The sequence below is a fragment of the Pagrus major genome, chromosome 8 (genome assembly GCF_040436345.1).
Source record: "Pagrus major chromosome 8, Pma_NU_1.0".
Taxonomy (NCBI): Eukaryota; Metazoa; Chordata; class Actinopteri; order Spariformes; family Sparidae; genus Pagrus; species Pagrus major.
In genome coordinates, this window is record NC_133222.1 from 33254900 (window position 1) to 33373617 (window position 118718).

The 118718-nt window shown below is 40.8% G+C and overlaps 7 protein-coding genes and 4 non-coding genes across 18 annotated transcripts in view; 7 read left to right on the forward strand and 4 right to left on the reverse strand.

Annotated features, from left to right (window-relative positions):
* znf423 (zinc finger protein 423) overlaps positions 1–11343 on the reverse strand; it is a 150603-nt gene extending 139260 nt beyond the window's left edge. For both annotated transcript variants that reach the window (XM_073472757.1, XM_073472756.1), the window contains exon 1: positions 10109–11343. In XM_073472757.1, the coding sequence (XP_073328858.1) occupies positions 10109–10148 (40 nt within the window). In that variant the 5' untranslated portion in view covers positions 10149–11343. The remainder of the gene's footprint in view (positions 1–10108) is intronic.
* Positions 11344–25736: 14393 nt separating this feature from the next.
* On the forward strand, positions 25737–25808 carry trnap-agg (transfer RNA proline (anticodon AGG)). The gene has a single exon. It is a non-coding gene; the product is annotated as a tRNA-Pro (tRNA).
* Positions 25809–27350: 1542 nt separating this feature from the next.
* LOC141001624 (uncharacterized) lies at positions 27351–37649 on the reverse strand. The gene is made up of 9 exons (XM_073472761.1): positions 37497–37649; positions 37228–37314; positions 36583–36656; positions 35997–36138; positions 31997–32196; positions 30173–30451; positions 29210–29380; positions 28780–29028; positions 27351–28557 (listed from the first exon to the last, which is right to left on the reverse strand). Exons 1-9 carry the CDS (start codon positions 37556–37558, stop codon positions 28520–28522), a joined length of 1302 nt encoding a protein of 433 aa, XP_073328862.1. The 5' UTR covers positions 37559–37649; the 3' UTR covers positions 27351–28519.
* A 6044-nt stretch (positions 37650–43693) lies between these two features.
* cnot1 (CCR4-NOT transcription complex, subunit 1) lies at positions 43694–65781 on the forward strand. Of its 6 annotated transcripts, none has more exons than XM_073472620.1 (49): positions 43694–43797; positions 45402–45697; positions 45822–45929; positions 48482–48580; positions 48916–48984; positions 49131–49185; positions 49644–49847; positions 49982–50150; positions 50511–50637; positions 50936–51046; positions 51537–51707; positions 51920–52047; positions 52406–52646; positions 52811–52930; positions 53093–53215; positions 53334–53485; positions 53739–53889; positions 54011–54224; positions 54386–54517; positions 55058–55182; positions 55322–55608; positions 55692–55770; positions 55907–56149; positions 56280–56420; positions 56502–56681; positions 56857–56973; positions 57067–57177; positions 57337–57414; positions 57737–57914; positions 58495–58649; positions 58821–59117; positions 59274–59414; positions 59755–59859; positions 60065–60184; positions 60316–60510; positions 60634–60776; positions 60914–61022; positions 61197–61366; positions 61707–61938; positions 62031–62279; positions 62559–62722; positions 62832–62949; positions 63077–63178; positions 63501–63674; positions 63807–63956; positions 64046–64226; positions 64374–64506; positions 64621–64755; positions 64853–65781. In XM_073472620.1, the coding sequence occupies exons 2-49, from the start codon at positions 45596–45598 to the stop codon at positions 64929–64931; spliced, it is 7167 nt and encodes a 2388-aa protein (XP_073328721.1). In that variant the 5' UTR covers positions 43694–43797; positions 45402–45595; the 3' UTR covers positions 64932–65781. The 6 variants fall into 6 exon arrangements, with proteins under 6 accessions (XP_073328721.1, XP_073328723.1, XP_073328719.1 ...); XM_073472622.1 differs by having other exon boundaries at positions 58516–58649; XM_073472618.1 differs by having other exon boundaries at positions 55692–55769; positions 55897–56149.
* A 1214-nt stretch (positions 65782–66995) lies between these two features.
* On the reverse strand, positions 66996–70161 carry setd6 (SET domain containing 6, protein lysine methyltransferase). Its single transcript, XM_073472307.1, has 9 exons — positions 70063–70161; positions 69435–69515; positions 69179–69323; positions 68950–69091; positions 68618–68812; positions 68341–68482; positions 68047–68227; positions 67511–67647; positions 66996–67398 (listed from the first exon to the last, which is right to left on the reverse strand). The coding sequence occupies exons 1-9, from the start codon at positions 70087–70089 to the stop codon at positions 67051–67053; spliced, it is 1398 nt and encodes a 465-aa protein (XP_073328408.1). The 5' UTR covers positions 70090–70161; the 3' UTR covers positions 66996–67050.
* Positions 70162–70471: 310 nt separating this feature from the next.
* trnap-agg (transfer RNA proline (anticodon AGG)) lies at positions 70472–70543 on the forward strand. Its single transcript has one exon. It is a non-coding gene; the product is annotated as a tRNA-Pro (tRNA).
* Positions 70544–71714: 1171 nt separating this feature from the next.
* trnap-agg (transfer RNA proline (anticodon AGG)) lies at positions 71715–71786 on the forward strand. Its single transcript has one exon. It is a non-coding gene; the product is annotated as a tRNA-Pro (tRNA).
* Positions 71787–73001: 1215 nt separating this feature from the next.
* On the forward strand, positions 73002–73073 carry trnap-ugg (transfer RNA proline (anticodon UGG)). Its single transcript has one exon. It is a non-coding gene; the product is annotated as a tRNA-Pro (tRNA).
* A 3922-nt stretch (positions 73074–76995) lies between these two features.
* Positions 76996–86270, forward strand: bbs2 (Bardet-Biedl syndrome 2). Its single transcript, XM_073472127.1, has 18 exons — positions 76996–77086; positions 77594–77728; positions 77849–78076; positions 78778–78903; positions 79289–79351; positions 79601–79678; positions 79867–79971; positions 80308–80394; positions 80501–80636; positions 81103–81242; positions 81513–81642; positions 81738–81909; positions 82015–82144; positions 82316–82435; positions 82849–82986; positions 83120–83232; positions 84182–84330; positions 85100–86270. The coding sequence occupies exons 2-18, from the start codon at positions 77612–77614 to the stop codon at positions 85204–85206; spliced, it is 2139 nt and encodes a 712-aa protein (XP_073328228.1). The 5' UTR covers positions 76996–77086; positions 77594–77611; the 3' UTR covers positions 85207–86270.
* Positions 86271–89691: 3421 nt separating this feature from the next.
* On the forward strand, positions 89692–93349 carry b3gnt9 (UDP-GlcNAc:betaGal beta-1,3-N-acetylglucosaminyltransferase 9). The gene is made up of 6 exons (XM_073472706.1): positions 89692–89912; positions 90031–90150; positions 90857–91213; positions 92339–92580; positions 92674–92929; positions 93005–93349. The coding sequence occupies exons 1-6, from the start codon at positions 89805–89807 to the stop codon at positions 93347–93349; spliced, it is 1428 nt and encodes a 475-aa protein (XP_073328807.1). The 5' UTR covers positions 89692–89804.
* A 6584-nt stretch (positions 93350–99933) lies between these two features.
* Positions 99934–114506, reverse strand: phaf1 (phagosome assembly factor 1). 2 transcript variants are annotated; one of them, XM_073472687.1, is made up of 16 exons: positions 113223–114506; positions 112936–113018; positions 111179–111262; positions 110715–110758; positions 110253–110332; positions 110057–110151; positions 108004–108068; positions 107248–107360; positions 106598–106731; positions 106126–106209; positions 105199–105281; positions 104815–104858; positions 104660–104709; positions 104063–104121; positions 103788–103860; positions 99934–102382 (listed from the first exon to the last, which is right to left on the reverse strand). In XM_073472687.1, exons 1-16 carry the CDS (start codon positions 113284–113286, stop codon positions 102287–102289), a joined length of 1251 nt encoding a protein of 416 aa, XP_073328788.1. In that variant the 5' UTR covers positions 113287–114506; the 3' UTR covers positions 99934–102286. The 2 variants fall into 2 exon arrangements, with proteins under 2 accessions (XP_073328788.1, XP_073328787.1); XM_073472686.1 differs by having other exon boundaries at positions 108004–108101.
* Between the last annotated feature and the right edge of the window lie 4212 nt (positions 114507–118718).

Genomic DNA, 118718 nt, shown 5'->3' on the forward strand with positions numbered 1-118718 from the left:
AAAATACTTAATAAATATTACATTTACAATCAACTAGGGGGCTCACACTTACTGTCCTTTGCCAATATTTACATAGAATTTATAGACTAGTTGAGTAAAAACAGACGGGATCTGCTGAACAGTGCCACAAAGAGAATATGGATTAAGTTACAAAACGGGTCATAATTAAATTGATTATTTGGAAGAAATATGAGGAAATATTGAAGATTATATGAAGGGATATTAAATAGACAATTTCTTATTATCTTTCACACTATGTGTTCAATCTCATTCAGCATGGACCCTCTCTCTGCCTCACTCTGCCTCCCTCTGCCTCACTCTCGCGCTCTCTCACTTTCTCTGGTCCATTGTATGTCTCACAGCGGGGCGCCCTTGCCTTTTGACTGGGAAGTGAATGAAAAGGAGTTAGAAAAACCAACTGAAGACTCGAGCACTAAAAAGAAGCATTGGTAGGTCTATAGAGGGGCGCACTACAAAGACACGGCAGAGTGTCCAATAAAAAAGGAACACAACACAAGCAGCTTGTTCTGTTGAAGACTCCACGCTCTGAGGACAATGCACATTAGTCTTGGTCCATATTGTGTGTGTGCGTGTGTGTGTGAGTGTGTGTGTGTGTGCACATGTAAGCTCAGGAAGAAAAAAACAAGCATACCGATTGACTGTGGTATTCAGACAGAGCAGTATGTGCTTAAAAGTTGTACAGATTGGTAGACATGCAACCACAGTGCAATCAATTTTTACTTTTCATTTTTTTAAATTTAATTCCTTTGCCAAATAAAGATATTTAGGGGGAAAAAACAACTGGTTTCCGAAAGAAAAAAACAAATTCATAAATAATAAGTTTTGTCTGAAAACCTGACTCGACCAGTAACTTTTGACCTGACCTGGCTCAAACTCAGGAGGTTATGCGGGGTCAGATCAGAGGGCATAAAGATCTAAGAGTCCACACACACACACACACAAAGATTTCCCATTTCCCAAAAGTCACCCTTTCATCAACAGCAGTGCATGTGTGTGTGTGTCAGAGAGAGGGAGGGAGGGTAGTCTAATAAATATATTATGCATCAGCCAGGTGTGCAGTGGGACATTGCTAATTGCCCCCACCACTAATGTTTAATGTACAGAATAGGAAGGAGAAGGAAGGGGGGAGGGATTGCTAGAGGGAGGAAGGAGTGATGGGACGAAATGCATGAGGCTACAGGAGAGGGACCAAGGGAAGACTTAAGTCTAAAATAGTAAGCTACTGTTCCTGTTCCTACACCAGTTCCACATCATTTATCACAGATATGGATGCCTACTGGCCAGATTAACATCATGATCTTGCCAGTGAAATTCTTGCTGCTCCAAAGAGTTGAGACAACCTCCAAAAGCTAGAAAAATTAAAAAGAGAAAATAATGATAATTAATTTTTAAAAAAATAAAAAAGCGGTGGTCCTGTTATCTGAGATCAATCACTTTATAATAATTCTTTATTATGCAATGCAAACATTTCAGCAATTGTTAATAACACTTTCCAAAGCAAAAGATGTGCTTATTCTCCATTGTCGCATATCATTGTAAATTGCATCCTTTTTTGGATTATTAAGAAGAATTTTGGACTGTGGCTCATCCCAAGTCAGCTTTACTATGACATCATTATGTGCTATGGTAACTCGTACATTATCGTATTTGACATAAAATACTGAATGAATGAATCAAAACAATATCGATAACAAAATGAATCTTTAGTTGCCACACTTGTTGATACCTAGGTATCCAATAAAACAACAGCCACCACAGGACATAGGACCAAACCAAACAACCCAAACCGGGGACCCATACTTTAAACTTACATTGTTCCGGTGTGCCTAACTTTTTCATTTAGGTGCACTTGCACATAATTAAAGTACACCCAATAAGACATTTTGATTCAGTTTCTTTACACATTATGTAAATTACTGTAAATAGGAATAAAAAAATGTTTTTCATTATTCAATCACAGCACACGTAACAACAAAATTTCTATAACCTCAATGGTTTATAAAAAGTTACAAAGTGCTGATGTTTCACGTGCTTGACAAACTGAAATAAACAAACTTTAGATATCACTGATATTTTGGGGTATTATAATATACACTCTATACACTACACACTGCTGTCAAAGTGTTGAACAAAGAAACAAACATAATCTCTTAGTAAGATATGCTCATACACAAACCCACACATACACAAGTAGCCTTGCAGGGAAACTTAGAAGGGCCCATGTCCTCTGAGACTATCTGTGGTGGGGGGATACGGGCTTGGCAAGCTAGGTCTGGATTGACTAAGTGTGTGTGCGTGTGTGCGTGTGTGTGCGTGTGTGCGCATGTGATAGTCACACCAGCATCATCTTTCTCTTCTTAAAAGCTGAGGGCATGGCCATGCAAAGAGCTCAGCTACACTGTGCATGTGTGTGTGTGTGTGTGTGTGTGTGTGTGTGTGTGTGTGTGTGTGTGTGTGTGTGTGTGTGTGTGTGTGTGTGTGTGTGTGTGTGTGTGTCTCCAGAGGGGTGGGTGTGTGTTAGGGTCCAGTGAGTTTGCAGCTGATAAACGAGGCTAGCTAAGCCGCTACAATGGCACAGTCCTGGCCCATGACGCCCTGTTCTCACACACTCTGACACACACATGTATACGCACAACCACACCATGGCTGGCTGCTGATAAGGAGTTGCCGCTGGCATACACACACCTCACTGTGGGACTTTCACCCTTTCTGGACACACACATGATTTCACAGACACATACACACCAGATGATATGACCTTCCCCCATCTATTATTCCAGACAAAACCTCATTTTCACCACACAACCTGATGAAGGAATGGTACTCAGTGTTTCCCAAAGAATGGCTGCGTACTTGTGGCGTATTTTATAAAGCTGCCCAAAAAACACACCTAGCATTTAGAATTTTTGCACCCACGATTCCGCTGTCATAACAACAGGTGAGCTGCGTGTGGCAGTAGCTGGTTTATTATGTAGCCAATCAAACCCAACGCGCATCAAATGAAATTGCATCAACCAGGTGCATGTACGAGTTGGTACAAAAAAACTGCATTAGTAGGCCTTCACTAAATAGTTGTGTTAGTGCGTTTACAGGAGGGATGTAAGACCAGAGAGCATGTGGGATTGACAACAGATGGGAGGGGGAAGAGCGAAGGCAAATTGTCCACTAGTTAATCGATCGCGGATGGCGTCGTTCTCTCGGACAGATTAAAAAAATAAAAGTAGCCTATGAAATGCGAAGATGGGTCCCCAAATACACTCGGGCGGACGTTAATGTACCTGGGCAGCCCGTCTTAGTAAAGCATATGTGTGGGAAACACTGCATACTCATCAAACCATTAACTGATACAGTATTTAAGCTCAATTACACAACTGTACGTGTTTCTCCAGAGTGTTTAGATGGTTTTTTACAGGCTTCCAAAGATTAAAAAAAGATCATTTGATTGTAATAAAAAGGTATCAAGAGTAGACACATAAGTGAAATCCAGTCAAGTGTCTAATGTGAGAGAGAACACAAGATATACAGTACACTGAGTTGGAAGGAAAATAGAGATGAGTTTCAAAAACTATTGCAGTGCGCATTCAAAATGTACCTGCTCATAAAGGACCGATTGGAAAAACTACTTCACAGTTGACACTGACTGCGTAGGAGTATCAAAACTTTAACATTAAAACTCAAATTAGCTGATACCTCATGAGGTATAACCATCATCACGGCTTACCCTCTCTCAACATGGTTTTGTGTCTAATGTAGTCTCGGACTGGCCCTGATGATTACTTTTTCATCAATTAATTTTTGTCAGAAGGTTTCTTTTGGCTGGTCAGGCAAAAACATGTCTGCTCCAGCTGAGGATCTTGTCTGAGACCTCCAGAGTTTTGACTGCACTCTACTCTTTCCAGTAGACCTTTTACATGGAAGACGTTTTGGCTCGTCGCAGTAGGACCGGTACATGCATAGCTAAAAACATTAATGACAGCGAGCAAACACTCACAATACCAGGACCCTGAAACCGAAGCAGCTAAATGAAATTCAGCTATCATTAATTGTATTATTTACACCTGTCCTACTGTGACATGTCAAATGACCAACTCTACTCAGTTCTGTTCTACATTGATTATATAGTAATTTGTTTCTAATTGAGTAGAGATCAACATGACTCCAATTACATTCAATGCATGGTACTGCTGGGCTCCACCAATCACATTAGCTTGTTCTGTCCCATTAAAAAAAACAGCTACCAAAATCTTGAATCTACCTCCTGCTGAGAAGTCAATGGAATTTCTAACAAAGCTCTCAGAAAGCCATTTAATGGTTCAGCAAGCTTTAATGCAAAGCCAATACAAGCTTTTATACAGGAGTTACTTAATGTGGCTGTATGAACACTGTATTAACACTATGTGTAGCTGCAACTGGAACTGAAATAAGTTGTCAATAACAGCAAAAAAGGGGCCTTCCAACACTTTACCACTCAGATGTAACTGCAAAAAAAACATTGTTGTCTTCAAGTAATCCAAGCCACATGTGTAGGGTCTCTGAGTTTTATAAGAGCCAGTTGTCCTATGAAAGTCTCTGTGCTCTGCCAAAGGGTGACATTAAACTACGCTAATGGTAACGCCAGATGTAGAGAGAGAGGCAGAGAGAGGAAGAAGAAACAGATAGAAGAGTGAGGAAAGACAAGAAAAATAGGAGATTAACAGTACTGTACTGAACACACCACATACAAATATTTGGATGAGTCAGCGTCCTTGCACACATGACCTTCTGTTTGTACTGGTCAATTCTATTTTGCCTATGTAGGAGTATCATAATTAGATTCAGCAACCTCCAAATTGGCTTGTAACTTGATGACATTTCCCACCACAATTAATTTTTACCCACATTTGGCGGGTTGGCGGTTGTTAATTTCAAGTCTTGAGCAGTTAATTGACAATAACTTTAACTCCAGGCAATGAATAATTACTATCCCACAGTTCCTTATTACATTTAACTCACATACTTACATGAATTACAGTGCAGCCCTAACCGGCGTTTAAAAAGGAAGATGGTGTAGACTACAGCTGAAATGATTCGTCCATTATTTCGATCACGATTTTGAGTCAAAATGCAAAATATTTGTTGGCTTTTGCTTCTCCAGTGTGAGGATCTGCTGCTCTACCTCAGCTTACATTATAGGAAAGTGAGTCAGCTGAATACAGGCAAAAGTTCTTAATAATTCAAATGAATCTGTTTACATAAGAAAAACTGTACACAAACTGGTGGAAGGCGGTGGAACCAAGGAAACTGTGAAGGGATGTGAAGAGGTGAGCAAGCGAGAAAAAAAAAAGATTGCAAGAGCTGGAGAAGGAGAAGGAGACTTCCATTAGCATGGAAGAGCTTGGCTCAACACACACCAACAGCACACCAAACCTCCCCCATCTCTCCCTCTTGGTCAAAGGGCTCATTTGGCTCCACTGACTATAAACAACACTCTAAACAAACCAAATAAACGCTAAAAACTAAGTGCTCCCTCTTTCCCCCCCTCTCCAATCTTCCCTGCACTCCTCCATCTCCCTGTCATATGCGCTCAACTCCCATTTAATGTCCTGCAAATGAAGCGGATTTATTAATGTGTAATTAAGTAATAATCATCACTACATAATGCATGAGAGACTCAAGGGGCTGAGAGCTGAGAGAGAGAGAGGGAGAGATAGGATAGTGAGGCTGCCGGAGCAGACAGAGAGAGGGAGATTTTCGCTGCCTCGCCTCGCTAAAGACACACATTAAAAACGGATTAATCCACTGAAATAATATTTTGATAAGAGAGAAGCCGCGCTCTCTCATTTCTTCCTCCAGCTCGCCCCTCCTTTTCTCTCACCCCATCAGCTAGTTTCATGGCCCATCATCGCGCCATTAGTCCGTGTTCAATTAACAGACTGCAATTAGTCAAGTCCCCCTACTGTTAACAAGGTCTAATCACTGTAAAGGCTAGACTGGTCAAGTAAATCTATCAGAGGAACTCAGTCGCAGTGGTGAAACACAGAGGGGTAGTAATATGAGGACTGATACTGCTGTTTGTTATCACTGCTTTGATTGGACCTTTCTATGGCTATTCGATTACATTGGTCTATCAAATAACATGACTTCACAATAACACTGTAAATTGTATTATAATGTAACTAAAGTGATAACGTCACAGTCCTACAAGGCATTGAAATGTTTTCATGATTTGATTTTTAAAATTTAGGCTGCATGTAAAAACAAAACCTACAGACTGTAAACAATCAGGAAAAAAATACCAAACATTTTAGTAAATAAATGAAAAATAACAGACCATAAAAAGACAGGGATTTTAAAAACAGTCTACATCAGGGCTGCACAGTGAACTGTTTCAGTCTCAACATCACAATGTGCACATGATGTATCATGTCAAGTAAGGAAAATTAACTCAAACAACTTGCGCTACAACTTTTTTGCTGCTTGATACAAAAGCAAAACTCTATTTTCCATGTTTATTCTACAAGAGACGTCAGACTAATATTACCTAATTTAGTCGGATTTAAGGGTTCTTAGTTTGTTGCGTGGTTGATAAAATACACTTCCTTGCAGTCGCCCCCATCATTCTAGAATTATTTATTATTTCCAAATAGAGCTATTTAAGCTTTCTAGACAAAATTCCTGTATATTTTTTCATAGCGCAATACATATCACAATGTCAGTTTTTTACAATACTGTGCAGGCCAAGTCTACATCTGAGTCAGTCTAAACAACAACAGAAAAAAGAAAGCTTTAGTCTTGCCATAAATGTAACACTCTGCAAATAGGAAAACACTTACAAAAACTAACTTCCCCTGTAATATAGCACTTGGTTGATATTTATAGCAATTGGAGTTGCACAATATGTTAAAAGGAAAATGGCATACTTATTAGAATCACAATTTTTAACAAGATGTGTAACTATATTGCTGTTTTGTCACGCATATATTGTGATTTTGATGATATTTCAACAAATTTTTCAGCCCTAACAGCAATACATTTCAAATGATTTGGGTTTAAAGTCAGCTGAGAGCAGTAAAAGCAAATAGCAGAAATTATTAATATGGGGGACATAGGCAAGTTTATCAATGTGGCCATCATCTCCTTCTTCAGGAAAACTGTGACCAAGTAAAGTGACAATAAAAGATCCCTGTATCACCCATCAGCTATGAATTTCTTTTCCAGAAAAAAAACAAAAAACAATCCTTTCCGGACCAGGGCCCCTCTGAGTCAGTGCAAATCTAAAGCAGGAGATGGCTGAGGTGGGACTTTGTTATTGTTTTGGCATGCCTGGCTGGCCAGTAAGTCCGTAAGCCGGCCAGCCAGTCAGAGTTGGGTGAGCAGGTGAAAGACAGAAGAACATGAAAACACAGATAATCCCCCGGCGATGCTCACCTCGTCCTGGCCTCCACTGCTCCCTCCCCCCTGCCCACTCACCTGCTGTGTGCCACTGCGCTGCCCTCAAACACCCCTCCTCTCTCTCCCCTTTACCCTTCAACCCCTCTTTCTCCTCCATCTCTATCTCCCTCTCCTCCATCCCTCACTCCATCTTCCCCCAATGCCAGGTCTTGCCAAGCTGTCAGTGGGGCAAGGTGTGGACTGGAGATAGCAACACGCATGCACTCACAGATGCATGAGTACACATACACAAAACACATGGTGCTTACGCAAGCTAGACTACAAGGGCTGTGTTACCTTTGCTGCACAGACACACACACGCGCGCGCACACACAGAGTGGTGGTCGTCCGCCTCAGCTTTGCTTCGCTCTGCTTCGCTTGGCTGCCTGACTAAAGCTAAGCTCTGGTTATCCAGGCTGCTGAGACTGGGCTGCCTTAGTGACACACACACTCACACACACTGAGAGACACACACAAGGCGCGCATGACCATGATGCATGCAAACACAAAGACAAGAATGTAGATCTTGCAAGCATAAGTAGAAACACACACACACACACACACACACACACACACACACTGACAGAGCAGCAGTGGACAGATTCACTGGTCCACAGCAGCTGATTTGTTCACTGACAAACTGCACCGAGCATCAACAACACTACAGCAGGGGGCAATCACATCCACATTCAACCTCATCTTACACATACTGATTAGGTGGATATCAATGACATATTCATACAATACCATGCTAAACAAATGCTGAAACTATTATTTTAATGATTTAAAGAAAAATAATCTTTAAGGACAAATTTCGTAGTCTATCAAACGCCAGTTAATTTATTATATCTACAAAACTGTTTTAATTGTTTTAATTCCAGTTCTTTATAATGTCTTAGAGTGTGGAGAAACATTGGAAACAGTGGCAGTAACAAGATCATTGGTCAGATTCGAACCCAAGACCCTAAATAAGAGGTATTCATCCTAGTCTCTGAAATATGGAGAAACTAGTAACACGCATGCCAAACTAAGAGACTTTCTTTAAGTGTTCTCCTAATTTCCACTTTAAAAAATAAAATATAAATGTTAAGTAACAAGTATTATTATCAGGCAAGTCAAATTTAATTATAGATATAAATATGAGCAGTGTCTGTCAACTGAAAGTGAAACCAGCTACACAGTAGATTCCTGAGGAGGCTGTGGCATTACTCACAATCACATCCTCTTCCCTACAACATCCCTGTTAGCCTGAATAACAACTGTTTCTCAAACTTGTCAGTGTCCCTGCACATATAGCCCACAGTTATAGATGTAATACACATCCCAAAGCAAACACACTGACACACGCTGGTGCTGCTACATGTGTGGCATGTAAGAAGCCTCAGCACTATTGACAAATGAATCCCACCCGGTCTCAGATGAAACAGGCTTAACTTCAGGATCTGCAGGAGAGGCTGCAAGCCTCCAATGAAAATCGCGCTGCTAATCAAGCTGCCCACCCACTCAGTTTGAACCACTGTCAGAAATCAGCTTGCTTCCCAGACAGTCACAGAAAGGGAAAGCCTATATGGTGGTGGAGGAAATGGGGGAGGGGGTGGCAACCACATGGTCAGCCTGTCCCGTTGCCCATCTGGGTCCCATAAAGGAAACATGGAGGCCAAGGCCACCACATGCCCTCATGCATGATGCCCACTCACCCATGCACTGCAATGAATACTAGTTTATGGTAATGGAGGAAAGTGAGGCTTCATAAGGATTTTTATCATATAAATTTGGTCTCTTCCTCAGGAAACTTTAGGAAAATTAATCTGTAAATTCCAGAGTTGGTCCTCGCATGTGCCCAACCTTGTGGGGCATATTTTCGAAATGGAAAGGGTGGCCTGAAAACCTGAGAAAAGGTCAAATGTTCCCATAAATACTCTAAAATCAAAGATTAAATACATTCATACCCAGTGATGCCTTGCACCTCTCTTAAAGAGTGGAGAATGTTAACGTTCAGAGAGAAAATCCGATTTCTAAGTACAGGTTTGATCATTATTTTGGTGTGAAAAGGAACAGGTTTGGCAATAAAGACGTGCAATGTGGAGGCTAAGTGACTTGATTCGGGGTCAAAAAGTCACGTTTTCGACAACAAAGCAGCAGTGGTCTGCAATACATCACAACATGAGAATAATCCAGATTACATGGGCCCATTAACCAAGTGGATTACAACAAATTGATCCAAAAGCACAGCACACGCTGTCAGAAAAACGACACACCAGTGCATCATCTTTCAAGTTGTGACAGTGTGGCAGCTAATTGAAAACAATTACGAGCGGATGGAGAAATAAAGCTGCGGCTCTCTGAAAGCTTCATTCTGACAGTGGTAGACAGTAAACTAAACTATAGGCTTCCCTTTATTTTACATTTACATCATTTTCACAGCAATGTGACCAAACAGTTTGCTACAAACAATTAGTGTTTTGACAGTAAAAGTGAGCCAGCACACTAATTGTTACGGTAAGAGACAGTCACCCACCTCAGAACGACACACAGGGTGTCTGCAGATAAAATTAAATTAGCTAGCAGACACAAGTTGGTCATGAAATGTTGGTCATGGTTCTGGTCCGTTGTCTTCTTCAGCCACTCCTGAGTTAAGTGTCCTTTCACACCAGCTTCAAAACAAACAGTTTCTTACCTTTGACGGAGCGCGGCTTGGCCTGTTTTCGTCTCGACATCTCTGGACTCGAGCTGCTTCTTTAATTTTTATTCTCTAATTGTTTTTGTTCCGTTCCGTGTTTTCAGCTGACCATACAGGCGGACACAGTCGGGTTGTCTTTCCTCCTCCTCCTCCACTTCGCTGCTGCTTCTTCGCCTGTTGCAATGCGGCAGCTTCAGTCTCTGAGTGGGGAAACGGCCGTTAGTCCAACGACAACAAACCAACACGCGGGGAGTGAAGCGGCTCGGGGGGCGACGCTCAGCTCCTCCGCTGCGTCTTCTTCCTCGGCGGTCGCTCGGGTTCGCGCAACCTGTAGAATAACCGGGAACAACTTCCCGTCTCCTTCCTCCTGGTGACGGAGCTCCGCGACGACCACAGCCTCGCGCGTCTTTTTTCTTATCTCTTCCCCCGCACGCGCGTCGCTTTCTCCGGCGCTGCCCGGGCGCTCGTGCCGCTTCCGACTTCTTCCAGCACGGGCGGACTAGCTGCCAGCCACGCGCGCGGCGAACACCTGAGCAGGTCCCGCGCGGTACTGAGGGAGAGTGACAGCGGCGCCGTCCGAGTGCGAGCGGGCGGCCGTGCCACAGCGCTACGTGACGGTCCAGGTGAGGAGAGGCGACCGAGAATGTTCTTGGGGAAATTGCTTTTTTTTTTCTTTTAAATCGACCGTGGCTTCTTCCCTCGCGCTCCTCGCGTCTTCGTCGGGGCTTATTTAGTTTATCGAAACTGTTTCAGTCTGTTTTGTTTTTCTTTTCCCTCCAGGAAAGCGGCACCGACCCGAACCGACCAGCTCCCCGTGTTCCGTCCCGCTATTCTACTCTGAGCAGTGGTGGTGGTGGTCTGGTGGCATGGACATTGCGCTCTTCCCCTGCATTTCCACCCCGAGGGGAATACTGCTTTTTACTACCCACGCTTTCTTTTTGTTAATATTTCTCAATGCCCTACCGGCGGTATTTATAGCAGCCTAATATTTCTCCCAGTCTAACCCTTCGCTAGCCTCTGTCTCCCTGCTTTTTCTTTGTCCTGACTCTGGCTACCAGTCTCCCTCCTCCTCCTCTGCCTGCCTCTGCTGGCGGGGCTGCGGCGCAGACACACATAATAAAGCCAAGGCAGGCAGTGCTTGGCTGGAAATGTAGCCGCGTCCCAGCAGGGGGATGTGAGAGAAGGGTCCCGGCGGGGGAGCGCTCTGATCCCGCAGGGAGCAGCTCGGCACAGCCCGGGTTGGCTGAGGCAGAGAGGCAGGATAGAGGCAGGCTGGGCTGACGGAGAGAGAGGGGAGGCGGAGGGCAGAGTTAGGCAACAGCGCCTAGCTGTGGCCGACCGGCGCAACTGCAGCAGGGACTCAGAGAATACAGAGGAAGGAGACAGAGGGAAAATATGGACTTGGATTAAAGTTGGATATGGAGGTGGCTCTTAAGTCAAGAGGTTCATAAGTAAGTTTGACACACATAATGAGGGCTGTTAAACAGCAGAAGATGTCAAATTATTATTTAAACACTGCTCAGCTGTGGAGGACGGTGCTATCAACCGGCAACCAGTGTCACAACACCTCACTTCAGGCCCCCAGTAGCAATCACACTGTTTGTTTTTTTGTATCCCTGCATTAAACATTTCTGCTGCATTTAACAACATGCTCCACTCTTGTGTGGCTTTATGAGTGAGGCCAATTTCAAGCCACTGCAAGCTGTAACAGGAAGTGTGTCTTTTTTATACTCGCTTGTCAGAAAATCAGAATTTCTAAAGCAAAACAAATGGCTGAGAATGAAAAGAACATATGTTGTGAGTCGATGGAAACAACTAATTTAATCAATCGACACAGTGCATCTACAGTAACATTTAAGTTAAAGGCACTCTTGAATTTTTTGTCTCACTCTTCACAATATTTTCACACCAGTGGTTGATGGAGACACATTTCCTGGAATTTCCTTTTGCCAGCTGCTTCATGGAAATTCACCTAAAATTCATGCAGCTGTTGGATGGAAGCATACTTACAGTAGAGTCGTGCCTGTCGTAATTCCTTGTAGAAAAAAAATACTAAATTGCTCTCTAATGCGTGGAGGTTTTTGTGCGTGGAGTTGTGACACCTTCACATAAAAGAGTCCAAATCTGACCATGGCAGACAGCAGTTGGAATTTTATTTTAGGGTCACATGTAATTTATCTTTAAGAAAATAATATTTCATACAATTGGAGTCATTAGTCTTGTCAGCAAAAATGAATGGGTCAAAAATAAATGAGTGTGTCTGATGGCATTGTGTGAAAAAACACACTGAAAAAATACTTCAAAAATAAGTCAAAAACAATGAATACAAGGTGTTTCTGGCTTGTAAGGAGTATAAAAAGAAAGTCTTGAACAAGTAAATAAAAAAGTCCCAATATCTCAATTTCTAAAAAAGTTCAATTTGCAACACATTATATATCCACTGTTTTCGTCCAGGAATACAGACTCAGACTAAAGGCATGGACAACACTGATGAGCTTGCAGGAAACAAAGGCATGGAGTCACCCTGTGATGGTCTTTTCCCTCCGTCACATTTCCTCACAGGATTTGTGCACACTTTTGGAATGTCAGACATTTTCCATCTTGAAATGCTCCCCGGTTCTTGAGCGTTTATCATTTCACTCGTCTGTGGTGGATTAATTTCTTTAGGACAGTGTCTCACAGGATTAGTTTAAGCCTATTCATTTAGGCTGAGCAGAACCTATCCGTGCGAAATGAACATTTTCCGCGCTTTAGACGGAGACCACATGAATTGTCTGTTTCTATCCAGTCATACAAGAACATAAATCTCTGTGTTGCAGTGATGTACCATCAAATGCTTTAAATCTGCTGAGCCATTACCTTAAAAGAAAAAAATAGTTCTATGTCCTCCAGAGTCCTTTGCTATTGAGCTTTGGACATGCCCCTCCAGGAAGAAACAATTTTCTCCACATTTTTTTTTTCTAAGAAGTGTTTTCACATCGGAGGGCACTTTCTGTCACAGTGAAAATAAACCGTTTGACTTACTGTATAAACATAATTCAATTAGCCACACCAGTGTGTACATGCATGTGTGTGTCTGTCCGCGTGTGTGTCTGTGTTTGTGTCTCCCCTTCAAAGCTCCTTTATTTCCAGTAAAGAAAAGAGGGACACGTCTGTGGACAATATAAAGCAGACAAAGAGGGAAAAAATGAAAATCACTGGGTGCTTTGTTCTTCACTCTCTGCTCCAACTGAGCGCTCTCTGACCGCAGCTGAGCTTTTCCATGTTCTCTCTCTCTCCATCTCTCTGACTTTCCCTCTCCCCTCTCTCCCTCTCTCTCTGGTTGTCATGGATAACTGGGTAACGTGGAGCTCCCTGTGCTGACCAGCAGGACCACTGCCCTCCGCAGATTGAGCCTCCCTGCCCCCGTCCACCCCACCCCGTCCTCCCATGGAGAGACAGAGCAGCCTTTAAGATTGACCTCCCGCTGGGTTTGTGGAGGTGGGGGGCTCTTGTCTCCGTGCCCTCCCCTTGTCCCCCCCACCCCTTCTGTCTCCCTCTGTCTCACCCCCCAACCTTCACCTCTCCCTCCCTATGAAATGAGTGCACGCCAGGAGACCCGCGTGTGCATTTCAGTGTGTGTGTGTGTGTGCACGTGCATAGCTCCCCCAGTGTGACTGCCGCTGGCATGGAGGGGCAAAAGCCCTCACTCAGTGGTTGGTCCCCCCTCCACCCCTGTCCCCCCACCCTGTTTCTGCCGGTAGATACAAAGAGTGGGAAAAAAGCCCACATTACAAGCTCCTTAAGGGTCAAGGACAGGCCCCAGTCTGAATAGCTTCTAAGAGTCGTATTGTTGAATCACATAGCTAGCGATTACACCCTCTGTCATCTCTGCGCGGATTTGGCTTTTTTATACACACAACAAGAGAACATCAAGTATCGGCTACTGAATAAGTCTGCCAACAGACATGCAGAGGGAATTGATACAGACAGGACATCAATGGAATAAACCAGGGGCAGATGTAGAATTACAGCCCCAAAAATGGGGATTTGGCTTAAAGATTTCATACCTTAACAGTGGTCTGTTTTACAATGATGTGGAATGTGAGAGCACCGAGATTATGACAGAAAAAAAGGTGCCAGAAGTTTCATATTTTTATATAAACATAGTCAGTTAGACACTGACATTACAAAAGCTACCTTGGGTTACTTGTGTATATATCACCATGTCTGATAAAGAATGTTTGCAACATACTGTAAGCAGATACACAGCAAGACAGTGGCTTAAGATTTTCCTTCCATTTCTCTTTATATAACATTTTGGAGACTTCTGCTGTGAGAACATTTCATCAGCATGCCAGCATAAATTCAAACTGAGCATGGCTGCTCATCTTTCTGACAACAAAACCACAAAGTGTCTATAGCTTCCTTTCTACAGTGTTTCAAAAGATAGCTTTGGGTTGGATTATCATTTTTACAGGACTAACCAAAAACATTTGAGGTCTGAAGTATGGATTGCAATGCATGTGCCCCTCAAAGAGCTATTTTTATACTCTTTAATGTAATATACATTAGACCTCAAGCATAACTGAACTGAGTTGCAGGTTTTCTGATGGATGGAAATATTAAGGTCTGACTGCTACAGATCCACATAACTGATTTGGAAGAAATACTTCAATAACTTTATGATCATTTTCAAAAAAGGGTCTGTGATACTGCTATCTCTACGAGGATGTTACTGTTTTGTTTTCAGCATCAATAAGTTGCTGTCTGTGGGGTAACCTTGCACAAAAAGATTCATAAGATACATAAGACACATACGTAACAAAGACATCTAGTTCTTCATTGATGCACGCTTGCAGATCTGCATGTACCTGAGCTGTATGGAAACCAAAGTTAATTCTGCTCGGATGGAATATGTTAGAGAAAGATTAAATTCCTTTTCACTTAAAATTTGAAAACCAGAATCGGAAAATTAGATCAAAAGATGAAAAAAAAAAGTAATCAATCTAAGCTTTACCAAGTGTTCCTCAAATTTGATATTTAACTCTGGTTTCTTACTAGCCAGCATGTTGCTCCCAATTATTGAACATTTTGCATGAACTGTTAAAGCCACTATACAAGGAAACAGAGAGACTCGAGACAGAGAGAAGTACGACTAACTAGGACTAAGAGACTAAAGTTAGCCTGGCTCTTATTCAAACATGCAAACCTACAGACAGATAAGAATTATTCCAAGGACAGGTTGGTCAACTGTACTGATTCAAGTGGCAAGCAGGCAGGATTTGAACTTCTCTAACAAACTGTTTTTATTTTTCACACAAGTATTTCCATCACTCTTTAAGTCTGACTAACCGGATGTGTCATTGGGTGCCTATTGCAGGGCGGCAATCCCCTGTTCCTTCCACTATCTGCATATTACTGTGTTCAAAATCCCCGTCACTACCTGAAACAACAACAACCTCCGAGCTAGCAATTTACACACTGTTCCCTCATCTTTTGCAGGGATTGAGCCACTAAGCCATCAGTGCTATGGAGATAGGTCTGGCTATGCAAGGCTATTCTTTCCATGCACATGACAGCAGGCCACTCCGACCAACCTAAGCACTTTCGCCTTCAGACAGACGGGGTCAGACGACACGCTATACAGAACTTGTTCTTTTCAAGCAAAGCCCAACCCTTAACCTCCCATGTGTTGAGCTCTCATTGCTGACAGGTGAAAAGAAGAAGCTGGCAACACCATCTGTCACAGAGGTAGCACACAATTTCAGCAGCCAACCACAGGCCGGCAGCACAGTTAGCAGTGATGAGAAAAGCTGTGCAGCTGGAATCGGCATTTCAAATGGGGAGGAACAGGAAAAACCACTTAGGCATGGACAGTTATCACAAAAGGCTGGTGGTGTTAGCAAAAGTTTTACTGGTCAGCACAGTTATTGGTGGGCAGCAAGGGGTTATTTCTCTTAATGTTTAAAATAATTACCAAGTTATTTAATGACAAGATGTAAAATTAAAATGGATCTCTGACTTTTTCCCAATATGCGTAAAAACATGAAAACAGATTATTGTTCTTGAGAAAAATGTCTAAATCCTATTTGTTGGATGAAAATTGGCATTTGAAGTGCATGAACATACACATAGGTGTAAATGTGCAAAAACTTGCAACATTAGGAACCAGTGTTTGAGAAAATAGAGTGATGCACAAAGTTTTTCCATTCGAGGGTCAAAACTGAAACATAATGGTGGACCGCGGGCCAAACCCCCATTGAATTATATTGTTTAAATGCAAAATGGAGCTAGGATCCCAGGTTCCTCTGATTGACTGAATTCACAGTGTTACTCTGCCCGCCATCCTCAGATAATAAATCCTAGACCATTTAACCCTACAAAAAGCATAAACATGGATTTATAGAAATATTTTTCATACATTTTTACCCTTTTTTCACTAAAAAACATCTGGCGGCCAAAATCCAACCTTATGGCAGTCTACCATTGGCCCGTGGTCCCCACATTGGGCAGCCCCACATTAAACCAACTGTAATTTCGGTACAGTGAAATGTGACCAATGACGACACGGTGCAGGATCTGAGCGTCCTTAGCAGACCCATTCCAAGCAGAGTCTGCTGAATGCAGAGTCAGGGTCGCACACTGTCGAGAGCTGACTGCAGGGTCTGCACATCAGTGTGAACCTGCAGAACAACTGCGTGTGTTTAGTACATTCTCTCTCATTCCGTCTTTCGTTCACACACACACACACACACACACAATCTCCCTCACACCACTCTATGTGTCTCTCAGGTATCAAAGCCTGATATTCCTGAGGTGAGGAGGTAGCACAGTCTATTCTCCACGCCCTCACAAAGCACATCTGAACATCGGCCCATTGTGCTTCTTGCTTGCCTGCCACTAGTGGATAGAGTTCATGTTATATTTATGTAGCCTAAAGCGCACTCTCTCCCTATCTTCCTTTATCATTCTCTCCCTCCCTGCCTCCCCATCTTTCTCTCTCTCTCTCTCTCCCTGTCTTCTGCTGTGTTGAACTCTCGCCAGCTCCACTAGGTCTCCCCTCTGCAGACAACAATGTTCCATCTCGTTGCTTTTGCCCTAGATATCAGCTATTTTTATATGGAATAATTAGACACATAACTGATTTAAATACTGCAAAGCCTTATTCTTTTGTCTCCACTTAATGTGGGCTGCGTGCACAATGCCAAAGGTGCACAGTGCATGTGTGTGTGCATTTACATATCCATGCATGTGGAAAATAATTGCTATTATTTTATGCAGGCAGAGTCCATTAGTTGTATGGTTAAAAGGTGTGTTGATCTTCTGCATTATTCCAAACGTAGGTGGATTGTGGATGTGTGTGTGTTTGTGTGTGCATGCGTGCATGCTCGCATGCACGTAGGCATTCATTATGTGATCCGAAGGTGAGAACAAGGGAGAACATTTAGCCTGCGGTTACTTACACAGGAAAAAGATCAACATTATTTCTAATATTTGTTTGGAGCATTTGTTAAGCCTGTTACTCTATACCCAGTCTTGCTTGCCAACCGCAAGGTTTTTGCGGAGGTATTAGAGTGTGTGAGTGTGTATGAAGCCCAGCTGCCACAGGATCCCAGCTGTCTGAAATCTCTAAAGAAAAGAAAGCATGGTAGTAATGATGATGATGATGCTTGTGGTGATTATGATTTTGCAGATGAGGACATTGATTTGACTTTGAGGATGATTACTATTTTAATCATCGTGGTTATTGTTGGTATCATTATGTGATGATGATTGTGGCGATGATGATGAATGTCATGTAGATGAAAGCAATTTAGGAAATATTGTGTTATTTATGCTGAAATGGTGGCTGGCCTCTTTGGAATGGGGGCAAATAAAAGATCAGACTTTCAAGTAAATGAATGACAGTGAGATTAATTCAAATTTTGTTTCAAATGTAACTTTACTCCACTTCTTCACATGTCCAATTCAAGTGTATGAGCCCATACATTTTACAATACAGTTACAAACTGTGATGGTTTTCCCATTTATATTCAACATAAGTAGATGAAAACTAAGCTGCCCTGTCCGAGTTCATTTTTGATTCGCTTCTCAGCTTTTGCATAATATTCTGCTCATTTTCGACTCTGTCGTGTTTACAGCTTCCGGTGAGCTTAATTTCTATTGTGAATATAGGCATAAATTATGTAAATATGTGACACAATGTATGTATGTATGATGTCAAGAAGTAACAAGGCAGGACCACTGATGAGGTGTTTCAGGAGCAGTGTTGAGAGGAGCTTCATCTGCAGACTTTGGGCTTTTTAACTTTCAAGACCTTTTACAGGCACAAGAACTTTTATAACACACTGAAGGAAAGGAAAGAAACCAAAAAGCATTAAAGTTTCCTTGATGAAGTTGTAAAGTAGCAAGGCATCATGGGAGTTGTTGTCTATATTGTCAAACAACCACAATTGCCAATGAAGGTCTATCTGACATGACTCAGGCAAAAATCAGGGTTACAGTTAAGATAATGTATTAACGGTTAATGTGAAGCTTAGTAACATTCACCAACGTCCTTCCTCACTGTCTGATGTATCATTTGTTGTTTACCTGGAGGTTATAGCAACAGGCACCCAAATGAAAAACACTGTTACCGTTGTAAAGCTTAGTTTTTTTTAGGATGAGGTTGCCAGGAAACCAGTGGAAACTTCAGTGTCATTCTTACAATTTAGTTTTTGCAAAGACTAAAGAAAATATTATGTGTTATGTTGTGAGCTTAAAGGTCCTATTTGTAAGAAAATCTTATTTTTGAGTCTCATTCTCAACTCGTCAAAAACTGACGCTTTGGGATTTTAGGACGGGCCGGCTGCCATCCCAAAGGGTCATTTTTTGATGAGTTGGGAGTGAGACTCAAAAAATCTATTTTTCTTACAAGAAGCCCCTTTAAGAGGTACTAGTATGAGGGTTTTGTTACCTTTGGACGGAGCCAGGCGACCTGTTTGGCACTGCTTTTATTCTTTATGCTAAGCTAAGCTAACCAGCTGTTGGCGTCAGCCTTATGCTTACCGAATGAATAAGAAAGTGGTTTTAATCTTCAAATCCAACACTCAGCAGGAATACAAGTAGTGTATGTTAAACTATTGCTCTAAAAGGATATCATCACCCAGGGTGTATAGAGATTGGGGGACATGTCTCGATAAACTGCGTCCTCTTCTATCCTCACACCATAATCCAGAAGTATAAAAAAAGGGTTGCTGTGCCTCATGGCAATAGGCTTCATTAATAACTTTTTTGCCCTGGGTTTCAACTCACAGGTTACACACAGGCTGCCTCAGCCCTCTGGTAGAGCTTGTTGGGGCTTGTGATCATAATATATTCAGAAAAAGACACTGGAATGAAAAATTAAAATATGAAAGATGAAGAACAGACAATAAAAAGCTTAACACAGTATTATCTGTCTTTAATAATCAGGTCTCTGTCAAGTAAGCTAAATGTAATACATTTTTAATGTACATTTCTAACTTGGGAATCATGATAACCGAGTTCATCATGTCGTTATTAAGTTTTATTTGTATAGTCAAAGAAGCAATGACTTCATTGTATCCCAAAAACCTACACCAATCCCCATCGTTGCTCACACCCTTCTTCAATTCAAGACGACTGTGTCTGGATAAAAACTAATCATCAAACACGTCTCCTGAATTTCTTGGTCCAGCCAAAGGAATTACAGAACCACTTCTTTGTGTTTGTTTTGAACAAAAATGTGAGAAATTGTGTGTGTTTGACTCGTATGCACACATACAATGACACGTTTATATTCCTGTGTGAGGGCCTCCATCTCTCAGGGTCCTGCCTGCCTCAGTCATAAGGGGTTGTTAAAAAGAAACAGTGGCAACGTGACAGCACTGCAGCGCAAACCAAATCGACTTTCTTTCGTTCTCTTTCTTTCTTCGTATTCTTCGTTCTCATTGAGTGCACGGCTCCAAACAATGCCGCGTTTCCCTCGACGATCTCTCTCTGTAGGGAACCCGCCCCCTTCTTCCTAATTTCCCTCCACCTAAACAGAAAAGAGCCCCGTTAAAGAGCGTCATTAGTGCCAGGCCGTTTTTTTGTTTCCTTACTCTCGGAAGAAAGAGGAAGTGTTATCTGTGGCGGACAAACTTAACCCAATTAAGATCTGGTGGGGCGTAGGGGCTTGGCTCGGGACACAGCTGGGGCTGCCAGCTTGCCAACCAGGCACGCAGCCAGCCAGTCAGCCAGACAACCAGCCAGGCAGGCAAGCAGGCAAGTAGCCAGCCGCCCACTCAGTCAGCCAGCAGCCAGTCAAACAGTCAGCAAACCAAGCAGCTGCCCACTCAGTACACCCACCAGCCTGGCAGTTAGACAGATAACCAGCCAGCAAACCAGCCTGCCAAAGAGTTAGCCAGGCGTTCTGTCAGGTAGCCAACCTATCAGCCAGCCAGCTTCTTCATCTTATGAAGGGATTTTGACTTCTGTTTAAGAACTGGTCTTCTAGTGTTCTTGTTGGCATTGTGAGGCTGATCTCAAGTCTGTCTACAGTGTGTATACAGTGTATGCAAGTAGGTATAAGTGCCAACTCTTTACAGGAACAGGAAAGGTACTAATAAAGAAGTATATGAGAGAGCTAAGTAATAATTATTAATCATTGTACTGCTTCTTATTCATTGTAATATAATTACTATAACTATTAGTACACAATTTTCATATATTTTTTGTCTTTTGTGTGTATCTTCATTTATTTTTATAATACTTTACATTTACTATCATTAATAAATGATAAATTTACAGTTTATTAAACTTTAGTTAATAGTTATTTCCCTGGTTTATAAAGCATTTCACAATGAAATGGGGTTTATAAACATCAGTTTTACTTTATAAAGGCCATCCAAATGATGTTTATAGATTTATAAACCATTTACAAAGTATTATAAACATTAGTTGCAACTTTACAGTAAACAGTTGCTGTGTCAGCGGTGGCCTGTCCACTCTTCCTAGCCCAGAAAGACAGCTACAACAGCCGAAGAGGTCGGTCTGTTTACCCGGAAACTACAGCCCACAATCCACTGTATCAGCACAGACACTGGAGGTTTGTTGTACAAACTAAGTGGAAGAAACTGGAAGGAACTGAAGTAACATTAAACTAATCAGGGTTCTGTGGAACATGTCATGTCTTGTCTACAGTAAGCAGCATACCACCGCCTACTGTATCATAAGGTGAAGACGCTGCAGTTGTTAAATCATCGAAAGCAAATTTACCTGAGATTATAGATTCACAACCGATATTATAAATTTCCCAATGTCAGGTCAATATTGTGCATCCCTAGATGCCGCTAAATCCTGCATACTGGACCTTTAAGTCTCCACTTCATTATGGTCTGAGAAATGTGCTCTTAGATCTCTATTTATCTTGCTGGGCTTTCTGTAGCCTTAACTGTTAACACATTTGGTTAAAACTCAGGACTTTAGGGCAGAGCGGAGGGCAGGAGTGAATTTTATGAGCTATTTGTTAAGCACATGAGAATTATCTGATCATGTCTGTGTCTGTCTGTAATGTAATGGTGTCCTTTTTCAAACGTAGCATTTGCAATTAACCAAAGGACAAAGGACCCCTTGTCATATGCAAATGCGTACTGAGACTGAGACATCATCACCCCATACACGAGAGCACACACCCCCAATACACACACACACACAGCAGCATATTTCAAAATCATCAAACCTTCTTCCCCTGGTGCCACACCTCACACTGGCACACACACAAACATGCTCACCCCATGATCCGTACGCAAGTGCCAGATACACACTCCAACAGCCAAACATGTTGATAATTAGAGCCTTGTTATTGGAAGGTGTTATCACAACAATTAACACCCTAATGTGTGTATGCATGTGTGCGTGTGTGCGTGTGTGTGTGTGTGTGTGTGTGTGTGTGTGTGTGTGTGTGTGTGTGTGTGTGTGATGGTGGAGATGGGAGGGAAGGTGCAGGTTGTCAAGTGTGTGCGTGTGTGCAAGCCTTCATGTGACGCTGGTTGGTGAGGAACTGTGTGTGCATTCTATTAATTCTACCACGTGGGCCCAGCACACACACACACACACTCACACACACACACACACTCACACATACTCACACACAGGACACAGCGAGGGTTCGATGTAACAATGAAACAGTTTCCCAGTTTGATGAAGTTCCTGTGAATTCTGACACAACGGCAGCAGAAATAGTTGGAGTGATAGGTTCTGATTGATATCCAGTGGGGAGCAGAGAAGGTGTGGGGGGCAGAAAGTAAGAGGAGACATAACGACAGGGGAGACGAGGAAAGTCGGGGGGCGTAGCCGGACCGTGCAGAGATTGTTGGAGGAGGAGAGAGAATTTGTTTGTGTATTTTCAGTCACATAATTGCACTCTGTTCTTCTTTTCATGCAGTTTCTGCTCAAAAAGCCTGGTGACAAAAACATTGCAAATGGCAAATAAATGAGTGGAGGGGGGAAAATGACAGTACAGACAGACAGAGGTGGGAAAACGGGAGGAATAGTGTTTTTGTGACAGAATATGGAGGAGTGTGTGTGAAAGGTGTGTATCCCACACTTTTGTTTCTAACATCCCCTTTTTCTTAGGCTTTGAATTTTTGTTTTAATACCTGTTTTTTTTTTTTTTTCATTTTAAACCAGAAAAAACTTTCTTTGTGGCTTTTATTCATTTACATACCTGTATGGGTTTTTTTCATTGTCTACTGTCGCTGTCCATGGTCTCCATTTTATGAGAATTTTATTTTTTCTTTCTTGAGAAGAAATCAATGCACTATTGTGACAGTTTATGCAATTGGAAGGTTAAGATTAACCTGAGATTCAGGTTAGCATCGGTAGAGAATTTGTTGGTCTGTTTCAAAGTCTTTTATTTTGATGATTAAACACACAGATCAGGGAAACTCTCTATGGGGGACTGAACCTGCCAAAACAAAAAAATACATTAAGAAATAAAGTAACGGCTCAATAAATAAATCAATCTGCCATTAAATGCACCAAATGCTTTAATGATTTAAATTGCCTCGGTATTTATTGATCTTTGTATTAATTCAACTATTTATTTACTTTCCCATTTTCTGTATTGTTCCCCTTTGCATTTCCCCTCATTCATTTCCACAAACTGATTTATTCCTGTAAATCTTTTTACATTTCTTTAAGCATTTAATAATTTTCTGCCTGCTCCTGAAAGTCTAAATAAATATAAATGACCAGAAGTTGGGAAAGTATAAAAGTTTATAGTATTTTACCTTACAAGGATGCTAGTTGGTGTGTCCACATTAACATGTTAGCTGACAAAAATAAATTGCAAACATATTTGGCCTGCTATTACACTATATTTTGGTCTACCCGGGGTTGTGCACCTGTTACCAAAGAATCGTTGAGTGTTCAGAATCAATGGATCTGTTTTTCTTGAGGTATGTGGTCAGACTTTGTGAAGAAGTTTCAGATCCAGAGCGGGATCAAAAAATATTTGTTGGCTGCCGTCTGACCAAAATTTTATCCCACGTTTTAAGATACACGCAATGGATAAAGCATGTTATCACATCATATTCTTCTTTACTAAAGGATGGGGACATTGTAGACTGTCAGTGAAAAATATGGTTTAGAGAGACACAATGTTTTTGATTCTTGAGAGTGCAGCGCTATTACATAAAGGGACTGAAGAAACCTCTGATGTTATGCAGATGTTTGTTAAAACAACCTTATTGCAACCCACCAGATGGATTATTATCACCACTGCTTGGTGAATTAAACAATTTTTAATAAGATTCTCTTTGGAAAACATTCCTGTAACAGCAAGAAAAATACTTACTACAGAGAGACTCTTAGGATATGAATTTGCTTAAACACCGACATTATGCTGCTGTTGTTCTACCCACAAACAACGCTCTCACACGAGCACAGTGTCCAATCAGAGTGTGTGTGTAGGCTGGTGTAATGAGGTGGAGACAGTTGTCCATTACTTCCTGAGCTGATGGGCTCCTCGCAGCAGTGCACCCACAGCTGGAAGAGAGGCGGCGGAGAGAGGCGGAGGTGGAGGCACCGACAGACACATGCAGATATATTCACCCTATGTGTGTGTTTGTGTCTTTGGCTCCCACTCTAACTTATTAATATCAATAATAAGAATAAACTTTGTTTATGCAGCTGTTTCAAATAAGTTATTAATTACTTCTATAAAGAAAAGTGCACTTAAAGAGTCATAAGTAAATGTAAACTTCATGGCACCATGACGGAGACCTAAGCAAAGCTTTCAAACAGTTTAGTTCTTCAGGAAGCTCATTACAGGGACCCCAATGGAGGAAGCCTGAAACCACCAGAAAGATTCAACCTTGGAAAAGCAAGATTCATCTGTAGGCTACTGAATTCAAGCAGCATTCAAACTTACCAAGAGTCAGTCTTACTTTAAAAATCATTTAATGAGGCCACATTATGCTTTTTGGGCTTTTCTACAGCTTTTTGTTGCATGTTAAATCTCTGAGTCGACTCAAGGCACAGCTGACAGAAAATAAACTAGACTTTTTTCTTCAGTCTGGCTGTCAGTATTTCACTGTTTAAATGTGATGGGGAGGGAATATTTTTTTACTGAGGAAATTAAGAAATAAATAAGCTTTGGCAAAAAAAAATGTGCCTTTTGTTTGATTACATTTATTTCACTGATTATCTGTTAAAATGGAAAAATGTAAGTTGAGCTGCATTAAAAGGAAGCCATTCACTCATACTCACATAAAAGAGTTAACATTTTATTCTAAAGAATAAAAGTAAAGATGTTGTTATGTGTAAACTGACAGATAACCTCTCTGTGTAATGTTAAGCCCAAAGGTATTTCTAATACAGTACTGAAGACGAAACATATCTTAACCATTGGTACATTTTGGCACTTTCAGCAATTGTTATTGTTCACTATAAACATTATATTCTCAGTAGGCTTTCTAAAGTAGAGGTGTGTGTTTTGTAGCAGGCTATGGGTGATCCTGCTCACTCCAGCCATGTCTCTGGACGTCAGGTCTTTGTAATTATTAACAGTGAGAAGTAGCCTACAGGTAGACTTCAAAACAAACAGAAGAGACTTAGACAAACTTACAAACTTTTTGATTTCTACATGTTTGCTATTGAAGTTCTGTCCCAGTGGAGTATGAAGCAATAGAACAGGTGTACGTCGCCATCTAGAGTTTAAAAGCTGTAACTTGAAGAGAGAGATGTAAGAGCTTCTTTTTACAGTCAGCCATTTATTTATTTATTTATTTTTCATCAGCGTTGTAAAATTCACTTGTACCTCATTTAGGTGTTTTACATTTTCTATTTTATGCTTCTTGTTGTTGTTATTATTTACTTCTCAGATAACTAATGACTAAATCAGGTGACATTTTCATCATTGTTTGCTTTGCAGAATGGTCATCTTCATTTCAAAATTAGATTCAATACCTTTTACACGTTTTTATTATTTCCTTAACTTTAGAATCTAGAAAACACTGACATTGTTTTCATCAATCTCCTGTGTACAGAGCTGTCAGAGCCGCTGCTGTGAGGGTTCAGTATTGCAGTAAGATGAACATATGCTTATAACCAGCAGAGGGTGCTGTCCCGACTGAGGTAGCACATGTAACGGAACCCAGGCTCGTTGGTCTAGGGGTATGATTCTCGCTTAGGGTGCGAGAGGTCCCGGGTTCAAATCCCGGACGAGCCCTAGTTTTGATTAGGGACTTTCAGTTATGCAATCAGTCACCTGCAGCATACAGCGTGTAATAACAACTGGCCTACTGCCAGGTTTCACATAGACAAACTGAAATTTAAAAAGAAAATGTTTTAACATACATCATTGTTCTTCAAAGATAATGGTGTATGTTAAAAAATAAGTATGTGAATAGTATATAAAACAATTCTGGAGTTCCCAAGTGACACATTTAAAACATATCCAAGATTAGATGGACAGGCCAAGGTGAAAAAATACCAATGAAGATCCAGACTTTCAGCTAATATGTTGCTAAAAAGTACAATAAAAATACAAATTTAGCAACTACAGGGTTACATTGTATGTACAGAGGTGACCTAATCCTTCTGACCACCTCCATTAATGTCATAAAAACGTGCTTTAATTAAATAAAACCTACACATTGGTATAATAATGAAAAGATGCTCTTTCATAAGCAAATAATAAAGTATGTTTTATATGTGATGCTATTGTTTGTGGGGGTGATGGCTTAGATGTGGCTCATTAAAACTATTAATCCCTATGCAAACACATGGCAAAGTACTTAATATCCTTTGTGGTATTTCCTGCTACAATAGGTTTCTACCAGCCACGCTGTCAATAAATATGTAACATTTTTGCATTAAAATGTCTAAAAACGAGTTGACCTTTGTTATATATTATATTGAGCGGTGTACTTACATTATCCCGAATCTTTTCAACAATGTTCAAACCCAGAGAAATCCATAATTTCAGTCAAGGTAACTGCATTTTTGTTGTAGGCCTGTCGCTATCATTTCGATGGGAAACATCAGACGATGCTCCAGAGAGTGAAGAAAGAAGCTGTTTGCTCACAGTTCCTGTACACTTTGATGGAGCTCGAGGAGTTTTGCAGAGAATGTGGAAAACCAGTGTTCATATGTGCAAACCCAAGATACCTATTCACTCATATTCAAGTCTCCCTAAGCTAGTATCACAATGCCTTCAGTTACACTTTATAGCAACCATAACAAATAAATGATGAATTTATAGTTAGTTAAACTTTAATTAATAGTTCATTCACTATTGACAAAGAACCAGATGCTTAAAAAAACATAAAATAATTGTAAAGGTTCATAAACATCAGCTTTATGCAGTTCCAAATAATGTGTATAGATGAACTACACAATATTTACAATATTTATTAACAATTTACAAAGTAGTATTATCATCAATTGCAACTTAAAAACAAACAATTAGCAGTTAGCTTTTAAGCTTGAGGACAGGACTGAAAACACGTGGTGAAGTGAGGAACCTACTATGTACATCGTACATGTGGACAAATCTTGAGGTAAAGCAAACTCTATGTACATAATACTCACATAAACATCTGATATGTCTGAGGATTAAGATGTTGCTTGTAAACCCAGTTGAACTATGGTAAATATTAATATAGTAAAATACATTTGTCTTATTTATTCATTAATTTATTGTATATAGCAGTCATTTTTTTGTTTACCACAATGTGACAATGTTTATAGAAAAAATGCAATAAAACAATAACAAAAAAGATGTTTATTTAGACGGTTTTAAAAAACAGACACTCTTCTGTGAATAAAATCCAATATTTGTTCACTTGGATTTTGATTAAATTATTGACAAAGAAAAGAATACATCATCAAGTTCAGATTCCTATAGGTCATCATGGCAAACATTATAAACAAGCTGCCTCTTGTGCTTTGATGTAACATACAAATATCCGTTTTTGTATTCTTGATGACAAAACAAAGCTGATGTTTTTTGGGGAGACCATACTTTTAATGCCAGGGTAGAGGTTGGTATTTTTAGTTCAGTTTAGTCATGTATAATTACTCTCACTTACACAAAGGAAGCATGGTTATAAAGACAACACATGGATGTCATAAACTCAAAAGGATTTGTTGTTAAAAAAAAAAAAAGGTGCCAAATATAGTACATGCAACTTCAGAATGAAAACCAATATACAAACTCCTTCAGACTGATCACATCTACTTGTGTCAAAAATAAAATTATATATAAATAAAAATACAACTTAAGCCAAGAATAGAGCTTGTATAAACAAACTTTCAATTGGTTGTTGATTCTCTGACCACTCCTTGAGCACCATCTTGAAACACATACACAGCAGGTAGATTACTTGATATATTCACTATATACAGAAAAATAAAAAAGTCCTATTACCACCGTATGAACACCAATACTTTGCCTGTTGCTGCTCTAAACATGAACCTGATGTCCACTGGTGATCAGATTTATGTTTGCATGCCGTTGGGTAGTCAAAGATTTATCCAGTTTGTCACTGTAACCTACATAAACAATGTGGAGTTGAGAAAACGCAATCTGTAAGTACAGAACATCATTTTTTACCAGGATGACTGTGGGTGAGAGATTCAGTAAGAGAAACAAGGAAACAATGATTGAGGGATGTTAGGGGGAAAAAAGATCAGTCAATAGAATAGTCCATGCCATCCTCCATCAATCCATTCACAAAAAGATGATACTTTCAAACATTAACCACCGTCTTTTTCATCTACCTGAATGTGGTGTACTAGTGTATTTTTAAAAAGGTCAGAACAAGCATCCTACACAGTTTCCAGGAGTCTTTTGTTATGAGAAAACTTCAACAAAAAACTGCTGGCACTTGTAGCCTGCATCTAATACAGTGTGTCAGTGTGTTTGTGTGTCTTTTCTCAGTGTCGGGGGCCGCCTGGTCGTGGAAGAGGGGCACCTAATGAGAGGGAGAAAGGGAAAAAAAACAGACATTACACAATAAGGTTCAAAACTAAGTTTATTGTCTGTTTATAATCAGCATTTTGTTTTAGTAGTACAGTACAGTAATTTTATATAAATGCTGGATTGCAATCCTAAAATCACCCTGAACCTATATGCATCTCATAAAAAGGACCAAGAAAAATTGAAATGAGGGGGAAAAGATGTAGAAGCAACCCACCTGGAGCAGAGAGAAGTGGAGGACGGGAACTCTTTAGAGATGGCAGGATAGCTCCTCTACCCCCGAGAAGGCCCCTGGGCCCTGGGTGGTATGGAGGACCGTGATGAAGTAGCGGTCCGCGAGGCAAAGTGGGGACACCGTAGGGCATGTGTGAGGACAAGAGGCCTCGTGAAGCTGGAGCCCCCAATGACGGACCGGGAGGTCGATGCAAGGACAGCAGCGGAGGAGGTTTAGTTTTGGGATAAGAGCCTAAAAGGAGAGATGGAAGACTTGTGATCACAGGACTAAGCATAATTAATTTAGAGGCCTCTGACACAGGTGCATGAAAACGCAATTCACATATGGTTGTCAGGTAAATAGTTCCCACACATTTTAAACTTTTTAAAAGTTTAAAAGATGTTTTCAGTACGTGGTCAAACTGTAGTCTAACCTGGTGAAGGCAAGAGAGGAGGGCGTGTAGGTGGGGGGAGGTCTATCATTGGCCCATCTTCTCTGTCTGCAGACTGGGGCTGAGGGGGCCCAGGTGGAGTAGGGAGCAGAGGAGGCGGTTTCCCCAGACCTGGAGGTAGCATTATACCCCTCTCCCCCTCAGTGTTGGAGGCTGCAGAGAAAGAAAGATTAAAGAACCACAACAGTTAGAAAAGGTATGGCCCAAAGAGGAAGAAAGATCAAATAAGAAGTTACAGACAGAATGAGCAGGATTTTTTTCTAGAGAGCAATGTATATAATCATACAAAAATAATCTCTCTAAATCATCACTTACAACGCGATCCGAACTATGTGGCCGACCCCGCCATCTGCTTGTATTTTCTAACTTTCTTAGTATTAGTAACAGGACGCTCTGGGCAATGGTGTATATTAGAGTGCAATTCGGGCCACATTTTCTGCCCAACCCTGACCGAGTCAGACAGAGTAGTAACCAGCCGGACCTAAACTCAACCTGCATTCTGTATATTGCGTCTCAACCCAACTTGATCCCAACAGTGTTTGAAAGCACTTAGTTTGTCACCTGAGTTCCAATGTTTGCCGCCTGGAAAATGACAAATACCCTCCGTAAAATAACTTTAAAGCACTACGTCAATTGCTGTGACTGAGCCCCCGTCACTATTATGATGTCAGCACCCATCAGGATGTGAGGGGTTTGGGTTGGGTAACCATGCCCTAGTGTGAATCCCCCAGCCAATAACAGAATGCAGTGCTTGAGGGTGGGAAGGTGTCATCATAAGCACACATACAAGAGGAAGCTACTTAAATGGAGGAGTGGTCAACATTGAATGCTGTATTTACAAATTATTACCGACAGATCCTACTCATCTTGCCTTAAGGAGAAATCAGTAATATTAGTGTAGCAGCGGTCCCAGCTCTAGGTACAACAGTTCAACCAGTTTCCCACCTTGCACGTGCTGCTGCCGAGAACGGACATACTCTGCTACGGTTTGCAGTTCCTCTGGGTAGAGGTGCACCCCGTCAGCTAACAGCATGAGGAGCGGACGGGTTTCAGAGGGAACAGCGTGGCGCTCGATCTTTTCTCGGTCCAGGAAGTCATCCAGCAGCTGTGACGCCTGTGCTGCGAGGTCTGCGGGATCCCTTGGCGGACGCTCTTTGGCGAGGCTCCGACTGTACTCAGCTACAACAAAATCCATGGCCTGGTCTTTGGGCATGTTGCGATGGACTGGGAGGGAAATGGGAATGTTAATGGTGACGTGTCAGGGGACTGAAGGGGAAGAAAGAAGTGAAACAAGAAAAGACAAAAAAAAACGTGGAAATTGCACTAAAATTCAACAGGGTTCTTACACGTCATTCAGGTCATACTGAAATCAATGTTGTTTTTTTGAGACGCCTTCAGTCGGCATATTGAGCTGATGCATTGGTATTTTGGAAGGAAATGCTTTTGAAAGGGGGTGGTGGTTTCTTGCAGTTTGTGTTAAGAAGTGCATTTAATCAGTAATCTTATTTTTTATTGCATAACGTTACTGCACATACAGTAACTGCTTATCAAGCTCTGAATTTTATGTGCATTCATACACAATGAATAAAGTTTAAATGAATTGTGTATTTAAGTCATTCCTGTTTTATATTTACTTTAAGGACACATATAACATTGATTTTATTGAATTGATTTTATTGTGGTTGTGTAGACCAGACTAGAAAATGGTTGGGGTTTTTTGTGAGCAATGGAAAGTTTCACATTCTGAGAACGATCACTTTGCAGAGTAGCGATGCTCTTGTTTTATATAATGCATTTTTGTTATTTGTATTATGCAGATTTTTTGTGCGTTGTATGCTATTTAAAAAATATCAGTTTTTGTGGGGAATCTAAATCACAGAGGTTGTGTCATGACTTAAGCAGAAGTTATGGTAAATGATTGTTTTCTTTTAAGGAATAATTCACATTTTGGGAAATACACCTGTCTGTCTGTCACAGTCAAGATCAAGATCACTCTTGTGTCTGTCGGGCAATATGAAGCTACAGGAAGCAGTTGGTTAACTTAGCTTAGCACGGACACTGGAAACAGCTAGTCTGGCTTTGTCCAAAGATAGAAGAATTTGCCGGGGTGAAGTAAGTTATTGGAGTCTTTGCTGGTTGTTGAGCAACCTCACAGTGAGGACAAGAATAGTCCCACACATTGAAACGTTTTTACACTGCATTCTGGCTGTTCTGAGGTTTTGCTACAGATTAAACAAATAAGATATAATGTGCTAGTAAGTGACATTTTATGGTGCTGATAGTTTTCATTTATCAGACAGATATGAGAGTGACATTGATCTTCTCAGCTAACTTTTGGCAAGAAAACCAAACCAAAATGTGGAACTATCCCTTTTACATAAATACTTTTATACTTTGGGCTTCATTCAGTTTGTAATTTTACAGTATGTAATTTTATGTGTGTGTACCAGTGTGTTTTAGTGCCACAGAGTGCCATTAGCGTATACACTGGGGGAATATATGTGAAGATTTGATTGTGTAGATTTGATGGGACTTTTTTGGAGATTTTTATAGATATATAATAATATATATACAACTAAATACATGGTACAGCAGTGGGGTGAGGAACTGTAGATTAAGGACTCTGTATGTTGGTGTTTGTTTAATGGGAGTTTTTTCTATATTTCTGATTTTGGTAGAACGTGAATTAGAGCATTAGTTGAGAAGGGATGGAGGGTTGTAACTGAGGCTGTTTGGCTAATCTTGAAGGAATGATGGGTAGGGACTTACTTTTGAGGGATTCTGAGAATATGATAACAGTGCAGGAGGACAGAGCTATGTTTGTCTGCTCCACCAGAATACATAACGGGGAGCCGTCTGCTCGGACATCCTGCAGGGCCCGGGTCAGGCCCGATTCCGCCTGAAGGTAGAGCATTTCCACTGAGAGGCCACGCTCCTGCAAGCACTGGCTTAGCGATTTGGGGTAATCCCTTTGAGAGGAAGAGAAACACTTCGTTAACTTGACATGTTTATATTAAGTGACTCCACTGGCATATAGAGAAACCTAAATTATATCTCTCATAGTGTCATTTCACGATTTAAAGTGTGCTTTACCAACAAAACTTAACTGTAAGTCATCATTCCTTTTGTGTAGTGAATTCTGTATGTGTGGATCTTTAAAGGAGACATGTGATGCCTTTTCATTTTGTTTTCCATTCCTTCATTGTGTTATATGGGTTTGTGTGCATGTAAGTGTGCTTGAAAGTTAAAAAGCCTTGTCAGTAAAGCCTTGTTTAATTGCATGACTTTATAACATTACACTACATGTCACACGTCACATTTGTGCTTAGCAGCTTGTAAGAATGAATTAAGCACAGATGCTCTTTTGTTGGCTGCACAGATGAGCACGTTTTTAACAAGGAGCCACAGCGTTTTAACATTTGTAAGTGTGAAACTACAGGATATTTATAACAAGATGAGCTAAGCTAAGCGCTAAACACGGGAGATGATCTGTTGTTGGCTGCAAGAATCAACACAAACGTCTTCATCTAGGTGAAAATGTGACTGAAATGTCACCACAATGACTGGAAAACTATTGAACTATGTGTGTTTAACTGTAATTGTACAAGCTCAAGAATCAGTCGATACCAGCTGTGTCTGACCTAACTTCAAACTTGGAAGCTGCAAGTTTTGCCATTTTTATGTTTTATTTTTAATTTTGTAGCTCAGCCTGTCGCATCATGCCTTAGCAGGTTGCTCGGCTACTGTGGCTACTACAGTCAGGAGAAACTGTGTGAATGCTAAGCCAACTAAATAACGAGTAGTACGTTTGATGCCGGTTTGAACTGTTTTTTTCGTGCTCCTTTTTGTGTTTGTAAATAACAAGCATTAGCTTTGTTACTATGCGAAGCCCGTTTCGCTCCAGGATCTTCACCATATAGCTATGTATGTGTGAAAAAGACATGGTCAAACTTCAGGAATTATTTTGCTTAGCAACTGTGTGTAACTTTGATTAGCACCCAGCAGATAGTTAATGGTAGAAATGAAGCTAACTGGAAGCTAAAGACATGACAGAAATGACCAATCGGAGCAGACTGGGCTTTTCGGGAGGGGGGCCAGAGGGGAATACAGGCTGCAGCACTGGACAGTATGAGAAACCGGATGTGTTTTTTGGGCATTAAAGCATGTAAACCTATTCTAGAAGTAACCCAAAATAAAATTATGAACCCAAAAACGAGTGTAATGTGTCTCTTAATTAGACAGGACCAAGTGTTTTATTTTATAACGCTTTGCATCGCACAAGTTTTTGGATTTCTCATTGATGTATTTAGTGTTATAGTAGTATGTGTTTAGGTAAAAAATCAGGTAAATCAGAGGACCTTATTCAGATGGATGTTTTGAATCTGCAAAGAACTGCAGTCCTTCTGTCAAAGGTAAAAAACCAAAAATGTAGTGCAGTTGGTGACCACTCTGTTGAATCGTGGCGTTTGGATGGATGTCGTCCACGGACACAAAAGTAGAAAAAGCAGTTTGAGAAAAATTGAGGGAACAAAAAGGCAAATATGGCTACAAACTGCTAGGATCTGCTTGTCACTAGCACAGTTAGCAGTTTGTCTGTATGCAGTGGTCAAAGTAAGCAAGTATAGTTGCAAGTGATATCCATACTGTAGTAATACTGTCCTACTTCCAAACTTTGATCAAAACCAAAAGCTTGAAACAAATTTGTAACAATAAGCCCTTTTTTTAAAAATAAAAACAAAGAAAAACATGTCAAATTACTTAATAGTTACACATATACTGTCAAATTTATAGCCAACATCTCTCTTTAAAATCCCAATGAGTATATCTTATTGACTAACATGTAATTTATGACTTTTGTTGTCAGCAGTTGTTAAGTGTGCTACGGTACTGACAAACTGAATCCATTTTGTGGTTTAGGGAATAAATGCTGGATAGACTGCTGATATGATTTGTCACATTGTAGACATAATTAGAAGTGTATCAGTTTAGCACTTTAAGTACTTTAAAGGGTAGTCTGCTAGCCTGTTAGCTAAAAGTACTATTATTATTACTGTCATAGTAACAGAAATGCAGACACAGCTGCCATATTTGGTACAACTTCATAGTTGCCTTTTGTGTATGTATATCTTGTGCATTAATAATTTTTTTGATGTTGCACTGTGTAGTTAGTATAAATGTTTTATGCACTTCTTCTGAAAAAAAAAGATTTGGCTTGTATGTGTGTAGCAGGTCACTGGTATGTAACAATAGAAGCCTTTTATGAAATAAAGTTGCTTTAAGAGAATGTGTGATCAAAGACGTATCTGATATGTGCTGTGCATGGAAAAGAAATGTTACTTAATTGCATTTGGATCAGACTGTATTCAACAGCTCTATAGCTTTGGTGGAAAGGTGTGTTGCTGGAAACAAATCAGTTTGTATTTCAAAGGTTTATTGGTAGACTGGATGGCATATTCTTAATATGTATTCATTTGGATTTGCCTGAAGATGTGATTAATGTTACACACTGCATTTTTATTAATGAGAGAGGGCTGCAAAGTCAAGGTATAGCTCTTACTTTCTTTATGTGCGGGCATGAAACGTGCCTTTCCACACAAATCCGGTACAGTAATAAAACTGAATATCAAATAAAGTGGATGAAATTTGGATCTTGTCTTTGTCAAACAGCTATTTATCAGTCACCTTTCTTCAACTGAAAAATAGGTTCCCAAGGATACAAAGAGCATAGCAAGATGTGTTATGAAAAAACTTTGTGTTGTCGCAAACATCTCAAAGACATGAGTCAGAAATATTGCTGTCAGGAGGAGAGAAACAGGGCCCAGTCTGTAACTGATCAATAATCAAATTAACTGGACAGGCATTATCATTCAACACAACAGTCTAAAACACGCTGGGTTATGAAAGGATAACCTGAGCCTTCATTTCTTGGAGTAATATGGTGCATGATGATGGTTTACCACCTCACTGTAGCGTACTGCACTCCTAAGAGCCACTGGGAGTGCTGCTGTCAAATACGCATACACACAGAGTTAACTGATTCGATCATTCAAAAGTTCAATATAGGACTGCACAATTAATCAAAAAACCTCAATATGGCTGAGAGCAATATTCAAATCAGAAAAGCTGCAATGTTTTGACAAAGGTGAAATGTGTGACGAAGTACTGTAGTGCTGCAGAGACGTCCTGGCCCACAAATCTTGTTCCCATGAGTAAAAAAGAAACAACTTTTGTTTGGTACAGACTTCGTACAGATTTTTGACCTGAAAATGAAAATTGTGATGCAAAAAATATTCCTTTATAAACTGTATACAAATCTAGTGACCAAGCTTTTTTGCTCATTTCCATGTTAAAAAGTGTTCAGTGCTTAAAAGACGGAAAGTTACATCACTGTCGGTGAAGTGACTTCCCATCTTCTAAGAAGAAGAATTCCAAACTACATGTAATCTGTAAGTGACCGTTGTGTTGTGTTCTGTAATCTGTATCATTATCATTGTGTTGTTAAATGATGTGAGATGCGTTCTCTCCCAGACAACAAGCACTTGCATATAGCAGCAACTAAAGCATATAGTTAAACCAGAGGATCAGTGTCATTCCAGCCAAGTCAAAATGAGGATGTGCTGCTGACATAAACATGGACAATTAAATGAGATCGATCAGTGTTGTATCAATGACTGGCAGCCAAGTATAAACAATAAAGTCCTGCGTGTATAAGCCGCCCAGAAGTCTGCTTAAACTGCTATTGGTCTGGACTATTGTTGTAAGTACTCACAGGCACTGGCTGGCGACAGAGAGGACCACACAGTCGGGCGGCTTCCTCTCTTCTTGCACCTGTCTGTAGAACTTCTGATACAGGGCTTTACGTCTGTCTGCTGGAGTGCTGCCCTCTGGCTTGACTGGCTTGGCTGGCTTGACTGGCGGTTGGATTATGGTGAAGATGTTGGGAGGGAAGGAAAAGGAAGTAATGGGAGACAGAGAGGAGGATAAGCGAGAGACAGAAATTTGCAGGCAGGGAAATAAGACCAAATGATATAGCTATTTTGCCATCAGCTGTAAGCAATGCCGATGAAGCAGCTTTTTAGGGTTAATGCATACCGTGGGTATCATACTATAACATAGGAGGTATTTAAAAGCGTCAACCAATGGGATATCAGATTTTAAAGAAACACAATTTCACCTCATTTAATACGCAGTGACACAAAAACAAAGTTGTTGAATTTTTACAAGGAATAAAAATAAAATGGTGTGTCTGTGTGCACAGTTTCTGAGCACCTCTTTTTAACAAAAAGCACACAAAACATTGAGTGGTTCAAACCAATTATTGTGCTTCCAGTGATAATATAAAGAAAAAGTCTCACCATTGGGCTGATGTTTGTACCCCTCATACTTCACACTTCCTGGATAGTTTTTCATTTGCTCTAGTTCTTCATAACTGAAAGAAAAGCGGTGAAAAGGAATATTATTTTAATGTTACACTTTAATGACGGCAATATTAGGCCTACTGTTCACTGGGTAATTATACAGCACGTGATGACTTGTAATGATTGAAGATATAAAGACTGAGAGATTCATATCCAAACAGTTGGCATATCCTTTACAACTCCCACAGTCAAGTACGCTGCAAAGAACCTGGGTCTCAGAGATGAATGTGCCACAGTGCTTATTATTTGGTCAAACAATCACTGACCATCTGTGGTGCTAAAACATTCAGCTGTGAATTGCTGAAATATTTGGGCAAAGAGGCAGAATTGTCACCTGTCAACTAACTGTTGCAACAAGCACTGTGACACACACCGAAATATCACTTGTGTCAGTGTATTATGGCTGTAAGACTGTAGTTAAGCAACAGATATATGCTTTGTGCCATATAAACAAAAACCCATTCACATGCAGAGTGGGGTGGCAACAGTTCCAGACATGCATTGCTTATTATCAGTTGAAGGGGCAGTCTGCATCCGTCTCATGACAGGCTGTATGACTCTATGTCAGCATAAAGCTGTTACCTATCCAGGGCATCCTTCAGCTCTTCGGTCCTGTCCTCTCTGGTGGGATAGGGCGCTGCTCTCCGAAACAGACGCAGCTGTTGAGTACTGCCCAACACAAAAATGAGTTTTTTAGTATGTGTTGACAAATAAACAAACGTTACTAACGTTAACAGCTGGAAGGGGTGGGGTATTCAGTCGGTAGAGCCCACACTGCTTTGTATTTTGCTAAGGCTGCTAGCATATTAGCTGCTAATGCTAAACTTGCTACATGAAACCATACGGCTTACCTTCCGTTTGGGTTAGCAGCTGGTCGCCGGGCTCCTGCAGATGATTTCACCCAGGACGACATTTTATCTGCACGTAACTTGCCCCAAGTAAACGTCAGTTTTTAGTCCCAGGGAAAGAAGAAAATGTTTCCTGTTGTTACTCCAACAGTAGTCCACTACTACAACTCTGCGTGCAGTGGAGAGGCAGCAGGAGAAGGAGGCGGAGTTCTTCTTCTGGCTGTCGACCAGCCAGTCTACAGTTGTAATACCGCCCCCTGCTGGACCACAGCGGTGGTGGTGAAATAAAATGGAATAAAACTGATCATGCCTTTAAAGATTTCTAAACATGTGTCTATGAGATTTTTACAGCCACTTCACAACAGCTAGGAAGAATGAAATATTGTTTGTGGTAGAAATGAGAAGCTCTTCGGCACCACTATATTAACGACAGAACAGTTATGGAGTGCTGACCTTACTTCATGTGTTGATCGATGCAAAGTTAGCTCAGACCTGACTTTCAAACTTTTGTTTCATTGTCTTTTTGTAGGTCCTGTCTCTTATTTAGTTTGGCTAAGGTTTGGGTAAGGTTTTGGTCATGGTTTATGATTAGTCTGAGAAGCACTGGGCACTGGGGAGCCGGTGGCTGAAGGCACATACCATGATTACAACATCCTACGTTTGATTCCAGCTGTGGAAGAAAGTGCAATACTTTGGTACTTATGGGAATCAGCCTCCTGCAGATGTGGAGCAGCTAGATGCAGCTAGATGCAGCTTTATATATATATATATATATACTGCATATAGCAATCGAAATAAATCAAGTCCAGCACAATAAGCACATGCAATTCTCATGTGAGGCAAGCAGGGTAATCTTGCTGGATCTTTACAAGGTACAAGGTAAATTTATTGTCATTTTTTAAACAAGGGTTTAAAAAAACAAAGTAATGTCAGCGTCCTTGAGTCCTGCTACATCTATTTTATGGAATATTGACTGTTGTTGTTGAGGATGAGTTCAGGAGTCTCACAGCCTGGGGAAAGAAGCTGCTCCATAGTCTGGTGGTACAGCAGCAGATCATTCTGTATGTTTTGCCAGCAGCAGACTCTGTGCAAACATCTCAATTCACCGCTCTGTAGATGGGTACCAGTGATGTTCTGGGCGGTTTTAATCACCTGTCCTGGGCCTTGTACAAACCATGCCAGTTTGTGATGTTTCCAGTCAGGATGCTTTCTACTGCTCCTCACTTACACTTTACACTCAATGGTTAAAAAAAATAATGTTACACGAATGACCTTAACTCTTGTCTCATGTTCAAGATCCATCTATAAGTTTTAATAGACAGCAACCAGAATGCCCTTTGGGTTGCTATCAAGTCAGCAGTGGATGTCTTTGCAATTTCAGAGAGGATGATTCCTGTCACGTGACGAAGAGAAAGCTGGAAGTAATTAATGAGGAAGGCATGTGATTTGTAAAAAGGGAAGTTTTACTTTCCAGTTTGTCCAAGTGTTATTGGAGTGTGCAACACTGTGTACAATGGGAAGGGATCATTTCTGTCAGCCACAGCAGCCAAATAAAAAAATTGATTTGTTCAACAATTAAAGGGTCATTCCACCAATGTAATGCATTTCCAAAGAGTTGAGAGACTTGCGAAAGACAGATTCAAAATGAACGGTCAAAATCAAATCAACCTGATTTTTAGTCCACAGTGGCCTTTAGGTCAAATTGAAAATACACTGGATCCTAAACTTCCCATAATGTAACTCAATAGTGTCTGTAGTGTCTGTCATTTGACCCTCCCTGCCTTTTTTCCTCAGGCAGATGTCTTTCAAATTCCATACCTGCAGTTTGTAACCTTGATGACATCATTTTTCATTGAATGCTGCATTCAGTGCCGCTACTCCTCATGACGAGTACACTGATCTTTATGTATATATTGAGTGGACTTATGCTTTAACACGAGGCTATTTAGTCCCTTAGTAATGACTTGATAAAAACTAAGTGGGAAAAAATACAGTTGGATGTAAGGCCTTTTTCTCCGGTAGGCTAATCCTAATGCAACTTTAAAAATGCAAATAACACAGGGTGCCACAGTAGCGAGGCTGCGTCCTCGCTGCAGTGGCCCAGGGTTTGAGTCTAACCTCTGCCCATTTGCTGCATGTCATCCCCCCTCCCTGTCATCCCGCTTCCTGACATTGCTCAGCTGTCCTATCAAATAAAGTCATGAAAGGCCCAAATACCTGTTTTTGGTATTTGCAGTCAGCAGGCAAGAACTTCAGCGTTTTTCCGGGGTCAGGAGGACTTCAAGGAGGCCACAGTCAGTTAGAGGCCTGAGGACCAAGCGGCAGGACTTATTCAAGACTGATCTCAGCAGAGGACGAGAACTATTGACAGACATGGATCAGCAGACCAGAAGGACTTGAGTGGGGGTGAGGACAGTGTGGGAGGAGCTTAAAGAGGTTTTTCCAGAGTTTGTGAAGCAGGGAAGGAGAGCTACTGACCCCGACTGAAGATATAATCAGGAGGTGAAAGAACTTTTCAAGAGCTGTAGCGCTTGTTTGGTAATCTTTGTGTCAGAGGTCAGGAGTGCCTTGACAGCATGGCAGTGGACAATGGAGCAATACATCATATGCATGTATATTACACGTGTTAGCAGGCTCAGAGGACACCAGCTTCTGTGGCTGTAAATGGAGGCACCCAAGGAGGCCGAGAACAGGTTGTGGCAAACAGCTCTATGATGGAGGAGTGCGAGGCAGGGTGTCGACTGCAGACACAGTCGGGCCGTGGAGGGAGCATTTGACAGAGGACAGAGGGCTCTGGAGGACCATGTCCCGTGTTTCTGCACATTGTACAAAAGCACACATCGCAGTTGTCTCGCGCACTATGCCTGCTCACAGTGGCGTTGAAATCAAGTACTTGTGGCTGTGTCTGTCTTAGGTTGTCCCAAGGTTTCACAGGGGATCTTACACGTCATAGGTTAACCAGCCTTCCATTCTTGAACCTTTATCATGTGTGATATGACTGTATTTGGTTTAGTGTTAACAACTGGGAACATATCAACAGCAGTGCAGCTTGAAGTAGAATCTGACTGTGCCTGACCCGATGGGTGCACAATTTATACTTATGGGACTCAGGATTCTTCCCAAATGACTCATTTACTTTCTTCTGGTCTAACATGTATCAGAAACAGGTTTGTGTGCCTTTGTGCTGACACACAGTTGGTCATGTATTTCCTTATAGGACCACATTCCATGGTCAGTCATTCCATTAGGTTCAGTGTCTTTCTTAAGGACGCATCACCTTTGCCTCCTGAGCAGCAGCGGCTCCTTAACACTGACAAAGTGTATGTTGTGTTCAGGCTCGGACTGGAGAAGAGTTTTCCCGCTTCTGCCGTTCCATTTTTTCTCATTTCGTCTCCTCCTCCTCCTGTCTTTCGCTCTCCTTTTTCTTCCTCCTCTGGATTTCTTTCTCCTGCCTTTTCTCTCTTTTCTTCTCCTCCTTTCATGTCTTTCAACTTCCTTCCTTGCCCTTTTAACTTTGAGCAAAGGGTTCTCACCCCCTCGTCTGGACTCCTTCATGTTGGTAGAAGGACTGGTTTTTCTACAGATGGAAGGGCACTCACCCCTTCGTACGGGCTCATCCACGATGATACATGGGTTGGTGCTTTCACGGAACAAAGGTCTCTCACCTCTTCGTCTGAGCTTCTCCCAGATCACGGAAGGAATGATGTTTCCACAAAACAAAGATCTCTCACCCCTTCGTTCATCTCCTGAAGACCGAGGACTTTCAAAGGAATTCATTCCAGAAATGGAAGTAAACATGCTCTCAATGATGTGCTTCATTAACTGACGCCACTGAACCGCAGACACAAACACACAGCAGTCATTTAACTGGTAATCAGATTATTTTTTCAAGCAGCACACTGAGCAAGTTATTTCTTACTTTACTGACTTTCTAACTTCACTTTTTGTCTTCACTACAATTAACTGAGCAGGTATAGAGCTCTTGACATGTGGAATAGTAGTCTGCAAAAGCTAACATGAGCTTTAGATGTGCTTTAAGTCCATTTATCGAGTATTAGACATAAAAGTAATACATTAGATATGAATTACTTTCATGTATAAAACTTCATTTAAGCAGACTAAGTTGTTAACCTATTCACATAAACTCAACATGAAGTAAATACTTTCATTAAATTAAATACTTAACATAGAACTTGAATGTAATTGAAAAAGTAATTGAATTTTATGGCAATTTTACATGTAATTGAAACAGATAAAGTCGACGTTTTTGAGGACAGGCTGAAAAAGTTACATAGTGCACCTTCAAATAATCTTTCATTTTCATGGCAACTGTCATAAAACTGCAGAAGGTCACAAGTGAGGACTGCAAACCTTTCAGTCAATGTGAAATATCCTCTAGTGCACATAAACACTACAAATGCAGTCCATTTTGACACATGCAAATTTGTATTTAGCACCTATTTTTTTCCCCTCATGGTTTTATTATATTAACAGGCTATCTTAAAGGCCTGGTATGAAAAAATAAATACATTTTACTTCATCTAAATTCATCAAATCAATCTGTTTTTATCTCACTAAATAATGTGTTGCCTGTTTTCCAGTAACGGGTGATGACAGAAAACACAATGAAACATACTTTTGGACACTTTTGCTGAGTATGTCTGATTGTTGGGTGTTTTTCTGTTGTCTGAGCTCTCACGGATTGAGATTCAGTTTGTTCTTGTGTACTTTTACTTGTGTACTTACTACATGCTAGAAAACACCCTCTGATTACCTTAAAATAGTTAAATAGTTGATAGTTTCCTTTGTGTGTTTTATGACAAAGGTTTTGTATCTGTGTCACATAATTTCAAACAAAGTTTTTGAACGCAACATGAATGAATCCACAGTGATCCAGTGTCAATCCTGAAGGTCCTCTAACAGAGACTCGTGTGTTGATGGGCTGCTGGGACAGTTAACATAAACACACAGGAACAAACAGCAGCTCCACCAAAATAAATGCTCAATATTTATGAAATAAATGCTGCTGTGCAATCATAAAGATTAATGTTAGAGATCAAGATGAAGGTGACCACTGCTACAACCTTTGAAATTCAAAATCCACCATTCAAAAGTGTGATCAGAGCTTTGCCGTCCACATTTTTCACGCATATTATTGGAAATAAGACTTCTGACATGTGGAAAGTGATGAGGTTTTTTAACTGACTACCATCTATAGTTACTAATCCATATGTGCGTATATTGGAACAGTGATTAATTGTAAAAAAAAGCATTGATCGAGAGAAACATCCAAACATTTGCTCAGATTTGAGGATTTACTGTTAAAAAAAATCACAATGAAGGACGGAGATATAAAACGGAAATAATATACATGTAACACGTCACAGTAATCTAGTTTGATGACAGTAAACAAATAAGAGGTGAATCATTACATCAGCAAACACTGTTTGGTTCATTCTGCACAGTTAACTTGGTGTTTTATTAGACAAACAATCTCAATGTATTAAATACATTAAGAAATGTTATAATATTATACATTCATATTTATCAATCTTAAACTCGGTGTCTGAAAGATGAAATAAGAAGTATGCAAACCTAAAACCTTTGAAAATTGTACAATAAAAACTCGTCCCAGTTCTTGTTGCAACACCATTTTGGAAAGAAAGCTTCACACATGAATTCTACATTTCATTTCAAACTACATGGTTATCACCTGTAAAGAACTAACTGGAATTGTGTGTACCTGACAAGAGACCACCACTGTTATAAAAATAAATCACTTCACCAGCCTCCCTTTATTTTCTCATGTGCAGTAAATAAACAATCCAAACCTTATATCACAAATAAAACCACTGGATTGGGAGATTCCTCACAGTTACATCCCACTCTGTTGAACTACATCAAGTAACAAACGCTAGAATAAAAACAGACATTGAATGCCACATACTGTGTGTGCTGCTGCCAGCCCTCCATTTGTAATAACTTCATTGAATGAACAAACCAATATTTGACATTCCCCCCACACATCTCTTTAGTCTACACCCTGGAATGAAATGAAATGAAGTAAGTGAACGGCTACATGGCAGCCAGCACGGGACCAGGTGTCTCTTGGCGAGCGCCTTGCGTTTGTGTCGCGCGGATAGCCTCACGCACTCATGTAGCGTGAGCGCGCTGCGGCGGTGACAGTCGCCATTTTATTTTGAAAATCAAACTGAACTGGAGCCACAGCGACCCTTCCATTTCGTCAAGTTTGTTGTGACAAACAAGAAGGGATGAACATCTGAATTACTTTCTTGGGATCACGGTGAGATTTACTACTTACTTGGGAAGCAGCCGTCGACAGGTTTATGCAGAACACATAAACAACGACAATAATACGGGGAATGATCCGTTAGCCACCACCGCGGGGAAGGACTATTTGCTGAAAAGCAGCTGTCATATTGCTCACACCAAGAAAGTACAATTCCTTAATTTAGGAACGCTGTTCGGGCACCATAGGTAGCTCTCTCCGACTATGTTGGTGAAATTGCTGCTGTAACCGATATTGACACTGGCTAGGAGTAAATGAACGTTTACGCGTCATCACAAGATAGTTAGCATTTACAACTAGCTACAGCGTTCCACGGATTAGTCGCAGCCCGTACAAATAAGCTAGCGTTAACAAGGTTAATGCTAACGTTAGCTAGCACGATCGCGCAAAAGCCATCCGCAGTACTCGCGGCCTTCAGTCTCACGGCCAGAGCATGAGTAACGGTTACGAAGATTTAGTAATCGGTAGGCAGTTTAAACGGCTATTAAAATCTATATAAATTAATCGCAGTGTTAGTTGTTTTGCCTTTTCATACACGCGAGCTTGAAACGGGCTCATGTTGCTAATGTTAGCTTCACGTAAATGCTACTTTCATAGCATTAGCTCGTAGCCAACGGGGAGTTGGTAATATTTCCTAAAGGTTAACGTAGATACTGACCACAGGCAGGTTATCCTCCTTATTAATGAAATCAATATAAAATAGAGGCAACTATGACTCGGGGAACGATAAGATATAACAGGTTAAACGGTTAAATTTGACGCCAGATCAATTATTCCGTAAACATGTTGGCTAACGTTAACTAAACTTCTCTCTAGTAAGTCTCCCAGCGTCATGGTGATGTTAGCTTATGTAGCTAGGTTGGCCACTTGCCACAAATGTACGGTCCCACAGTTGTTTAAAAGCTATTAACCAACTTAGCTACATATCATCACAATGTCTTGGGAAATTGCGATACCGCTTAACGGTCAGTAACATGCAAATAGCTGGCGTGTAGCTGTCAAGATTGGCTAACTTAAATTAGCTTGCCCTTTGTTTCAGTGAGTGATTTTAACTCTGTCCAGTAGTCGTTAGAAATTCCCGGCTAGCCACTTTTAATGCTGTGTAACGTACTTTTATATTGTTTGCTAAAGCCACAGTAGTCATTGGGTATTATCGTAAACGCGTAAGTTGGTTACTTCGGTAAGCAAGTGGACTACCGCTAGCTCTGAATCTGTGTACCCGACATCAGGGCAAGTCGGGGCCTTGTGCGAGCTACTGGCACGGGAAGTTTATATAACTACAATATCTCCATGATGGAATCATACTAGAGTACATAGCTTTAACTCTTACTGTCCGTAGTTTGGTAATGTATTAGCAAATAAATGCCCGGGCACCAGACGCTTAAATATATTTCACTGTACCTCTGGGACTGTTATGCACCTAGGCCTCAAAGCCTGTCACAATATTGTGTGTTGTCAGTAGATTGTAAATGTTGTCCCGCATGAGGATAAGGCTTCTGCACTCCAAGTTTAGTGCAATTTGACAATGGAAGTGCTTCTATTGCGAAACATTATTTCTGTATTAAAACTCACTAAGCGTTTCCTTTCTGTCATTACAGATGCTGAACTTGATTTTAAACTGAAGGACTCTACCTAGATCTGGGAGCCACTGATCGGGAAACTCATTTGGAAGCCAACATTTTTCACACCTTTTGGGGGGGGGGAGCAGAAGTAACCTATCACTGAAGTGACTAAAGGGGAATAATGGTGATTTTGCGCCGTGCTCGGCCGCCTGCTTCCGCCCCAACCAGCAATGAATCTTGACTCGCTCTCGCTGGCTTTGTCTCAAATCAGCTATCTGGTGGACAATTTAACAAAGAAAAATTACCGAGCCAGCCAGCAAGAAATACAGCATGTAAGTAGTTGCAAGGACATCAAGTGATTGTATTTATCTGTCAGCAGAGATCTTATATCTGCGTGTCTGAAAATGTCTCCTTGCGTCCACATAATGTACCAATGTTTTACTTGTGCTCTCCCAGATTGTAAATCGTCACGGTCCTGAGGCAGACAGGCATCTACTACGCTGTCTCTTCTCCCATGTGGATTTCAGTGGCGATGGTAAAAGCAGTGGCAAGGACTTTCACCAGGTAATTTTTGATTAGAAACACTTTGATGGTTTTTTTGGACAGTTTTCCCATTTTCCAGGATATATGCACAGCCAGGTGGCAGAATAAAGTAGTAAAATGTTCAAGCATTTGGACAGTGTTAGTAGCTCTGTTCAGTTGCGTTCTCCCCCCATGAGTAAACCATCCTTTCTATCAAATCAATAAAAGATCTTGAAAAAAAAGATAGCCCCACCAACGCTGTCAGAGTTACCTCTGGTACTGGTCAGTTTATCATCTTTGTGCACTCAGGAAGCTTGAAGTGCAGTTGAAGGCTTCCAGTAAGCTAGCTGTGTCTTCTTTGAAGTGTTTTCTTTTCTTTGGATGCACACAAGTTGGTGGGGATGAAGAGAAAAAAAATACTGGAAGAATCCCCATCCTGCTTTTGATTTGCATGATCTGAATTTGAAGGCTCATTTTGAACCATTCATTAGAATCATTCATTGCAATAACAAGACTTCTTTGTGTTGTATTTCCAAACATTGTGTGTATTTATCATTTAATATTTGATATTTTTATCCTAAAACTGTCCCAGGCTATGAACGGTCAAGCATGGATTCAAAAAAATGAGCCCCCCCCCACCCTCCTCAGTAGATGACATGATGTTCTTGCCATTTGCCAGCAAACTATGCTGTAAACTACAGTTATGCCTTCGAGTTATTGCACCAGTTTCTGCAAAACGGGGAAAGTTTGTTTGGTTCTGTTTTTTTCCCTTTAATGTGACTCATTTTGCTTCCTGTGAATTGTGTAGCTGTCACAGAGTACACTGGACCTCTGTGCAGTTAAATTTCTGATTACAGATGTCTACATTGCTCGTTAATCCAGCTGTAGTCATGTGGTAAATCATTATTATTAATAACAGGTCTCAGACCAGATCTGATTAATTGGGCATGTGCTAAGACACACTATTTTGGTTGGTTGTTCACCTCTATCACCTTGGAAATCAAGCACTCAGTTTGCACAGTTACACTATTTTGGTTAGTTACACAGTTACAGAGACGGTGTACACTTTTAAACCCTGAAATATTTAATAAATGGCAGCTGTTGGTATCAGTGTGCTATTTGACAAAAAACATCACTTGTACAGGCTAGCCGATTCAGTGTTTGGGATGCTGTCTGTGTATTCAGCAGCATTTGAAAACTTTACAGCTGGCCCCAACAGCCAGGCTTTTCTATCTGACAGAGAAGCTTAGTGTGTATAATAAAGAGAGACTGTGTGCTTGTAATTCACAGGATACTATTAGGGGTGGGCATTCTGGCAAATACATAGTATTACTATATATTTAATCACATGATCGAAATTGTATTTTTTCTTCTTCTGAATTTTAAAATTCCCTGTAGCCCATAGACAGACTTGAAATAGCCTTTTGAATTTTGTCATTTGCACCATAAAAACACAATATTACAGGAAAGATATTTCTTTTTTGGCACAAGCTCCTCATCCATCATGCAAATAGCTACAATTGGAATTGCATTATTTTTAGGGATATCCCGAGCCGATCTGCGGGATCGGGATTGGGGCCGGGGCCGGCAATTTTGAACGTCGACCCAAGCCCGATTATTTTTATGTCAGCTGGCAACTTGGTTGTTTTTGTTAAAAAAAACAAATGAAAACCAATGTTGCAATAGCATATGCAGAATAAGAAAGAGCCATATGAAAGTATTTACTTTGTTTCAACAAAATAAAAAAACCTATTAAGGAACAGCTTGGATGCAGGTTTTTTTTTTCTTAATGCAGCTGTATTATCTAGGAAAATATTAGTTAGGGCTAAGTATCGGATCGGAACTCGGTATCGGCAGATACTAAATATTAAATGACTCAGATCGGATCGGGGTAAAAAAAACCTGATCGGGACATCCCTAATTATTTTCAACATGTCACCCAAGAAAGAGCCATGTGAACTAATTTGTCCAATCAGCTTTGCTATCTAGTTGGCTACATCCTTCTATTGGTTCGTTCACATAGTACATATCTGCTAGTCAATAAGGTTATATAAAGTTTGAAAATAAAGATATGAGGACGTTAAATACCGCAATCTTTAAGTTGTGGGAATGCTGTCAAGATCAATAACGTAAAATAATCTAAAATCGCCAAAGCTTCCACGCCTACATACTATGTTCTCTGTACTGAAAGCATATTTGTAGTGTTGGTTATTTTGTACCCATTACTTTAAATTTGGTACTTTTGATGTTACACCAACTTTTTAAGTCCTCATCATCATCGCTGTGGTTCTGCGTTTCTGCCCCTGTTTGTGCATATATCTCAAAACGGCATCACTGGGAAACCTGTCCTTCGTAAATAATTGATCTTTATATAAGCTGTCAGATTCTTTGGTGTTTAGTCTTCATGTTATGTTTTCTCCACATTGTGATTATGGTAGAATCTTAATCATTGAGCCAATATCTGAGTTAATAATGCCTGTTGCTCCATAGTGATTCTTATGAGAGACTTACCGTCTTACCTTATTCTTCACCTGCCTCTTTTCTCTTTACTCTCTCCTTCCTCTCGGCATGTTTTGCTTTTCAACTTGCACAAGACACAGTTTCTGATCCAGGAGTGTGTGTCGCTGATATCAAAGCCAAACTTTATCTCTACTCTGTGTTACGCCATTGACAATCCCCTGCACTACCAGAAGGTAAGGAGCTGATGGCAGAATTTTGGTATTATTGCTGTAGTAGCCTGAATGCATAACAGCCTTTATTGATAGAAAAAAATCTGCATTGAGTAAAGACATATTACTAAAGCAAGCAAGAAAATATAGTCGTATGTTACAGTTGGTCAAATCAAAAGTCTGCATTAATCATTTCTACACCACTCTACAAAAAATGCACTGTCTTTTAGTTAACACATCCGACTGTAACTGACATAGACATCATCTCAGATATGTAAAAGTATACAGACGTTCCTCAGGTGCGCATGAATAGAAAAATGACATCTGATCTTAAATCGAGGTGTTGAACTGTCTTTCAGAGTTTGAAGCCATCGGCCCACTTATTCACTCAACTGAGTAAAGTTCTTAAACTCAGCAAGGTCCAAGAGGTAAGCCAGCTCTACAATGAGCCTCATTAACTAGTAATCTGACCCATGTACATAGAGTACATGATTTATATTTGGCAGTTAAGAAATATTTACTGTCTGACAAGTTTCAGAGTTTTTATGTTTTAATGTATTCATGTATTTACCAGGTGATATTTGGCCTTGCTTTGCTCAACTCCAGCAACACAGACCTTCGTGGTTTTGGTAAGTAATTCAAATCCTGACACATTTAAACCTGTAGCAAACATGATCTGAAACCCAAATCGGTTTCTTTATTGTCTTTTTAAAAACAAATGATGTTAAACAATGAAAAAATAGAAGGCATCACCCATGGATTAGTGGTGAATTATGTGATAAATCCATGTGGGATGCTGCTGTGGCTGGAGTGAAGATGAGAAAATTATTCAATTATTTATTTGTAAGCTAATGTGTGATGATTTAATAATTGTGTTTTATAACAATAGCTGGCATCCTCTTTATGAAGTGAATGGTGCTTTTCATCAAGTTGTAAAACAATTAATGACTTGCAGTTCTCTAATGGTTGACCACACCACTTTAAACCAATACAATTTTGTTTTCTAATGTTGGCTCCTCAGTACAGAGGACATTGTAGAAAAACAACAATGTACTTTCTTAACTGGTTGTCTCTGACTGTTTCTTAGCTGCGCAGTTTATCAAGCAGAAACTTCCAGACCTCCTGCGGTCATACGTTGACGCGGATCTCGGTGGAAACCAGGAAGGTGGCTTCCAAGACATTGCCATAGAGGTCTTGCACCTACTGCTCTCCCATCTACTGTTTGGCCAGAAGGGAGCCAGTGGGGTAGGGCAAGAACAGATTGACGCCTTCCTCAAGACACTTTGCCGAGGTACGGGGGACAAACACAAACCTCACCTACAGTTGGACATATTACTTGTCAGATAGAGGAGAAATGCTCCCAAAAAATTGTTTGTCAGTGGTGCCATGCCACATTATTTTATCGAACTATGTGTTGTGTTTCAGATTTCCCCCAGGAGCGCTGCCCTGTGGTGCTCGCACCACTGCTGTACCCTGAAAAACGGGACATTCTCATGGACAGGATCCTGCCAGACTCGGGGGAGTTAGCTAAGACCATGATGGAGAGTTCTCTTGCAGAATTCATGCAAGAAGTTGGCTATGGCTTCTGTGCTAGGTGAAGTTATGTTTAAATAATTTTAAGCTACATCCACATCTAAACATACTGTATATTTACAGCCCTCATGTGTTTATATATCCTTTTCGATGTAATTCCAGTGAATGAACTGTAATTATGGGAAAGACCACTTAATGTGAATGCAAACCTTTTGAAACTGAATACCAAGGTGCTAATGCTTGCAAAGTACATCACCGATACACTAAATACAAATTTCAATTAAAGCTAAAAACAATGTATATGCCCAATTGTTGACCTTTTTTAAATGTCCTATCCCTAATACAATTTCAGTGTGATATATAAATGTCCAAGACAATGGGTGATAGTAAGCGCTGACCTGTTTGTGCTATGTCTTTCCAGTCTGGACGAGTGTAGAAACATAATCCTCCAGTATGGGGTGAGAGAGGTGACGGCCAGCCAGGTAGCCAGGGTCCTGGGCATGATGGCGCGTACCCACTCTGGCCTAACTGATGGCATCCCACTACAGGTGAGTTGCTTATTTGTTGCAGAGGACATGGGCAGCAACAGGTCTTAGGTCACTTTGCCTTATTCAGTTTGGTTTACTTGATATTGACCAAAGGGAAAAAACATACTCTTTAGTTATTGTTGGAAACCATTTATGTTCATAGAGACTAACTAGAAACCACGAGTTGTAATTGTAATGGTGTCAATCATGCAGTCATATGGTTTAATAATTTTGATATTTAAATATTTGTCGATTTTGATGTGCGAATATTTCAGTACATCAGAGCCTAAATTTTCTTTTCTCGTTTTTTCTCTTTCAGTCCATCTCTGCTCCAGGAAGTGGAATCTGGAGCGATGGCAAGGATAAGAACGATGGCTCGCAGGCACACACGTGGAATGTTGAGGTTCTCATCGATGTTGTGAAAGAAGTGGTAAGTGAACTATTTATCTCTAATAGTAGTCTTGAACTTTCCCTAGCTAATACCAATTAAATGTATAAAGTTTTCCACACACTGCCACTGAATAACACTGAAGAAATAAAAATTTTGATTGACACTGATGGATGCATTAGAATGCATTATGCAGTTGCAACCAAATTCGCACATCAACTCAATTTAGCACTCAAAATTTGATGGCTTTTCACTGAGACCAACATGTTACATTAAAAATGGCCATTACCAAGTGTTCTTAAGTCTGATTCTCTTTTTCTCTCTACGAATACTTCAGAATATTACAATGTTGATGATTGATGTACCCAGCATTTTATAGTATCACTGCAGAATTACATTTTGTCAGATTCACATCATTACACAAATTAATCCATACACTGGGCTGTGATAAACCTGAAGTTTGCAGAAATTGTTTTTTGTCCCTGATAATTTTCTAAAGCTGCTTTTCTTTTGTTTTTTGTTTGTGCCATAGAATCCCAACCTAAACTTCAAAGAGGTGACATACGAACTGGACCACCCAGGCTTCATGATCCGGGACAGTAAAGGCCTGCATATAGTGGTGTATGGCATTCAGAGGGGGTTGGGCATGGAGGTCTTCCCTGTTGATCTCATCTATCGGCCATGGAAACACGCTGAGGGACAGGTAACTCATCTGGATGATGTGATTTCATAAGTGTTTGAAGTGGGAAACTTGATTGTATGGAATCGTTGCTGTCAAAGAGTAAAATGTAAGATAAATATAGTACCAAATGGAAATTGATTTCTCTGTCTAGACAGACACATTGTGGTTGAGTGGTTAAGGTAGATCCTTGTATTGCCTCTTTAAAATCTTAATTGCTCTGTTTCTGTTTTCAGTTGTCATTCATTCAGCACTCCCTGATGAGCCCAGAAGTGTTTTGCTTCGCTGACTACCCTTGCCACACTGTGGCCATTGACATCCTTAAGGCCCCACCAGAAGATGACAACAGGGAGATTGCCACCTGGTATGAATCTTGTAGCTTGGCCAGTTGATGAAGGGTGTAGAAGTTGTTTATTTCTCCTCTGTGGGTTAAGTTCTAAAGTTTGCAGGTTTTGTTTTAAAACTCAACATTTATTTGCTATTCTCCCACATGTATTTTAAGCAATGTTTCCCCAAGTGCATCCTTCAAATATAACATGATAATAAAAATCACCATTGCCAACCGCACATTGTAGGTACATGTGTCCCACGGGATAGTACAGGAGGCATAGTTTGACCCACTGAATGTGGTTCAGTTTAGATTTGGTCGGGCTGATTTATGGGCTGACTCTATGATGATGTTACACTGTCCTTGATTGATTGTCTGTCTCTAACTCTCACAGGAAAAGCCTTGACCTGGTGGAAAGCCTGCTCAGGCTGTCTGAGGTGGGTCAGTATGAGCAGGTGAAGCAGCTGTTTGGTTTCCCAATCAAACACTGCCCAGACATGTTGGTGCTGGCATTGCTGCAGATCTCCACCTCCTGGCACACACTGCGCCACGAGCTCATCTCTACCCTAATGCCCATCTTTCTGGGCAACCACCCTAACTCAGCCATCATCCTGCACTACGCCTGGCATGGACAGGTTGGTGGTAGAAACTGTCTTGCTGTTGATGCTGTTTTTGTTCCCCGTGTGCTTTGGTAATTTTTTGTCGTCTTGTTTAGTTTCCCATTAAGTTTGATGTTTTTGTCTTGATTATATTCTTTTAAAATGTGTGTATTTATAAAACCTGGTGCTTATTTTTCCAGGGACAGTCTCCCTCCATCCGTCAGCTAATAATGCATTCAATGGCTGAGTGGTACATGAGAGGGGAGCAGTATGACCAGGCCAAGCTGTCTCGCATCCTGGATGTGGCCCAGGACTTGAAGGTTTGTCAAAATTCACTAATGACATGATGACTGATCTTTAATCAAAGAATTAATCAAATCAGGCGATGTAGTGCCATATATCTGTGTTGAATATCTTCATCCAAAATCCCCACATGATGGTCAATAAGCCAGTGTTTCTGTTCTGTTTCTTTTTCCCTCCAGTCTCTATCGATGTTGCTGAATGGTACTCCATTTGCCTTTGTTATTGACCTTGCTGCTCTTGCCTCTCGCCGTGAATACCTCAAACTTGATAAATGGTTGACTGACAAAATCAGAGAGCATGGGGTAAGTCTTTAAATTGATATAGATATAGTTATTTTCAATAAATGATTGTGAAATCATTGTGTTATAAGCATACTACCCAAAGAATATTGTATTTTACAAGAATTTTGTGTTGTGCCAGGAACCTTTTATCCAGGCGTGTGTGACATTCCTGAAGAGGCGCTGTCCATCCATTATGGGGGGCCTGGCTCCAGACAAGGACCAGCCCAAAAGTGCACAGCTGCCCCCGGAGACCTTGGCCACCATGCTGGCCTGCCTGCAGTCCTGTGCTGGGTGAGAGGCCATTTCACTTAGATACTTTACTGTATAAATACTTTGCGAGGTTTTTGAATTGAATTAAATGGTTAAATGTCAATCTTGCTTAAGGTGTATCCCAACTTTGGTTGTATTTGATGGTGTTTTGATCATTCAGGGTTTTATGATTTGTGTTGATTATCCCAGTGTAGTTATTCATGGACACCGATCACTGTCACTCTTCTATACAGTGTTATCTTCAACTAAGGATTTGTTTCATTATTTTCCTCAGGAGCGTTTCACAGGAGCTATCAGAGACCATCCTGACCATGGTTGCCAATTGCAGCAATGTAATGAATAAAGCCCGGCAGCCGCCACCAGGGGTAATGCCAAAGGGACGTGCCCCCAGCACCAGCAGCCTGGATGCCATCTCTCCTGTACAGGTATCTTCATGTGAAAGCCACATCATGCCTCTGCAAGCAAACATTGAAATACATTTGATTGTCAGAGATTTGTGTCAGCAAAACTGATCTGCATTCCTAACTATTTCTTGGTCTTTTCTAGATGGACCCTCTATCGGGCATGGGATCTTTGAACCTGGGGGGCACAGCCACTTCCCACACTCAAAGCATGCAGGGTTTCCCAACCTCACTGAGTTCAGCTTTCAGTAATCCCCAATCTCCAGCAAAAGCTTTCCCACCACTCTCAACCCCTAACCCTAGCACACCATTTGGGGGCATTGGTAGCCTGTCCTCGCAGCTCCCTGGTATGGACTCTGGTACGAAACTTTTTTTATTATTTAATTTTAACACACACAAACAAGCAAGACATAGTTTTTTTTCTTAGCATATTAAGATGAACAAAGCTTAGAAGGCGAAATATATTAGCTTAGAGGGTGAGGTAGGCATGCATTGAAGTGATTGTGTTGTGTTCTGTTAGTTGCAGGTCCCTTGGGCTCAGGCATCGGCTCTGGTATTGGCTCTGGTCTGGGGATGCAAACAGTCAACACAGACCCTTTTGGCACCAGGAAGATGAGCACACCAGGCCTGAACCCACCTACCTTTCAGCAGAGTAAGATGAAGGCCTGTAAGTGGTGGTTGTAGTGGTGTGACTGAGAGCCCCGCCCTGCGCTGCTCAGCCCTGTATTTCCTCTGCAGTGATAATGATTATCGTCTTAATTTGCAAACTTATCTTTTGCACTGCATTTGTAGGTGCATTAGAAATAAGTCTCTCTAGTCTTTATGAAGAGCTTTTCAACGAGTCAGGCTTCTTTAACCTCTCGTTAACACCTAGGTGTATGACTCTATTTGTTTTTCGTTTAGTGTCATACAACTTATAAAAAAAATATTTATCATAGAGGAAATACAGATCAGTCTTCCATTCCTTGTCTGCTTTTGCTGACAGCCCCACTTTAGTGTAATTTGTCTACTACTAAGCTTCAAAAAGGGCTCTAACCTGACAGTTAGAATGCTTTTTGATTCCTGATGTATCACTTGATTGCAGTGATTTTCACCCGTGAGTTAATTACTCTGCACATGCTCCAATGTTGGATTACAACATTCACATAAATGAATGTAATGATTTAAAATGTCTTTTCTACTCTTTTTCCAGCTGATCTTTCTCAGGTGTGGCCCGAGGCAAACCAGAACTTTAGCAAGGAGATAGATGACGAGGCAAACAGTTATTTCCAGCGCATCTACAACCACCCACCTCACCCAACGATGTCTGTTGACGAAGTATGTAGTGACAATATTCATTTTTCTACCAAAAGCACAAATTAAGCTAAATGAAACTCATTGGAATTATTAGCCGCTGTTGACTGGATCTACTCTTAATATTAACTAATCCCCCTCTACATTATCGTCTTCTCACTAGGTACTGGAGATGCTGCAGAGGTTCAAGGATTCAACCATCAAGCGGGAGCGAGAGGTGTTCAATTGCATGCTTCGGAACTTGTTTGAGGAGTACCGCTTCTTCCCCCAGTACCCAGACAAGGAGCTGCACATCACTGCCTGCCTTTTTGGCGGCATTATCGAGAAGGGTCTCGTCACGTACATGGCCCTGGGCTTGGCCCTCCGATATGTTCTTGAAGCCTTAAGAAAACCCTACGGATCCAAAATGTATTACTTTGGAATTGCTGCTCTAGATAGGTTTAAAAACAGGTACTGAAATGCTTTTTTTAACATGAGTATTTATATAATATATATTGTCTTGTGTCAGGCTTAAACATCTTGTATCTTTCTAGACTAAAGGACTACCCTCAATATTGTCAACACCTGGCTTCAATTGCCCACTTCTTGCAATTTCCCCACCATTTACAAGAGGTAATCAGGTTTCCTTAATTTATCTTTTATTTTTTTTTAATCTATTTTTTTCCTGGCTTTGACTACAGGAAAGGTTTCCACCATTCAGATAAATTAAATCTCTCGCTCTGTACCTTTCAATATCCTGTGCGTGCAGTATATCGAGTATGGCCAACAGTCACGGGACCCTCCGGTGAAGATGCAGGGTTCCATCACTACTCCTGGCAGTTTGGCACTGGCACATGTCCAAGCCCAGACCCAGTCGCAGCAACCGGGTGGTCCCAAAGCTCCACAACCAGGACAGCCCAGCACTCTAGTCACCACCACAACGACTACAACCACAGCAGCCAAGACCACCACCATCACAAGACCTACAACCAGCTTCAAGAAGGATGTCCCTGTGAGTTTGACAGTGAAATGTGCCTTATTGAAGCTTCCTCCTGATTTATGTTTTTCTGCATGTTATAATCATATACAGTTATTAGACTCATGACTGTTTGGGAGGTAATTATTCTTGTTCTTACCTGCAGCCCTCCATAAACACAACCAACATTGACACCCTGCTGGTGGCCACTGACCAAACAGAAAGGATTGTCGAGCCTCCTGAGAATGTGCAGGAGAAGATCGCTTTTATCTTCAACAACCTTTCTCAGTCCAACATGACACAGAAGGTAAATTGAAACGGACAAAATTTGACTGTAACTCAAAGGTGGTATAAGAAGCTTCTTTAAAACCCCTTTTTCCTTTTTCAGGTTGAGGAGTTGAAAGAGACTGTGAAGGAGGAGTTTATGCCCTGGGTGTCTCAGTACCTGGTGATGAAGCGTGTCAGCATTGAACCCAACTTCCACAGTCTCTATTCCAACTTTCTGGATACTCTCAAGAACCCTGAGTTTGTCAAGATGGTCCTCACTGAAACTTACAGAAATATCAAGGTAAAATAGTGGGGGATAAGATGGTTTTGATTTTTCTTATTTTCTGCCTACTATAGACATCACATTCTTGAGTGTTTTGCCGGCCAATTCTAGTTGCACACAGATGCAGCACTGCTGAAAAGCTGTCAGTTTGCTTAACACTGACACTCCACTCCCATGTCTCCATTTCTTTCAGGTTCTGTTGACCTCTGACAAGGCAGCTGCCAATTTCTCTGATCGCTCCCTGCTGAAGAATCTGGGCCACTGGTTGGGCATGATTACACTGGCCAAAAACAAGCCTATCCTTTATACAGTAAGATTTTGTATCTTGGTTCTGTTATTTCATTACATGGTTTCTTTCCTGTCAGCTTTTGAGTTGGCTAACATATTTTTCTCGATTTCCCAGGATCTGGAAGTCAAATCTCTGCTACTGGAGGCCTACGTGAAAGGCCAGCAGGAGCTTCTGTATGTGGTTCCCTTTGTGGCCAAAGTTTTGGAGTCCAGTCTACGAAGCATGGTGACTAACATGGATGTAGACAGAAAACTGTCTCCATGCAAATTACATTACCTCAATATTTCCAGTTAATGGAATTGGTTTAAATTGACCTGATACCACTGTCTGAGGTTTTTCTGGATTCTTCATAGTGATTATAACTGTGTGCTTGTGATGTTGTAGGTCTTCAGGCCCCAGAACCCCTGGACAATGGCCATCATGAATGTTCTTGCTGAGCTGCATCAGGAACATGACCTCAAGGTAATAGCAACTCAAAGTGCTTTACAGGGGCATAACAATTACATTAGAAGAAATTTAAAATTTGCATTTAAAATGCATGAAAAACAAGCAGGAAGACATGAAGAAACAAAACATTAAAACAAGTTAAGAAATAGGAAAGTAGGCTGAAATAGAATAGTTTTAAAAGAGACAAGACTAGAAAATAATAGTCACAGTGCAGTTCAAAGCCTTAAAATTGCTTCAATGGGTTAGGAGTTCATAGGCCAAAACCAGTTTGCCACTTTCAGCTGCTTACACTGAAAAATTGTGAACATATTGATCATTGTTCTTTTGTTTACTGCAGCTGAACTTAAAGTTTGAGATTGAAGTTCTGTGTAAGAACCTGTCTCTGGACATCAATGACCTCAAGCCAGGAAACTTGCTAAAGGACAAGGAGAAGTTAAAGAGCCTGGAGGAGCAGCTCTCGGCACCAAAGAAAGAGGCAAAGCCTCCAGAAGAGATGTTGCCAGTCTCTACCACAGGTGTGAATACTACGTATTTTCTGAAGCTCTGTGCTGCTTTGTGAATCTTCTGTACATCTTAATTTTAGTTATATATGTTTGTCTGTTTGGCTTTCAACGTCTCATCCTTGCCTCTGACGATATGTCTGTATTGAACCAGAATTTTGAAATGTACTCTAATGTGAAATTGTGAAAACCCCAGTATTGTCTCAACCTTTTAAATGATTGAAAAAAACAAATAATGGCCCATTCTGTCAGTGGGACAAAGTTTGAGAATGCCACTTGAAACCACTCGACCAAGTAGCATGTATTTGAGTAATTCTTTTTATTTTTAATATTAAGTAATGGATGTCAACATATCTATTGGAAAATGCTGTGATGATTACTGCAATACTAATTTATACCATACCGCCTATGCTTTGTAACATCAGTTCTGTCTTTTGCTTTGTAAAGTTTTTTTTTTTAAATGCTACTCTTCAAAGCTTCATATTACTTTATTTTTGTTGCCTTTATGTTTGCTTTGTGTTTGCTTTGTGTTTGTTGTCTGGATAATCTGCTTTTTCTTGTGATTTTAATCAAACTAGCGTTTTGTGACCAACAGGAGACTTTGTTCCATTTGCAGCTCCTCCCTCAACCCCAGCTGCCACCACCACCACCTGCACAACCACTGGGCCCCCCACACCTCAGTTCAGTTACCACGACATCAATGTGTATGCCTTGGCAGGCCTGGCTCCACACATCAATATAAATGTCAACGTAAGTGCTGGGCACCTGCAAACCATTGATGGAGAAGGCATTGTTCCACTTACCAGACACAGCAACACACGCCCTTCTCTTTTGCATCTGTCAAAATATTTTTTATTATTATCCTTTTGGATTGTTTCTCCTTTCTTAACTTTTCTCTCATTCCCCATCATTTCTCTTTAGATCCCTCTGCTGCAGGCCCATCCTCAGTTGAAGCAGTGTGTACGGCAATCAGTAGAGCGAGCTGTCCAGGAGCTGGTACACCCTGTGGTTGACCGCTCTATCAAAATAGCCATGACAACCTGTGAGCAGATCATCAGGAAGGACTTTGCCCTGGATTCAGAGGAATCCCGCATGCGTGTGGCTGCCCACCATATGATGAGAAACCTGACTGCTGGCATGGCTATGATCACCTGCCGCGAGCCCCTCCTCATGAGCATTGCCACCAACCTTAAGAACAGCTTTGCTGCTGCACTTAGGGTAAGATGAATGCCTAAATGAGGGCTTATTTCCTATAAGATAAAAAGCATAGAGAGAGCTTTCTTTCCCTACACATCTGTCCTCTGATACCTTACCACCTGTTACCTTACCTGTTACCATCCCTGCTTCTCTAACTTGGGGTGTTTATTCATCCAGGCACCAACCCCCCAACAGAGGGAAATGATGGAAGAGGCTGCAGCCAGGATTGCTCAAGACAACTGTGAATTGGCTTGCTGTTTCATTCAGAAAACTGCCGTGGAGAAGGCTGGCCCTGAAATGGACAAGAGACTAGCCACGGTGAGACTTTTTAGAAGACTACCTCAACAGCAGTAACTGTAAATGTACATTAACTATTGCTTGTGTAACCTCTGCCTGTAATATGCGTAAAAACATATCATTTTATTTGTCAATACTACAGAGAGTACAATAATCATTTCAGTTTAGTTTGTCTCCTATTTGAAATTAATTACAACTACTTTATTGCCACTATGACTGAAGATGATAGTGGTATACCTATAATTTAGAGGTAGACTGCTGTACTATGATGCACTGGGCTTTCATACAAGTTGTATGATTTTCATTTTATATCTGAAAAGCAGAAGTTTGCAATTTCTCAATTTGGTTTCTACTCTTGTAGGAGTTTGAGCTGAGGAAGCACGCACGTCAAGAGGGACGTCGTTATTGTGATCCAGTTGTCCTGACTTACCAGGCTGAGCGTATGCCAGAGCAGATCAGGCTCAAGGTAAGATGACTGTGACATCCAGTAGCTAATAAAGTACATTAGAAAAAAGCCAGTTAATTATACCTCTGCTATTTGCAGCTAAAATCATAATTTAATGTTACCCCAGTTAATAGATCTGCCCTGTCAGATAATGATTCAGTGCTATTTCATAATGTGTTTGTGATACCATTGCTGTTGAGTAACAAAATTAATGTGTGTGTTGTAGGTGGGAGGAGTGGACCCCAAGCAGCTTGCTGTATATGAGGAGTTTGCTAGAAACGTTCCAGGTTTCCTACCCAGCAATGATCTCTCCCAACCCACCGGCTTTTTGGCTCAACCCATGAAGGTGAGTGAAACTTAAACAGCCAACACCTCAACTGTTTGTGAAAATGTGTGTCAAAGATTTGTGTTGCCCACAGAACTTAATTCTTAAAAATACACTGAATTAATCCTTTGTCCCTGTGTCTTTGTTAACAGCAACAGGCATGGGCGACCGATGATGTGGCTCAGATCTACGATAAATGCATGGCAGACCTGGAGCAGCATCTCCATGCCATCCCTCCCGCCCTTGCCATGAACCCCCTGACCCAGGCTCTGCGCAGCCTGCTGGAAGCTGTGGCCTTGGCTAGAAACTCCAGGGACGGCATCGCTGCACTTGGCCTGCTGCAGAAGGTAGAGCAGTGACTTCTACAGTTGCACTTAAGTTGCACTCTTTTAGGAATAATGAGAGAGGCAAGGTTGAGGATTAATCTATACTATACTGTGCTTTACTAAGTTGGTTTCTATACTTCCCAGGCTGTGGAGGGTCTTCTGGATGCTACTAGTGGGGCTGATGCAGACTTGCTGCTCCGCTACAGGGAGTGCCATCTGCTGGTGCTTAAAGCCCTACAGGATGGACGTGCCTATGGACCACAGTGGTGCAATAAGCAGATCACCAGGTGAGCTCCTGTTAGCGTCACTAATTTGAATCATATAAACAGTGTTGTTTAGCCTTGGCATAGATTACATTTGAGGGATGAAGGAGAAAGATGTCCCCCTTGCAGTGCATGACGTTATTCTCTGTGTTTGTTTACAGGTGTCTGATTGAATGTCGTGATGAGTACAAATACAACGTAGAGGCAGTGGAGCTTCTGATCAGGAACCATCTGGTGAACATGCAGCAGTATGACCTGCACCTGGCACAGGTACACATTACACACTTTCACTTAGTCATTCACTATTTTATTTATTACCTTTTTACATTTTGGTTTTGAGTTTGGTGTGAATACTTGTGCAGTCAATTTTTAAATATTTCTGGATGCTAAAGATACATTTTTAGGAACTTTTTCTAACTAATGCTGATTTTTGTTTACTTCCAGTCAATGGAGAACGGACTGCACTACATGGCGGTTGCATTTGCCATGCAGCTGGTGAAGCTGCTGCTGGTGGATGAACGCAGTGTCAGCCATGTCACAGAGGCGGACCTCTTCCACACAATTGAGACTTTAATGAGGACCTGTGCACACTCCAGAGCCAACGCACCTGAGGGGTAAACAACTACATTTAAACATTTCTTTTTGTTTATTATAAGTTGATTTATTTCTATTAACTTTGCCAGATTGTAATGCTTTTACAAATTACTTGAAATGTTGGTCAAGTTTTTTACTGGGTCTCCTGTGTCGCACTGTTTTGTCCACAAGGTTCTTACTGTTTGGTTGACTGGATGCCTTTTGACTTATGCTATTTTGAAAAAACTGTTCTTGTCCTGCTGCTTGCTAGAAATTTGAATCACCCAATTTAGCACATAACATTTTCAGGAATAGTTTTAAGAAAGGTCACTAATTTGTGTGCAAGTTAAAACTAACTCATCTTGCTTTCCTCTTTCCCAGTCTTCCCCAGCTGATGGATGTTGTCCGCTCCAACTATGAGGCCATGATTGACCGGGCCCATGGCGGACCCAACTTCATGATGCACTCTGGGATTTCACAGGCATCAGAATATGATGATCCTCCAGGCCTTAGGGAGAAGGCAGAGTACCTCCTGAGGGAATGGGTCAACCTGTACCACTCAGCAGCTGCTGGCAGGGATAGCACCAAGGCTTTCTCTGCCTTTGTTGGCCAGGTAAACACTCATTTATCAGTTACGGTCATCACAAACCATAATGAGCGTTCATTGTTATGTTTATTTCGAGTCTGCCTTTCTTTTTACTGCAGATGCACCAGCAGGGCATCCTGAAGACAGATGACCTGATCACAAGGTTCTTCCGGCTGTGCACTGAAATGTGTGTGGAGATAAGCTATCGGGCTCAGGCTGAGCAGCAGCACAACCCAGCAGCCAGTGCAGCCATTATCAGAGCCAAGTGTTACCACAACCTGGATGCCTTTGTGAGGCTCATAGCCCTGCTGGTCAAACACTCTGGAGAGGCCACCAACACAGTGACAAAGATCAACCTCCTCAACAAGGTACAGCAGCATGACAACAACAACATAACACCTCCCAGATGTGTGATGAAGACTTTTCAAACTTCTTGACAGAGATAATAAAATTTTCATTTAAATGTTTGTCAAAGCATCTCAGAATCTTCCATTGTTGACTGTTAAGCCTGATCATGATTTTCATTTGATGATTAAATTTCAACAGCTGCAGACAGCATAAATACTCATCTCCCCTGCAGACACTGGTGACTGCCTTTGACCGACTGGTTTACCTGAATCTGATTGTGCTCTACATTGTTCTTCTAGGTGCTGGGTATTGTAGTTGGGGTCTTGATCCAGGACCACGATGTCCGTCAGACAGAATTCCAACAACTGCCGTACCACCGCATTTTCATCATGCTGCTGTTGGAGCTCAATGCCCCCGAACATGTCTTGGAGACCATCAACTTCCAGACACTCACTGCCTTCTGGTAAGGCATCGATGTGAATCAATGAACTGTGTTCAGTGCATAAAATTATCCTGAAATTACAATATTTCCAGTGCACCTTGGTTCTGACTTACTTTTCCTTTATCTGCAGCAATACCTTCCACATCCTGAGACCCACCAAAGCACCCGGCTTTGTGTACGCCTGGCTGGAACTCATCTCCCATCGCATCTTCATCGCCAGGATGCTAGCACACACACCTCAGCAGAAGGTATGCAAGAATAAGAAAAGACTTTCTTTTGCACATTCAGGCTCATTAACACACGACTGTTGCTGCTTTACGCATGTTTGTAGTTATTGAATTTTGGTTTAATAGACTGACTGTCTTTGTCTTGAAGGGTTGGCCCATGTACGCACAGCTGCTGATTGATCTCTTCAAGTACCTGGCCCCATTCCTGAGGAATGTAGAGCTCAACAAACCTATGCAAATCCTCTACAAGGTGCGCTGTCGTTTTTCCTTAACGTAAATACAGGATCAGTCTAGTTTCACACAAGTGAAACCCATGTTTTGGTCACTTTTGTTTGATTGAACATCACATTGAAACTAAGGCTTATAACTGGCTCATGACACATGTGGTCTTCAATTTGGTTGTGGTTGTCTTGGTAACGTGTATTTCAACCTCATGGGGCTGCTTTTGTATAACTATGGAATTTATTTATTTTGTTTGCATAATGAATTTTATCATTCATGTGCAAATGTTTCCTGCTAAATGTTGGATTACACAACCATCAACTAATTGTTAACATTAATGGCTGTTTCAGGGCACACTGCGAGTGCTCCTGGTCCTGCTGCATGACTTCCCCGAGTTCTTGTGTGACTACCATTACGGCTTCTGTGATGTGATCCCACCCAACTGCATCCAGCTCCGCAACCTCATCCTCAGTGCCTTTCCACGCAACATGAGGCTCCCTGACCCGTTCACACCCAACCTGAAGGTAAACACATACACACAGCTCTTGCCATTTTGGTTTGACACAGTTTACAAAAGAAGCATTTCATCAGCCTTGTGAAAACCTTTTTTAAAGAGACAAATTATCTCATGAATCTTTGTTTTACCCCGGCTGCAGGTGGACATGCTGAGTGAGATCAACATCGCTCCCCGTATCCTCACCAACTTCACAGGCGTCATGCCTTCCCAGTTCAAGAAGGATCTGGACTCGTATCTGAAGACTCGTTCACCAGTCACTTTCTTGTCTGAGCTGCGCAGCAACCTGCAGGTAGGACAAGCGTCCATCTACTTTAAATAAGTAGTGCCATTATTATTATACTTTGACAAATGAAAATATTATCTCTTTTTGTCTCCCAGGTGTCTAATGAGCCAGGAAATCGCTACAACATCCAGCTGATCAATGCTCTAGTGTTGTACGTAGGCACACAGGCAATCGCTCACATCCACAACAAGGGCAGCACCCCCTCCATGAGCACCATCACTCACTCTGCGCACATGGACATCTTCCAGAACCTGGCCGTGGACCTGGACACTGAGGGTAAGGTGGCAGCAAAGAAACCACATCGGTCTTCTGTCAAGTAGTCGATAGGTGCTAGAAAATTCAAAGCTTTGTACAGTGGCTTTAGTACTGAAAACATCATCTCACGCCATGTCGTTAACATCTTGTGCCGTCATGTGTTTTCAGGGCGTTACCTGTTCTTGAATGCGATCGCCAATCAGCTGCGCTACCCCAACAGCCACACTCATTACTTCAGCTGCACCATGCTCTATCTGTTTGCTGAGGCCAACACCGAGGCCATCCAGGAGCAGATCACCAGGTGAGACAGTCTTATCGGAGTCATTTTATTATTTCAGCACAAGAAATACATTAAATCGCTGTGTTGAAGTTAACTACAAGTGCTGTAAGTCAAAGCTTTGTCGTCCTCTTGCAGGGTTCTGTTGGAGAGGCTGATAGTGAACAGGCCTCACCCATGGGGTCTCCTCATCACCTTCATCGAGCTGATCAAGAATCCTGCCTTCAAGTTCTGGAGCCACGACTTTGTGCACTGTGCCCCTGAGATTGAAAAGTAGGTTTTGTCTTTGAATTGTCAGCTTCTTCTTTATCATTACCAGTTCTGCTGCTTTTTAACAGATGTTAATGTCTCTCGGTCCCCTCTCCCACAGGCTGTTCCAGTCAGTAGCCCAGTGCTGCATGGGACAGAAGCAGGCCCAGCAGGTGATGGAGGGCACCGGTGCCAGCTAGCCTGTGTACCAGCCAGCTCATAGCCCTCGGGAGAGATGCCGCGGCCTTGACCCACTCCCCCCTCGCACACTTCCCTCTTTACTGTTGGCACTGGATAAACTGGCAACCCACAGTCAGTTGAAGTGTGGATGAAAGGACTACTGCTCACGGATCTAAGGAGTTAGATTTTTGTTTATCCCTTTGGGGCAGAATTGAGATGGAGGGAATTGATTGAGACATGCTGTTTAATATACTTTTTTGATGCTTTGATGTAAATATTGGAATAAAGGGAGCACGGGAGCGTAGATAAGTGGAGAGCAATGCACATGTCAAATAAAATGTATCCTGACATGTAAAGACATGTAAACATATTTTCACTCACTACCAAAGTTCTTGGTTTGCTTCCCTCCCACACAAATCCTTTTTTCTGACCTTTTTTTTGCGTTCAGAGGCTGAATGGTAGATGATTGAAGAAAAAAAGCTGCCTGATACTTTCATTTGATTCCTTTTAATCCCTGAGTGGGGACAGGAAGATGGAGTTAAGTCTCCCAGGTGGGGTGGGGGTCTACTCCTGGTGCGTCGGCGTGTTGGTGGAGACAGTTTGCTGATGGTTTGTCCATTTGAAGCTGGCTCTGAAAGTCTCTCCCAGGCACTTGTAAATTGTGCAAAGTGATGGTGACAATTTGTACAAAGTTCCAAATTGAAGAACAACAATAGAAGGACCAATACAGCCCATTTTGTAACATTTTGAATGTTTTGTAAATGTATTGGTCCATGTGTTGTATTTTGTAGTCCTTTCTAGTTTGCCTTTAGTTCTTGCTACTTAACTGCAGTATGCATACATACAGGAAATAAAGCATTCAAACTGCAACGCATCTGTGTTCATTCAGGACTACAAGTGAATTGGATGATGGTAATATACCGGGTGTTTCAAAAGAAGGTATCTATTTTTATAAACGCTGACTCCAGGTACAGTTGTTACTTATAAACGAATGAACGTTTGAATGAAGTTCTAAGATTTTACATCGTGTTTTTAATCATCGCAAAAAACGTATTCTATTTCTTTATCAGAAATGTGTTTAATTATGTACATCCAGAAGACTGGATGGTCTGTCCTGACTCCCCGAGATTACAGGACACAATGTCACAAGTCTCTTATTAGCTTTTTATCATTTTAAGTTGTGAAGTCGTGTGGGGTTGTCCTAGGGCTGGGTGATATGGCCTTAAAATAATATTGCAATACTTTTAGGCTACATCGCAATGTACAATTGATAACTTGATGCTATTGTAGGGATGACTATTGGTACTTTAACAATATTAACATAATGAGAATTTTGATAATTGGCAGTAATGTGGACATAATGACGAAGTAAAGGCAAGTACTAGATCAATTAGAAAAGTCTGGTTGTTTTGAAAATGACATCACTTGAGGCAATAAGTGGTAATGAAGCCTTTAACACCAGGAAAAGACAACATTTGTCATGATATCCAAAATCTAAGACGATATCAATATATTGCCCAGCCCAAGGTTATCACATATGACAATCAATATCTGCACTGGTTAACGTTTACAAGAAGACACTCAAATTCCACTTCAAGATATGCAAAATTAGAAAGTCTCAGCTGTCCCCTCCCCTCCTCAACTATATCAAGATACTTGTTTCACATGTCAGGGGATCCGACGATGGAGGCTGTTGTCGATGTTGACGATGTTTGTAAGCATTGAACATCTTATGCTGCATCCCCAACAAGTCACCCACGGAGAGGGGGGAGTGTGTACTTGTAGACGACAGTATTTCTTATTAGGCTGGAGAATAATTTCGATAAGTTTCCAGGTATAAAAGTGGCGTAAAATAAAATGTATAATCTGTTAACCTGTGTCGTTTCCCTGCTCTAATCGTTTATATATTCAAGGAGGCTGCAACTGTGTGTACACTTGCCAAAGAGACTTAATTTTCTTGTGGTCAGCCAAGTTTTTGTCAACTTCTGGTGTTGTGCACGTGGATTGCTTGGAGGTCAGAGGTTGGAAATTTTAACTAGGAAATTCCAACCTCCTGAAACATGGAGTATTGAAAATCAGAGATCTATCTTCGAGAAAAACATTTATTGACATTTAAAAAACAAACCCCTACAGCTGAACTCATGACTTGGTGAGCTCCATCAGTCTGTACAGGATGCACTTCTGTCCAAAGCGTACCTGCAGTGCATTCCGCTTCCTGCTGCTCAGTCCTGCAAGTGCTGCCTTGTCCTCTATCAGCGCTTGGTCGCTGTCCAAACCCTCTCCCTCCGTCTTCCTCTCCTCCCCGTCTCCGTAGGACCTCACAGTCAGACGGGCTGCTTCGTGAATAAGCTTCTTCCATGAAGCCTTTAATCCGGGGATACCCTCGTTAGAGAAAGCAAGGGAAATCATCTCGTCGTCCTCTTCATCTTCCTCCCATCCTTCGTTATCTTTGAAGTCTGAGAACTCCTCCTTTGACATGCACAGCACCTGAAGAGACACAGCAAGAACTGTAACAGCCACTCCTCACATATTCACTAAAACAAAATGGTCTTTTTCTGCAGTGTACAAGCAAACAGCACTGTTGTAGGTACTCTCTCACCTTGAGCGCAGTGTGCACCTCTGTGTCTGTAAGGCAGCCCTGTTTGCCGAAGACAAAGGCTGCTTTGTCTTGCATGATCTCACACAGCATCTCCCACTTCTCCTCCACCAGCTGTCGCTCCAAATCAGACTGAACACCTGGGACGAGTAGAATGAGATGAAAGATGGAAGGATGAGGAGGGAGTCCACATCTAAAACATTGTCTGGACGTTATCTTCCACTGAATTAAGGAGAAGTTCCTAAGAAAATGCTTTAAAAAAAGAGAGGTTAATAAATAATTTTGCCCTTCAGTTAATCACATATTCTCCTTATTCCTTTCTTTAGGGGCCCTGACACACCAGTTGGCCAGTGTCGGGGCCGTGGTGAGTACTGTGGCCCTTTTACCCATTGGCACAAGTTGGCCATCAGCTGTAGTCAGCGACACCGGTGATAGGAAGCAAGACACTGCCTTCGTGGCCACTACTTCTTTGATGCCAGTTTGGTGTGTCTGGCTCTTTACACCTCTCTCTTAAGGGACTGTAATGTGTCAACAATCACCTTGTGTGGCGACTTCGTAGAAGTTGTCGATGGGGATGTCGGCTGTGTCGTTGCTGTTGCTCTGATACGGCTCGGTGAAGCCGTACATATGCAGCAGCTGCCAGTTGGCCATCTGCCCATAGGTGTTAAACACCTCCTCGCCTTTATGAATGGGGCGCACGGAGACCATCTTCAAACTGTCCTGGAGAAAGATGGAGAGTGGGTGGAATGAAAGAAGAGTTAAAACACTAAAAAGTGAGAAAAAACACAAATTATCAAATCTAGACATTTGAAACAAGAGAGGTGTTCCCTCACTGGTGTAAACTCCAGGTTGGCATTATTATTGGACACATGGTTAAGCATGTCCGCCATGGGAACCATCATCGGTGGGCTGGGGGCCTTCTCCTCATCCTCTTCCTCTTCTTCATCGTCCTCCTCTTCATGTGGCTCCTGGAAACTATGAGGAGGAGGAACAGGGAAGGAAAGTTGAAAGAACGACAGAGATCCCACAAGTGAATTTAAGAGGACAACAAGGAATCGAAGATCCAGATACTTTTTGTACATGAGTGTATTCTGTCACATGCTCTCTTACCTGTAGGCCATGACAAAGGCCACCAGCTGTATGTACAGCTCCAGTGTGTGTGTGTCGGGGTTCCACAGGTCAGGATGCTTGGTGATGAAGGGAAGGACCACGCTGGTGTATTCCTTCTGGATGTTAGCCAAGTCTCTGTCCACAGCCTCTGGGATCCCTGTTCCCTTCAACAGTCTGTCTCTTTCCTCTTTTGACCTGAACAGATGAACTGGAAATTAGTGTAAAGAAAGCTTGAAATTCACACTTCATCGACAAAAGAATAAAGGAAAAAAAGCTGCTACAGTACCAGTGATCTCTGGGATGGGATTTGGACACAATAAACTGTTTCTTACCAGAACATGGGGTGGTCCAGTGTCTTGAAGCTGGACCAGAGAGAGAGGTAGGGTTTCCAGTGGGACTGTGAGGACGTATACTCATACAGAAGAGACAGCAGCAGGGGAACCCAGCCAGACGAGCTCTCCAGACACGACCCCTCTGTGACGGATTAAAGAAGAATCAGAGAGGTTACAAACAGAGAGGCGACACAGGCGGGGAAAACTTGTTCGTAATTCTAATGGTCACCTTTCTCCAGCAGGGCGGAGAGCTTGGTTGTCCCCTGGTGGAGCAGAGCTGATCTGGGGATGGTGAACAAAACCTCCCCCTCCTCTATGTTGTCCTTCGCCAGCATCCCATACTCTGCCACTGTTCCCTCTTTACTCACATACACCTAGAGAGAGAGAGAGAGAGAGAGGGGAGACTGAGATCATTTCAGCTAAAAAAAGGAATTTAACTTTCTTTAAAAAGTTGTGCTAAATACTCAAGAAATAAACAAACATACCTTACTGCTGAGCACTAAGTGGACTCTGTCGCACCACTGTAGAAAGTTCTGCAGAGGGCTGAGCTCTGAATCATCAGCTACCTGTCAGCACATGGAGGAAAACTTTTTTAAAAACACTTGGTTTTACTGTGAAAATGTGACTCTATTCACACAACAGGACTGCTACACAACCACTGCTGAAATACATGCTGCATTACATAATCTACAGTATGATCACATTGGCATTAAAACAAAAGGTGCACACAAGAAAGGCAGACCGGGACCCCCAATGACAACCACCACCATGAGCTATAAATGCAGTATGAGCTGTGGGCTTTTCACACTAAATGCAAAACAATGTTAATTCTTTCTCTGAATCAACCAGTGACTGAATAAACGTGAACGACTAGCTAATCTGAAGGAATAAAACGAACAGCCGGAATACAGAATTAGTGCGTCATAATTTTGACTGACTAGCTAAAGTAAAATGCTTCCACTTTACCACAGCAGGGAGCAGATACTGACACATGCAGCTGACTGTAACCTTACAGTGTAGCTTGTGTATATACACACACAGACACACGTCGGCTGTACAAGCAGCTGGAGCACTAACCACTCTGTTTTTGGTTCATACTGATTAAATTGTCACCTTGAATCGTTTCGCTTCTGTTGCCATCTTCCAAGTGTGATTCAAACCCAGGTCCTGACAGGCGCGGATACCGGCTAACTAGCCCAGAGCTAACTGTAGCATGCGGGCTGCGAATGAAGCGCGGGGTTAAGTTTGTCCCACACGACGACTTGTAGGCAGCGGATGACTTCACACGACATGGCATTCACACAGAGAAGTTTTATAACGGCGTGTATCACCGCCGAAATAGCTATTTAAGGGGCTTGTAGCGGGTTTCTGCGGTATATGACAAGCTACAGTATAATAAATGTGAATATTACGGGCAAAATGTCTTTTACAAGCTGTTCCAGTTCATACTTCAGCTGGCATAGATATTACACAGGACGGAAACTGAGCACACCAGACCACCAGAGGGTGCTGTTCTTGTATCGGCTCGTTGGTCTAGGGGTATGATTCTCGCTTAGGGTGCGAGAGGTCCCGGGTTCAAATCCCGGACGAGCCCTGTTTATGATCACTTGTTTAGCATACCCATCAATGGGTGAGTGTGAAACCTGCACAATGTTGGGATGTAACCAAAGACTATCACTGTATTTAAGTACTAAACCTCTGATGATGAATAAACAAGTTAGTGGGTCACAGGCTAACTTCAACCAATGAGATCAATAGTAGAAGCACTACCAGTGAAGCCCACTAGTAAATCACACTCTGCTGTAGCCTGTCCAGACAACAGCAGAAACATTTTTTCGTTCGAGAAATGCCTACAGTGCCATTCCTCGCTCTTCCTTAATGAAATACACTCTCCATTTCTGATATAACTGATACTATAGCAGCATCTATGAGATTTGTGAGATCACATGATCATCATAAGATCTGTCAAACAAGCTCGATTAATGAGGTTTTGCCATCACTTAACCATTTACCAAAACCAGATTCTAGTCAAGTCAAATTTTATCGATATTGCCCAAAATCAACAATCAAAATCTCCCTCAAGGATCTTAAAATCTGCACAGCATACACTGTGTCCTTAGACCCTGAATTCAGCTAAGGAAAACTTGGGAAAACAGGGGAAAAAATTAAGAAAAGAGAGTCACAAGGAGGTACCCTGTCATGTAGATTACATGTAGATCACAAAATATATGTGAAGAATGATGAACCAGAAAGTAACTTCAGGAGCTGTAAGTGGAACCTGCGCCATCCGACCTCCTCACTGCTGTGGGGACCTGGAAGAGACAGGTAAAGAAGATCAACAAGTAATCTCTGCGAGGGAAAATAACACATATATGGAGTTAGTAAAAATAAGGGAAGAGTTTGAATTGTATTAAAAAACTGGGTAAAGTTTTCAGCATTGTCTACATTAAGGCATTGTAATCTTCACTTAAGAATCTGACTGAATACATTTTAATGTTTTACTTTTATTTTTTTTCCCCTTAAGTTCAAAATCTAGTTAAAACTGATATTGTTTTCATCAATCTACTGTGTACATGTAGCTATCAGTGTCAGTGTTCTTGGGGTTCAGTGTTGTATGCCACCTACAGTAGAACAATATATACATGTGACCACCAGAGGGTGCTGTTGGACTAGTTGAGGGGCCTCAAGTTGCCACATCACCAGTTTTGAAGTGCAACCCCAGGTCTTTATAGCATAGAAATACAGCTGTGGACAGCTGTATACATGGCTCGTTGGTCTAGGGGTATGATTCTCGCTTAGGGTGCGAGAGGTCCCGGGTTCAAATCCCGGACGAGCCCTCCTTTTGACCCCTGGGGGTCATAGAACCCGAATGGGCCACTGTAGAGTTTGTTTCTGGGACAAAATGTGTTTTACATGACTTTAACCAACAAGGACAGACACTGTATTACAAGTACAGCTCCCCTGACAAATAAAATGTTGTCTCTTGTTGATGTGAGCATGCAGGTGATGCACATGATGTTACCTGAAACTGAATGTGCACAGCCAGGACCTTCAGAAGAAATGTGCTACACTGATATCAAATATGTTTAAAGCTGACAAACTGCAAAGAAAGACTCGTTAGCTTCGTACAATGAAATCACCTTTCATTGTGTTTAGTTTGGTAATGTATGAAAATAGTAGGGCTGCACGATATTGTAAAAATCGTATTGGGATTCTTTTGACAGATATTGCGATATGAATCTTGTTCAGTGGAAATGATCATTTTTGCACCATGACTGTCATTTCTACTGAAAAACTGCTAAAATCATGATGAAGTGACATTTGTTGTTGTAAATGACTAAACATGTTTTCTTACATCTGGAAAACATGTTTTGTAATTTTGTTTGTACTTCATTATAATGCTGTTTTGTCACACATTCTACCTTTATCAGAAAGTTGCAGCTGCTTGCGATTTGGATGTTGCACTTGGCCGTATTGTGGTTTCAATAATATTTTAATTAATTAATTACGCAGCCCAAGAAATCAGTCAATGTTTCCAGCTAAATTCAGTAATCTCATGTCATTTCACTTCTTGCCAAAGCACAGACGGGAGATGAGCAGCTGAAAGATACACGGATGAAAAAAGCACACAAACCAAATACTGTCACCTGCAAAGCACTGTCACTATGCCGAACCCAAAAGTTCATTCAGCAAAAGGTCCAATTAGTTACTAGCAAATGGTCCACTCCTGACATAATAATAATAATAATAATAATAATAATAATAATAATAATAATAAATTTTATTTGGAGGCGCCTTTCATGGCACTCAAGGTCACCTTACAAAACAATAAAACAACAATAACAACAACAACAACAACAAAAAAGAAAGAAAGAAGAAAGCACAGGGTTATTGACTGATCTTGCCCGATATCTACATTACAGTGAATCATGTTCAGGGCAGAGGGAGCTGTCTGACTACATGCAGTACACCAAAATGCCACATCACCAGTTTAAAGCATTTACTCACAGGCTTTGAAAGGAACCTAAACAGCTGGCCTCCTTCAAATATCTGGCTCGTTGGTCTAGGGGTATGATTCTCGCTTTGGGTGCGAGAGGTCCCGGGTTCAAATCCCGGACGAGCCCTTGTTTTTAACCCTTTAGGATAACAGAAAACTAAACAGCTGCAGTAAACATTATTTCTGAATCAAATGCAAAAACAAAACTTTGCAGGCTATGGGTCTAAACCTCTACATACAGTATATCGTCAAACAGATATAAATAAACAGACAAAACATGAAGGTGACGAGTAAAACTAAAAAGGAGTGGAGAAAGGATTATTAAACTGAGGAAACACAAAAGAAAGAGATGAGACATTACGTACTGTACTTACCTGCCTATAATTGGGCTGCAATTTAAGCCGATCTTTGCTTCATCTGTTGTGAACATCCCTGAGATGTGCCGATAGCTTTTCTACAACAAGAAACAATTTCAAATAATGAAATATCAAGTATTTGTGACTGCTGTGACATGTGACTGCTGTATCATATTTAAAGCAATTATCTGCGAGCTACTCCTAAATAATTAATTAAATTTGAGTAAATTGCATTTTTACGTGGATTCAATTAGATCCTGTTACAACAGATTAGGACATATTAGACTAGATTTGATTTTATGTGGTTTGATTCAATTCGGTTATTTTAGTTTTGACGCTATTAGATTCCAGACTTGCAAACTTTGAATACATTAAATTGGATCAAACTAGATGCAGTTGAGTAGATTTAGTTCGATATACTGTATTTCATTGTATCATGTATCAATTTTATTGAAATTTGATCTAATTAATTTTAATCCCTCACTCTCCTTGTTTTGACACAAGTTAGATTTAGTGTTGTTAGATTTAGTTAAAATGGATCACATCGGTTGAAGACCCTTAAAGATGGCTTGAAGCACAGCCTGACAGCCTGTGACTGTCTGTATTTTCATTGACAGTTTGTGCTATGGTTTAGCCACAACATTAAAGCCACTGACAGGCGACGTGATTAACATTGATCACTTTGTTAAAATACAATGTTCTGTTGGTAAACTTTTGGTCCTGAGATTCATGTGGATGTCACTTGACGCCACCCAAACACCATTGCAGGCCAAGTATACCCCCTCATGACAATTACACTCCCCAATGACGGTAGCTTCCCTACACACCTACACACACCACAAAAACTGCTCCGGAATGACCCCTGGCACCTGGCAAAGAACTCAAGGTGTCAATCCAGGCTCTGAAGTTCCAAGATCCCAGTAAACAGTAAACGTACCGGAACAAGTCTGATCAATGGAGGCCCCACCTCTTAACCCACTGGACTCAGATGATCTGCTGCCAACAGCCTGGTGCCAGACACCACAGGACACCCTGTTTCCATGCCTTGACAGATCAAAGCCAAGTGTGATCCACAGTGGGGCCTCCATGGATCGGACTTGTTCTGGCACTTCCCATGGATGCTCTATCAGATTTGGATCAGGGGAATTTTGAGATCAGGTCGACACATTGAGGTCTTTGTCACATCCCTCGGGCCCTTCGTAAGCAGTTTGTATGTGTGTGTGTGTGTGTGTATAATGCTTTAATAATGTTTTTATGTATCTTTGCTTTATTGTATTAATAAAACACATGCAAATATACACAAGAAAATATAAAAACAAATTCATCAATTTGACAACACATGCAGTGCATTTAGGAAACGCACTGCAAAAACACACAACGCAAATACAACGGCCCAAAACACACCAATAAGGAAAATGTCACATACAGAAACGAGGCAAAGTCTTTTGACACACAAACCCCGAAAACACAACAGAAAAACGTTGCATATCCAGTTGCCACAACAGAAGTGCTCCAGGCCTCTGGGGGAGTGAGCGCTCTGCACCGACTGCTAGAAAAAGGACTTTATTCTGTTAACAGTACACATGTTGTGCAGTATATTCAGTGCTCTCCAGTGCAACATTTTTTCGAGTCCTGCTAGTAGGCCATCTGTAGCTGTGGGGGCCGGTGGGCCTGTACTGAAGAATATTTCAGAACCTTCATATTTTTCTTGGGTCTCACTCTGAGTAACTAGCAAGTGATTATAACTAGCACTGACACAATAGACACACTGTCAATCAACTTGTCAAGGTTGTGAAATACTCCCCCAGTACCAATCCATCGATCCCCTCAGCCACAAACTGTTAGTAGCCAGTGAGCAGCTGCTATGAGTGTCTATGGCTGTGGAGGCTAACAGTTAACAGAGCTGATAGCTAACAGCGGAGCCAAACACTCAGTTTCTCTCCCAAGGAACATTAAGTGTTTAACAGTGAACTGCAGTTTAATGTGACAACACAACAACTATACAGTAATTGCTGTAAAAATCAGTTAACTAAACTTCACCATCAGCCACACAACATGTGTTCTGTTAACAGAATAAAGTCCTGGTTCTTGAAGTTGGTGGACAACGCTCCCCCTGTAGTGCTTCCGTTGTAGCAGGTGAATGTACAGTGATTTTCTGTTGCATGTGTTTTCGGGGTTTGTGTGTTTTTGACTTTGCATTGTTTCTGAATTTTCACGTTTCCTCTAATGGGTGTGTTTGAGGCCATTGCAGCACATTTGTGTATTTGGTTGTGTTGTGTATATTTGCAGGGCGTTTCCATAATGCTGCGAGTGTGTTGTCAAATTGACGTTTTCTTAATTTCCTTGTGTTTTGTCTATCTGCATGTGTTTTCTTAAGTAGCAGTACATTTGTTGCCCACCTTACTTTTTAGAGTAACTGCTCCCATTGGGCCACCCTGTATTAATAAACGTTATTTTAATGTGAAAAGTTTTATCTGGTCTAATCTGGACTAGACAATGACATCTTGCATGTTTATCATCCTTCAGTTTGTGTGATATGCTGACCTGACAGATACTTACAACGTCCATGTTCAAGTGTCCTATCAAAAAAACATTAAATCTAAAACTACATCCTGTTTGTCCTAATTCTGTCTATCCACTTAATTTGCTCTTTTCTAGGTCTTGGAGATGGCCTTGACAATATTTGAAATATGATATTTGATATGAGGCCCTTCTTTGGAGCCTATTCATTTCTGCTTGCCTCCCCTTGATCCTGTGTTTCTCTCTCCACCTCCTCCTCCACATCTTCCTCACTTCCCCAGTCTTTCTCGTTTCCTCTGCAGCTTATAACACCTCTAGCCGTTGTATAGTCAGATTATTTGCAAAACTGTAAACTGAAATTAACAGTGTATGAAAGGTTAGCCGGGTGTTAAGTTGTACAGCCTTACCCCTTTCATGCAGGCAGTCTACAGTCCACATTTGATCCTGTAGTGCAGGTTGTTGCAGAAAACATGTTTATGAGGTTAGAGAAGTAAACCGCTCAATTCACATCGATGTGAATCACCCTCACTCTCCTGACTGTCTCTCTCCTCCTCCTTTCCTGCCTCCATCTGACTTACTCTGCCCTCCGTCACTCTCTTGTCTTTCTTTCGCTTCCAGTCTGTGTTGTTTCCTCAACTATCACCTGGAAACAACTGTGAAAGGTAAGCCAGGACTACAGTTTTAAACTTGCATTCATCCATCAGGGGGAAGAGTCACAAGTCCAAATGTGATCCCTTACTGCAGGTTGTTAGAGGATACATGTTTATGATAACTGCTTGTTTCAGTCACATTAAGATGAATTACTTAACTTGTTGAAAACACATGCCAATTAAACATATCTGGCATCTTAATAAAACAATTAAGGTGACTTTGGAAGTACAGGGGGCAAAGGATACTTCAATAAAATGTATTGTAACAGTGTGTCAGCTAATTTTCTTACCACAAAGTATAATGGCCTTCACCTACTGGTATGTCTTGGCGATGGCCTTGAAGACTTTCTTCTTCCTCTTCTTTCTTTCTCCTTCATTGCTCATCAATGACTCGGACGTATTCCAATATTTCCCGTCACCCAACATGTCTGTGCAGAAGAGAGGGGAAAGAGGGAACCAGGACCTTTTATTTTGAAACCTGTAGACAGGAAGTGGCCGTTGGCAAGGGCTGGACTGCCAACTATCGCTTCGTTGTCGTGCTATCCAGCTAGCTCATTAGCTGGCTAGCTTGTTTTTACCCAAAATCCAACATTTGCTGCTGAGGAGGGGGCGAGGTGAGATTTTTTGCACAACCTGCTACGGTTTTCGAAAAAGAGCTACCTCGTTTGTCTTAGTGTCGTCAGTGTTTTGAAGTTGTTTCCTGCAACAAATGAAGCCAGCGACGTTAACGTTAGCCAGTTATGCCTGGCTCTCAAGGCAATGAAGGCAAATATAGATCATTTATTTTATTCGGAGTATGACTTTTGTGCTTGTTATTGATTGTTATTGCTTGTGATATGTTATTGAGCCAAGTGCTGTGGTTTTTTGTTGTATAAGTGGCATTCTTGTACAGCAAACGACAGAGAGATTAGCCAGATGAGAAGCTTTAGCTTGCCACTCTTGGTTGCTAGGCAACCGGACTCTACTGAGTGTCTGAGGTAAAGCCTGTAATTACATTAGTGTAGCAAAATCACGCATTGTCACTTGGTTTGTATGCATGACAGCATACATTGCTGTCCTGAAATGACTATCTGAAATCTGAGAGGACCTGTAACAATACATTTCATTCCTTCTCTGATTAGGGATAAACAGTAGGCACCATGTTGGTCCCCATATTCACCCTGAAGCTGAACCACAAGATTAACCCTCGCATGGTGACTGTTGGGAAATTTGATGGAGTCCACCCATGCCTTACTGCAGCCACACAGGCTGGAAAGGTGACTTAACCACCCATTACAACACTCAATTATAAACTTATTTTCCTCATTTTATTAATATTATTTTAATGTATATCTCGTGCTGTATGTTTTAACCTCTTTTCTCTCTATCTTTTAAAGGTTTTTATCCATAACCCTCACGCTCGTGGTCAGAGACCTGTGGCCCACCGACTGAGCCAGAGCACCCAGGACTCTGACATCTCTCTGCTCAACATCAACCAGGCCGTCACCTGTCTGACAGCAGGAACACTAGGACCAAACACCACTGGAGACACACTGTTGGTTGGATCCCAGACCAACCTGCTTGCCTATGATGTCCATGACAATGCTGATATATTCTACAGAGAGGTGAGTGGAGCTGATGAGAATAGGGGAGGGATACATTTGTAAGTAGTGGTAAGGCCTACTGGAATGGAGTCTAAGACAAACTAATATCAATGAAAAATGTATATTGCAGTATAGAGGTTATTGCTTGACACTAGTGTTTTTTGTATAATTTATTCTTAATCCTTAAATGCATACTTCAGGTATTTGGCCTGGGACCACATTACACATTACACATTCAATAATCAAGATAGCATCTGAGAAGCAGTCTCAAGGGAAGTTAGGATTGATGAGGAAACATTGTCTTTACCATGCTATAAACAACAAAGTTGTTTTCCTGGCCAATTTTTTTAACTTTTGGAAGCCATATGTAAAGCAGTCTTCTGGAAAACTTTGTCCGTCAGCTGTTTTGGCCATGACTGAAAAGAAAAGAGGTGCCAAGACTTCCAAAAGCTGATGGATGCTTGAAAAGTCTTTGCTTGCAGAAACAGAGCAGCTCTGCTGAAGAAGTCCCACAAAAACGCTGGAGAAGCCACATCTGTCTATCAAGCTATCCATCCATTTTGCAATGGCCATAAGAAAGTGACTGTTCTGAAAACTTTACAAGCAATTTGATTTTAATATGTTGCCCAATATGTGTTATAAAAGTGCCAGCCAAAGACCCAATGTTTGACTCTTTGTGTGTGTGTGTGTGTGTGTGTGTGTGTGTGTGTGTGTGTGTGTAGGTGACGGATGGGGCGAATGCTATTGTGTTGGGGAAACTTGGGGAAATCCCGAATCCTCTCGCCATCATTGGAGGGAACTGCGCTTTACAAGGCTTTGACTATGAGGGCAACGACCACTTCTGGACAGTAAGAACTAAGTTGATTTAACATTAGAATATATTATGGCCTGTTTTACGTTCAAGAAGTTTGTAATATTGAATAGCGATATAAGACAAACAGTGAAACTCGTTGGTACTGAATTAAAAACCTTAAATGTAGTCATCAGTCCTGAACTTATAACAAATCTAACTTGTTTGGGAACAGCTCACTTTCATTTTTTGTATTTCTGTATATCCAGCCTTTCTCTAGCCAATCATTTTATTTGATTTGACCTATTAATGTTACGTGAGTAGATAAGTGGATGCATTTTTTGTCATTGTGATGATCTGAAATCCCTGTCAAGATTATTCATTCATTTTTTGAACGGCTAAATCAACCAAGTGAATGCGTTCATGAAGTATCTTGTTTTTAGGTAACTGGAGATAATGTCAGATCTCTGGTGCTCTGTGACTTCACTGGGGATGGGAAAAATGAGGTACGTCCAGACTGACAGTAGGAGACACATGCTCTGTGGCCGCAGAATCTGCAGTTTCGTTCCAGCTAAGGAGCTTTGCTGCATATCTTTCTCACATCTCTCTCCTGTTTTCTATATCTCTTTACTTTAAAGATGTGTTAAAGCCGTATCTTAACTGTAGACATGGGTTAAATGAAAGATTTCTTCATATTAATATGTTAATTTGTTGACTAAACACATGCTGTCTGCTATTGTGTATTGTGTTTACAGCTCCTGGTTGGATCGGAGGACTTTGACATCAGGGTATTCAAAGAGGATGAGCTTTTGTCTGAGATGACTGAAAATGAGGTAAAAGGATGCAATGTGTGTCACTGTTTTTAAGTTTGTTTTCAGAAAACAGACCCACAGTAACAGTTGTCAATGTCATTGCCCTGTTACTAGTTATATCTTGCAAATTCTCTTATCTTTTTGTACTTTATTGGAGCAGAGTAATATTTTTCACAATAAAAGTTTTCCCTCTGTCCTTTTCCATACAGACAGTTACATCACTGTGCCATATGCATGGCAGCAGGTTTGGCTATGCCCTGGCCAATGGCACTGTGGGAGTTTATGATCGTACTGCCCGCTACTGGAGGATTAAGGTACCACAATCATATCATCATAACCTTATCAGACATTAACAATAAGAATAGACATTAACAATTACAGTTAAAAGTAATATTTTGCCCATCATCAGCCTTCCCCTCTGACAGACTCAGTTTTGTTTTTTCAATGTCTGTGTCCCTCCCTTCTAACATCTTTTATCATGCAAACTGTCAGATGTCTTGTTACGTGTCCTTAACTATTTGAGGACACATCAGCATCGTATTTTAACTGATTCACTCCACTCTTGAAAGACTTTTTTTACACACACCCATACCGTAAATGTATATGTCTCCATTTCCCTCTAAATATTAATCATTTTCTTACACCTTCAGTCTAAGAATCATGCGATGAGCATCCATGCCTTTGACCTGAATGCGGATGGGGTGGTGGAGCTTATCACTGGCTGGTCCAATGGAAAGGTCAGCGTGCAACCTCTCACATTCCAGTGAGACACAACAAGTCATTCATGTCTGTAGTATTTATCACTGGTCATCTGCCTTTGGTTACATTCCCCTTTTATTTCAGATTGATGCTCGCAGCGACCGCACAGGCGAGGTCATTTTCAAAGATAACTTCTCCTCTTCTGTGGCCGGAGTGGTGGAGGGAGACTACAGGTTGGATGGACAGCAACAACTTATCTGCACCTCCATAGAGGGAGAGGGTATGTTTGTTGTCTGCCTGTATGTAGTCTATGTACATGTATATGAGAAAGCATGTTGTAAGTGGCTGAATTTGGCCCATCATGTGTGTCGCTGGTTGAATGCTATTACACGTTTCTGTCAATATGTTTTTGTTAAGTGTTACTGTTAGAAAGAGAAATGTTTATGTATGTGTGTTCATAATTGTTCTCATACTTTTTTAAGGGTAAGCTAACCTAAAGAAAAAAATCCTATACAAAATCTTTTTAACCTCATCTAGTGCCCCCAGCAGATCAAAATTTGTACTTCCTGAATACCTCAGCTCATGACCAGATGCCTCACAAACATAACATAACTTTTGTCAGCCATAGTTTAGCTTAATTCAGACATAGCATGCAGACATGCTTAACATTATTATAACATGCAAGAACTGACCTTTAAAGCTTGGATTAGGATGTCATCGATGTTGTAAATGTGTGTGTCTTGTAGTCCGTGGTTACCTGCCAGCTGGTAAGGACCTTAAAGGGAATCTCATGGACTCCAGTTCTGAACAGGACCTCATTAGAGAGCTCAGCCAACGCAGACAGAACCTGTTGCTGGAGCTACGCAACTATGAAGAGAATGCCAAGGTACATGCATGTACATATGCAGGTTTTTATTTGTTTTGGCATTTCCACATGATACACAAATACAGAATGTGAAAAAAAAATGTGACACAGTATTCAGTCTTTTATCTAAATAAAATACATTTTAAAATAATTTATTGTGGATATATGTAGATATTGTGGCTTGATATTTGGCAAACTAAACTTTGTAGATAGTCAGGGGATTGTTAATTGAAGTTGGGCTGTTTATTATTGTATATGCTAATACCCACACAAACTGCACTATTGTTTCAGGGTGTGTCAGAGACAAACAGTGGGGTGGGTGTCATACCAGCCAACACTCAGCTCCAGACAGCGTTGTCAGTGAGGCCTGCTACAGAGGCCCAGAAGGCTCATGTAGAGCTCAGCATTTCAACACCAAATGGTACAGTTTTTTACCACCATAACTAAGAATTTTAAACATGTCAAGGTCTGAGTAAATACTTATTAGTCCCTGAAACTCTTCTCTGTCCTCTTCAGAAACCATTATCCGTGCAGTGCTCATCTTCGCAGAGGGGATATTTGAGGGGGAGAGCCATGTTGTCCACCCCAGTGCCCAGAACCTTTCCGGCTGTGTCCAAGTCCCCATTGTCCCCCCAAAAGATATACCAGTAGATCTGCACATCAAAGCCTTTGTTGGAGGGAAAATTAGGTAGGATGTGTGTTAGTAAGAAAAGTGTGTATGCTGCCATATTACTGTTTTTTTACCACAACTATTTCCCCACCTTCTCTGCACTCCTCTTCTTGTCCACTCCAGCACCCAATTTCACGTGTTTGAAATCACTCGTCAGCTGCCTCGTTTCTCCATGTATGACATCGCAGTTGACTCCTCAGTTGCTCCGCCCTCTGGAAGGGTCACCTTTAGCATCAACGACCGACCACAGCGGGTAGGCTGTCACAATGTCTTTCAGGAAGACAGAGAGCAATAGGAAGTGTGATTCTGCTCAGTCCCACAGGATGTTTAAAGCAATACCATGCTGACATATGTGTGTTCATTTAAATCTTCTCTTATCTCTCCGGATCTATGTATGTAATTGTTTACATGCATGTGTGTGTAGGTGGTGATGTGGCTGAATCAGAACTTCCTGCTTCCAGAGGGAGTCGACAGTCCTGACGTCACTTTTACTTCACTAAGAGGAGGGGGACTGTTGTCCATCAGCATGGCCAGCAATGGACAGGTGAAAACACACACATCAATTATGTGTTTAGTCATAGCTTTAATTCATTTAATTCATATAATTTATTTTACTCTTCTGTACACTTCAAATTTCAAATTCAAAAAAGTGCTTGATATTTATCGCTTAGAATGAACCTTTAAACGTGTAGTGACTGTGAAATCTCAAATACCAATGAAATCAATGGGACTTTTCGTTTATTTAGCAATATCACAAACAAAAATATTCTCTCTCTCATCCATCATCATCATCAGTTTAACTCACTGTTGTACTAACAAACTTTTGTGCTCATAAAGGGAAATAGTGACAGTTATTTTGACTGATGTAAATTTGCACAAAATTACAATATCTGCAGGTACTTCCTTTTAAATGAACGAAAATCAGTGGGTTAAATAATCTCTAATTTGGCCGCTCAGATCACTCTGAGAACCGATGACATTGACCTGGCAGGAGATTTGGTCCAATCGCTGGCCTCATTCCTGGCAATAGAGGACTTGTCAGCAGAAGCAGACTTTCCCGGATACTTTGAGGAGCTACGTACTACACTCACTGAGGTTTGGCACTAATCAGATTGAAACACAGAGTTGACATAACTAAAATAACAGCCTTGACCTGTTTCTACACTACTACAGGAACATGTTGTTGGTGCTGTGATTTAATATTGACTCTTAAATGTCTGTATGCTAGGTGGATGAGTTCCACTCTGTCCATCAGAAGTTAACTGCAGCCATGGCTGACCACTCCAACTACATTAGGAACATGCTGGTGCAAGCAGAGGATGCTCGCCTAATGGGTGACATGTGAGTTACCACAGTAACTAGTAGTTTCACTTTGTTCAGTGAAAGCATATTTAACAGGTCTTACTTATAATCCTTGAATGTGACATAGAGCTGGACAATATGTACAAAATAGGTCATTATTGTGATATAAGTCCATACATTGCCTTAGATTTTGATGATGATATATGGTGATATGGCATAAGTGTTGTCTTCTCCTGGTTTTAAAGGCTGCATTACAGTAAAATGATGTAATCTTACCCACTGAGTCATTATATCCACATTACTGATGACTATTTATCAAGAATCTCATTGTGTTAATATTATGTAAATGTAGCAATAAGTCATCCCTACAATATTACTGCAATATTGATACCGAGGTATTTGGTCAAAGATATTATGATATTTGATTTTGTCGCCCAGTCCTTGCATTTATGAAGTCCTTTTAAGTAGATTTTAAAGTAGCAAGATACATTTTGTTTATCGTGATACAGACTAGAAATATCACAATATTATATTAATATTATTTTTATGTCACCCAGCCCTAATGTGAACTTTAGGCAACACATGGACAAATATGTTAGACTCCCTGTGTGCTTGTTTTAAAAGGCATCAAAAACAATATGTTACTGATTACACTTGTGCCTTTCTACTATGACAAAATATATTTCAAAACGTGGACATTTGGGACAATGTAGTTTGTGTTGCTGTTGAATTGTATTTTGTTTTTATATTTCAAGTTGTTTCTAATATTCAGTCTACCCTGCCTCCTGAATGACCACACAATTGAATCAACGCCTCTCTAAAACATTTTTAAAAAACAAAAACAAAAACTGGCAGCTGAGTGTATAATCTACCATGAGATGGTTTTACTGGTTTGTCCTACCACTCCTTTTTACCTCTGGACCAGAACAACTCATTGTTTTTCTCTCCCTCTTCTTCCCTTATCTTTCCCTTCTATTTCCCGCTATAGGATAACTATGAAGAAGCGTTACAGAGAGCTGTACGATCTGAACAGAGATCTGATCAATGAGTATAAAATCCGCTCTAACAACCACAACGCACTACTTGCCTGCCTCAAGTCTGTCAACCAGGCCATACAGCGGGCTGGTAGACTCCGAGGTAAGCCACTGTGTGAATTCATGTGTGTGTGTAAGACACACTGTAACGACCACAATTCCTTAATGACAGTACATGTTAATGGTTTTGGGCTCCAAAGCTTTGCTGTTGTGGGAAGGCAACTACTTTGTTTATCATGACACTATAAGAATGCTTGTATGTCATGGGAAAAAAGTCTTATTTTATCGCCTACTTAACATTTGTTGTGACACGTGTTTAAGTCAGTTTAACGCTTTGCAGTGTCCTCGAGTATGGCTGGAGTACTTGACTGGAGAGCCTCTTTTTCAGTTTGTCCTATACCTATTTGTGGTAGCAAACAACATGTAGTGTAATAGGGGTGAAGAGACACTTGGGAACACACTTATATACCTATGTTTTATGTGTCCTCTTCTCCTGATCTTACTCTGAACTGTAGCTGGGCTAACATCTGGTTAAAAACATTTAGCCTCAAAAGATTTCCTGGGAACTTTTAACTTTAACTTTATCCTGCAGTTTATTCAGGGCACATCGAGCAATTTCAACATTTATTTTGCTCATGGCAGTGATACAAGTGACATTAAAAGCCCACTAATTATATGTATTTAACAAACAAAAAATGTAAGGACATTCTTAAGAACAATAAACTGGCATGTAAGTACTCATTTCAGGATCAAATGGCATTAAACAGGAGCTTAAAAGCATATGGGTCAACCTATTATGTGTTATTACATCTTGTATACCTGTCTTGCCTCCTCATATTAATCTCTGTGTCGCTGTTCCTCCCTCTCCTCAGTGGGTAAGCCGAAGAACCAAGTGATCTCTGCCTGTCGAGACGCCATCAAGAGCAACAACGTCAACGCACTCTTCAGGGTCATGAGAGCCGGCACTGCATCCTCCTGAGGGTGGATGGAAAGGGAATGGACAAATAGAGTGAAAGAAGAAGGATGGTCACGAGCACAACTGATCAGTGCTGTAATGTTGGACTGAATAAAGAGCCTGGGATGAGACTACACATGGACATGAAAATCACTAGAGGACAAAGGACACCAAGATTGTGGAATCAGGATGTTGTTGTAGCCTTAATCTTTTTTTTTTTCATGATTCTGGAACAAGCAACATTTGGCGCCAGCTCCATATACTTCGACTGTACTTGAAACTTGAAATTCTGCTAGCTCACAGAAATAAAATGCTGACCACAGGCTTAGTGCGCTGGGAGACTCTGTGGCTGTTTTGGAGGAGTTGCAGTTACAGCTTAGCTACACAATTGTCATATTTTGTGTCAGCCGGCAGGAGTGACACAACTGTTCAGAGAGTTCAGCTGGACCAAAACAGAGACTGAAGGCTTTCCCCAAACTGAGCAAAGTGATGCCTCAGAGGAATTTGTTTTAATGCAATAATCGGAAAGGTTCAACATGTTGCTGCTGTCTACAAGTCATGAAAAACAAAAATTTGTTTATCTTCAGCTATATGCTCCCATATTCTGTCTGTTAGCATCAGTAGTTAAGTCTAATGTCCGTCCCAGTGATGTTGCACAATTGTCTGAGTAATGTTTAATCTTCAGAAAAGTCATCCAAACTGTGTTTCCACAAAAACACGAGGGTTTGTAGAAAGTGACCATTTGTTTGATGAGCACCCTGACTGTTTAATTCAGCTGACACAGCGATGTTTAGAGAGAGCACAGCTGGAGCGAGACAGGGCAGCCTCCTCTCAGATAGAGTCGTGCCATTCAGATCATCCTGATAGCTTTGTGTGGCAGCTCGCTCAGACTCAGCTCTCTGCTCCCGGCTGTTGTGTGTTCGTGTGGTGTTTGTAGCCAAAGAAAACTATTTTAAATTAATGAATGTCAGCGAGGACCAATGCTGTGTGTTGAACTTGTTTACCTTTTGTAGCTTGTACATAGAGATTGAAAATGTAATTTTGTGTTTGTGACAGATAAACTATTATTAAATTATCTTTTAAAAGTCTACTGTTGAATTTATTGCAGTAACATAAGTCTGATGTCCTTCTCAGACAAGTTGGCTTTTGCAACTGTTTATTCTGAGTGTACCTCTGGCTGGGTCTGAATTTGGAAGCTACAATTAGTGTGTATAAAGACAGGGAGGTTGGTCGTCTTCTGAAAAGAGCAGCATTTTAGTCTCCTTTTCTTTTGTCGAATGGTCTGAAATTCTCTTTTAAATTGCAGAGCAGATGTAGAGCACTTAAAGCCAAGTTTCCACAATGCCAACAAGCCATGTGGGCTAATATTTATTTACCATAATATTTTTTTATTAGGATGACGTTGCTCACTACTCACAGCTGCCTTTTTACTGGCTGCCACTGAGCACCTGAACTGCAGCAACAGGGGCTGAGTGCTTTTCTCAACGACACTGAATTGTAATATTTCCATGTTTTCTTTACTCGAATACTTTACTAGAATAGGCAGTCTCTTCTTGAGGATAGCAGCAGGACAGGATGAAAAGAAATTTGAATTCATATGAAATGTTTCTTATGTATATTCCATATCAGCTTGCTCCAGTTTTTCATCGTGCATCATTTTATAAATATTTCCCCTGACTGAGCTTGCAATAACTGACCCACCAGTCAGCCAGAAAAAAGGGACAGATACACATAGTTTTCAATACATTTTCAAGTGTTACATCTGCCATGTAGGCTGTGCTGCATTTTATTTCTGACTGGCTGTACTGTACCCTGTATGCAGCACATTGCAAGGACAGAAACCCCCTACTTTTTTTTCTCTTTCTCATTGGAAATGCACATGTTGGCTCACAGGCTGCATTCTATAGGTGCTCCATATGGTTCAGTCTGCAGTCATAAATTACTATTACTGTTACTCATGCTGTGTACGTCTCTGCATGTGTGTGTGTGCTCTCTTGTGTTGCTTCAGCTAGTCAGAAATTTTACAGAATTATAGACCCATTTGAAAATTTATTGAAAGTATTTATTAGACTGTGGTCTCCAAGGACATCTCAACAGAGAGCAACTTTAAAAGCAGGATACGCCTTTAAATGTTCAACTGTCGTTGCAGTATGTTCTCTCCATGTCTTCTTCCTTTTTGTACTCATCTTATCCACAGCCTTTAGTTTCTCAGCTTCCTCCTGGCCTTGAGGTGGAGAGCTTTGACTCCTCTGTTAGAAGAAGAAGAAGATCTGCTGAAGTCTCATTGAGAGTCATCCAGTCTATGAGCAGAACCCAGAACCTGTGCCACCTCTAGTTACTGTGCACTTGGCCTTGTAGGTACAAACTAAGAACAGCCATGACGCATTTTTATGACTTCAACTCCACAGTTTCCCCTCTCAGTTGGTCCTCTCCTGTATTTCTTCCTCGCTGTCCTCCTCAGTTGCTGTGTTGGCATCTGGCTTGAAGTTTCTCCGCTCCAGTTTAAGTCACGTGGACAGACCATTAAAGGCTGGAGATGCTGCGTTCAGGTGCTCCTGGTTAAATCCTGGTTCAGTTTACTGGCTCATAAGTTGTCATATATTCAAGTAACCTGCTTTGAATTGAGGGACTAGTGAGAAAAAATGAGCAGTAGATATGTGAAATGGTTTACTGGGTAAAATACTTGTTGAATACTACACATGACTTCTATAATTTATTTCAAAATGTACATTTAAATTTTATTTCAACTATTGTATGTTGCATTCAGGCCATGTGATGAGAGGAACTAGGCCATTGCATTGTATAGAAACACTCATGTACTCACTCTGTTGGTTGATTGCAACAATTATTGTCACTTTTCTCTTGTGAAGGATTATGGACAGTTTCAAGTTTATAATGGCCAGTCAAATAATGTTTATAGTAGATGAACTACACAGTATGTATTAACCATTTACAACGTATTATAAACACCAGTTGCAACTTTACAATAAACAATTGCTTAATAAATGCTTTATAAAGTTTGTTAACAGTGAAATAACCATTAACTGGAGTTTACTTTTCTATAGCTTTAACATTTATTAATCATGGTTATTGTAAAGTGTTCACAAAAAATGTATTTATAATTTTCAAACATTGCAGTTATTTTGATGATGGTGCAGATTTCAATGTTTCCTGCAGCACCTGAAGGCAACCCTGAGCAGCGCAGCAGCTCATACAGACAGGCTCAGCGCCAGGTATCACATACAGAGGAGTGTGTGATGTGTTGTATCTCGTGTTTGACACACACTCTCGTGAATACAGCATCTGGACCAGTGTCTCCTCCCTTCTCAGGCGGATTTTTGTCTTTGGAAACTTTGTCAGTGTGTTTAGTTTGCGGGACTGAGTGTGTGATGCACTCTCAGACCTCCACGGCACAGATGTTTCCAGTTTGACCGCCTCTCCCGTCTCGTCTGGTAAGTTTGAATGGCTTGCATCAATGAGGCAACATTGCATACGTATATAAAACTTGACTCGCTGATACTGTTGAACATGCATGGATATATAGCCTGTTTGGTCAGAAAAACTTGAGGCTACTTTCTTTGTAAACTGCGGAGGAAGTTTGCGGCGGTTTTTGGTCACGGTTGTCTGGAATGTGTGCTCTCTGAGACAGCCCAATAGTCACGTATACAACAGGGAGTTCTCTACACAGCATTATTTTGGACTGCATGTTAATGACATGGATGTTGGGACACAGTGTTCTTTGAAATAGTTGGTACCTAACCCTCATGTCCACTTACATAAGACAGACCCTCCCCCTTCTGCACGCACTTATGGGGAACTTGGGATAAAAGAAGGCATGCACAATTCACTTATTGCTATTTTATCAGCAAGCAACATTCTGACTTACTTTAAAGTCGTTGTATTGATTTTCCACGAATGGTTTTTACTTCACTGACTGTGGAAAATTTATTCAACCAGCTTTGGCCATTTTTAAGAAAGATGCCAGGACATTTTGTGTCCTCCAAGTGACTAAATCCAGCTGCTGAACTGATTTATGCCACACGTGAAGATTTTTACGGCATCAGACAAGATGAGAGAGGATTTCACAATCACAGCTCACACTTCCAGCACGGTTTATCCTCCTTTTGCAACTGGGAACACCAAAGTTTATGGGCTTTCTGTTTATTGCAACTCCCAATAACTTTCAGATTCCTTCCACTGTTGATCCTTGCCTGTTGTGTTGTCTCAGTTTATTCCCTGATTGTTGGTTTTTGTCCAGGGTGCCCCGGACCATTGGTGCCTGAGGAGAAAAAGGGGAGGATGGAAACGTCGAGATGGACATACATATGAGTGATGTACAAAGAACCAAATCACTCTAAGTTGCTTTAACTTTTCAGCCCTGTAGTAAACAGAGGACAGTCAAGACTGATGACTATACATGAAAGAATATCTGGGATGACTTTCTACAGACAAACTGTGAAGCAGCATAGAGGAGGAAGGAAAATCACCACATCTCTGTAGCCTGCAAACCCAAATCTGGTGAGCGTCTCTGTATCTGCTGTCTGAAGAGCGGTATGAACCTCTGCGAGCCTGTTCCAATGCATTCCTGTCCGGTACTTAACTGACGTCAGTGTCTCCAGAAGATGCTGAAGAAGATGATGACCATGAGGAGGATCCTACATGTGAAGGGAGATGTGATGTGCACTATACTGCTACTGCTGCTGTTCTGTCTGCTGCTCTATGCCCGCCAGGTAAGCCTCGAACCAGTCACAGTCTAAACTAGACAATACAACGCTGTCCTTTACAAAAAGTACTTTAAAGTCAGCTGTCCTCTTCCCACATCACATCAAACCTCCTCCATGTGTCCAGGTCGTGCTCTCCTCTGGGTGGGACAGACCTTCGTGGAAGTTTGAAATCCACGACTCCCCCAGCTCCAGCAGGGCCCTGCTGGGCGCCAGCGGGGCTAAATCAGACCAGGAGTCTCCAGGGGTATGACCTGATCTGATCCAAGTTATGAATGTGTGTGCATGTTTGCATGTAGTAGGTATCAAAATCTAAGTGTACAGGTAAATATGGGTACTGAGAAACTACAGCTACACAGTATTTTATACTGACAATGGATCAAAAGACCATGGGTGATATAGCTGATGCTAGGCCTGTATCATGTGTTTTCTCATGCTACATAAGGTAACTAACCTGAGTTGAGGAGGGTGATTGCTGTTAGAAAGAAACAGTTTGCAGTGACAGGTGAAGGCGGTGAAGTGATTGATGTTGTGACGGAGGATTCTGTGACAAATCACTGAAACTGGACCAGGACCGGTTGTGATCTGCTCACCTGACGCTGCTGCAAGATGATCATTTGTTAGTCCGGTGTTTGTTTATGAGATTAGACAAGTTCTCGTTAAATACAAGGACGTGATGCTGTACAGTATGTGCTGTATGGATATTAACACTGCATATGTTAAGTGCATCAGTGTATGAACACAGTATGTTTGTGTTTATGTTTGTGTGAATATGCATCTGTGCTGATTCACACAGGGTCCAACACATTTTATAATGAACTCAGAAGAGATAAACATGAAGCAGTGTAAACAGAAAATATGATGCTACTCGTCATTTTAGCTTTATTTATTTATTTCTACTTATTATGATTAACATCCTAATGTATTTCTTCATCATTTCTCTCAATTAGCAGGTCCCATCCAGCCCTTCAGAGCCACAGCTGCCTGCCTGCAAACCCCAGTCCAAGTCCAAACCTCCTCAGTCGAAGTCCAAATCTCAGGTCAAATCTAAGGGCAAATCCAAGACGCGACGGAAAAATGCTGCGCCGACTAAGGCCGCTGGCAAACCCCTGCCCACGATGCCACCATTTGACTTTGAGGGCTACCTGAGAGATAAGGACAAAAGAGACTTTAATCTGCTCATAGACCAGCCAGAGAAATGTCACATCAGAGGAGCAGAAGAGGGAGGAGCAGGAAGTAAAGAGTCTTCTACTGCCCCCTACATGCTCATTGTAGTGAAATCTATCGCAGCAGACTTTGATAAACGTCAGGTAAAATATGCCATGTTACATTTAGCCCCTAAGCCAAAAATATTCTGTGTCACTTTTGTAAAATTAGCTGTGAATCAGCACAGAAATCATGCTGTATTTTGCTCATAACAAATGCATTAAAGTTTAAATCTACGGAAGCTCATTGCTGTCACACCACAAAAATTATAACGGACCAATTCCACATTATAACCTGTTTTTGTTGTTATAACAAGATATTTTCACATTATTACGACATACAAAATTACCACATTATACGCGATTTATCTTGTTATAATGTCAAATGTTTCATGTTATCATGTGATTACTTATACTGTTATAAAATCAAATGTTTAAGGGTATAACGTGACGATATAACATGAAAATATCTTCTTATAACACACATTTTTTATGTCACACTAATATGTTACCACATTACAATTCACATAATAACAAAATAAATAGTATATTGTTATAACAAGAAAAGTTTCTTGTTATACATTTGTTTGTTTTTTTAACGTGAAAATGACAACATTATTATTATTATTACAATAAACTTTTCAAGTTATAACGTGATACTGATCCATTTCTCTTGTTCTGGCGTGGCAGCAATGTGCTTCCGTATAAAGCTGGTAAGTTAAAGCTGCTATGAAAATTATATATATATTTATTTGTGATTTATATGAACAATGGATCAAATGAATACATTTAATGTGAAAGGAGTAACTTGTAGTGACATACCAGAGGATCATCACCCTCATTTTTTGCATCCTAAAGCTTGTTGGGGTTTTTTTTCTTTGGCCCACAACTTTACTGTTTTCATTCGCCCACATTGCTCTATCAGTGTCGTTTCCAGCCACAGCCAGCAGCTGGTCTCAGTACAAGTAATGATAAACTATTAAGTAGCTAGTGAACACAGCATCTAGCAGCATGGAGCCACATTTTTTTCATCAAGAGCTGGTGGAGACCAAAACCAGAGCTGAAAGGAGAGTCAATACTGACCTTACATTTGTCAAGTGGACATAAACGCATCTCCAAATGAATGATAATGTTGATCTGTGTCTGCTCAATGTGTGAATAAGTAATTGCTAATGTGCTAATGGCATAACATCAAATACTACAGGTTCAACAAAATACTGTCTTTCTTAGGTTGTACGTCGGACCTGGGGTAAAGAGGGCCTTTTCCAAAATGGTGTGTCCATCCGTACTGTTTTCCTGCTGGGGGTTCCCAGGAATCGGACCGCTCTGCCTCTGTGGGATCGGCTCCTGACCTACGAAAGTGAAACCTTCAAGGATATCCTGCTCTGGGACTTTGAAGACACTTTTTTCAACCTGACACTGAAGGAAACACATTTTCTGAAATGGGTTAACAGCAGCTGTCCTGATGTCAAGTCAGTATTTATAAAACTCAATCAAGACTTGATCTAAATCTCTCCTTATGTGACTCATATGTGGTACTTTTCCTGTTATCTTCTCTCACATAGGTTCATCTTCAAGGGTGATGCTGATGTGTATGTCAATGTGGAGAATATTCTAGAGATGCTGCAAGGTCGTAAGCCAGACGAGGATCTGTTTGTTGGTGATATTATTATTAATGCTAAGCCCATTCGCCGGCGCAGCTCCAAGTACTATGTGCCAGAGTTTGTTTATGGGGTGGGTCTGTACCCGAATTACGCTGGAGGAGGAGGGTTTGTCATGTCAGGACACACGGCTCGGAGGCTTAGCTCGGCCTGTCAACAGGTAATTCAAAGTTTAGTTTTAATATTTTAGTCTGTTTTTTAGAATTGTTTGATTTTCATTTTTGTTCACTTCCAGGTGGAGTTGTTCCCCATCGATGACGTCTTCTTGGGAATGTGCCTCCAGCTGATCGGCGTCAAACCATCACGCCACCAGGGCTTCCGGACCTTTGGGATCCCCCGACCGTCGGCAGCGCCACACCTCCAGACGTTCGACCCCTGTTTTTACAGGGAACTCATGGTTGTCCACAGCCTCAGTGTTCCTCAGATCTGGCTCATGTGGAACCTCCTGCACGACCCCAAACTGAGCTGCCACAACAGGACCAGCCCGACAACCTGGCCCTTCAAGTGGAAGGGGAGGATTGGAGAGACCAGGGAAGAAGTGACGGACTACGGTGAGAAGCAGGTGTTCTTCACACATTAGTGACTCTCCGCAGGGCTGAGCGGGATCTGCAAGAGCTCGAGATGACAAAATGGTCATAAAGCAGGATTTGTGGCCAGCTTGAAAGGCTCATGATGTGTTCAAAAGCACTGTTGAGTCATGTGAGACGATATCCAAGCTGGCACATAATCTTTGGGGAAATGAATTGGCAAGGGCCAAATGCTTGAGATTTTTCAGGAAGGAAGCCCAAAAGAATTTTAGGCTGCTGCCATGTGAGCCCATCTGTGTGTTCATACAGTGTTTGTGAACAACAACAAGACCTTGGTTTGCAAAGATGATTGTGCGATGAGCTCAGTCTCTTTAGACTTTTGAATCTCCAGAATGTATTGTGTTATTGTTTACACACAGACACAGTAAGATCCACAAGGACGACATAACCAAATGTGGTTAGCTGGTTTAATCACATGCACATCTGAGACCATGACATAGTTAGTATTCTGACTTTCATTGAACTGGGTGGACAGCCGGGACTTGTAATGGCAGAGTGGGAAGACAGCAGAGGCTTCCTGTGTTCTCATCGTGAATCACTAGCAGAGATGTACCTCACTTCCTCACCCTGGATAGAATCACATAATGGATGGTCGCATTATCTGTTCCCTGGAGGATCAACAAATGGGGGCTAAACGGAAACCAGCTGCACAGTGGGAACCAGCTGGGACCATAGCATGCACACGCACACGCACACGCACACACACACACACACACACTGCTGAATGTTTGAGGAGAAGCCACACGTGTACACTTGTAAACATTCTAAAACTTCAGTTATAACTATAATTATCATGATTTGATGTCTTTTTGTAGAATTGTGTGTTTCAGTTTATAACTTTGTTCTGTCTGTTTCCAAAATGTTCGGTGTTTAGTGTGGTTGTTCAACAAGCTCATGTGCTCTGGACTTCAGCTGGTGTCCTTTTTTACGAAGCTAGCATAGCTCTATGTGGGGCGGCGGAGGCTCAGGAGGCGGAGCAGGTCACCTCGTGAGAGTTGGTCGTTCGATCCCTACCTCCTCCTGTCCACATGTCATGGAGTTGAGTGTCTGGGGAAAGAACAGTCAGTTCTCTAGTCGTGGATGAATGAAACAAAACGGGTCCGTCCCTCCTTGTTAAAATGAACAAGTCGGCTACTGGGTGAACACGTTACACTTTATACAAACTTGATAGTTGGATCATAATAGATCCATTCGGAAAAGTTTCCACTCTATTTCACAACAATTCAGACATCAACAGCTAATTTGGTTTGAGGGAAAAAACCTTCCATGAATACTTTTTATGAACCACACACCCCCGTGTACTGAATGTGCTTTTTGATGAGAGGATGACTCCTCTCTACACGTCAGTGTGGGTAATTATAGTTACAGCTCTCGGGCACTGGACTGTTTAGTAATTGAAACAATCATAAATCTGCATATCCTGTCTTGTGAAGGGCTCATGGGTAAAATATAGTCTTAATTACAAATGTAAAATGCAAGTCTCCTTGAAAACAATTAAAGCACAAGGCACACAGTAGGATTTGTGCAAAATTTAAATGCTTTTACTTCAGTTGGCAGTATGTTCTTAAAAATGCCCTCACATATACTGTTTATCTGTTTTTGAATACTGTGTGTGAAATTATCCTCCATCTTCATTTGTCAAAGCAACCTACTTTAATATAAATGAGGTCTCCAGACTTACAGGGCTAACTGGTGTGATTACATGCACGTCTCAGTGCTGATCTACACACACGGACAATTAAGCCAGTTGTGATGTTGTGTTTGGCCTGTTGTCTAAGGGGGGGAAATCAATTAAACAGTTTTGTGTCTTATCTGTGACTGAGTCAAATGTTAGCTGATGTTATTTTCTTTTGAAAATCTGAAAGGAGCGATCACATAGGAGCGATCACATTTAGAGGAAAATTCTGGTCTCATTCCTTGTGACTAATAATATAATTCTGTCAGGCGTAAATACAAAACAGATGTTGAGTTTTAGCTCAACTCTGAGTTCCAATGTTTTGTAGACAAAGAAATAAAAACACCCCCAGTCTTTTTCACATCCACATTTTTATTGTTTTTTCATATCCTGGTTGCACACACAGAAAATGAATTTTGATGTCAATGAACAGTGAGCGTTTGATTTCATAAAAGTCCAAATGTTGCATTGGAGTTGTTAAGAGATCTCACATCAGCAGCTCATCTCAACAACTGTCATCAAAAGCAGTCAAAAGTAATTAGCTGGAGCAAAGCTTTCAGCCAGCCTCGTCCCTCTCTTCGCACAGCAATGTTTTGTTATTGCCTTTTGTCAGTGGACATGCTAAATAAATCTACATATTTCTTCATACACAAAGTTATAGTATTCAAAATATAAAACGCCACATTCCAATGAATTTCACAAGTTTAATTAAGCATAACCGCCCCGTTTCCAGAAACGGGTTCAAAATGTCCACAAAAAATATTGGGAGGAGAGTAAGCGAGATGGACAACAGAACATATGATACCAAGAACAGACGATACAAAGCGTTAATATGAGATTATCATTACACTGGACTGAAGCAGTCAGGTATAAATTACAACCATCTGGTTATGACAATCATTCATTCCTCCATTCAATGAAATAAGAATAAAAAAGAAAACAGGTGGATTCCAGAAGCCACGCAGACCTCCGCAGTAAAGTTTTCACTTGTTTTTCTGGCTTCCAAATGTGAGAAAAACAAGGATGTGATATGTCCACCTGAGTTTGGGTGAGATTAACTACCCAGCACCCTATAGCCCCTCTGTCTGTCTCACAATAACAACACATCATCACAGCGACCGTCTGTGGCGCTGGGTTGGGTTTACCAAATCTGGTTTAATGAGTAGAAACTTTTTCTTCCCCTCTTATACCAACATCTAGTGTGTGTTTTGTGCTGAGCTCCACCTGATAACTGAGCTTTTATGAAGCATCTTGGGTTTGCTTCATTCACTTCTGCCTCTACAGTTTCTGTCTGTTCATATTGTCTCTGACCCATCTGCTTTCAATGGAGCAAAGCTCCAGATTATCTCTTGAGATCTTGGTGGTGACCAATTTATTCAAATTCAGCAGAGGGTGGACACAGACAAAGAATCGTTTCCTTCTGGCTTCAATAAAAATCTGATACCATCTTCAAGACTTCTATTTTTTTTGTTGTTGGCAGAATTACATTGCTCAATTCATGAATTCTACAGTAAATATGAGATTTAAAAAGGTCCAGAATATAGGATTTAGCTGCATTTAGCAGTGAGGTTACAGATTGCAACCAACTGAATAACTCTCGTCTAACCCGCCCCTATAAGGTGGCGGCTAAAAACGTGTTTGTCCACCAACGCAGCGCTGCAGGCCTGCCCCAACTTTCTACATGGAGTTTGCCTTTAATAATGCTCAATAACGATGATGACGAGGGTTATCCTTTGCCCTCGTTAAAAGAGAGGGAGAGAGCGCACAGGAAAAATGCTGCCGTCACCTGTTGTGTATTCTTTTCATGTCTGACATATTCTACAGAAATAGACATTGAAACTATGTTGAAATGCTGGTATGATGTCAATAAAACTGTCCACAGATTGTTGTCTGGTCTATTTTTGCAGAGAATCTTACACGTGACGAATCACTAGTCACTGCTCTAGCCTGTTGACATGACACAAAAATGAAAAGCAAGACGTTCTGCCATGTACCGCTCATGCAGGATTTGTGACCTGCATTAATTTCATTTAATCAGACCTAGTTATTTAATTTGTTCAGATTGACCCAATGATAGAACAACTTTGAAGGTGCAATATGTAAGAACCTGTAACTGCTAAATGCTGCTGTTGTATTCTGTTTATCTGTTTTAGCTACTGTTAGCTTGTTAGCTCAGTTAACCTCGCAGCTAGCCAGGCTACCATGAGTGTTGGTGTTTACACCACAAGTGCACAAGCTTTTTTCCAAGAGGTTTTAGGGCCTGAGGATAGCTAGTTAGCATGGCAACTTCAGCAGATATCTTCTTACATATTGCACCTTTGAATGTGACACTTTACATTGAACTTTTGTAGAAAATTAGATGGAAAATGTACATGAGTGAACATAATTATTATTATTATTATTATACATTTGTATTGAGCACCCTATCCGTCTGTAGATATAAAAGGCTCATTCTAAGAATAACGATTTTTAGTTTCTAAATCCTACACACTGGTCCTTTAAGGTTTGTTTGCACATTGTTCTGGGTGTTTATTGTAGTTATAAACACACAGACAGCACATAAACAAGAGAAAAAAGAATAAAGTACAAACACAATGTTGTTTCGGGAAACCCAACCCAATCTGCCATTCTCTGCAGGTAACAGGCAAACTAAAACGACTGAGACGGCCATGATATCATGTTAGCTTGTTGCTAATGCTCAGTGACACGCACGCATACGCACTGTACAATGATGTTCAAGTTCAAATGCATTCTCAAACTGTATGTACAAGGAGGTTCATTTTTACAGAGGAGATAGAGACAGAAGTCAAAGACAGGCTCGGTGGGAGATGAGGCACAATGTTCAACGGTTTTCTTTTTTCTGGATTTTCACTTATTTACTTGCACAAGAGCAAGCTGTAGGAAGATGTTTGAATATAGCTTTCATGTTATATTACATCTGTTTCCTTATTCAACTCAAGATGCGGATAAACCAGAAAAGGAGGAGGGAACTTTGTGTTCCCAAGTTGATCAGCCTTCGCTCTTAAACATCTTAAACCTGGATGCCCAATCAGAAAATGAGATTTATTTGTTGGAAGTCATCTCGAGACATTACTCTAGCTATTGGGATCCCAGTTTAGGAAACCAGGCTGTGAAACACTCATCTCTCCTGTTTCCAGAAACCACATCGCCTCGCTTAGGAGGGAGTCTGACTAAAGGAAAGCTGCAGCCCGAGAGTTTTTCGAGTGTAAACTAGTAAACGTATAATCTAGCAACATGCACATGCTAGACTCCGAATCAGATTCTGTCCACCCTACAAAAACATCTCGACCAGAGCTCTCTTTCAGTCTACATGTGAAGGATTAGTGTTTTCCCTGCCTGTGTAAATGGAGCTTTGTGTTATGATGCAGTTTCATGGGGAACAAACGTGAACACCTTGCAGTAGCAGTTCGAGCAGAGCTGAAGCAGGGCGATGTACTGACAGCAAACACTTCTGAGTACTTGCAGCCATAGCATTGCATGAGAAAACGCTTCAATACTGAGTGGTCTGGAAATGGAAAGAAAAAAAAAAAAGCTTCCAGTGATTGTTAATGAGTCAGTTGTGAGCAGATGCGTCCTCCTGAGCTTGAACTTTAATCAGAGTCATGGAGGAGATAATGAGATACTCAGCCGGTGCCTGAGTCAGTTGTGTCTGTACCAAGCCATTAAAATCATGTAAGTAAGAGGACAGCAGAATAAGAGCACACAACTATTTACAGCATTTATACATCAACTCCAAGCATCAGGGCCTGATCCTTAAACAATATGAAAGTTATTTCTCAGAACAGCCGAACTAACTGGATTCAAACAGCATGGAAACAAACTTCTTCAGCTGCTCTCTAACATGGTCTCCCTCTGGTCATTTGTACAGTAAGAAACCACATTTTAATTTAATTTGGATCGAAGAATCCAGAAGTTTAGTCACGCTGTAGCAAAAACAAAGTACTGTAAATAAAGGCTTCTATTGGTAAATTCAAATTCTTGACATTTTGAACAAGCTTTTAGTTTCGGTCTTATAAAGAAAGGCTGGCTGGCTGTTCCTTGAAGAGGCTTCTCATAAATCAAAATTAATTGCTCACTAATCACTTCAGAATGTGTGCCGAGTACCTGTCTATATAACACTCTGATTTGCTTGTACGTTATGAAGCATTCAGACCCCTCAGGTCATATGGGACAGGTTTCTGAATACCTGAGGTCTTCTAAAACTGTTAGCTCATTTAAATTGGGTTTATAACGTTCATGACACTATTGTGTGAAACTTTTAACTGGTTATGAAACGGTCTATAAAATAATACTGATGCCTCTCTATGACCTACATATGCAAATGCAATCATAAGAGAGAGGATTGGCTATTTCTGTATGATTAAAATGTTTATTGTTAATGTTACCAGGTCAGATTCCAATTTATTTAGAAAATTTAAACTATTGTTAACTGAGGGGTCTCACAGCCTGAGGAAAGAAGGTGCTCTGTAGTCTGGTGGTACGGCACTAAAATCCAGTTTTAGAATAAACAAAACATTTTTAAATTCCTTGTAGTTGCTTTAACTATTGACTTGCTTGTTTTAGATCTGCAATGCAAAATAAAATACTACAGTGAAGTCTTTATAAATGTTAAACACACTTCAAACTGTTAAATAGGCCTCGCTTTGCTACTATTTTGAAAAGACTACTATATTTTTGCAAAAAAAAAAAAAAAAAGGATCTATGAGCAGTTCTCATATTACGGTCTTAATTTTCCAGTCAGCACTTTAAACGTGTCGTCGGGTACACGGGCCTTGACTTTAACCCTGATGCCTTCACACATGTTGACACAAACAATCATGAATTCAGCGACAGTGAAAAAAAGGCATTTGTATCAAGGGATAATAAACGAGAACATGTGTATTAAAATTAATACACAGTTTTTATTACAATGCTTATGATTAAAAAGATTTTAAATTCATACATTGGGAGGGAGATGCAAACAAAATGTTATGATGAAGGAATGACTGAAGTCCTTTCCCCATTTCATAAATGGGTTCAAATGTACTGAATCCACATAGAAACAATGGTAATTCTTTAAATTACAGCTCTCTAATAACCACTCTACAACAGACACTGACAAGACAAATGACACTAGTTGTTACTGTTGTTAATGTGTGTCTATTTGTGAGCATTGGTTTAAAATGCCCACATAATTACTGTCAGCAGTCACAGAAACCAGGAGCTGAATTTAAAGGTTTTACCATGTCGATGAGTTTGATGTGCAGATTAGAAACAAAAGAACAAAAGGAGACTCTCTCCATAGGACAGGTTTGGACAACAGATGACAATGATAATGACAGCTGATCAAATGAAATCATCCGGAAATGTCTTTGGCTATAGCATTTGGCAAGTCAACAAAGAAATAAATGCAGACATTGCTATGGGGAGGACCTGCGATGCATCAATCAGATGTAGAGATGAAAAAAAAAAGCCCAGAGGAAAGAGAGAGGAGGGTGTTACATGGAGGACATGACTGCATACACCATGCACCATGACAGGACCTCTCCTCTGTCTGAACTTATGGATAAAAACACACACACATTCACGTACACACACCACTAGCTCTCCAAATGTCTCCAAGAATCCACCTCTGAGGACAGGGATCAATCAACCAATCAAGTAAAAAAGGTGTGTATTAGTGCAAATGTAAAAAAAAAAAAAAAAAAAAAGAACTCAATAAAACAGTCATGGTGTGAATGAATGAAGCAGGGCAGAGAAAAATAAAAAAAATAAACCCGTCCCCTCACAACATGCAGGATAAAATAAACCAGACAGGTTTGTGCTTGTGATAAGTCTCCTCTCGTTCAAAAACGTCTTGCCAAGTTCATGCAAAAATCCTTGTGTCATGCCTGCATGTCTCATGTTGTATCGCGCTTTAAAAAAGCTAAAAAGATAAAACAGCTTCCATGTATTAAAAATACATGCGAGTATAGTAGTGGAGGGATTGAAATGCTGTGTGTGGGTTTGAATTAAAGTCTTGTTGAAATGACAGTTAAAAAATCAGCAGCCTAACACATGCAGATGCTCATTTATGCAAGTGTGTGTTGTGTAAGCTGGGACAGACACGCTAACGTCCAGAGCTGCAAACAACAAAACAGCTGTGGGTTTATAGAGTGTTTACTGCTGTGTGCTCGAGTGTGTGTTGCTGTGTGTGTGTGTTTGTGGGCACCACTGAGGAAAGGTGGAGGAAGCGTGAGTAGGGAATGGGAAGAAGGGACAGGATGTTGGGTGTTTGGATCGTTCGGCTTTGAGATGCTTCACATCTGGTCTCCCGGCCGTTGTGGGTGTGTTCTGGGCCACATGTCCCTCCAAACCCTGAGTGTGTTTGGTTCTTCTCTTGTACGACAAATCATGCATCCTCATTATTTTTGTGACAGTCCACTGCAGCTTCCAATGTGTGTTTGACTCTGATGGCTTTTAGCTTGGCTGGGCTGGTTTGGTTCTTTGCGGTTTGGATGAGTCCGGGTTTTGATTGAGCCAGTCAGGTCTGGTTCTGGAGTTGTGGCAGGAAGACAGGCGGTACTGGTTGGGCTGGCAGTGTGTGGTTGATTGATGGGTCAAGCCAGAGTTTGTTTCGAGACTTTGGCCACAGCAGTTTTCACTGGCGGCCACGTTAAGTAAACAACTCTACGTTGGATGTTTAACACTTAGAGATTTGTGAGCAGATGATGATATTATAATGCTGATCCTCTCATCTCACCGCAACAATGTTATGGAAATTGTTATCATATACAGGCTGCTATTACATCTTACCGGTGGAACCATCCTAACTACAGTGTGGACAAACTCTTCTTCTGTGGTCACTGGATGGAAACAGGAAACAGTCAAGCTCTACCAGAGCACAGATTCCTGCAGCACCTCTGTGAGATTCCCACACAACCAAGAAATGATTTCATTGGTTTCATTTCAAAGCATCAAGGCTCCAGCACTGTCACCATGTCACCAGATCCTGGTTCCTGGGGTAGTCTGGGTTGGGTTGACTGTGCTGACTGGGTGTGTCCGATTGAAAGAGTAAGACCCATGAGGACAAAATGTTTTGGTTATTCTGGGTTCTGGTTGTTTCTGTTCTGTTGTGTCTGAGCTGGGCGAGAATAGCTTTGTTGTTCTGGGTTACGTCTGCTTGGTTAAGAATCTGGCTCCGGGTCAGAGGTTCAGTCAGTAGAGGTACTAGATTCAGGACAGGCCAGAATGGGATGTTGTTCTGGTTACTTGTTCAGTGGGAACTACTACTGGACTCGGGTCGGGCTTGACTGGTGGTCCGTGGAGCACCATAGAGGGTCACTGATGCTATGTGGTTATTCTGCATCACCTGAGGAAGAGGGAACCAGATAATATGAGTTAGATAACATGTAAAACGTATGAGGTTGAAATATTGTTCAAACTAAATGTCCATTATCAACGCTTTTTAAAAAAAATACTGCCTCAAACAAACTGAGGCAAAGCAACCAAAACCTCTATATAGCCATTTTTGCACAGGATATTATTGCCTGTGGACCTCTAGTAATTTGTGAGGACATCTGTGAGCAGGTTGTCATATTCAAGTATGGTCACAAAGCATCTTTTACTGGATGTAAATGTGTATTTATGCTTGTAACAGAAGCGGAAAGTGGGTAAAAAAACTATATGAACAATGTGGTTGCTGAAGAACAAACACTAAACCCCTGAATTGTTGATGTTACGCGGCGCCTTGACATCATATCCAGGGGATAAGGTCAGTGAATACAAGTAAACAGATTTTGTTTATCCTGTGTGAATGTGCCACACAAAACAAAGACATGGGAAGGTAATTTCTAAATGACACGAGAAGCCCAGGAAATACAATGCTCAAAATTACTTAGGGATATAGGGATCTGGGTGCATACGTGCATGTGCACGGATATGCAATAAAAGTCAAATTCTTGATCTTATGCTTCATTTTATTCCTGTCTGAATCCGACATGCATCAGGTAACTAATTACACAGAGATTAAGATGTTGGGCAAAATAATATTATCACCATTCATTTCCTTTGAGAAAGAGAGCCTTTACATTCTTGCAGCATTTGTGTCAAATTCAGGTCCACTTATGACCTGTGTGTTTGCACTATTGTGGCAATATTATTGCTAAACATGCCACTGTCAGCTGCAGAATTTCCATTTAAAGGACCAGTGTGTAGGACTTAGTAGCCTTTAGCAGCAAGTTGCAGATCGCAAACAACTGAGCACCCCTCGTCTCACCCTCTCCTACGGTGGCTGCTAAAAACAAAAAAACAAAATGTTAATGGCCCTCTCTTGAGCCAGTGTTTGGTTTGTCCATTCTGGGCTACTGTAAACACGGTGCTGCAACATGGCAGACTCCTCTAGGACCCTCTACCTCTGTAGATATAAAAGGTTCATTCTAAGGTTATGAAAACACAACAATTCTTAGTTTTAGGTGATTATACACTAATGAAATGAAAACATACAATCATTTCATATACAATGAAAATATAATTGTGAATATTATATTCCAGTTTTGCTCCTGGATACCACTTTATCCAACACACTGGACCTTTAATGCATGGTACATTTGGGCTTGCTGGGAACAGAAACACAGACACTGCCATCGCTGTAATATCGAAGAGTTGTTATTATATAGCTGCCTTAAGTCAACCAAGAAAACCAAAAATTGACATTGTTTTACACATATTGTACACACTCGAATGCTAGCGAGAACTACAGAGATATGTGTTCTGACCTCAAAGATCATCCTCTGCAGTCCAAAGCAGAATGTGGAGCCGAATGGGTTGGTGTTATTTGCTGATGAGGACCTGCCAAACACAAACATTTAATGATGTCACAGAAGACGCTCACTTGGATAAAGTTTGCTCTAAAAGAGTGTTATATTTGGAAACCGACAACAACAATAAAAAATGCTAGCAAGTGATCTTAAACCTCTGTGGGACACATTCAAAAGAGCAATGTGGCAACGGGAGCTATTGAGTGTGCATATACAAGAGCATGTGCATGTACCTGTGGAGCACTACAGGTTTTTCCATTGGGTGACCCAGCAGTTCCTGAATCTGATCCCACTGACAGAGAAACAAAAAGTTAGCAGAGACAAAAAGGTGTGTTTATCCACTGCCAACACTGACAGTGATACACTGTGCAGTAAAGGAGACAGTGATGGTAGACATTTGCTGAAGAAAAGATGCTGTATCCTGTTGTCACTGTTTCCTTAAATTAAATTAAAGTAAATTCTGGGATATTTTTAGTAGATAAAAGGGAAATCACAAGACTTGTATTATAATCCTTCTTCTGTTGTAAACACAGAAGATATCTGCAGCTGTAGCCACAGTCAAAAACAAATTATTATCCAACCTTTAAGGCATGAAACTAAATGTTTACTCATGATGCAAAGACAAGGTTTTAGAAGTATGGATACCAGACAAAAACAGCTGAAAAGTTATACTCTGCCATCCCCAACAAAGAGGTCAGTCCCAAATTAGAAAGTTAAACTGCCTGAAAGAGACCTCATCAGTCCTACTACAGCACCACCTTGTGAATTTACAACAAAGAACTGACTTCTGGCAAAACAGAACAGTTCAATTAAATCTGTCTATAACTGACCTTGCTGTTGGTGGTTAAGATGCAGTCCTCTGTCTGAGAATCAGCTCCTTCTAAGGTGCAGAATGAGACAGAACAGAGGAAATTAACAGCATGCCATGCCATCATCAATTACAGGCAGACCTGCAGGGTTCATTCATGTCTGAAAGCTGTCTCACCTTTCTTAATGACTAGTGGAATCTTAAAGTCACATCGATGATATCTGTAATTAGAGAGGAAACAAGATCAGACGCACAGACAATTAAATTATGGGCAGAAAGTCTACAGTGTGAGAGGTCATAAGAGAGAAATTAGAGCTAACTTAATAACATAATCAGCTATTTTTTTGTATTGTCCTTTTAGTTTGTTATTGCCAAGTTTGGTATGTGTTTCTCTTCTTTGTTGTGGCCTGTGAGCTTGTTATAAAAATGTAGATAATTACAAATAGAGGTTATTAATATCGAATGATGGAGAGGGACAGAAGGCTGGTGATAAATTTGGTAAAGGGATCATAAAAAAGGAAAGATACACAGAAACAAGTAACTAGACAGCGAGATATTTACATATTGAAGTTGTAATGTCCGGGGTAGTTGGTATGGAGGACAAACTTCTTAACCAGGTGACTTGTAGAGTCAAACAGGATGTCCTGAAAAGTCAGAAAACACAATGTTTAAGATTGCTTTTGTGCCATATGTTTGACCAGACCAGCTCACTGCAGTCCTATCTACTGCAAACAGCAGGTAGAGTAAAGGCAGATAGAGGCAGGACTACACCCCTCCATCCATCATTGTTAGCAGCCAGTAATACCACCAGCTGGCCACCCAGAGCTAAAATGTGGTCCAAAAACAAACAAACAAATGAACACACACAAACTGGGAGGATATTTCTGTGTGATATGACTGAAAACAGACTTTACAATAAGTTATCAAAAAAGAAAGAAAAAATAGAAACTCTGTTAACTGTAATGCAATCCAACAGTCCTGTAATAAACCTTTTCATGAACCCTACTTTGGCTGAAGCGCACTTACTGCTGATGTATTCACACACTTCAGTGCCAAAAAGTCACAAGATCAGTACATTGACGCAATGCAGTCATAAAAAATAAACATCACGACTCTGTTCGCATTTTGGCTGGTATAAATGTCCCATTAGCCTTAAGTGTGTATTATCCATCAACCAAAAAATGTGACACTAACATCATGTGACTGGCAGGTATTTGTCACGTCCAATAGCCAGATCTTGGGCTCATCACACTCATCAGCATGAACATACTGTGCTTTACCACAACCTCGTTTGCTATCATTTCTCCAAAAAAAGACCATGACCATGAAAAAGTTGGGCGTCCTGCACTGTAACTCTAATTCCAAAGTACATCAAACACGTTCAAGTGAGTCTAAAGACGTCGAACAATAAACACAGGAACTCAACTACGTAACACACAGTCACTAAAATTTCATACACACAAATATGACGAGGGCGAGTTTACATACCACTCCGAGGGTGAAGTAGTTGAAAAAGTAGTCGTTACATTTAGAAGGAACCTGCTTGTGAGGTGAGGGAGAGTGGATCTTCATCTGAAATACACAACACATAATGATACAGAGGATAAATGACAATATATGTATGTCTTCACTATTAATGGTATAATTACCTGCTGCCACGTTAAGCAGATATGGAGAAACATTTGCATTTATCTGAGATCGTGTTTGTGGCAACCAGAAGAATGTAAGTCCAATATTCAGTCTTTCACTCTGTATTTAGCTTCATCTCGTTAGTAAGTAATAGAGTCAAATAGTTTGGATTAAAAGAAACTATTAGGAGCCCAATGGGGATAATTGAGCCGTCATTGTGATAGAGGACAGGGTGTGGATCAGGACAGGACGAGCAGAGCTTAGTGAAGATAAAATAATGGGGTTTTAACAGCAACAACAAGTGAACATTAACGTTAACAGAGTTTCCTACCTTATCCTCAGACTTGTAAAAGACTTTATGTGGTGAGCCCAGAGCACCCAGTACATCCTGACAGGAATCTCCAAAGTAGATGCTCCTTTCTATGGACCTGACTTTAGCATCAGTCATCACACCGGGACCACAGGCTGTACTCACACAGAACAGAGAGGAAATCACTCAATCGACAGATAAATGACAAGAAAACAAAGTCAAACAGCATGTCAGAGAATAGCAGTGGAAATGATGGTCTCTGAGTGGGGACCTGTCAGACAAAAGTGTTTTTTTGTGTGTGTTTACAACTTGGTACCTTCGACTCAATCTGTTTGACCATAGCACAGAATAAATATAAAAAAAACAAGTCTAATAGTTTAAGAATAGTCTGTAGTAGAGATGAACAAATTTAAGAACATTTCCAAAAAATCTAAAAGTGTAAAACTGTGCAGTGGTAATTCAAAATTCTTGGTTGGGTTTTTCCTATTTAGCTCCAACGTTCCAGCAGTATTACAGATTGTGCTGAAATGTCAAGGAAAGTCTGGAGGCGAGAGAAAAAACATCCTGTGAATCAAAATGTTGACATGTGAGGGAAACACTTAAGGAGCATGTTTAGTAATAACTCTTAGTTTGTAGTCCTTGTTACACACAGACACAAAGACATATGTTACCTGCAGTGAGAAGACGGAGTTTGAGCCCCAGAGGCCCTGCCCGGTCCCTCAGGACGTCCACACACTCTGCATAGATGTTACCAAGGAAACAAGCCAACGGCATCACCGGAGCTCTGAAGACAGAGAACAACAGCGTTTATGCGAGTGCGTCCCTTTGTTCTGAGGTGTGTTCCTTTATTGTTTTTGTGTTTGTTCTACACACATTTGCTCAGTTTGTCACATGTCAAAGTGAGGAAGCTAGGATATAAGGATATTTAACAATGTTGTTTCTGAAGTCACATGGCAGGATTAGGATAAAAAAGGTGCTTGTAGATCGATTAAATTAGCTAAATAAGATCAATCTATACTCAACAACAAATAAAGCAGCAACTTTATCTAAAACTTACCATCAAAACTGTGAGCTAATGACCTTCACATTGTTCCTGGTCTATCACTTTAATGGCCATTAATCAATAACCATCTACTGCCTTCAAAAATATCAGAGGCTAGAGTGCTCTAATGCTGCCACTTGTAGAAATGTTTTCCACCACCTAAGTTATGTTTTTGATCCCATTTGTTTACAGATTTCAATTAATTCCTGGTTATCCTGGGTTGTTTGCATGTTTGCTGTATTTTCACTGTGAGCAGTTTGATGTAGAATCAGATGGAGGTTAAACTCCTCCAAAGATTTCCTGTCATTAAAATAATAAACCTTACGCACTCTTCGGTAGAGCTATGTCCAATCTAAGTGTGTATCTGCATGAGTGTGTACGTTACCTTGTTTCTTGCAGGTTGTTGCCAGTGTAAATGTGCATCCTCTTGACCATGGCCCCGTGTGGAATCTGCAGGGAGGCCAAACCCATGGCAAAGTTAGGCTGCCAAGGCAAAACAACTGGTAGTAGTACAGGACTGTGTTTGACACTGCACACAACATATTAATGTTTCACACAAATACATGTTTCCCAAGTACAGAAAGATGTGTTGATTTATGATGAAATACTGTGGAGTATACATCTCATACTGACCTAAATAGCCACATTCAACAAGGAAAAAACTCAAAACAAAATGTTCCCACAGATTGGTGACACTGCATTTTAGTCCGACTTGGATCTCTGGCTTCTAATCTGGGAGGGGTCCAGAATATAATCAAAATTCACTATGACTCAGCAGTGACTTCATTTCTGCTTGTGAGTTTTTTGTGTGCATTTCCAAGTTGCATTCATCAACACTGAGCAACAGATCCAAAATGGCTGCAGATGAGTCATTCAGAGATTAAGTTAAAGCAGAGAATTGTAGGTTTTAAGGAATTTGCAAATCGTTATTCTTAGTTTTATTAGGTGTATTTGCCCTGAGGAGGTTTTTAAACATTTAGCAGTAACATTTCCAGCATTAATTAAGTTTAATGGAAAGAGCACTGCATTTACTTCAAAATTAAATAAAATTGTCAACACAATTCAAAGAAATTAAAGATCTGATGTTATTTCAAAGACGTCTATGTATTTGTGTTGAAGAGATATCTACTGAAGTTAGCATGCAAACCAGCTAGCCTTGAGCCTGAAAGCCACTCATACAGTGACCACAATTAAGAGATTGTAAGTTACAATGTCGTGAGTGCAGTTATGTCAGGCGTTCAGAATATTATCCTTCTGTTATCATGGGGTATAGTGTATGTTAAATGTAAAAAGAAAATATGTAGAAAAGGCAAAAGGGGTCTGAATATGTTCGGGACATAATGCAATACAAAACCCTAGAGTGTTTTTATTTAATCTCAGTGCTCTATATTAGTTTTATCTAAAAGACATTCAGCTTACAAATCTCTGACTCATCCATCTGCCATCTGACATTATGGGAAACAGGAAACAAGAAACAAATTGCAGTTGACTGTTGAGTTTTAGACCAAGAAATGCAAATATTATAACTCAAACTAGAAGCTGAAACTGCAATTGATGTACCTGCACATCTACAGCAAGCAAGCATGAGCTGTGCACATGCATGAGTACATGCAGCTCAGGGCAGACTGGAAGGTTTAAGAAATAATCAGTACAGTCAAATGGCTTAAACATTCAGATGTGATAAGCTGCAAAAATCTTGTCTATGAGATATGAAGTCGGCTGAGGTGAACTAAACTTCAGAAAGTGAGCAGTAAAATCATCACAACATGATGTGTGCTTCACAGCAGCGAGCTGCAGAATGAAGCAGCAGGCACAGCAGCCGGTTCAACACATGCATCACCTAAGACATCCACAGCTGTACAGTACAGACAATACAGAGGGGCTTCTGACTAATTATTCAACAACAAACCCACAAAGGCAATAACCTTAACACTTTATGTATTCAGTGTATGTAAAAACATGCACTTTGCAGACTGCCTGACTTGTAAGCAGCGGGGTGTCGGCGTTGTCTTAGAGAATTTAATTATGAACTCCTGCTGCCCGAGCCAACCCAAGTCCCTTAACTCCCTATTGCAGTCAGACTTGTACTGCTTACATAACACTGAAACGAGTCTTTTGACATCTCAGCAGCACAACACTGGTAAGCATTCTTGGTGCATTTTGAAATCTGCCAGAAACATTCAAGAGAAAAACAACTGTTTGTTTCCCAAGCAGCAAGACAATCTCATTCTGGACATGCATTTGTCTTCTTCATTCAGTCCTGCATCATTTACTTATTATCATGACACAACACCAAGCTGACAGGGTTTCAAGGACATGCTCGAAGCAGACATAGGGCTCGACCTCGGCCTGTCCGTATGAAGGTTGATCGATTCAATCACAAAGCTGCCGGGAAATGACCACTCTGCCATTCTTCAAATCGGTGGAAGCGTTCTCACCTCATATTTTGGAGCTTCGTTCCACGAGTCCAGTTGGAAGGAGAAGGACAGTCCTCGAAAATTGAGATGGAACAACTGCTCTGCAGCATTGTAAACTGAACGGAGGGGGTTGAAAAGAAATGATAATGATGAACCAAACAAATCAGATAAAAACAAAGGTTTATTTGTGAGAGTGTGTTTGTGCTTTGTAAAGTACCTCCTGGGTGCGTGGCTCCAAATGACTGGTCTATTTGCTCTATTGTGGGGGCAATGGCCTGAGAGTTGAAATGGACTCCACTGAAACACAACACACACACACTGAGCCAGCGTTACGTCTATTAACATTCATACAGGCTGTGCTGCATTAGCTATTAGCAGAGAAGTGAAATGGATTTCACTGAAAGACAATCACACACATTACTCCATTACTGTTATGCCTTTCACTAAGTAGCTCTTTGCCAATCTGTGAGGAGCAATGACTAGTAGCTGAAAACAATCTCCGCGGCAACATAAAATGGACACTTATTATGACCACTATATAGATGTGTGCCCGTAGATAGAGGCAATATAATGATAACAGCTGAGAGTCTGAGACGGCTTTCGTCCTTTATCAGCTATTATTCAACAGGTTTGTAAAAGCCTTTGACTTAATTTTGACATTAAACATATTTCCACTCACCAGTATTTCAACTTGACTTTGCTCAGGTCATACACTTCAATCACCTGTCACTCAGAAAGATGAACAAAGTTAGGATACAATGGGTACATTGCTAATGGTTAGGTAAATGTCATTACCACAGCATGGGAAGTCTATTTCCTTCACTTATTATGCAGAAATGGGAGGACATTTTGCAACTGTGGTAAGCTGCAGCTGTTAAATAACTGTGGAAAAATACCACAGCCCTCTTGCATTAATGTCTAGAGAGCAACTCCAAGATCACTTCAAAACATTTCTGTCTTTTTCTGAGAGGCAGTCTCTCTTTAAAAACTTTAAAAACCACACTGAGGATCTCCCTCTTTGAGTCTCTTTGAAGTTAAGTCTCAGTGCCCACACATCGCTGGTTCTGCTGCTCCCTGACAGGTTTCAACAAGCACATCGCCCACCAGATAACACCCACCCTCCCGAATATCAGCAATTTTCACCTTGAGTCTCTGATTTGTGGCATCAAACAGCAGTTTAATCCCATCCTGAGTCAAGTTCAGTATGAGGTCATGGCTGAGTGGGGTCTGGAGGGGAGATAAACAAACTAGTTAATTAACAGAGAGGGGGGAGGATTTGCTCTCATGAACAGATATGCAGATAAGCAAACGAGCAGAATCAACTGTTTTTGGACTTATGGGAAACAAGGAACCCAGCAAGACTACAACAGTACATGTATTTTAATTGAGACTAAAAGGACTGTTTCATTTCGTCTCATTCATGTTCGCATGAACATCTGCTTCCAGCTGCTCTTGAAGAGATCTTGGATCTAAGATTCATGGTGTTTTAAAAACAAACTCACTGACAGACTTTATTAATAGCCACTGAACCTGGGGAAAGAATTTAAATATAGCCTAACTTGTATTGGATTTTTGAGGTTGATATTTGAGTTTTTAAAGCTGCTGTAAGCATTGTTGTCGTTTTAGCTAACTTCCTGTCTGTTTTGCAGTAAGCAATCCCCTCTCTCCTCTCAACATCGCCACACTAGTGCGACTACTTTCTTTTTTTATGAGGCAGCTCTCTTGGCTCCTTTCTTTTCTTCAGGCGTTTTTCATTGCTCGGCCTGTTTGGTAGGATAAGCCGTCACCGGGACCCCTGGCATTGGTTGCTTTCCCTGTTCCCCCAGTGCAGGTCTAGGTACCAGAACAGGAGGATCCTGCTCTACATGCGTTGCCCGAGCAGACAGGACTGCCTCTCTATGGAATTCTGTGTCCTGATTGGATAAAGTGGGCAGGGATACCAGAAAATCTCTCTTTTTTACTGCATGAGCAGGAGGAGGAGAGACATGGGTTACTGACCAAGCAATCTGTAACAGTGATTACTGTTGGAATATAGAGCTATTTAACACTTATTTTAATAAAAAATATACCATTTACAGCAGCTTTTAAAAAAAATCAATACATTTTTACATGCACACATAACAAAAGATTTTTTTATTAAGATCCTTCATTCTTTTTTATAGAATTATGACCAACATAAGTGCTAAGCCCGATGTTTAAATGATTGAAAAAATGAATCCTTGAGTGTTCTCTGTTGGACAAACTATGTGACAGCAACACTATTTATACCTCAAAGGGAACAGTTCACCCAAAAATAAAAATTCAGTCATTATCTTATCAACTCATGCTGATGGAAAGTCAGGTGTCTTGTAGTCCACAAAACATTGTGGAGCTTCACAACAAAACAGCTTTGCAGCATTCTTCTTAACAACTGAAGTAGATAGGGGACTTGTTTTATAATGTAAAAAAGCAACTGAAAAAAACAAACAAACACAAAATGGCTCCCTACAGCTCATCTGGTGTAATCAAAGTCTCCAGAAGCCCCAAGATCCCAAATTGAAAAGATCTTATTGACACCCTCCACCCACCATGGATGAGCTCATGCACGCACTTCAGACAAGGTGTGTTCTAATGCTTTTAGCTTAGCAGCTACAGAGAAGATTTTGGCTTAAAAAAAGGAGTGTAAATTACTTTTTTCCCCTTTTTAAAACAAATTGGGATCTTAGGGCTTACAGAGACTTGGATTACAGAAATAAATATTTGACATTGTAAAGGAACTGGAATTACTGCCACCACACAGAACATCTTTTTAAAACAAAACCTTATACTGCTACTTGCAAGGGGATTCTTGAACAAGCTGATTAACATACAAGTCTGTTTGAGAGTGAGAGGGTGCACATAATATAGAAAGGGCATCTTACCTGTTCACTGTATAGCACCTGGACATTTTTGATGATGCGGCAGTGTTTCTGCAGAATAGAGATGGCCTGGGCCAATGGCATCCCTGAGAGCGCATACAGGTAAACACACACACGCACAGAAAGAGAGTTTTTCTTATTTACAATCAGTCCTTCAGTATTTCAACCATATATTCAGTCACTAACAGTTACGATAATACCAACAAGCAAAGAAAATTATTTTAAATGTGGTTTCAAACATTACTCAAGTGTTTTTCCTCTGTATGTGTGAGTGATGTGCTTAAACCCACCTAAGGCGAATTCCCATTGTTCATTTCCTAGTGATCTCTCAGGCACCACCTCCAGATCCAGCATTGGCAAGTAGTGGGGGGCAGCTCACCTCACCTCAAGACACAATGGGACCCTCTTAGGGACCCTTTCTCTTCGCCTGTGTCTCCCTGATCACAACACTGTCTCACAACAGTTTCAGATGGCTACTTTAATTCATAACGCTATCTACTTATTTCTCTAAAGCAACCAGAATCATGAGTGTGAGCATCGAACAGCTACTTGATCTATGGGTTACAGTAAAGTGTGGCCTCTTTATCACATGTCATGTGTTGTTGGCATTAAACAGGTACCAAAAAAGAATGTAAAAATGGGTTAAATATTTAAAATGACATCCACGAGGCTACCTAAGGCTGGATACACTGATCACCTAAGGCTTACAGAGTTACATACGTTTTAAATAACAGTTTAACAAGTTACCCAAAGGCTGACAGCCTGCTCACAAACAAATTACGCAACCTGCCAGCCAACCTACAACGTACAAGGCCAGCTGTCAGTTAACCTATTACTTGTTTGTGTGCTTTAAAATCGATACGGATAAAAAAAAAAGAAAAAAGCCCTGATTTCACTCGATTCAAAGTCAGAAATACACAGATCAGCAAAACAACGGCCACAATCGTCTCCGACAGGCTTCAATTTAACGATTGAACATCCACTTGTTCGGCTACAGTGTTGTCCTGTGTCTCCAGCAGACTAACAGAGCACCTGGTCCAGTGACAAATACCCAAAAAATACATAGGCACGAGAATAATGTCTCCAACCCCGACTATTCTCACTGTTAGCTGTTGTTATGTGTCGCTGTCGGGCGGTTACGAAAGCGTCAAAGCTTGATAACAACACAGTTTCTTTGCGCTATGGGCTAACGTTAGCTGACGAGCTAGCTGCCCTCTGCGTAATGGTAATAAAGTATAAATATAAATAATGTAAGTGCAGGTAAAAAACAATTCTAAATTCAAGACAAAGAAATTTAATATCGCGGTTCAGACTGGCACGACATAAACAAAGAAAGCACGCCAAGCCGTCGGCTGTCTTTGCTGTTTTTCTTTCTTCTTCCAGCGAAGGTTCAAGCTTTGGAGCTAGCTCTTCTGCCGCTGGTGCGCAAATTCAAAGTCCTCGTTGTGAGACGCTTCTCTTATTACTCATAAGCTCGTCACCCGGTAAATGCCCACCGCGTCCCTTTGTCGCGTTTAACGTGTCTTCAATGTCAGGAGCAGATAAGAGCAACACAGTGTCCAAACAACAGCAACTTCAGGCATCAACAACAGCCAGCAGGATCAGCTGATAATTCAACTTCCTGTTTTAGACGCACGTTCTCGGTCGACGTGATGACATCACGGTCAGCTGACACAGTTGGCTGCAAATTTAATGTTTTCCCAAATGTAGGGTCTATTAACAGAAGCGCATTTTATTTCATTTTATTTTATTTTATTTTATGTAAGCTAAGTGAGGCTCAGCTACTATTTAACTAATTGTATTATTTATTTCACACTGCTGCCTTATGCTTATAGACTACAGGTTTTGTTCCCCAAAATACATTAATGTATAATAGCCTTTATGTTAGTGTTCTTATGTGGAATTGAATAGTTCCTTTATCCTATAACTAAATACACTGCACTGTCTATTATTTTGTCAGTAATACTACAACCATACTAAAGGCTATAAGGAAATTGAAATGGACTATTTTACAATCCTGTATTGCCACACTGTCATAGCTTGCTGGGAGCCTCATTAATGTCATTACTAACTTTACATTTCTTCAAAAAATGTCTGCTGTGAAAAGGTCAATTTAAGACCCTGCATACTCACGCAGGTGTTTCCACTTCACACATTGAAGGAGGGCAGAGTAATGTTGAGAATAGTGTGATGTCATCAAACTCCTCAAATTGTGAAATTCTGGGCAGATACTGATGTTTAAAATAACAATTTGGCCCATAGTTGAAATTGATGTTTTTTTGTTGTTGTTGTTGTTGTTTTGTACGGAAGCCCTAAAGGGCCATGCATTCATACATTTTATTTCCTCCGTTTTCCTGTGATAACGAGTTAATTTCATTTGTTTTCTCGAGATCTCGAGTTAATATCTCGAAATAACAACTGCTGTTTTCCCGAGATAACAGGATAATTTTCTCGAGATCTCGAGATAACGAAACTTTGTTTTCCCGAGATAACAGGATAATTAATTTGAGATCTTGAGAAAACAAAATGATAGTGTAGTGTATTAAATCATTGCAGGAAACATCATTCAGTGTAGCAATGTCAGAGGAGCAGGAGCATATCGATCACCACGTCACATATCTTTTCAATCAAGGCCTAACACAGGCTGAAATAGCATTATGCCTTGCTATTACAGATAATATACACATTAGTGTGTATAATCTAAAAAGACAGTTAGCAAGGCTTCAGCTATATCGGTGGCGCAATCTAAGTGAGCCTGATCTCGTCATTTACTACGTAGCTGACCAGCTATGTAGTTAATGACAAGATCTCGAATTAATAATATCGTTATCTCGGGAAAACAAAGTTTCGTTATCTCGAGATCTCGAGAAAATTATCCCGTTATCTCGGGGAAACAAAGTTTTGTTATCTCGAGATCTTGAGAAAATTATCCCGTTATCTCGGGAAAACAAAATTTCGTTATCTCGAGATCTCGAGAAAATTATCCCGTTATCTCGGGAAAACAAAGTTTCGTTATCTCGAGATCTCGAGAAAATTATCCTGTTATCTCGGGGAAACAAAGTTTCGTTATCTCGAGATCTCGAGAAAATTATCCCGTTATCTCGGGGAAACAAAGTTTTGTTATCTCGAGATCTCGAGAAAATTATCCCGTTATCTCGGGAAAACAAAATTTCGTTATCGCGAGATCTCGAGAAAATTATCCCGTTATCTCGGGAAAACAAAGTTTCGTTATCTCGAGATCTCGAGAAAATTATCCCGTTATCTCGGGAAAACAAAGTTTCGTTATCTCGAGATCTCGAGAAAATTATCCTGTTATCTCGGGGAAACAAAGTTTCGTTATCTCGAGATCTCGAGAAAATTATCCCGTTATCTCGGGGAAACAAAGTTTTGTTATCTCGAGATCTCGAGAAAATTATCCCGTTATCTCGGGAAAACAAAATTTCGTTATCGCGAGATCTCGAGAAAATTATCCCGTTATCTCGGGAAAACAAAGTTTCGTTATCTCGGGAAAACGGCAGTTGTTATTTCGAGATAATAACTCGAGATCTCAAGAAAACAAATGAAATTAACTCGTTATCACGGGAAAACGGAGGAAATAAAATGTATGAATGCATGGCCCTTTAGGGCTTCCGTAGTTTTGTTTTACATTTACATTTACATTTACATTTAGGGCATTTAGCAGACATTTTTTTCCAAAGTGACTTACAATAAGTACATTTGTCACAAGAAAGAAACCATAACATATCACCGTCGATAAAGTAGAAAAGAAAAATAGAAACAGTTTTCAAGCCCTCATCTGAGCATAGTAGCTGCTTTTTATCAAGGAGGGATACCTCAAGTACATAAGTGCTATGGTTTAAGTGCTAAGGGTAAGAACGTACAAGTGCATATACTTATATACACCCTGGCTATTTTTCAACTGCAGTCTCTATTGTATACAATACACATAAAACACCTTAAATGGAACAGCTACACTGTACATTTAGCAGTGCACTAATTAAACACTTAAAAACCAAACAACAACAAAGTATGGTCACACACTTTATTGTCTTTTAACCATGATTTTTTTTTTAAATTCATGTGTGAGCTGCTCTCATGAAAAAGCTGACTGTCCAAAGGCAGTCCTCCTAACAGGTATTACACAATCCAGTCTTGCCACAGACCTGTGTCTCATCAGTTGTTTTCTGCTTTGTAAGGCACTAAGAGGGGGAGGAGCCAAGCCGTGCAGAATCTTATAGACCAGACAAGCATCTGTAAATGTGACAGATTGTCCCAGCTCAGTAAATTTTGATTTCTCAGGCAGTGACAAATGTGATGGGTGTTTGGTTTCCCGTCAAGCACCTTAAGAGCCTGCAGACTGACTGTAGAGGTTTGAGTGTTGTACAGGAGGCTTGTGCCCTGCTAGTTAGACACTGGCAGTATGATAAATAAGACATGACCATGTCCGATATGGTGGAAATTTGACGGGCTGAATTTACTACATTTGTTACCATCTTAATTACAATCAACTGTTACACTAAGATATCTGAAATCAGTTCCCACTGTCAGCCTTTCCCCTGCCACACAAACAGTGTGGAATTATCTGTTGACCTCTTGGGAAAGAACATATAAACTGTTTTCTTTATATTCAAGTGAAGATTTTGTTTTTGTTGTTATTTATCCCCCCTTGGTGCCAGGGAAACAAATACATCTTAATTATATGAAAAAAAAATGAAAGAACCTTTAACAAAACCTCCCTTCTCATAAAAAAGTGCTTCAAGGGCCCTTTTAGCCTGCTGCTCTCAATGGTATCATTTTTCAGTACTTTCATAGCCTCAAACTGAAGCTGATAGCTTATGAATGTGCCAGCCCAAACATGATGTAACACATTAAATAAACATCAGTCACTGCTATTGGTGAATGTCAACAAGGAGAATATGCGTCACTACTGATGTTCAGCTGATGTGTTGATGCATCCCTGGTCATAATAATGATAAAAGAGTAAGTTGTTCCATGCTAGCAGGAGAAACAAAACAAATTGGAAAGTGAGACAGATGTCAGTGAAGCACAGTCACCACACAGGTGACACCTGACAGGACATCTAATCAGGCAAAGTGAAAACACAGTCGGAGCTGAGTAAGCTCTTCAATTACAGCAAAGTGTAAAGAACAGAAACAAATACAAGAATTCATACAGGTTTATTATGAAAAACATCCAACATTTTGAATTGAATATCTCATATTTCAGATTCCTCCGAGAGGACAATTTCAACCCTAAAACAGAGGGATAGACAGACCACACACAGGAAGGAGAAACTTTGGGAGTGTGTACAAGCCACTAAATATCACAGAGTTCTTCTTTGGATCTCTACGTAAAACCAAAGTATCAATAACTTAAACAAAAAGAAGATAAACAGTTCAGGTAAAAAAGAAAGAAAGAAAATGAAGGTGGTTTATTTTATTTTTTATTTTTTTGCCTTAATGCCTGCATTAAGAAAAATGAAGGATGGAGTATTAACTAAGTTGTTTACATGGCTGACATCTAAATAATGGTGTAATGATACACTGGGTGGGTGGAGTGGGGACAGAGTACGACACTTAGGCTCACTTCCTGACTCCAATCTAGAAATTTGACTTTGACTCATTTAAAATCAATCCCCTACTGATGTGTAAATCCATAAAGATAGATGGTTTACCAAGAGATTTCACGAGACCATCCATAATACTTTAAGATTTATAAGGGAATCAGCTCGATTTGCTGTAATACAGACATAACCAACTCATTCATGACATACAGATTTCCAAACA

Coding starts and splice junctions, on each gene's coding strand:
- LOC141001624 (XM_073472761.1), bottom strand. CDS start 37,558: ATGTCGTCCTGGGTGAAATCATCTGCAGGAGCCCGGCGACCAGCTGCT. Junction 36,657..37,227: donor CTGAAGGATGCCCTGGATAG/GTAACAGCTTTA, acceptor CTTTTCTTTCAG/TTATGAAGAACTAGAGCAAA. Junction 29,029..29,209: donor TCCTCTCTTGCCTTCACCAG/GTTAGACTACAG, acceptor CTCTCCTTTTAG/GCTCTTATCCCAAAACTAAA.
- cnot1 (XM_073472618.1), top strand. CDS start 45,596: ATGAATCTTGACTCGCTCTCGCTGGCTTTGTCTCAAATCAGCTATCTG. Junction 45,698..45,821: donor GCCAGCAAGAAATACAGCAT/GTAAGTAGTTGC, acceptor GTGCTCTCCCAG/ATTGTAAATCGTCACGGTCC. Junction 52,931..53,092: donor ATGTGGCCCAGGACTTGAAG/GTTTGTCAAAAT, acceptor TTTTCCCTCCAG/TCTCTATCGATGTTGCTGAA.
- setd6 (XM_073472307.1), bottom strand. CDS start 70,089: ATGGCAACAGAAGCGAAACGATTCAAG. Junction 68,813..68,949: donor CTGGACCACCCCATGTTCTG/GTAAGAAACAGT, acceptor TCATCTGTTCAG/GTCAAAAGAGGAAAGAGACA. Junction 67,399..67,510: donor AGGTGCACACTGCGCTCAAG/GTGAGAGAGTAC, acceptor GTGTCTCTTCAG/GTGCTGTGCATGTCAAAGGA.
- bbs2 (XM_073472127.1), top strand. CDS start 77,612: ATGTTGGTCCCCATATTCACCCTGAAGCTGAACCACAAGATTAACCCT. Junction 79,352..79,600: donor CTGGGGATGGGAAAAATGAG/GTACGTCCAGAC, acceptor TTGTGTTTACAG/CTCCTGGTTGGATCGGAGGA. Junction 79,972..80,307: donor CCCGCTACTGGAGGATTAAG/GTACCACAATCA, acceptor TTACACCTTCAG/TCTAAGAATCATGCGATGAG.
- b3gnt9 (XM_073472706.1), top strand. CDS start 89,805: ATGCTGAAGAAGATGATGACCATGAGGAGGATCCTACATGTGAAGGGA. Junction 90,151..90,856: donor CAGACCAGGAGTCTCCAGGG/GTATGACCTGAT, acceptor CTCAATTAGCAG/GTCCCATCCAGCCCTTCAGA. Junction 92,930..93,004: donor TTAGCTCGGCCTGTCAACAG/GTAATTCAAAGT, acceptor GTTCACTTCCAG/GTGGAGTTGTTCCCCATCGA.
- phaf1 (XM_073472686.1), bottom strand. CDS start 113,286: ATGCTGGATCTGGAGGTGGTGCCTGAGAGATCACTAGGAAATGAACAA. Junction 113,019..113,222: donor ACAATGGGAATTCGCCTTAG/GTGGGTTTAAGC, acceptor ATGCGCTCTCAG/GGATGCCATTGGCCCAGGCC. Junction 106,210..106,597: donor TTTACAAGTCTGAGGATAAG/GTAGGAAACTCT, acceptor TGTGTATTTCAG/ATGAAGATCCACTCTCCCTC.